This window comes from Ceratotherium simum, chromosome 2 (assembly GCF_057802395.1).
Source record: "Ceratotherium simum simum isolate JZ-2026a chromosome 2, ASM5780239v1, whole genome shotgun sequence".
In the NCBI taxonomy this organism is placed as follows: domain Eukaryota; kingdom Metazoa; phylum Chordata; class Mammalia; order Perissodactyla; family Rhinocerotidae; genus Ceratotherium; species Ceratotherium simum.
The window spans coordinates 80535149-80679327 of record NC_141901.1 but is presented as its reverse complement, the minus strand read 5'-3'; the positions used below and the strand labels follow the sequence as shown (position 1 = coordinate 80679327).

The 144179-nt window shown below is 35.6% G+C and overlaps 1 long non-coding RNA gene across 1 annotated transcript; it reads right to left on the bottom strand.

Annotated features, from left to right (window-relative positions):
* Window positions 1-42931: 42931 nt before the first annotated feature.
* LOC147918070 (uncharacterized) lies at window positions 42932-128970 on the bottom strand. Its single transcript, XR_015556174.1, has 4 exons — window positions 127137-128970; window positions 53828-53873; window positions 48721-48895; window positions 42932-46627 (listed from the first exon to the last, which is right to left on the bottom strand). It is a non-coding gene; the product is annotated as an uncharacterized LOC147918070 (long non-coding RNA).
* Between the last annotated feature and the right edge of the window lie 15209 nt (window positions 128971-144179).

Here is a 144179-nt window from a genome sequence, read left to right as displayed (position 1 = left end):
TCTGAATATTTAGTGTGAATGGAATCACTGTATCCTAAACCCCAAAATAAATGGGGAGCATAGATGAGGTGTTCTGTCGGTCTAAGATTTCAAATAAAATTGTCACAGGGAATTGCCTAGAATAGCCAAACCTAATTGCTGAAAAGGACTACAGCAAGACGAGGGAAGTATGAAGTAAGCCATTAATATTCCATGAAGCACTGGCCAGCAAAGTCTATCTACGAAATACTGAAGGTACAAAGTTAAATTGTCCGTAATTGGTTTAGCATGGAAATAGAGTCCTATTTTGTTTATTTGATTCCTATATATATATTAGGCTTAGTTGGTTTACTGAATTTTGCAAAAATTGATACACAGAAAAAGTATAAAATCTCTATGTATGTTATATGTAGGTTTCATGAAAGCAGTAACTTATTCCCCATAACTGAAAAACAACCTAAGACATAATTGATGTCGTTGAAGATTTCCATTTAAGGTTTCCATTTTAAGTGTGTGTGTTTGGGTGGAGGAAACATCATAGGGGCCTGTGCTGTGTGGTCATGCTCCAAGCTATACTTTCTTAATGTTCTCACGCATGAATTGGTCTGCATTTCGCTGACCTCTATCCTATCTTTGCTGTATCTATAATAAAAAGAGAATGGAAATGTGGAAAGGCAGAAGTTTGGAAATTGTTGCTGCATAACAAAAATCATTTTTAATCACACACAAATAAAGGAAATGCACATTTTTAGGACTAACAGAAAAGTATTAAAGGGCAGGAGAACAGATGGAGAAAGGCAAACAGCTTTCATTTCCATTTGTGAGGGATTTGCTCCTTCTCTCATCGCTGAGAATAGAAACATTATTGGTTGAGAAGCCCCTGTCATATTGTTGCATTTTCAGACTCTTGTCTCTTGTTCTTTTTTTCATCTTCTTCTCACTTTAGACAATCCTAAGTCCATTGTTTCAACACCAATTATTTGAAAACACCCAAAGTATATATCTCCAGTCTTGGACTCTCTGCTGAACTCCGGACCCGATATATACTGCTTACCTCACAACTTTAATTAGAAGTCACCAAAGCAACCTACAGCTCATGATGTTTAAAACTAAACTCGTCTCTCTTCCCCCAAACATCTCCTTCCTTATTCCATATTTTATCCATCCAATTAGAAACCTGGACTCCTGAACTCCTCTGTATTCCTTTTCTTCCACACCATATTATTTCCCACGTGTGCGTATTCTACGTTCTGAATATTTTTTGAATGTATACACTTTTCTCCAACTCAGTTTCTATTTCTGTGGTTCAGACACTCTTCATTTCTTATCCAAAATGCTGTAGAACTTTCTAATTGTTCATCCTATAGCAAGTCTAGTTTCTGATATCTATCTGCCATTGTGATGGTTAATTTTGTGTGTCAACTTGACTGGGCTAAGGGATGCCCAGATAACCGGTAAAGCATTATTTCTGTGTGCGTCTGTCAGGGTGTTTCTGGAAGAGACTAACATTTGAATCAGTAGACTGAGTAAAGAAAATCTGCCCTCACCACTGTGGGCAAGTATCATCTAGTCCATTGATGGCCCAAATAGAACAAAAAGGCAGAGGAAGAGTCAATTCTCTCCTCTTGAGCTGGGACATCCATCTTCTTCTGCCTTTGGACATTGGAGCTTCTGGTTCTCGGAACTCCAGGACTTATACCAGCAGCCTCACCCACTTCAGACTCAGACTGAATCACACCACCAGCTTTCCTGGTTCTCCAGCTTGCGGACAGTAGATTGTGGGACTTCTCAGCCTCCATAACCACATGAACCATTTCCTATAATAAGTATATATGTCTATATATATATCTATACGTATATATCCTATTCGTTCTATTTCTCTGGAGAACCCTAACTAATACAGCCATCCTGCAGACTGTGATATTTTAAAAATACAAATCCATGGTCACCATAATTTTAAGGATAAATCCTTTCAGTAAAAGTAGGCTCTACCTACACTTCTAATATAATTTCCACCATCTTCCTTCACATATTCATGTTACTTCAAATATATAGATAAGCTATTTTATGCTTCTGAACTTTCACACATGGTGTTACTATCCCCTAAAATATCGTGTGCCTATTAAACAATTGATAACTCTTTCAAAACTGTCCAAATCAACTTCAGCAAATATGACTTACTCAAAATCCCCAGTCTGACTAAAATGAACCACTCTATACTTACCACACATTGTTCAAAGATCTATCATAGCTCTTTCCATGCCATACCATAATCATATTATCATTAATTTGCCTGTCTATCTCTCTAGTAGACTGAAATTCCTTTTCATTTTAAAATACAGATTTTTCTGTTTGGTCAACTTATTCAAATAATTAATCAACTTAACCAAAATTAATTAATTATTCCCTAGATAATGTATTTATAAAGTATACTATAAGGAGCTGAAATGATTGAGGTCTTTTCTCCCTCTCTTTCCTCCTTATCTTCGTGAATCCACAAAGAAAAAAGCAAGGCTTAGTCCTTGGACAACTTCTCTTTTCTGCCACACTATCTCATTTAGTGATTTCATCAGTTCTCATGGCTTTAAATATAATCTCTATACTAATGACTCCCCTCAACCCACAAAACCTCACTTTTGTAATTTAGATTCACATATTGTACTACCTAATTGACACTCTACTTGGGTGCATTATAGGCATTTTAAACTTTACACATCACAAATTTATCAAATGATATTTCCCCCAAACCAGCTTTTCCCGTCTTAGTAAACGTTGACACCATTATTTCAGTTGCCGGAGTCCATAACCTTGTTTGAAGTCTCCTGACTTCTCTCTTTGTATCAAATGCCACATCCGGGCCATCAGGAAATCTTATTGGTTCCGTCTTCAAAATGTGTTAAAAAATTCAAGTCCTTCACAACACTCCACTAAGATTATCCTGGTCCAAGTTTCTGTTGCTCTCACATAGATTAGTTCACTTGTCTCCTAAGTCAACTTTCTGTTTCAACACTTGGCCTCTTGCAGTCTGCTCTCATACCAGCAATTCAAGCAACTTTTTAAAAACAAAGTTATATTATCTTACTCCTCTGCTAATTCTCTTTAACAGCTTCTCGTCTCAAAGTGAAAACACAAGCCTTATAAGAGCCTGTAAAGCACTGTACAATGTGGCACCCTTGATTTTGTCTCTTACTACTGTTCCTCTCTCTTGCTCAACTTTGACCACAATGGCCTCTTTGCTTTCCTCCAGTTCAGCCAGGTCTCTGACTCAGTGTCTTTGCACTTGCTGTTTCGTCTGACCAGATAGCCTCATGGTTGGCTTCCTACTTCCTTCAGATGTTTATTCAAACATGGCTTTCTCAACGAGGTCAGCCAGAGAGACCTAATTTACAGTTTTGACCACCTCACTCCAACATTTCCCATTCTCCTTTTTTTTTTTTGGTGAGGAGATCAGCCCCATGCTAACATCTGCCAATTCTCCTCTTTTTTTTTTTTTTTCTGCTGAGGAAGACTGGCCCTGGGCTAACATCAGTGCCCATCTTCCTCCACTTTATATGGGACGCCACAGCATGGCTTGCCAAGCAGTGTGTTGGTGTGCAACCAGGATCCGAATCAGAACCCTGGGCCGCAGCAGCAGAGTGCGCACACTTAACCACTTGAGCCGCCAGGCCGGCACCTCCCATTCTCTTTTTCCCACTAAGATATAAGCTCCTCGAGGTAGGAGTTTTAGTCCTTTTTTGCTCATTGTGGACTTCCAAGTGTCAAGAGAGTGCCTGAAACATAGTAGACTTTAAATTAAAATGTGGGAAATGAAGAGGGATTTAGTAGAGAGAGGAAGTTTACTGACTAATCTACAAACTGGACAACAAAGAATTCTCTCAAATAATAGGTAAAAGTTGACAGATCTACTTGTATTTATTATAAAAGAATCGAATATTTTTTTCTCTTTAGTGTAGACAGAGCCTCCACGATAGCACTACAAGATGGAATCCTTTTCTTCTCAAATGGATTTTTATGAAAAGCAAGGAGAGATGGCCAATAACGACCCTTAAACTAGATTACATAATGTGCATTACAGTGAAGTTTTCCACTCAGCAAGACACTTTTAAATTCTATATTCTAAGGAGATCATCCTTCTTGCTATTTTTAGGTATCTTCAACAGAGCCAATGGTTTTTAACTCTCTTAGCTCAAAACATTGCATCTTTTCTGAAAATTTTGCTTTTCTTTGTTCTGGTTCTAGACCATAAAAAATAATTTTGAATAGTTTTTTTTTAATCTCTTGGAAGGTTCTGTTTGTGTTTCTATTCATATTGAAGTCAATATTCACACTAAGCCATTTTATTAGAATAAACGTGTGAATGATTCAGGATTTAAATACATAATTATGCTATCTTTGAAACAATGTATTATTTTTTAGATATGAGGGGTTTTAAATGATGGAACTTGAAAATTTGTACTCAGAAGGTAAAAAATATATTTCTACTCTAATTCATTTATGTGTCCGCCTCAGGAAAACTCTGCAGTATTAAGGCATTAAAAATCTTCTCTGCAGATATTTTATTAATTGCTATCTTAGAATTCAGTTATAAGTTATAACGAAAATGGTTTCTACTAAAGCGAAATAACATGCACTCACCACATGTTATGGATAGACAGATAAGAGAAGCCTACTGTGCATTTTGAAATTTAGGGTAAAGCTTCTCACAGTTTTAGCAATAATGAGCATTGATAGATGGTTTTCATACTATTTAGTAAAACTGCTTTTCTTTCCATAAGAAGGGGGGTAGGGAAAATGTGACATTTGAATAAAGTTTTACATTTTGAACAAGTAATAAAAATAAAATTAAAGGTTACATTTCTAGAGTCATGATTGATAACAATTGCTCAGTTTAACTGCATTTTATAGGTTAGGTAAGCAGTTTAAATTAAGAAGTGACCTACACAAATATGCAGTCTTGAAAAGAAGTGAAAGTTAATAGCTTTTCTTTGCAACTCTAAGAAACCTGATGGGATTTTGAATTTCTAGAGATTTGAGAAATTAGAAGGATATATTTTGTAGTGCCTTCATATGAAACATGTTTGAGGATTCGTTTTTCTTGGAGTAATGTTTCTATTATGACTACTAAAGCATTCCCTTGGATTTTGCAACATGTTTGAAATATAGTTTATTATAATCAGTTATATTGTAAGACACCATAGATGGTCTCTAAGGATGAGTTTGTAAAATACACCCTTCTGTCTGTAGATTCTCCGCAATTAACAATTCCTCCAGGGAATCACCTGGTTACCTCAATTAGGAGAGCTAGTGATGGTTCTGTAACAGTGAGACAACTAAATACAGTGCTCTATTCCGTGGCATAAATCTTCAGTTGTCTTCTGTGGAGTTGTAGATAATACGAAATTCAGTGTATTATTTCCATCATGTTTGCTTAGTTAAACTGAACTTGCATTCCTATTCAAACATCCTGTAGTTTTAAGGGGAGGCATCTAGAAATGAGCTAAGTGATAATGCATGTCTCTATATAAATTATATATTTAAAATATGTGATAGAGTTATTTGTTGTTTTTCAAAGAGTCTCTCAAAATATCATTTGTCTCTAAAAGTTTTACTTGTTCCTCAATACTCAGACATATTTTATTCCTGATACCCATTTTCCAAATCATCATTTATTTCCTTTTTAGCTTTCTTTGTAAGCTCAGTGCACACATTTGGACATTTTGGTAGAACTGGCGTTCCTGAAGGGTACGTGTCTTTCTACAAAGCTCTTTTACTACCAAATGAATAAAACAATTGAGAATGCTACAAAGGTATTAAAATAAAACTATTTTTCCTTGTAAAGGTAAAACACTTTCCAAATAAATTGCCTGAAAAATTTCTTTATTTCCCCCTTCAATATATGTATGAAAATGGAGTCTACTTCGACTTTATCCTTCAATTGTACATTTTAGGAAACACACACACACATTAAACATCAGGAAAAGGCAAACTGTATTAAATTGCTCATTAGGCCACTAAATAATTTTCATTTGATTTGTGTGGTTTCTTTTAGGTTGGCACATTGGTCAATACTGGTCTTTATAACTAATGAAAACACAGAATAGCTCAAATTTCCACTTATATTTAAAACAAAAGTATACATATAGGTATACTATATTAATATAGAGTTGATTAATTTGTGAATAACAAATTTCTCCCTTAAAATAAATGTGAAAGTCATTTATTTATGTGCTTACTACACATAAGTATGTAAACAAGACTGTGCATAATAAATTTTATTCTAAATATACTGTAGCAATTCAATATTAAAATCATCTTATGGCAAACATATTTGTATGACACTAAATCCTCTTTTGTCTTGAATAAGTCATATTGTAAATTATCTCTTTTGTACCTTTGGCATTTTATGCCTAGTACATTCTTAAAGTGAAGCATTTCTATATTTTAAAAAATGGTAAAAGTAATTTTATTAGTAAAAGTGCTGCTTGACTTCGAAAATATTCAGATTCATTCCAAGAATTTTTCCAAAAGAAATTTAATTTTCTGAGCTTCCTGAAAGGCTGACATATGGGCAAAAAGAGATAAAATGAAACTTTAGAAAACATATTTTGCTGTTGTATTTAATGTGGCAAAGAAGTTGGAAGTTTCAGTTTTGTTTAAAATATAAAATCTTTAAATTTTTAAAGAATGGGGAAGTGAACATATGTCTGAAAGTTTGTAGGTTTTACTTAACAATTTTCTGTTAAATGTTAAACTAATTTTGAGAAATGTCCCTCACCCTCCAAAATTAAGAACAATCCCTAAATTCCACAGTCTTCCCTGCCCTGTTCACTAACTTTTCTTGTCATGAAATAATCCCCTATAAGTGACTCCATATATAGCATAGTTTGGTATCTGGAAAATTAGAAATTCATCTAGGTTGCTCTAATTGTCTATTCAATTTAAATAGTTTAAAGATTTGTTCTTACCTAGTGTGGACAATTAATCCACAAAATTCCCAATAGTACCTCTGAACTAGTCATTATTCTTAACATATGCTTTCAAAATGTTCTTAAGCTTGATTTTACCTGATAAGTAAGAATGGTTCCATTATGCCAAGTAAACAATTTTTAGAAGTCTCTAAATAAGTACTTATGTAGAATTATATTTTGTACATTTTCAAATTTACAAGAATATGATAATGCTAATTTTTGTAAGTCATCTGACGTATATTTGCAGAATATTCAGACATTAAACTGGATGATTGTGAAAGATCATAAGCAATATTTATTGTCAATCAATATTCTGATACAGTGTGGACTTGTAATCATTTCCAACTTTTAAAGTCTATTAAAAAACCATTAGAATAATGAATAAATTTTAACATAATGTAAATTTTACATATGAAAAATAGACTTAGGGCAAAATTCTTACCTAAATGATTCCCTTTAGCATGTTACACATGCTTCTAACACATTATTTTCATATACAATTTTACAATGGAAATCATTTCATATCAATACCTAAAGAATTTATTCTTTCTTTTTCATGGCTGTGTAATAGTTCATTGTGTGTATTTTATTAATATCCTACTGACAGACATTTGGGCTGTGCATAATCTTTGCTAATATGAAAAGTGATATACTAAGTATCCCTGTGCATATGCATTTTGCCTGAATACTTTACATAATTTTTTATTTATTCCTCTCAACAGCCCAGTAAACAGGTGCATTTTATTATCTTCCTCTCTATATAAGGAAATTGGGACTCAAGTTAAGTAACTTTTCCACATTTAATAAAAAATAATATAGTATGTGGGCTCAAGGTTATTTTATTCAAAAAGGGAAAGTTCTCTTTTTCTTACTTGAAAACAAAAAAAAAAAAAACCAGAGGGAAATATAAAGATGACAGGGCCACTAAAAAGCTGTACAGTACTATCGATTTGTATTTATATGATACCTGGATCTTTCTGACCAACTCTTAGGTGCTCTAACATGGTTCCATTATATGTATGACTGACAGGCCTAACTCAGTGTGGGTAGTTAATAAATATGCAATAATGAAGGAAGATACTCATGCCTATATAGGATCAGAAATAAAAAAATAACTCACTTTTCGGAGTATTACTATTCATATTAGAAATATTCAGGTGGGATTTATTCCAGGTATGCAGGGATGGTTTAACATTCGCAAATCAATCAACGTAATACACCACATTAATAAAATGAAGAACAAAAATCACATGATCATCTCAATAGATGCAGAGAAAGCATTTGACAAGATCCAGCATCCATTTATGATAAAAACTCTGAATAAAATGGGTATAGAAGGAAAGTACCTCAACATAATAAAGACCATATATGAGAAACCCACAGCTAATATTATCCTCAATGGTGAAAAACTGAAAGCTATCCCTCTAAGAACAGGAACCAGACAAGGATGCCCACTGTCACCACTCCTATTTAACATAGTATTGGAAGTCCTAGCCAGAGCAATCAGGCAAGAGAAAGAAATAAAAGGGATCCAAATTGGAAAGGAAGAAGTGAAACTGTCACTATTTGCAGATGACATGATTGTATATATAGAAAACCCTAAAGAATCCACCAGAAAACTTTTAGAAGTAATAAACGAATATGATAAAGTTGCAGGATACAAAATCAACATACAAAAATCAGTTGCATTTCTGTACACTAACAACGAAGTAGCAGAAAGAGAAATTAAGAATTCCATCCCATTTACAATTGCAACAAAAAGAATTAAATACCTAGGAATAAACTTAACCAAAGAGGTGAAAGATCTGTACACTGAAAACTATAAAACATTGCTGAAAGAAATTGAAGAAGACACAAAGAAATGGAAAGATATTCCGTGCTCTTGGATTGGAAGAATTAACATAGTTAAGATGTCCATACTTCCTAAAGCCATCTATGGATTCAATGCAATCCCTATCAAAGTTCCAACAACATTTTTCACAGAAATAGAACAAAGAATTCTAAAATTTATATGGAACAACAAAAGACCCTGAATAGCTAAAGGAATCCTGAGAAAAAAGAACAAAGCTGGAGGTATCACACTCCCTGACTTCAAAATATACTACAAAGCTATAGTAACCAAAACAGCATGGTACTGGCACAAAAGCAGACACACAGATCAGTGGAATAGAATCGAAAGCCCAGAAATAAACCCACACATCTATGGACAGCTAATCTTTGACAAAGGAGCCAAGAACATACAATGGGGAAAAGAAAGTCTCTTCAACAAATGGTGTTGGGAAAACTGGATAGCCATATGCAAAAAAATGAAAGTAGACCCTTACCTTACACCATATACAAAAATTAACTCCAAATGGATTAAAGACTTGAATGTAAGACCTGAAACTGTGAAACTTCTAGAAGAAAACATAGGCAGTACGCTCTTTGACATCAGTCTTAGCAACATCTTCTCAAACACCACGTCTGACCGGGCAAGAGAAACAATAGAAAAAATAAACAAATGGGACTACATCAAACTAAAAAGCTTCTGCACAGCAAAGGAAACCATCAACAAAACGAAAAGACAACCTAACAATTGGGAGAAGATATTTGCAAACCATACTTCTGATAAGGGCTTAATCTCCAAAATATATAAAGAACTCATGCATCTTATCAACAAAAAAACTACCAACCCAATTAAAAAATGGGCAAAAGACCTGAACAGACATTTCTCCAAAGAAGATATACAGATGGCCAACAGACACCTGAAAAGATGTTCAAAATCATTAACTATCAGGGAAATGCAAATCAAAACTACAATGAGATATCACCTGACGCCCGTCAGAATGGCTATAATTAACAAGACAGGAAACAACATGTGTTGGAGAGGATGTGGAGAGAAGGGAACTCTCATACACTGCTGGTGGGAGTGCAAACTGGTGCAGCCACTATGGAAAACAGTATGGAGATTCCTCAAAAAATCAAGGATAGAACTACCATATGATCCAGCCATCCCACTGCTGGGTATTTACCCAAAGAACTTGAAAACACCAATTTGTAAAGGTACATGCACCCCTGTGTTCATTGCAGCCTTATTCACAATAGCCAAGACTTGGAAGCAACCTAAGTGCCCATCAAGGGACGAATGGATAAAGAAGCTGTGGTATATATACACAATGGAATACTACTCAGCCATAAGAAATGATGAAATCCAGCCATTTGTGACATCGTGGATGGACATTGAGGGTATAATGCAAAGTGAAATAAGTCAGAGGGAGAAGGTCAAATACCGTATGATTTCCTTCATTAAGTAGTAGATAATAACAACAATAAACAAACACATAGGGACAGAGATTGGATTGGTGGTTACCAGAGGGGAAGGGAGGAGGGAGGAGGGTGAAAGGGATAATTTGGTACATGTGTGTGGTGATGGGTTGTAATTAGTATTTGGGTGGTGAACATGATGTAATCTATGCAGAAATAGAAGTACAATGATGTACACCTGAAATTTTTACAATGTTATAAACCAATGTTACTGCAATAAACAAAAAATTAAAAAAATAAATAAATAAATGATTTGAAAAGTTTGGAATTCAAAAAAAAAAAAAAGAAATATTCAGGTTGGAGAAATAATTATCAGAAACTCCATTTTTTCGAAGTACTCTAATCTCGTTTAGTGCTCATGCATTTTCTCCTGGGGAGACGCTTCTCAGTCTTACTTCTAGGATTTAAGTTTTCAAATAATTTCCTTAATATATTTCTGAATAGTATAGCTGTTGCTGTTTAAACCTAATCTCCAGGAATAATTTAATTGTAGTAATTTACTCCTCTGAAATACAGAAAAATAATTTGATTAATTTACTCTTCATTAAATGAAAGCTCTCATTTCACTGGAAGAATATCAGTTATATTTGAAAACATGTATGGCTTTTTGCTTTGACAACTAACTGCCAGAGCTACCATATTCAAAGGCTTGAGGATCTACAGCTGAATTTGAAAGGAAAAACCACAAAAAATTCACAAGCACACTACAGAAAGATGTCAAAATTTCCCAGAAGAGGCAGATGTGACTGAATAGTTTAAATGCACTGTCATGAAATTCTAGACACATCGAACTTAATGCAAACGAGTAAACTCATGGATTGTAATGAAGTAATACTTCTTTAAGGATGCAAATTAAAAAGGAAACATCAAAATAATGAAATCTGCCATTTTTTTCTCCACTGAGAAAATTCTTTACCAGATCTCAAAAACAGGCTGGGCTCTTTGGAAAACAATGATAGAAAAAAGATATTTGATATAGAAATGGATATTGAGAACTCTCCCAAGACACTCCACTTAGTATTTTAATAACCTTATAGGGAAACTACTGTAATTAGTTGTATTCGTTACACACAGTTAAATATTCATTAAATCAGAGCATATTGTAGAAGAAAAATAAATTTATTTTAAAAAACATTGTAGAAATCAATGTCACTGTTTGGTTATCTCCACAGATTGCAATAATTCCTTTGTCTGAATACATGTGTGTCAGTGCAACTTTCTATCAAGCATGCTGCACTGATGTTTTAGGATTGTACATTTCAAATACTCAGAGAGATCGTCAAGTTTAAGTTTAGCAATTTTTTAAAGAACTGTTTTTAATACAAAGGTAATATGTGTGTATTATTGAGAATTTGGAAATCATAGGAAGTTACAAAGAAGGAAATAAAAATCCCCATAAGGCCATCATTTGTGAGTAACCATCCTTAATAAGTTGCTGAATTTTCTTCTAGTATTTTTTTTACTACATATGAAATATAGTGTGAAATTGAATTGGAATACTATGTAGGATGGTTATGACATAAAATGTGTCATATATTATATCACAATCACAATAAAATTTTTAGGTAAACATTTTTTCCATAAATCGGTTTCTATTTCCCTAGGGTAGATATCTAGAAATAATTTTAGGGGAGAGAGGTTGAAAGAACATGCATGAGGAGTAGGGTAAAGGTGAGTAGTGCAGCCTTATGGAAGCTTCATAGTCTTTATCGGTTATATTCTTTGTCATCCTGAAGCAATGACTCTGTCTTCCATTTTCTTCTTTACTTAGCGGTAATGTATACTGCGCCCAGGTTTTCTAAGGCATGGTCCATCTGACCTCCTGCAACGGCATCTCCTTGAGTACTTCCTAAATGCAGGTGTGAAGATCCATCCAACATTCACTGGGAGAGTGTGATAGATCTATTAATATGCATTTTTTAAAAGCTCCGTACATATTGCAATTTAAAATTTGAGAACCACTACTGACATAGCTGTGACTATTCTCTATTAATAGGAAGAATCTGGAGCTTGAGTCTTTTTTTCTCTTTTAACTCAGAAAACATAAAGAACTCATTCAGATTTGCTTTAAATCCCAGATCCACCACTAGCTATGTGACCTTATCTGTCCAATTGAAGATGACAATACTGGCAACATCTACCTGAATGACTTTTTTAAGAATTGAATAAGAAAATGTACTTGAATCTTCACAGTACAAAACCTGATATAGAGTAAGCACTTAATGAATATTAGTCTCCTTACTTCATTAGAAGTGAGAGAGAATTTTAAAGATCAGCCAGACTTATCCTTAATTTTGTTCATAAAGGAACAAAGGCTCGGAGAAAATTTGGTTGCTGAAAACATCAGCAGAAGAGTCTAGCATTCATAAGTTATGGTTGAAGTAAGTTGCGTTGAGTCAAAATAAAGTAAAAATGTGCATTTGGAAGGAGGGCATCACACAAAAAATGTACTATGTGCATAGGGCTATGCATGGTGGCAGGTACCATGCACTGCCCATGCTGGGCAGTGGCAGGTACAGAGGAATGTTTGTAAACCTCTTGCATGGTAACCTGAGTTATATCTATTTTACTGAGTATGTGTTCCTCTATGAACCACCTGTGACATACGTGAGACTACATCTTGCACCCGGACCCCAGAGGCTGCACTCAGAAATCGACTTCCACATTTGCTCTGAGGCCATATGCTTCCTTCAGGCTGCTCACAGTCAGTGACCACACAGAGACAGGGATGCTAAAGTAGGCCTCCTGGGAGACATGAGATGCCTTTGTCCTCTGACTTTGCTCGAGGAGCCCCCTGCTGGCTTTGCTGAACATTCTTTATACTGTATGGCAATGTAGGATACTTCATCCCAACCTTCCTTTTCTTGCTCTTTCACCTGGAGATAAACCTACATCACAGTCTGACATCTCTCACAGCTCTTTGTGGTTCCTTCCCCATTTTCTCTCATAAACATTTTCCCTAATAAAATCCTGGCGCAATTAATCCCATCTTGGCATTTGTTTTTTGAAGGATCTGAATTAACATATTTCCCCAAGCTCCCACTCCACTTCATCCAAACGAGAACATAATTTCTTGCAGCCAACAATCATAAATAACAAAACCTTGTACTTCCTATATTTAGGATAAAACATATTGGAGATTCATCAATTTATTCATTCATTCATTCAATATTTATTGAATACCAGTGTGTAGCTGATAGTGAATAGATGAAGTAAACTATATAAAGTCATTGACATCATAAAATCCATATTCAGTGTTCTTTAATAATTGTTATAACAAGAGAAACATACATATAAATACAGTATGTGGAAACTGGTGGAAAATTATAGTCCAGTTACTAACAAATTGTGGGCTCAATAATGTAAGCATGAATGGGTTTTGGGGGTAGAAGAGCAAGAATTAGATAGCAAGGAGTATAGAGGTGGGGAGATGGAGCCAGATGATGATTTTCCAGAGTTTTTCATGGAGTCAATAAACTCTCGTGTGCTCTAGGCATGCCTGTAGACTAAATACACAATTGTGCATATATGCAAAGAGCTCTTTCCTTTATGTATAATGATGTTATAACTAATGATGATATTAATTAATGGTAGGGGTTTTTTTGGTCAGTATTGCCTTAATTAATGGATTCTTAAAACAACTGTTATCATGTGGGAAAAAAATAACTCTTTTGACATTAAAAAGAGATCCTCTTCAAGAAGTTGAAGCATGTTGTGAAATGCTACAAGTACATTAGAAATATAAAGAAGGGAGAAATCATGTGTACATGAGGATGACTTCCAGGAGAAAATGGAATTTGAATTGGGGCCTTAGAAAATGACTAGCTTTTGTCTGGGAACAGAAAACATAAAGGGGCATCGTATATGGAAGTAATATTTATAAATTTTGTCCCTTTAAGTGCTTTGTGATATTGTAGGCATTTTATATGATAACTTATGTATTCATTATAACATCGTTATGAGTTTGGTAGCAATCTCCCTATTCTTAAGAGAAAGAGAATGAAGCTCAGAAAGAGAATTAACATGTTTAAGATTATACATCTACTAAACAATAGGATGAGATGTGACGGAGGCCAGTAATAGCACACACATCTCACACCTGCCCTGGGCATTCCAAGTATTTGGGGCTATATAATTTATTGCTGGTTTGAAATGTGGGAGGACATTTGTTTTCCCAGGATCCCGCTTACTTTATTATGCTCATTCTTGTCATTCATTCAAAAAAAAGTCACGGCTCTGTATACAGAGATAAAATGTACATAACCTGTGATTGTAGATAGTTCACAATATCCCTTCATTCAAACTCAAGCGCCCAGCCCTGGTGGCCTGTTTACCATGTGGAAATGATACTAGCAAGTATGCAGAAGATAGAGCATTAAGTTCAGTAGAGACATAAATATATAATTTATCCCATGAGATCAGAAAGGGAAAGTGACTTCTGATAGGGAAAAGGAGGAAAGACTTTATAGAGAGAGTAGCAGTAGTTTTAAAACCCAGAAATAATCCAGAAGTAAGATTTACCAACAGTACTTCAGACAGAGTAAATGGGGCAGAGTTTCCTTCTTGCAAAGTTCACAGAAACTTTTTAGGGGAGGGGACCAACTTTTAAGAATAGAATATGAAAATATAAGAATATGTTGATGTAAGTAATAAATAAAAACAAAAATTAAAGATCAGTTTGGGTCTAAAGGATTTCTCACATGGAAATCATACAATTTTCCAGGGTAACTACTCCTGAAATATCTTTTATTCTAAAAGTCTGCCTTTTATTACATTGTTTCAGCAGTTTGTAAGCAAGAGTTTAACAGATTGCCCAGATTGGACCAAGAGTCCCTCCAAACAGGACAATCCTTTAATCCATCACTAAGTCAGTCAACAGCATTTTCTAAGTGACCTGCACGTGGAGAGCAAGATCCAAAAGAGGATTGTAAAAGGATCAAGAAGCCCAGTGCTGCTCTTGAGGAGCTTACAGCCCCATGAAGACGCAAGGTAGACCTATAAAATTATAAACTCGAGTGACAGAAACATCTGCCAGATGGAAGATCCCAGCTGTAAAGAGACTTTAGTAAGTGTTCAGTATTCAAGGAAATGGACAGGAAGACATTTAGGGTGATTGAAACTAAAAGAAGCCAAGTGGAGTTAGTTTGGAGATGCTTCATGAAGGAATGGATTTTTTGGCTGGGTTATGGGAAACATTATCTGGCTGCATAAACTCTTATTTCTCTGTGGATGACTCTCTATTAAACTCTCTATTAAATTGGTGTGATGATGGTTGTCTTTGTTTCCCTTCTTTCCCCATTTCCTTTAGAGAACAGCCTGGTCAGGACTCTATTGACTGACTACCCCATCCCAATTAGAGACCTGGATCACAGAGCTGTCCTCTATTCTAAGACTGGAATTCCTAAAACTGTAACAATCCCCCCTCCGTTTGTTTTACACCTGAGCCTGCTCTCATTACAACCCCAGGGCATGTGGCCAAGTCTCTCATCTTCCTACCTTCAGTTCCTTGCAATAAAAGTCATTCAATGGTCTCTCCTACCCTTAAAGACCTCCAGAAACGATTTTTAAAAACATAATAAGGATCAGTAGTGTAGCGGATTTGTATCGTGTCAGCTTAACTAAGCTGGGACTACATTTCTCAGAATTCCCTTCCCTGCATACCTATGGGTATGCACGGGATTTGGAAGGGGGAATGTGAAGCAATAGCCATCTTCGTTTGACTTTTGGAAGATTGGTTGCAGGGCATGAAACTGTGTTGCAACTCAAAGCACCTCTCAAAAATCTCCTGGCTTAGCTTGTCCATGTGGGGCAGCAGCCGTGCCTGTGGACTCTCCAGATCTCACCTGATTATCCTTCAGTTTCTCTGTATCCTGGGCCAGAGGATTGTGCGTTTAGCTCTGAGAGAAAGCGGGCCAACTTTTTCTGCAGGAGACCAATACCATCAAAGGCGGAGGCTTGGAGGCGGCAAGCAGAACAAAGGTTCCAGTCTGTAGGCATGGGTTCTAGCTCACTTTTGTGGATTGCAGTTTGTCCTTGCTGCCACTTACTTCACAGCTATCTTCCCTTCCCCACTACCTGTTTCACAGCGGATCCAAAGACAACAGCTTCTCATACTGACGGTTCAACCAGCTACCACAATTGCATAAAGATGAATCCTCCTAATAAGTCCATATCCATATGTATACATGAGGATACATGTGCACACACAATATACATTTATATGTGTGCATATATACTTGTGTACATGTGTATGCATATTTGTGAGTATTTGTGTGTGTATACATGTATATATATGTATGTATTTTTACTTTAGTACAAGGTCCTTCAGCTTGTTTTCTATTTGCCAATACGTTATCTTTTTAACCTTGGTCTAGAGAAATAAAAGGAGTTCTGAACGTTTTGTGCCTGGCTAACTCCTTTCCCTTCCTTCAGCCTGAGCCCATTTGTCCTTTTCCTAGAGCAACCTTCCCTAACCTCCTCATAATTCTTTCAAATGACACTCTGTTCTCCTACTTCACAAAAGTTTTCATAATTTATGTTACGCATAAACATAAACTGAATTTATTTGTTTAATATCAGTTTTCTTTGATAGGTGGTAAGTCACAAAAGGATAGAACCCACATCTGTTTTGCTTGTTGCCGTTTCCCAGAGCTAACTTGATGCCTGGAGTATATTAGGTATCCAATATATGTTTACTGAATGAATGAATACCTATTTCATACCCTCTCCTTTCTTCACTACCCTTTTTCCACCCATTACTGTTGGTCCAATAAATACATCCATTACTGTACATAGAGATGTGTGTTATGTATGTTCATTCTATACCAATAATTGGCCCCACTGAACATGTAACCTGGAACCTATTAATTTCCAGAGCAGCTCCTCCTCCACTCTCACATAAAACCTACTTCTTTTGATGTCATGCTATCCAGCTATAGCCCCTCTATCTCTTCTCATCCTTTTCATCTCTTGACCATCTGTCTGTTCCCCTAATATCACTTTCCAGAACTAGACCTTCATCATGTTTCCATATGTTCATTTACACATGTGTTTATTCAATAGATATTTATTGAGTACTTATGAGGTGCCAGATCCTGTGATTGAGTAATGAGGGCCTGGATTTCCCTATTCTCCTGGATCCGGGAGGAAATCTTGAGCTGTATCCATTTAATTCAAGCAAAGACTGGGGCTAGGAGCTTTCCCTTCCATACCTTACTGTCCTCTTAGCCATCTAAAGTCCCTCTTACTGAGCCTTGATAAGTGGGGTGTCAGGAGCTTTAGAAGTGGGTGGGGGTGGGAATGTTTGGATGAGCTGAGAAAATCTTGAAGCACAGACTTATGTGAAACATGAGAGAGGTGATGTGCAGCTAGCTGTTGATGTTTGCCTTCACCAGGGAACCACAGGATCCTACCCTATCTCCTCAGCACAAGACAAAGTTATTCTCACACTGGGCTTTCTTGTGATGGTGTAGCCCAACTCTTCATCTGTTTTCTTTCTAATCTGCTGATTATCTTTAATAATATGACAGGCTCATACTGAATTATGCTTTTTCATTTGCAAAATGGTTTTAGTGGTTGTCTTCTTACTAAAAATGCTTGGTTTTGCAAATCATAAGTCTTTGTTTCCACAACTATGTATTTTTTTCTGAACTGAGCTTCAAGAGCTCAATTGTAAGTTGAAAGGTTAAATATTGGGCTGCTCTGGCTCATTAGAGAGAAAGTCATGACAAAGGAACTCTAAGAAAGAAAGAACATTAATATATTTAAATATACAGTGTCACCATGCTATGACTGGTGAGTTGTGCCATGAGTCCCATTAAGGCTGAAGAACATGAATTTGTCTTGACAAAAGTCTTCATGGTTATGTGAAGTCTTCTTGTAGCACTCAGCTTCCTACATGAGATGGCAGAGCTCAGGATGAATTAGGATTCAAGTTTCTCTAGATAATTAGGCCTAAGGATAAGTATAAGTGTGCTAGTGAGAGAGCGATTTAGATGATAATCCATGCAGTCCAAGAAGAATAGAAAAGTAGGAGAAACCAAGACCAAACAGAGCAGCTGAGGGTGAATGAAGCAATCAATAGATTGACTGTTGCCATGGCTCTAAGAGAGTGTTAGTGGACATGATAGAATGAGAAAGGTGAATGAATGTCAACGAATTGGAAAATAATGGTTAAAATGTCTGAGAAGAACAACTTCGAGATCTAAAGGAATGATCATGAGTTTGAGTGGATAAAGTAGAGTAGAGAAAATCGTCACAGTAGTTGAGGAGATAAAGAGACTATAAAATTAAGATGCATGGTTATAATTGCTTGCTTAATTTTCTCCCTCTTAAGCTCTACCTTCTGTGACAAGAGGGATCGTGCCAGTCTGACTCACCGTAATATCCCTACTTCTTAACATAGTGCTTAATTCATGATTGATACTCAATAAAAAAGTTGGTGGAAACCTAATAAATGAAGGAATCATTAACATAGGCATTGAAGACAGCTAATATCCTATCTTTTAGTAATATCGGAGTCTGACCATATTTTCTCTTGCCAATAAGTCTTTGCAGACTCTGTCTTCTGACTAGGAAAAAAATTTGTCCCGACCTCATCTTGCTAGATTATATTAATGACTTGAGTATCAGCTTAGTCATCACTTCTTACAGTAAGTCTTTCCTGTTCCTCCATGTTTTAGTTAGATGTCTTTGTATTGTCATAGCAACCTGGACTTCCTCTATCCTTTGACTTGCTTTAATGCAATTTCTTGTTTAATTCTCTGCTTCTTTCAATAGACTGAAATCTCAGGCAGATCAAGGACCGTGTCTTATTTATCATCTCTTTCTCCACTCATTATAAAAGAAACAAATTAAAACAACAAGTTTCTTCTCTCCTAGTAGCAAAATAAACTTAGCTTTTACATTGCCCAGTCTTGGTGAGAAGTTGTGGGAATAAATTATCAAATGCTATAGATGTGCATGTAAATTAGTATAATGTTTGTGGAGGATAAATTGGCAATATCAATCAAAATTTAAAATGGAAATATTGGTTTGCTCTAAATTCCACTGGAAAAATTTATCCCTCAAATATATTTACATAAGTAAATCAGGATTGATATAATGGACATGGCAAGCTTCTTTTGAGTATCAACATCAATGTGAACAATTTAAATGACCATCAACAGATAACTGGGAACGTGATTATGATGTATCCATGTAGTGGTTTTCTATGTAAACATTAAATAGATGCAGTGGACATTGATATGTTTCTATGAAAAATCTTGGAGATGCTGAAAGTATGTGTATTATGATCCTGTTTGTGTCATTTTTAGTAGTATAAATATATTAATTATGCAGGCAAAAAATATCTTTTAATAAAATGAGACCTAAGTAATTATTTAGTGGCTAACTTTTGAGGTAAGAGACTAAGGGTGTGCAAGGAGATATCATTATTTTTTATGATTGGTGAGTTGTGCCATGAGTAATTTTTATCATTTTTACTTTATACTACTCTCCAGTGTTTGATTTTTTTTAACCTTGCAATAGTTTGTTCATTTTAATTCCCTCAGATTTCATGAAAGATTTGTCGACATCTGTACCAATTTTCTTCAATTCTTCCTTGGCCTTTAGAGCTCTCACTCAATGCAGCAAATATGTCTAGTCTTCACCACTCTCTTCAAGGCTGATCTCTAACCTCCTCATCAACTGTTGATTTTGTCTCCCAGCTCATCAAGAAAACAGAGGTAATCAGGGTCCAAATGGATTTACCTTAAATATTACTCCCACCTCCTACAGGTATTTAGAAGAGCACCTATCTTTTTCTCTAGTCTTAGAGAACAAAGGGCCCTTCTTCTGTTCAAAGCCAATGCTTTGGATCTGATCTATCTCATAAATTACTTCCTTTCTCTCTCTCTCCCCATTGGATCTTTGCCCTTACACTATAAGCATGCTCCAGTCTCTTCCTTCCTAAGGAAAAATATATACAAGATTAACAAATAATCCTCTTCTGACCTTGAGACAGTACCTCTTTTCTGAGCCAAAAGTCCATGATACATGTCAACTCTATTTTCCTGATTAATAATTATTTCTCAATTCACTGACATATGGTTTTAGTTATCAACACTCCACTGAAACTTTTCTCTAAAAATCACTAAAGCATACTTTTTAAAATCAAATGGAATAAATTCAGTCCTTATTCTCTTCTCTTCCTACCACAATGAACACTGCTTACTACTCACTCCTACCTGAAAAGCTATAATCTCTTAACTTCTATTATTGTTGGACTTCTGACCATTCTTTCTCAACTTTTTAATAGGTTCTTTCTCTTTGACCAACACTTAAAATAAAAAGTGCAACATGGTGGCCATTGTTATGTTTCTTTAGATCCGCATAGTGTTTAAAAAGGATTTGAAATCATTGTCAATATTTAAAAACTGTTAGATTTCACACAAAAATTTGGAATTTACGATTTGTGTTGAGAAATCAGAATATACGGTAGTAACACTGTGTCGACATACCTCCATGCCAAAAATTGGCAGAACTCTATAAACACTGCCTCTTTACACAAGTCATGCACTATCCATTTCTCATTAATTTTGACGTGCAACCAACCTACTCCAGACTTTATATTACTTGCCTTAATCTTGTAAACCAGATGACTCTAAACATTTTGATCATGCAACACTACAGTAAAAATATTTCTGCGTTCCTCCATATGTGTATATTTTTACACATAAATTATATTCCAATACTATATTTTCAATTTCTAAAAGTTCTATTTTATTCTTTGACAAATATTCATTTTTTATTGTGTTCTGTGTATTTCACTAGTTTTTATTTCCTTCTTTTTTATGAATTTTATGACTTTATGATTTTGTTTTTTTTAATGATTTTAAAGATTTCTTGAGGAGTCTTGCTCCAATTGTTCTATTATCTGAAGTTCTTGGATGATCTAAATCTTCTGCTTTTCATATCTGCTGACTCTCTGTTATGATTGAATATTTTTCATGTGTTGTATGACTGATATTTGTGCACATCTCCACTGAGACTTGTTCTGTAGAATCTTGTAAAACTTAAGCATAGGGCATGACTCTCCAAAGCATGGCTTTTGCTCCTGCCAGAATTCCAAGCATATAATTGGTCTGAAACAACTTTTATGCTGATTTCTTGTCTTGTAGCATTCTAGGGTTACTAGATAGTAAAAAGTCAGTGCAAAGTCAGATCATGGACCTGTGTATTGGTAGGCCTGTGGTTAGAAATTCTCAGGGACAGTTTTGTTTTTTCTTCTTATACACAGTTTCTAGGCTGAGACACACAAAATTCTTTACTGTCTTCCCGGGATGCTGGTCATATTTTTCTTAATTTGCCCTTCAAAGGGTCTGACTTTCATAGATGGTGGCCTCTATTCCTGTTTCTACACAGGCACTAAATTACAAGCTCCAAGCTTGCAAAGAACTGACACAGTACCTCCTTACCTGCTCTCCACCCTGCCTTTGAGGTCTTTCCTCATTTTTTACCTTAAGTGTTTTCTTTATTTCTGGGGAATGAAGCTATGCTATACGACATCTATCTCTTCCAAGCATCCTGTAGAAAAAGTCTTTTCAGGTTATTTAGTCCACCACATTTGCAGGACAGGCACTACTGGGCTAATTTATTATATGTCTTATAAACCACATGCAAAATGAGAAATTATAGAAGGATGCAATAACTAGTTTGTTCATTATTTAGGCCAAAAATATTTTCTCTCTACCTAAAATAATTTTTATTTTTAGCAATGTAGTTGAACACGCTTAATTATATTTTAAAACCTTGGCTTAAATCTCTGTGAAACAGTAATTTAAAGGTCTAGTTATAAAGCCAGTTTGTCTCGATACTTGGTTTAAATGCCTATCAGAGCTGGAAAGAATACTTCTAAAGATATGCAGATCCAAATGGAAGAAATACACTTTTATTAAATCACTTTTCATTCCCTCTCAAAAATTATTCTAAAATTTATTTTTATAATTTCATTGTAAGTGTCTGTCTTCCCTGACACAAAGCAATTCTCCCTGCAAAGTGTTCAGTAATATCCAATAAAACCTTTCATTTGGAAGATTTTCTAAAAACAGCTTAAAAATTCTGTTTCCAACTTTTTAAAGCATTCAGATATGGGAATTTTAATGGGAAACAGACATCATTTTCATTTATAAAATCATAAAACGTTGGAAACATTTCCGAACTTTCTCAATGCTCTCTCCATAGCACAAGTTTCTTTTGACAGACGGTTTCTGACTTGTTAAAATATCATCTTTACCTTGAAGGGAATGATGAGGTTTATTTTTTTCCGAAATATTTGCTAGGATACATGCTCTTGAAAACTACTTATCATTATAATAAAAGTCATCAATTTGAAACTCCTGCATTTTTGAAAAATAGAAACATTCATTGACTCTAAAAATTTTATATTGTGGAAAATAATATAATAATTTTAAATTCTGAATAAAATATATTCACAAAAGTAGAGAAAATAGTATGAAGAACACTAGTATGTCAATAACCTAACTTCAACAATTTTTTTTTGTCTCTTACTGCTCTTATTTTGAGTTTTTTAAAGTAGATCTGAAATATCATGACGTTTATCTATAAATACTTAAGGATATGTATGCAATAGAGAAGTATTTTTTAAGATAACCACAATACCCATCATACCTAAAAAAATCAGCAAGTCTTTTTTAAAAATTAGGTTCATTGAGTTATAAGTTACATAAAATTAAATTCACCAATTTTAATAATACAGTTTGGTGAGATTTTAAAAAAACGTTATTTTGAATAATTTTAGATTTCCAGAAGAACTTCAAGATAGTACAGACAATTTTCTTATAGTCTTCATCTAGCTTCCTCTAATGTTAACCAAGGTACACTTATCAAAACTAAGAGTTTAACACTGGTATAATGTTATTAACTAAGCTACATTCTTTATTCAGATTTCACTAGTTCTTTCACTGAAGTCCCTATTCTGTTCCAAGATCTAATCCAAGATCCCACATTGCATTTAGTGGCCATGTCTCCTTGGTCTCCTCTAAACTATGACATTTCTTCAGTCTTTCCTTGTCTACATGACCTTGACACTTTTGAAGAGAATGAGTCAGTTATTTTGTAAACTGTCTCTCAATTTGGATTTTTCTGATGTTTTCTCATGATTAGATTGAGGTTATAGATTTGAGTGAGGAATACCACAGAGGTTCTATGCCATTCTCGGTGCATTGTATTAGGAGGTACATGATGTTGACATGTCTTGTGACTAGTGATATTATTCTTGATCACTTGTTTAAGGTGGCATGTGCCAGGTTTTAGCACTCTAAAGTTACTATGATGAATTTTGTTAAATGTGTTTTTGGCATCTTTGGAGATGATAATTTTTTTCCTTTTCTCTATTAAATGATAAATTATATTAATGGATTTCCTAATATTGAACCACCTTTGCACTCCTTGAATAAACTTCGCTGGGTCATGAGTCAATAGGTTTCCTTAAGTACTTTACTGTGAGGTAACCAGAATCTTTTTTTAGTACAGTAGATTTTCAAGGTCAATTCTCATCTCATTAGAAAGTATTATAACTCTATTATTTAAGATAATATAATTTAGAAATCCACTTAGCAAAGCACTACCTTAAAATATGCAATAAGCAAACCAATAAGACCCAGTTCCACTGTCAATCCCTCCTCATGGAACTCGCACTCTTCCCTGAAGTTACTGACGTGGTATACCTGACATGTGATCCACAGGTGAGGGTGGTAGGGGCAATCCTCATGTTACTAATTAGTGACACTTAACCTAACCATATCACTCCCTGCTCAAAACTCTTCTGTAGCTCACAATCAAATTGAACTTGGCCGCTCAGCATGCTGTATGAGGCCGTCTAAATTTGGCCCTTTACTACCTTCTGAGTCTCTTCTCCCATTGCTACTAGGTTTATCTTCTCATAGTCTTCCAAGAGCATCATGTTGGTCAACAACAACGCATTTTTCTTCGGGTATTTCCTCTCTCTAGAATGCCCTTGCCTTCTTGATTCACCTCACTGACCTTCCTCGTTCTGTAACACTCAGTCCGGTCATTGTTGCCTATGGTAAATCCATAGATTATCAAATTATGAAGACATTTTTTGCCATTATCTGGCTCCCTCCCCAGACTGTAAACTCCTAGAGGGCCAAGCTTGTGTTTTATTCATAGTTTCAAATTCAGATCCTAGTGCAATCCTGATACATAAACGGTAGGTATTTAATAAACGTTTGTTGAATGGAATTGAATTGAACCCAACATTTAGTAAAGGTCTGTGGATTTGATTTTGTTTGATATGACACGGCTTTTATGAAACCAACAATTGACTGGAAAGAAAGTGCCCCTCAAGTAAGGAATATTTCTGGCATTCTCTCTCACTAACATTTGCCTTTAATTGACTTATTTAAAGCCTTCCTTTGGTTGGTTATTTGCTCCAGAAACGGCAAGTCCCTTGACAGCCAAATTCCTTTTAATTTTATTTTCTGAGTCTGAGGGGAAAAAAGAAAGCTCTTTATTTATGAACCTTACAAAACATTCTTATAACATCTGATGCACAAATATTGATCCAGGAAGGTGTTACCTCCTGTGGTTACCCTGTGGGTTTCCACTTTGAATTGCCAGGGAACTCACACTGAAATAGCAAAGTAATGTCATGTTATACGTCCCTTTTCTAGTACTTAGCCCTGAAAGCCGTATATTTTTTAAGCTCACAATAACATCTGCAGACATCTAGTGTCAGAAAAGTAAAAGAAAACTGTAGTTTAAGAAAACTCTTGCCTCTTTTGAAAACATTTTTATAGTTGGTAGAGAAAAAGTTAACTAATTAATCCACGAATAATTAATAACTAAAATTTAAATTGAAAAATAGCTGTATTTGTTAATAAAAAGTTATTTGAATGGTTGGATGACCTATCATTTCCTCCCTACAAAATAATGCTTTGTTCTTAGAATCTGTGCATTTAGCTGAAAAAAGAAGTATAATATTTGTGTTCAGAGGGAAGAAGAGAAATAACAAGAGATTTTATTTTTTTATCTACTGCCAATATCCACTCGACAACTAGTTGGGCTTTGGCCAGTCACAATCAGACCCCCCATCAAGAATGTCAAACCACTTTAAATTTATTTCTAGATAACAATTGAGTTTGAATTTTTTTAGTGACACTGAGATACGATTTAAGAAATGTTCCAATCAGGGTTACTGTACATTTATAGTAGCTTCATGTTAGAATGAAAAAGTCTACCCAATGAAGTAATTTTAGAAAATAAAATGCAGATGTCTACACAATTTCAAAACTCTAATTGCATAAATGGTTGAATAGAGTGAAAGATAGTGGCCCAACTGTTAACAGTAATCAACAGTGTAATACACCTGTCCCCCCAAAAATTTTCATCTAATTAATTGTTATGAATTAATTAATTCAGTAAACTCTCCCCTCCCCCAAGTGATAGGGCCTGGATCAGTGGTTGAAATTTATAGGGAAAAGAATTTGATTCAATGTAAGAAAATACTGATTACTATGCCTGGAAAAGGATAGACCTGCTTTGATGAGGGATGAGGTCCATTCATTAGAAGAAGAAAAACAGCTTAGAGTACGACACCCAGAATTCATCAGAGGCAAGGAATTTTACTAGAACTGTGGTTCTCCAATTTTTTCATCTCAGGACCACTTAAATCACTCTTCAATATTACCAAAGACCCCAAAGAACTTTTGTTTATGTGAGTTATAGCTACTAATATTTACTATATTATGAAATAAAATGGAAAAATTTTTAACTATATTGTTTATTCATTTATTTAAGCATAACAGTAATAACTATAAATAACATTTTTGAAATAATGTCTATACTTTTTTGAAAATTAGAAGCATGGCATTGCTTCACATTTCCAAAACTCTTTAATATCTTGCTTAACACAAGACAGCTGGATTCTCATACAGGTTTCTGCATTCAATTTATTGCACTATCACATATATGTAGCCTCTGGACAACTCCACTGCACCTTCGTAAGGGAATGCGAGTAAAAAAAGCAAATAATGTCCTGGTATTATTATAAAAATACTTTTGATTTTACAGATCCCCTGAAATGATCTATGCAACCCCAAGTGTCCTAAGGAACACTGCACTTGAAGATCTCAAAGGTCTCTCCAGACATTTGATTCCATTCCTAGCAATTTATCCTCCTACTTTGAGTTTCTAAACCAAAATAATATATGATTATCTTGTTATTTTTAAAAAAGGGGAATTAAATATAAGAATGGGTAACTTTGTTTTTTCACCCTCTTGGTTTTTATAATCTGTGGGTTTAGCAGTGAAAAGAAAAAAACGTATGTAGACATATGCCTGCATGTAATCATTTAGTCAGTAGAGTGAATTATGTTTTAAAGAAAAATTCTGAGTTACATGTCTGTCTCCAAATGGTTAGAGATATGACCTTAGAAAAATTTTTAATCTCAATGATTATACAGCTCACATAGTTGTTGGCAGGATAAAAAAAAATAATAATGATAAAGGATAATTTCATTGATTCATATTATTTCTGTGTCTCTTCTAAAAAGCAATAAATAATCATTTTGTAATTTCTTTAGGTAGGTTTTCTCTTTGCATTTGTATCTTGTTACTTTTGTTGTGTTTTCCAACTGGCCAGTGACTATTTAGGCAAACAGTGTCGTAGTCCTTCTTTGTCCGGTACAGGGATATGTACATATCCAAAGCTTTACCTCTTATAAGAACTATCAATAAAATGCCAAGTATATTTTCTGTCTTAACTGTGAACCCCTTGAAGACAGGGCCTTTGTCCATTTCGTATACCATTGTATTCCCAGAAATATACTAATTTCTGGCACAGAATAAGTACTAACTACATAGTTATTGAATGAATGAGTAAATAAATGGTAAATTAATTAAAAATTCACTTCTCAAATCTCTATACCTGGTAATTTCTCAAATTTTGCCCTAGAATTTTCAAAATATAAATACTATGGTCAATTTCAAAATATTTCAAATCCTAGTAGTATATTAATGTGGGAAGGGATTTTAAAGGATACTCATTTTCTCAATTCAAAAATTCTCTCTATAATAACCCTGGCCAGTGGTCATCCATTTTCCTGTTGAAAACTAAATAATGGGGAGCTCACTCCTCATAAAGCAGCTCATTCTACTTGATAAAATGGTCTTTCTTATGCTAAAAATTTGTTTCCCTCTGTTTTCTAGTGCCTAAACTTTAAGTCCCTATATTTTCAACTCTCTGCAACTCTTGAGCAGATAAATCATTATGAACATAACCCCCAAACACAAATTGACTATCCTGAATCCATAAAAATAATTGTGGCCTGCTTGTTTCTGATGTGTCTATATTGCTTTTCAGCAACCACAACAGAGGCATAGTTAGCTATTTGCGTACTTGAGGTGAGACGGTTTCCTGCACTGCCCTCTGCACACCTGACAGGTTTTCTCTACTTTCCATTCCTGGCTACTAGCATCCAGTTGGAAAAACTGGATGCGTGTGAATTTGAAGAAGAATATGAAGAAATTAAAATCAATCTAGATGAAGTTTTTTAGTGCTCCCTGTGTCTGAAATAGGCAAAGTCACAATTTTTGCTCTGAGTTTTTATTTAGTGGAGGAGACATGAACAAAACATAACTTAGCATAAGTCAAGGCAGACTTTGAGAAATATGGCAACAGATAAAAACAAAACGAGTGCAAAATACAAGTGCCTAATTCTGAATGGAAGGATGGGGAAGAAAAAATTTATGGATTATAAGAACTGTTAGAACTAAATATTAATGTCAAGAGAGTAGCAGCATTGATTACAATAGGTATTTTTTGACCATCTAGTTAATAAATCCAATGAATTGCTATTGATTTTCATCCGGCTGAAACTTCTTGCATGATTTGACATGTTGGCTTGTCCTTTCTTCCTATAACTTGAAATATTTCTTCCCTTTTGACCCCCATGTTCATTCTTCTAATCCTCCTCTTCGCATAATAGCAATGGTTCCTAACTCCCTCAATCCCTTAGGCATTTATCCCCACAATTCTCTCACTCATCCATACTCTCCCTTGAGTGGGACACAGTTGGCATACTGGGGATTATTACATGGAACTCTTCAGCCTGCTTCATCTTGTACTGCACAGTTTGCTTTATTTTCCTGAATATTTTTAGGAAAGAGTCATCAACACTATTAGGGATATTGTACACATGTGTTTGGCATTTTCATGTGTACACAGCATGGTGGCATCAATATTTACTATCCTCTCAAAATGGGTCTAAGTTGGAGGTTCCAATATTTTCCATGGCTTGCTCATAACAGTCTTAGTCAATCATACATGATGAGGATGAAATAAATGATTTAAGACTACGTTAATTTTATTTTAGGGAGCAGATGAGACTATCACACAGCCTAGGCCCTTGATTTATATGCAGCAGCCTCTTCTTTCTAGCGTTCCATGTTACTAAATATATTTCCTAATCCTTCCTAATTCAATTAAATGAGTTATCTGCCACCCAATTAGTTAGTCAGAGTAAAAAAGTCACAAACCGTCTGTTTGGGATCTTTTGCTCATTAATAGGGCTCACATCTACCCAACTTATTAACAGAGATATGTCTGTAATGGACACTTTGTGATAAAACATCATACAACAAATGAAACAATCTGAAAAAAATATATTGTTCAAAGGTAGAATGAACTGATTGGGATTCAGTTCATTGCTAGCAAGACATAAAATTGCTTGCCACTGTCCATGATTAGCTGTTTTCATGTGATTCTATCCAGCCAGTTTGTCAAATTGGTGATATAACTTCAGCAAAATTACTTTCGTATTTTTTTCTACATCCCTCCCTTGCCTTATAGGCAAAATAACTGACTCTCTTAGACACTGTGTAATTTAATGCTAATAGAAATATATAATTATGTGATCCTTGGAATGTTTTTAAAACAATAATAATTTAGTGTAGGTTATACCAGCCCCGGTGGTCTAGACATTAAGATTCAGCACTCTTGCCACTGCGGCCCTGGGTTCGTTTCCCCATCGGGGAACCACACCACCCATCTGTCAGTTGTCATACATTGGTGGCAGCTGTGTGTTGCTGTGATGCTGAAAGCTACGCCACTGCTATTTCAAATACCAGCATCATCACCCACGGAGGGCAGGATTCAGCGGAGCTTCCAGACTAGACAGACTAGGAAGAAGGACCTGGCCACCCACTTCCGAAAAAAATTGCCCATGAAAACCCTGTGAATAGCAGCTGAGCATTGTCTGCTATAGCGCTGGAGGGTGAGAAGATGGCACAAAAGGACCAGGCAGGGTTCCGCTCTGCTGTACACGGATTCACTAGGAGTCAGAATCAACTCCATGACACTAACAACAGCAATGTTTTTAAAAGTCAAGTTCCTGAAATATTTAGATCATTAGTTTAGCAGCAACAATAATTTGCTTTTTAAACAAACAAAATTATTTTAAATGAAAATTTTGAAATTGTGTGTTTAATGTTCTCAGATTTGAAATACTGACTTTTTCTCTTCTGGGCAAATAGATGATAAAGGTATCATTGTCTTTTTTTTTTTACCATTGACAATTTCACAGGGCAAAACATCTCTCTATATAGATATCCTAGAGCTGTTTTAGTATAATCGTTTCATAAGGAATCAAGGAATTGGGTGTAATAAAGAATATAATTATCAGTATCAAAGAACTGTTTTAATATCCTTCATAGATTTTCTTAAACCATGAAAATAGCCTAACTCCGAAATAATAAGATAGAATTTATTGCCAGAGAGTTACTAAAGCCGAATGTGCTGTTTCTGGAAATTGGTTATTACTCTGGAACCAAATATAGTTGGGATTTGTATATGTCTACCCAGTATAACATGAACTGGAAATTTAGCCAATATATGGTTTATTTGCTCAAGCTAGACAACTAATCTAGAAAATGCAGGCTCTTTAGTGTCCCATTTAGCTTGACTGTCTCCACTGATCCCACAATGGGAGAACCGCCAAATCTCTGCTTCATTTGGGGCTGTGGAACGGCTCTAAGAAAAATGTAAGGGAGTTATTTTGTTGTGAGTTTTTAATCTTTTAAGTTTTCCACTGAAACCTGTTTCATTAAAATGGAAGAAACCTGTCAGAGAGCTGCCTCTGTAGTTTGTATTATTTCTTTAGTTTTGGTGATCTGCTTTGTGTATAGAATTCCCCTCATGACGGTTTATTGTGCTTTCTAAGTCATAGCTTTTCTGGCCATGTTTTGAATTGGCGATGACATTGTTTTGGTTTACTTTGACATCTAATGTATGTTTTAGATTAGTTTGAGTCTCACTTAAGGTAATATTTAATAATAGCCTGAGAATTTGAAAGAGTTTCCACCAGTCATGCATAGAATAGTTACTCGAGATGCCATTTTATGCCCCCAAAATGTTATTTATTCCTTCAGTATCTGCTAATTTGTTCTTTAAAAAAATGAATATTTTGACTGGAGGCAGAATCTGTCCTTTTCCTTAGGGAAAAGCTATTTTAAAATTTTACCTTTGATCAAATTCACAAATACTTTTAAAAATGGATCTGTTTTTGTATGGTGTTAATATTCTCAGGAATATAAATGTGATGCTTCATTTCGTGACATTTTCTTTGGGAGTAGAACATCAAGGTGTGGCATATGGAACTTTCTGGGCTTTTTGACTCCTTTATACTCATTTGATTTGTATTGTTCAAGATTTGAGTTAAAACTTGTCTTTTTGGCTCTTTCTTTCTCTAGGCACAAATTCTGGACTTTTATATGCTAGAATCACACAAATAATACCCAGATTACAGTCAAAAGCATTATTTAGTTATAAAAAGTCTAAAAATTAATAATAATTTAGATAATTCTCAGCTTTGCACTCCTTAACTCTTCAAGGGAAAGTCAACTAGAATGCAGAGGCTGATACCAGATGATTAATTCAAGGTTATGCAGGGAAGCAAGAATGGCAATTGTGTGTTCATCATAGTCTACGAATCTTAATGAGCCTTCTCACTAGCAATGATTGATGGATTATACTTATTAAACACTTCGTATCTATAGTAAATTATTCTAGAACTTGGAATTTAGAATGAAATAATGGACTTTAGGCGTGGTCTCTATTTTCAATAAAATCATAAGCTGATGGGTAAAGGGAGATACACACAGATGTTATTCCATTTAAGTTCTTCATTCATTCGTAGGATGCTAGACACTCTGCTGAAGATTAAGGATGCAAAGATGAGTGACTTTGTATCTTCTACTCTTCTATACTTTTACCCTCAAAGAGAGAAAAGTCTAGTAGTCAAAGAGATAGCTATGTAACAAATAATTACATTAAAGGAACAAGATAAGTGGCGTGAGAATGTAAGTTGAAAGTAAGTTAAAAAGTGAAAGATCTATCTGTGTAAATAGCATTTTGTCTATATTTCATCAAAATTCTCTTTTTTCTAGATGGTAAATTTGCTGAGGGCAGGGCCTACAGCTCACAATTTCATCCTCCATAGGACCTCTATTAGTGCTCTACTACGTACAGCCATCCTTGATATCTGCAATGCATGACCCCAAATAACAACTCCAAATCTGAAAATATTCCCCCAAAAATATATTTGCCATTAGAAGGGAGTGACTACAATGCGATGTATTTTCTAGTCAGTGACTCACTCCCATATGTTGATCACCCAGATCAAAATAATCCACAACTCAGAAAAATTCCACATTTTATATAATAAAGATCTTTTTGCTCATTTACAAATAACCAAAACTTGAACGTTGTATTATTGAAATTCCAAATAGCAGACAGTCAGTGAACATTTGATAATTAAACTGATGTATTCTCCTAAAAGCCATATGTTCAGAAATTATTTCTATAATAAATTATGAGAAAAGTATAATTGAAAGTATGAAGCACAGAGTGACGTATTGTAGTGAATTAGTATTTCTGACTAGTTTAAAACATTTTTATTCCTCTCCAATTTATTTCACCTTTAAATTTCCTGAAATTCTACGCATTTATTGTCTAAAAGTATTATTAACACTTCCTGCCTTCCCTCTCACATTACTGGAAACCCTGTTGTTCTTGGGCCTGGGGGAAAAACGTCTGGCTTTAGTGCCTTAACCTGAGTTCAAACTCAGCTTTGCCATTAATTGTATGATCTTAAACATGCAAAACTTAACCTCACTGAACTTTACCTCTTTATCTGTAAAATGTGGACAGTAACACTGACTTTATAAGATTATTGTAAAGATTCAATGGGATAACATAGGAAAAGCAAACAGCAGAGTGCCTACCCATAATGGGTGGTAATTTCCTGCTGGTGCTCAAGCTAGTATTAAAATGAACATACTCGAATTTAGAGGTTGGAGTACGCTATCCAACACAAAACATACGTGTTCTATATTTACCAGCAAATTAATTTCACTCAAGCTACAAAAATAACAAATAATATTGTACAGAACTTCAGAAAATTTGCAGATAAATTGGATATGTGTTATTTTACCCTCCCGAGAGGCAATGACTAAATTCTGAAATTTGAGTGATTTTGTATCCAATCAAGCTGTGGACTGGTGAAGGGCGGTATTCTCCTCCAGAAAAGCTAATGCTGTTTAATTTGGCACTAAAAAATTCTCATTGCTTTGACTTTTCCTTAAAGCACCCAATTTTCCACTTAATCTTCATAACCTTATAAGGCGAGTGAGGAAAAAGAAATTAAGATTTTTCTTTCTAAATCCTCACCAGAAGTCAGCATGGTGTTAGCCATGTTATAAGATTATCTTGTTGGACTACACAGTCTACATTCAACTTTAACCCAACAAACCTTCGGGATGGGAATCACAATCCCAAATTGACAGATAAGGAGAAAAGATGCAGAGAGGTCAATCTATGCTACTGTAAGAGGTAGAACTGAGAATCAAATCCAAGTTTGTCTAATTCCACAGCCCATGCAGATTGCACCTTACTCCATTGTATTTTATAACCAAGACAAACAAGCTGGTGAATTTTCAGTCTCCAGGAAATTTTTTTTTTCAAGACAATTCTCTTTCTGACAGTGCTGCAAATGTGGCAGCTCATTATAATTGCATAAGTTGCTATCAACTTTACAACTTAGTGCTCGTTTAGTGATAATGACTATATTATCCACAATGTGGTGTTTGTTTAACTAGTTTTGTTGAACTGAGAGGCCAAGAGTGACAACTTAATGTCATCTATTTCTGAGACAACTGCGAGAAGAAAAAGAAAATCTGTTTCTAATACAAGTCCAAATGAATTGAGAGGCTAAATTACCTTCAAATATATTTACCACTCCATCTCGGATTAAGTCATTCCCAGAAAAATTTTTGAAAGAGAAACAATTTAACACTTAACTTCAGATGATAAGCTAATTCTTTTTCCTGTTTTTAGAGCATACTTAGGCAAGGGGGAAAAAAATCCATAAATCTTCAAGCAACAAAGTAGGGCTTAGTGTTTTTGATCATTAATAGCTTCTGGAAAAATACAAAATCGTCATATGGCACAATTGATGTCGTGCAAACTTCAGCATCATATTTAAAATACACTAAACTAGAATATAAAAGCTTCCATACTTCCAGATTAAATACTCATGTGTCTTATCTCAAAACCCAGTTATATGTAGCTTTCCGCTCAGCTGATTGGGGAGAACAACAAAGCTGAAGGAATTTCCTGAATAAGAAAGAACAAATGGCAACTGTGTTATGACACTAAGAGTGAAAAATAATTAACTTAATAGGAGCTTTGATATTGGGGAAGATGAAAAAGTATCAGGCTTCCTTTGAGCATATTGTTGAAACTTTATTTGAATTAGTAATTTCCTGGAATTCTGCATTTGCATATAGAACATTTTAAATGTCAATTCAGTGCTTCAGACAATGCCTTAAACATGGAGAGCCTTCAATAAATAATTATTAAATAAACGAAAGAATAAAAAATAATTAATTCAGTGAATCTTTCTTATTTTATGTTAAAAAATACATTTCAGACTATATCGTGTGTGTCTGATGAATTCTTTTTTCCATGGGACATGTTTGGAATGTTTCTCTTTTGTAGCAGAAGACACCCTTTTTAATTTGTTTTGTTTTGTTTTGTTTCTGAAGTTTGCACATGTTGAACATCTGGATGTTGTAGCATCAAAGTCAGTTGACACAGCAGACCAATAGACACTATTTTTCTCATAACGAAATCAGATGCATGATTGCCTTTTATCAAGCTTCGTCTCAACTCTGCAAGTAGAATCAGTCTCTGATCAATAAATAACAAATCATCTGTTTCATAAATCAGACCTGTCAAAGCAAAGCAGCACCTCGTGCTGGGTACACTCTTCTGTATTTGCTCGGGCCTGGCAGCATCTGGTTAATAAAAAGGGCTTCTTACATGTTTGGCAGTTGTTTGGATATTCTATTTCAGCACTGCTCAAGTTCACTGACTAGACATACTATCTTTTCTCCGCCTTTTCTTCTTTCATCTGTACCTCTGGGCTGAGATTCTCATCCCATGTGAAGGGAAAGGCACTAGAGTGGAGAGAAAGGAAGAAGCACAAATGGGCATTCAGTGGCTCATTTGATTTTTGTTAGGTTAAAATTTGTTAAAATCATTATATTTCCTCTAGCTATGTACATTTTCCATTTTATGATCATGAATTTACTGAAATTCATGAAATGACTGATCATCAATCAAGTGGTAATAACTTGTAAATCCATCTCATAATTTTTTCTTTTGTATTTATTCCTCTGTAAATACTAATAATATTTATTCCTCTGTAAATACTAATAATATTAACAGCTAACTTTTATTAATACCCTTCTTGCCAGTCACTGCTCTTGGCTTTCAATATAAAATTGACCTCTATTAAATCCTATAAAAATCTTTTGAAACAGGTGCTATTATTATCTCTATTTGAAAGATAAGAAACAGAAGTTAAATTGTTTGCTCGAGTTTACGTATATGGTGTTAGAACCCAGAAAGTCAAATTCTAGAGCCCACACTCCAAGTCATAGTCTCTTCATATTCACTCTTTCTGTCTTACTTCTCATCCTTCTAACTCAAATTCAATACTTCCCCCAATGCCTGGATTATTTTCTTTAAGAAACAATTACGTTCATTCTAGATGTGTCCAATTCCTTTGGGCTTTATGGATACGATAGACACCAAACTACATCTTACTCCCTCTTGAATTTTTCCCTGGTTTATTCATGCATGAATTCTGACATAGCATGTGGTCAGCTTTTTCAAGCAAGAACTACATTTATTAACCCCCTCAGTAACCAAGAAGCATCTACTAGAGAGTAATTCATTGAGTGTGTGGTTAATACAGGTTTATGCGACATTTGTGTTTTCTATTACTGCTATGAAAGATCCTGAATATTATGAATAGTTCGGTTTGTTTAAAGTATGTGATTTCTGGAATATTTAGTGTTTTCTACTCCATATGTCAGACTTTCTAAGCATTTTTGGATTAGAGTTGTATTAATGAGTTATTAAATAATGTTATTTAATTCAGTAGTTAAGAATGGAATCTGTGAAGCCCTCTACCCACGTCACTAAATTTCCATTATGATGATTGTTTGATGTTCTTTACTATGACAGAAGATGACCTATGCTTTTCTTCTTTTTCTCCTTCTTTGAATTCACTGCATTCATTGTTCAGTCTTATATTCAAACATTTTAGGGATGACAGTTGGGTATCTCGCTTCCCTGACTTACTATTCCAGACTATAAGTAAAACTCCTCCAAAAATTCCAGAAAGGAGGGGGAATCTTATTTCTGTTTTCTCCAGCATATCCATCTTTTGTTTTACTCCTTTCTAGTGCATCTCTACCCATTTCCCATTTCATTTTTTCCAAAACCCTTCCTTATAGCACTTCTTCCCAGAATTCAACTATAAGCAGTGGGTTTCCCATTTAGAATAAATAGTAGCAGCTAAGATCATGGACTTGGATCAGATTGCCTGTTCAGTTGTGTGACTTTCAGCAAGTTACTTAACCTTATTTTGCCCCAGTTTCCCCTCTTTAAGGTGAGCATTATAATATTCACCTAATACGGTTGTAATAAGAATTAAGCAAGCTAATATTTTTAAAACATTTACACCAGAACCTGGCACATTGTAAATACTATAAACATGTTTGCTAAATGAATAAATAACGTCACCTTTGTCTTGAGAATTTATTCAAAGCCTTCTATGCACTTATAAACTAAGCTCCATAATGCCACTACAAAGTGATTATATTGCTTCATATTTATTTCACTGTAGGTGACAAAGCATAAATCTAAGAGGGGACTTAGAAAAGATGTCTGGCTTTCTCACTGTCATTCTTTCACTCCAGTACTTTTACCACACAATTAAAGGGTGATTTTCTGGAGATATGGGGCAAATCATCTTTCACTGATAGTTTCATCCAGTCTTTTGCATTAAAACAAGCAGTTAAGGTCAATACGCCTGTGTCTCTGTACTTTAGGGGGTTTGTTGCCTATGCATCTTGATCCTCCCAATGTGCTTTTTGAGAACAGAGCTCAGAAGGGCTTTGGGATTAAATACTATGTGTTCTATGAACTCTGACAGGCAGCTAGTTGTACCTGGCACATGCTTCTTTTCTTGTTAGCTTTCTGATTTGGGCATCATTAGTACTGTCTGTCCTTTTTCTCTTGAATTTAATCCATCTTTGGAGACAACATAGCACAACTATTTCCTACTACTCAATGTATTCTTTGAACTTAATTTACTTATTAAATTTGGCTTTTGCCTTATTCACTCCATTCATTGACTCTCCAAGTAATAAGTCACTTTAAGCAACATCGTATGCACTACGCTTAGGTAATCAAAATTGATGGTTTCCTCTACTGAGTCATAGAAGGTTTCATATATATACGTATATATATATATATATTTTAATTTGGAAACTTTCAGAGTTAAAGCTGATCCCAAATGACATTCACAGAACAGTCTCACATAAATGACTCATGGCAGGTACATAAATATGCGCTCTCTTCATCTAGTTCAACGTGCCAGAGTCCATTTTTCTTATCACCTATAGTGATGCTTTTCTACCTAGCTAGTTTGTTCAGTGTATCTTCATTCTCTCAGAGACTGAAATATCCCCGTAGTTGTCTGGGTCAATGTTTTTAAAAAGAGAATCCTTTTTTATTCATCTCAAGTATATTATACATTTTTATCTACATTGGAAAATTTTAAAACATCTCATTAATCTCTGTAAGCCATAAAGGGACATGTTATTACCACAGTCCAGTTGTTTGAGGCACGGCACATTTGATGTTTATAAAACCAGATTTTTCACAGTTAAAAAAAAATGTGTGGAAGTCTAGAATCCAGTAAGGATGCTAGAGTTTGCATCATGTTATAAAAAAAAGAATATAATAAAACTGAGGAATTGGATTAGAACTGGAGATCAAAGAAGGACACTGTAAAGATTCTTAAATTTATCATTTCTTTAAGCTTTCTATTTTGGAGGGGGACAGTGTTCGGTCTTAAACCTTGCAACTTCCTTTCTTAGTATTTTAAAATTCCATATATATCCTTATTGCTGCTTTTCTTCTCACCTCAAAGTCTCAAAGTTTATGATTTCTCTTCTACTTTTATCATAGAAAACTTCAAAATACTGAAAAGTTTAAAGAATAATTTAATAAGTGCTTATATCTCAATACTAAGCTTTGTAAAATTTTAATACTTGTCATATTTTCTCCAGATCTTCTTTTTAAGAGATAAAATGTTCCAGATATATTTAGAAACTCTCTATGTATCTCTTTGTAATCCCATTTGCCCTTCTTCCTTCTCTGACATACCCAGCATCCTGAGTTTGGTGTAGATCATTCCCGCTGTGCGTTTCTACCTTTATCATTTATTTTTACAGCCATAATAATACATAATATTGAATTTCATGTTCTCAAATTTAGATAAATTGTATCACACTAAAGGTATTATTTTATAAATTAAATTGCTTTTTATTAGACTTTGTGTTTGTGAGATTTATCCACGTGGATATGCACAGCTCTAATTGGTCCAGTTGAGTAGCTTTATGATATTTAATCACACACATTTACCACAGTTTACTTATTCATTTCCCTATTCAGGGTTAGTTGTTCCCAGTTTTGACCTTTGTCTACAATGTTGTAATGAATGGTCTTGTTTGTGTTTCCTTGTAGAATGCTGCACTGAAGTTTTTCTAGGAGTGGGGTTGAAGTGTATTGGATTGAAGTGTATACTCTGGTTTTCCTGCAAATTGCCAAATTCTTTAGTAACATGGTTCTGTCCATTTACATGTCCATACTCTGGATATATAAGTCTGTGTTTTTTCACATTCTGCCAATCTGATATTTGTTCTTTTCAAAGCTGATGAATATAATGTTGTACTTTTCAATTTGCATTTCTCTAATTACAAGAGAAGTCGACCTTATCTGTGGAATGCCCTTTGAATCCTTTGCTCATTTTTCGATTGTGTTGTTGGTCTTTTGCTTTGACTTATAGAGGTTCTTTATATATTCTGGATATTATTCTCTTGTTGATTACATGATTTTCAAATATTTTCTTCCAGGCTTTATCTGTGCCTCATTAACACCACTTTTCTTTTTGCTACTACTGTTTTTTAAATGTAGTCACATTTATCAGTCTTTTCCATTACGGCTGTGGTTCCTGAGTCCTGTTTCAACATCCTTCTATATTACCAGTTTAAAAAGATATTCCCCTAGATTATTCTACAAGCTTAAAATTTTGCTTTTTACTTTGACAAATAAAATTCAATTTTCCTGAATGGTATGTGGTATAAATAATCATTTGATCTAGAACCATCTATTGAATTGTTGTAGTTGATGCCACTCCATCATATATCTTAGATTTTTTTCTTTTTTGAGGAAAATTGGCCCTGCACTAACATCTGTTGCCAATCTTCTTCTTTTTTCTTTTTTTTTCCCCAAAGCCCCAGTACATAGTTGTGTATTATAGTTATAGAATTGTAGCTCTTCTATATGGGACACCACCTGCCCATGGCTTGATAAGCAGTGAGTAGGTCTCCGCTCAGGCTCCGAACAGGGAACCCCAGGCCACCAAAGCTGAATGTATGAACTTAACCCCTAGGCCACCAGGCTGGACTCTATATCTAGATTTTATATATGCAAAATTCTAGGCTCTTTTTAAAGTTCTAGTCTATTCACCTATCTCAGAATCAACAGCATACTGTCTTAATTTTTAAGGCCTTAAGTTTTTTTAGCTACTTGTAAGGAAATCCCTTCACCTTACTATTATTATTGAAAATCTTCCTTGTTATTCTTTATTTTTGGTTTTTGGTATATGAATTTTAGGATTGGCTTATAAAATTTCATGAAATAGCTATAGGGATTTTGATTGGAATTGCATTCCTTCTCTGAATATCAAAATTTATCAGCCTTATAAGAATCTTATGAGACTCAGTGAAATACGACTCCCTCCATGAAAATGTCTGATTCTCACAGAACTTGCTCCTTAAAGCACCCTCCCCCCATTAACATTTTATATTTCGCTTAAGGATCCTCTTCAATTTTGTCCAATGTTGATCATTAGGTGTGCTTATCCCCTTTCATTACCAGGTACAAGAACCCAGCTTTCGTAGGACAAAGCAGCTAACCCAAAGTTTTTTTTCAACAGATTTATTGAGATACCATACCATTAAATTCACCCATTTAAAGTGTACAACCTAATGATCTTTTTAAATCATATTCCTAGAGTTGTGCAATCATTATGACAATCTAATTTTAGAACATTTTATCACCCTGAAAAGAAACTTCATACCTATTAGCAATCATTTCCCATCTCCCCCATTGCCAAGCTCCAGGCAACTACTAACCTACTTTCTGTTTCTACAAATTTGCTCGTGTTGGACATTTCTTACAAATAAAATCATATAATATGTGACTTGCTTCTTTCACTTAGCGTAATATCCTCAAGATTCATCCATGTTACATCATGTGTCAGTATTTCATTTCTTTTTCTTGCCAAATAATATTCTACAATTTGTTTATCCATTCACTGTTGATAGAAATTTGGGTTGTTCCCACCTTTTGGCTATTATGAATTGCCACTATAAACATTTGTGTACAAGTTTTTATGTAGATATATGCTTGCATTTTACTTGAGCATATACTTAAAAGTGGAATTGCCAGGTCATATTGTAACTCTGTTTAACATTCTGAGCATCTGCTGGACTGTTTTCCAAAGTGGCTGCACAATTTGACAATCCCACTAGCGAAGTATTAGGATTTCAAATTCTCTACATCCTCACCAACATTTATTATTGTCTGTTTTTTTATTGTGATCTTCCTAGTGAGTGTAAAATGATATGTCATTGTTTTGATTTGCAATAATGGATAATAACGTTGAACGTTTTTTCATGTGGTTACTGGCAATTTGTATATCTTCTTTGAAGAAATGTTTATTCATATATTTGCTCTTTTATTAATTGTTATTTATTGTTTAACATTGAGGTTATTATTATCAAGTGTTCTTTATGTATTCTGAACACACATCCCTTATTAAACATATAATTTGCAAATGTTTTATCTCATTTTATGAATTGTCCTTTAACTTTTTTTATTGTGAGCTTTAAAGCACAGAATTATTTAATTCTGATGAAATCTAATTATTCTATTTTTGTTTTGTCACTTGTGCTTTTGGAGTCATATCTAAGAACCCATTAGTTAACCAAGGTCATAAAGATTTACTCCTAAATTTTCTTCTAAGATTTTTTTTATAGTTTTAGCTCTTACATATAAGTCTATGATCCATTTTTAAATTCGTTGTTATGTGTGATGTGAAATAGGAGTCCAATTTCATTTTGTGAGCGTGGATATTCAGTTGTCTCAGCACCGTCTGTTGAAAAGACTATTCTTTTCACATTGAACTATCTTGGCATCATTGTCAAAACTCAATTCATTATAAATGGAAGACTTTGTTTCTCTAAATTCTTTTCCATTGATCTCTATATTTGTCCTTAGGGCCAGTACCACAATGTTTTAATTACTGCAGCTTTGTAGCAAGTTTTGAAATTAGAAAGTGTGAGTCGAGAAACCTTGTGCTTTTTCAAGAATGTTTTGGCTATAATGGCTTCCTTGTATTTCCATGTGAATTTTAAGATCAGCTTGTCAATTTCTTTGAAAAAAAAGTCAGCTGGAATTTTGATAGAAATTATGTTGAATCTGGAGATATAGTTGGGGATTATTGCCTTCTTAACAATGTTAAGTCTTCTGATCCATGAACATGGGATGACTTTCCATTTGTTTAGATCTTCTTCAGTTTCTTTCAACAACATTTTTGTAGTTTTTAGTACAAGTCTTAAGCTTCTTTCACTGAACTGATTACTAAGTATTTTATCTTTTTGATGTTATTATAAATGGAATTATCTTCTTAATTTTATTTTTGGATTGTAGATTGTTAGCATAAAGAAATACAATTAATTTTTATATAGTGATCTTGTGCCCTGCAACTTTGTTGAACTTGTTTATTAGTTCTAATCATTTTTTAGTGGATTTCTTAGGATTTTTCTATATACAAATCATGTCATCTGAAAATAAAGATAGCTTTACCTCTTTCTTTACAATATGGATGCCTTTTATTTCTTTTTCCTACCTAATTCCCCTGACTAAAACCTCCAGTGCAATGTTGAACAGAAGTGATGAGAGTGGACGTCTTTGTCTTGTTCTTGAACATAGAGAGAAAGCCTTCAGTCTTTCACCATTAAGTATGACATTAGCTGTAGGTTTTTCATGATGCCTTTTATCACGTTGAAGAAGTTCCCTTATTTTCCTTGATTGTTGAATGTTTTTATCATAAAAAAGTGTTGCATATTGTCAAATACTTTCTGTTTCTATTGAGATGATCATGTGGGTTTTACCTTCTATTCTATTAATATGGTGTATTACTTTCCTAGGATCGCTGTAACAAGTTACCATAAACTCTTCAGCTTGATGCGACAGAAATGAATTCTTTCACAGTTCTAGAGGCCAAAAGTCAAACATCAGAGTGTCAGCAGTGCCACACTCCCTCCAAAGGCTCTAGGAAGGAATCCTTCCTTGCCTCTTCCAGCTCCTGGTGGCTCCAGGCATTCGTTGCCCTGTGGCAGCATAACTCCAGACTCTGACTCCATCTACACGTGACTTTCTCCTCTTCTATCTTCTCCCCTCTGTCCCGAGTCTTCCTCTCTCCTTATCTTGTAAGGATACTTGTCATTGGATTTAGGGCCCACCAGGATAATCCAGGTCTCATCTCAAGATTCTTAACTTATTTTCATCTGCAAAGATCCTTTTTTCCAAAATAAGGTCACGTTCACATGTTCTGGGACATCAACATATTTTTTGGAGGGGTCAGTATTGAACCCACTACATACAGTATAATGTATTGATTGATTTTTGGAACTCAAAACAACCTTGATTATTGCATTCCTGGGATAATTACCTCTTGATCCTGGTGGATAATCCTTTTTATATGTTACTGGATTTTATTTGCTAGTATTTTGTTCAGGAATTTTGTGTCTATTCCTAAGAAATATTTTATCTGCCCAATGCTCATTTCTTGGGATATATTTGCCTGGTTTTGTTATCAAAATTATAATGAGTTGGGAAGTACTCCTCCCTCCTTCCTCTTTTTCTTCCTCCTCCTCCACCTCTCCTCCTCCTCTTCTTATTTGAAAGAGTTTATGAAGGTATGGTATTCATTCTTTTTTCAATATTTGATAGAATTCATCAATGATGTGTTCTGGGCCTGGGCCTCTTTTATGGGAAGTTTTTAAATTATCTCTTCAATCTCCTTACTTGGCATAAGTCTGTTCAGGTTTTTAATTTCTTCTTGAGTCAATTTTGGCTTTTAGTAAGTTTTTGGAATTTTTTCATTTCATCTAAGTTATTTAATTTTTTGGCACATGGCTGTTCATAGTATTTCTTTCAAAAAAAATTTTTAAAAAGTAGTGAGGTCCCCTTTTTTAACCCTGATTTTAGTAATTTGAATCTTCTTTCTTCTGCTTAGTCTCGTTAAAGGTTTATCAATTTATTGATGCTACAAAGAATCAACTTTTTAGACTCATTAATTTTCTCTATTTTTTTTCCATTCTCTATGTTGTTAATTCTTGCTCTAATATTTCCTTCATTCTGAATTCTTTATAATTAGTTTGCTTTTCCCCCCAGTTTCTTAAGAAGGAATTTTAGCTTGCTGATTAAGATCTATTTTTTTTTAATGTAGGCATTTAACGACTCTAACTTTTTGTCTAAGCACTGGTTTAGTAGCACCCCATACATTTTGGTATATTGTGTTTTGTTTTCATTCATGTCAAAATATTTTCAAATTTCTCTTGTGATTTATTCTTTGACTGATTGGTTATTTTAAAGAGTATTATTTAATTTTCACATAAATTTGAATTTCCAAAATGTCTTTCTAGTATTGATTTCTAGTTGAATTCCATGTGTCCAGAGAATATACTTTGTATGATTTCAATCCTTTTAAATTTATTGAGACTCGTTTTATGGCCTGGCATATGATCAGTCCTAGAGAATGTTCTATGTGTATTTAAGAAGAATGTATGTTCTGCTTTTGTTGGGTATATTCTTCTATAGATGTCTGTTGGTCTAGATGGTGTATAATATTCTTGTTGATCTTAGGTCTTGCTGTAACATCCACTATTGAAAGTGGATTATTTCAGTCTGCAATAATTATTGTTGAATTTTCTATTTCAGTTTCAATTCAGTCAATTTTTACTTTGAGTATTTTGGCAGTGTATTATTATGTGCATATATGGATTGATCCTTCTATTATTAAAAAATGTCCCACTTTATTGCTTGTAAATATGTTTGTCTATTTTACCTTTTATTAGTTTAGTCATTACAACTCTTTTTGGTTAGTGTTTATGTGGTCCATCTTTTTTCCAATCTTTTATTTTCAACTTTTTTTTTCTGTGTATCTAAAGTATGTTTGTTGTAGCTAGTACACAGTTGGATCATGTGTTTTTGTTCACTCTGCCTGTCTCTATGCGTTAATTGGAGCATCTAATGCGTTTACATTGAATATAATTACTAAGTTAGGATTCACAACCGTCATTTTGCTATTTGTTTTCCACATTTTATATGTTTCTGTCTATTCCTGTTACTGCCTTATTTTGTGTTCAATAGATATTTTCCAGTGTACCATGTAATTACCATGTTGTTCCTTTCACAATGTAGTTTTAGTTGTTTTCTTAGTGGTTGCCTGAAGATTAAATTAGCATCTTAATTTGAAACATCTACGTTAAATTAATACTATCAATTTCAATAGTATACAGAAACTCTACTGCAGTATATGTCTGTTCCTACTCCTTCCTTTGTGCTATTATTATCATATAAATTATGTCTTTAAACATTATGAGCCCATCAACACAGTTTTGTAAACATTGCTTATGCTGTACTTATGTTTTAAGTCAGGAGAAGAAAGAGCTACAAACAAAAATATATTTATACTGTCTCTCATCTCATATTTACCAATATAGTTAACTTTACTGGGATCTTTATTTCTATGTCTTGATTTGAATTATCATCTAGTGCTCTTACAATTCTTCCTCAGTGGTTCCCCTTGGTATTTATCCCCTTAGTATTATAGGACAAGTCTGCTAGAGACAAATTTTCTGTTTGTGTTTATCATTTTGAAGGATAGTTTTTCTGAATATAGAATTCTTCTTTGACAGTCTTTTTCTTTCAGCATTTTGAATGTCATTCCACTGCCTCTGACCTCCATGTTTTCTAAAGAGAAGCCAGCTGTTAATCTCATTGAAGATCGCCTGTACATGATGTGTCATTTTTTTTTTTTGCAGCTTTCAAGATTCTCTGTCTGTGGTTATTGACAGTTTGATTATAATGTGGCAAAGTGTGGATGTCCTAGAGTTTAATTTCTCTGTGGTTTTTTGAGCTTCTGTATGTGAAAAATAATGTTGATTTTTTAAAAATCAAATTTGGAAGGTTTTCTGCCATTATTTCCTCAAAAATATTTTCTTCTTCTTTCTCTCTTTTATCTTCTCCTGAGATCCCATTATGCATAGGTTGGTACATTTGTTGGTGTGCCAAAAAACTTTGAGACTCTGTTCATTTATCTTCATTCTTTTTTCTTCCTGTTTTTCAAACTGGATAATCTCAATTGATCTATCTTCAAGTTCACTGATTCTTTCTTCTGTCAGTTCAAATCTTCTGTTGAACTACTTTAATAAATTTTTCATTTTATTCATTGTACTTTTCAACTCCAGGATTTCTATTTAGTTCTTCTTTTATAATTTCTATCTTTTTATTGATATATAATATTGGTGAGACATTGCTGTAATAATTTTTTTTAATTCTTTAGACATGGTTTCTTTACTTCTTTCATCATATTTGTAATGGCTAATTTAAAGTCTTTTTCTAATAAGTTCAACATCTGGGCCCCTTTTGGGACAGTTTCTATATACTGATTTTTTTCCCAATGTATGGGCCATACTTTCCTATTTCTTTATGAATTTCATAATTTTTTTGGTTGAAAGTTGGACCTTTCAGACATTTGCAATATTATAATGTGGTAACTCTGGAAATTATAACTTCCCCCCAGGGTTTGATGTTGTGGCTGTTTTGTTGTTGGTTTTGTGGCTTCTGCTGCTGTTTTAGTTAATGACTTACTTGGACTAATTCCGTAAATTTTGTATTCCCTGTAGTGTGCAACCAGTGAAGTTTCTCCTTGGTTAGCTTAGTGATCAACTAACAATTGGTCAAATATTTCCTTAATTACCTTGAGCCGATAAGTCTTTCACCCTTTATTGAGAGACTCTGTTTGCTGGGGCCTACCTTCAACACTCGGGAATTTTACAGCCTCACTTATTCTTTACTTCTTACTTGAGCAAGGCCTCAATGTCAGCTAGCAGTGACAGAGGAAAAGACCGAGAGGTCTTTTCCTGGGCGTGCACCCAGCCCTGCATACGTGCATGACCTTTTAGAACTCCAGAAATATGTCAGAACTTTTCAAAACCCCTATGGACATCTCGTCCACCAGACATTCCTCTTAAATTTTTAGCCAAGCTCCTGTTTAATCTAAACTGGTATTACAACCTTAGAGAGTTGCCATGTTAAAAACAATTTTTGCTGAATGTTTTCCACAAACACTGGGGATAGGTCTTTTCCTGAAGAGGAAGTTCCCAACCTGGTAAAATAATGACAACATACTATGAATGGGGCTTTTCCAGGGAGCTTTCAGATAGGTCAAATAGTGACAATGCTCTAGGCGTGGACCTTTATGAGGTCCAAACATGTTCTTCCCCTTCCAATAGTTGCATAGCTTCTGTTTTTCACAGCTTCCAAGTTTGCCAGGCTGCTGGTTTTCAAGAGTTCTGCAGAGCTGGGGAGAAAGAGATGGGAAGAGGTAAAGTTATGGTGCCACAAACCCTGTTGTTCTTACCAAAGGTCAACAGTTTTTCTTGAATAAACACTCCTCATGTTTTTACAAGTCTCTGGCTAATTTCCAGAGTTGGAAAAAGTTGATTTTGACAATTTTTGCCAATGTTTCTGTTGCTTTTAAGGAGGGGTGGACTTATGAAAGAGTCCTATCTCCAACTTTAGTGTTTTACTAGTACTAAAGATATTGTTTAACTAAACTGTCTGTATTGGGAACCAACTACATTAAGAAGCATTAGTTCAGAGACTAGTAACATACATAGGTATAAGAGCAGAGTCACAGCCTTCAGAAAACTTAGCATTTAACTGGCATAAACGTAACCTAAATATAGTTAAATACTAAAGTAAGGCAATATATGCCAAGTCAAAAAGAAAAAAAATCCAAAACAAACACTACCAGTCTTGTAGAGTTAAGGTGGACTAACATGGATACTGAAGTACAGGTTACACCAGTGTTCTTTAGGGCAAAAGCCAATCAAGATCTAGAATAGATTTAGAAAAAAATGTGTCATGAAACACCTGAGGGACATTATCACCTTGTTGCTAGCACTAGCACATCATAGCCCTACAAAGTGTTAAGGATAGATCCGGCTCTGAGTGAAACTTGTAACTACAGGCATTCTGAATAAATATTCCTGAGTTCATACACTAAGTCGTATAATTTCACTTCACATAGTTCACTGTTTCTGGTTTGTAACATAACTGCCACTGGGCAGCCCAGAGAACGTCAGGAAGTAAAGAAATAATTTTCAATGGAAATCACAAAGGGATTTGTTTCAGGACACAGAATGAGATTTTACCAAGTATGCTAGAATTCTGGTCTAATGTTATTATTTTCAGATATAACTTTGGAATATTTTGCCAGGAGAAATAGTCAAGACACAGGTATTAGTTATATCAAAATGATTTTACACATTTCAGCTAATATTAATCTGCTATAGCCTAATGTGCCACATTTCTGGAATGGCCCAGCTCTTATGTTTATGACAACCTTCCTTTCTACCTACAACCAATTTTTTTAAGAAATCATTTCTTAAATAAAATAGTTTCTTTTCGCTTTTTTGGCCAATCAACAGGCAAAAATTTGTCTAAATATATATATTTTAAAGAGTTGAACACTAGATATGAATCCAAAATTTTGCTTAAAATGGTTATCTAATTGCAATTAATCAAAATTAATAGTAACCAAATAGCTGGTCTTTATCCTACGTGGATGACTTATACACCCATTTTGCTAAAACTGATCATGTATTGATTCTTTGGTTCTGGATTTCTTTTCTTTAACTATTTCAGAATTCATCTCTAGTGATCTTCAAAACATTTGGTGATAGCTTTTAATTCTCATAGATTTTAAGAACTAATCATGTTCATGAAGTGATGAAATTACGAAATTTTGTAATTCAAGAGTTTTTAGAGATCACGTAATCCAATTTACTCTTTCACCTATGACACACTGCTGTCTGAAGAGTTTAAGAGACATGCCCAAGATCATTCAGTGCATGGCATTTCCAGGCTAAAACCTAGTTCTTCTCTTCTTGCAGTGCTCAAAAAATCCTGATGATATGCTTGTTTGCCAAAATAATAATATTTATTCATTTGTTTGTTATTATTGAAATTGAAATATTTCAAAGCTGAAGTACTTAAATAATAGTGGTTCTCTTTCCTTTAACAGGCCTGGAATTAACTTAGAAATATTGGAAAGCTCTTCAAATGGTTAGGACCCAAAGTAGGCTGCATGATCGTTAGACTGCATGACACTGTCAATGATTTAAAACATTAAAATGATGTCCAGACAACATTTGACTATTACTATGTGGTTGACAAGATAATGATCCCCAATGCATTAATTCCCAGAACCTGTGAATATTTTACTTTACACAGCAAAAGGGACTCTGCAGATGAAATTAAGGTTAAAAAGATGGGGAGATTACCATGGATTATTTAGCTCTGCCTAAACTATTCATATGAGTACTTAAAAGCAAGAATCTTTCTTGAGTAAAGAGAACCAGAAATATGGCAGCATGAGAAGAACTTGACCTGATGTTGCTGGCTTTGAAGATGGAGGAGGGAATCACAAGCCAAGGAATGTAGGTGGCCTCTAGAAGCTGGAAAGAGTAAGGAAAGAAATTTTTCTTCTAGGGTCTCCAGAGAGGAATGCAGCTCTGCTGATACTTGTATCTTTGTTCAGTAAGACTTGTGTCAGACTTCTGACCTACAGAATTGTAAAATAATAAATTTGTGTTGTGTTAAGCCATATGTTCACGGTGATTTGTCACAGCAGCAATAGAAAACCAATACATCACAAATCCCCATTTTATCAACATGACAGGCACACTGATTCATTACATTTTCTCCAGATTTAATTCTCTTTATCAAATGAAGAACATTCATTTGAAACCTAATTTCAAAATAATGCAGAAATGAAAAAATAGTGTGATTACTGTTGCCACAAGAGTAATTTATAAATCTGTTAGCTTGAGTAAGACCAAAAAAAAAAGAACATTCCTGCAGTTTGAATCAGAATGGAACTAATAATCAAGAAAGCTTACATAACGTGAAGAAATATGAGTCTTTACCTTCCCGCTCTATTCCAGCTTTTTACAGAAAGTTCTGAAAAGCTAGGACCAAAAGCAGTGTAAGTTTAGCAAAGCAGCACTTGGTCAGCAGGGGAAACCTCGGAATGCCCTTGACCCCATTGTCTGTAGGCTATTTAAGCCAGGACACACGTCTTGCTCTGAACTCTTGACTCAATACATTCTACACGTGAGCAGGGTCAGAGCAACACTCTTAGCTTTTAAATGGTGACATTTCCAAATGTTGGAGTATGAGCATCATTTTGTTTAAAAGGCTAATTTGTGCCTTTGAAATTAAAATGCTTATATTTTAATGGCATATTTCTTTCCTTAAAGACGTACAAAGAGAAGTTGTGAAAGATATAAATATTCTGAAATCTCCTAACTTGAAGTTTTTCTCTCTCTTCTTGTTTAACAAGAGCATGAACAGTGCACACTGTATTGACTTATGCCCTAAGTGGATACCTGTATGGCACTTTATGCCAAGCTATTAACCTCCTTCAGTCTCTTTTGATCTATTTTTCTACCTTTCTTGTAAGCTTTATGAAGAGTTGAATGATGTCTGGAAATTGAGTTCATCCCAAAATCAATGCCATTGAGTATGCTATGTGATCCCTCAGATAGCATATAAAAAGGGGAAATCTAAGAGCATCATTACCACTGCAGCTATATATATTCTATTTAAGGGTATTTAGGTTAGATCTCACTTTTATTGCAAATTTGAATGCAGCTAAAAGTTATGATTTAGCCTATCAATCTGTCAATTATTACAGAAATGGGACATTTTCATTGCTTTTTCCTGATATCTATAGTAATACTTCACACATCCATGTCATTTTTCACCTAGGGGTCTCAGAGCTCTTTATTAATATTTACTTCCGTGTCTCACTTCCTGTACAGTGTCTTTATCATACATAAACAGATAGTGAAATTAAGGATTTTTTTTTTCTGAGGAAGATTAGCCCTGAGCTAACATCTGTGTCAACCTCCCTCTACTTTATATGTGGGTCACCGCCACAGCGTGGCTGACAAGTGGTGTAGGTCCGTGCCTGGGATCCGAACCATGAACCCAGGCCGACAAAGTGGAATGCACAGAACTTAACCACTACACCACAGGGCTAGCCCCAAGGCATTTTTTTTAATATTAAGATTTCATAGTGAGTTGGTGACTGGGCTAAAATATGAACTGACTTAATACTGAAATCTAAAGCAATTCATGCATTCACTGTTAAGATATAAGGATACTTTGTCACAAAGAAATGAATTTTAAAGGTGTGGTTGCTTATTTTTAAGTTGTTTTTCTCTTTTATCCTTCTGCAGAGTAGGGAGATCCATTGGACACTAGAATATTTACCTACCCAAAACAGATGGGCAAGAAGAAAATGCTGACATTCTAACTAGATGTGGGGTGGGGGGAAATGCAGGGTGGGTGGTGCTAAGCAATTTGAAAGAATTATACTTTGCATTTTTAAAATTAAAACTATTGCTTTCCTTCTTCCTCTCCAGCATTCTCCTCACATTCTATGCTCCAAGATCCAAATGTGGATACACAGTAACCCAATCACAGCATGTATACTCAGTGACGATTGTTATGTTCTCTATGGTTATGTTCTCTGTATATGACTTTTTCCTTTCAGAGAGGTTGATAATTTGGGTCCATTCAATCACCAAAAAATGCCCAATTAGAACTATATATGTTTTCAAACTGCTATTGAATTGTATTCATCAAATAAAACTGCGGTTGATCTCTTCCATAAAAAGAAAGTTTGAAATGGCCATGAGATAAAGACTAGGTGTTCCTGGAAACTTGCTTACCACCAAACTTCAGTTTCACATATTTTGGTGTATTTTTCCTTTGTTTTTTGTTGTTGTTGTTGTTGTTGTTGTTTGCTTTGGCTTACTCAGGAGAGGGGATCCATCCATCTCTGGGGCAAAAGATGTTGAGTAGAGGTAGAAAACCTCTATAGTTTTGCCTGCTAATTCTATGTTTATTTTTATTTCTTTTGGTTTGGTTTGGTTATAGATTATTCTCCACTTCACTGGTTCTGGTTTAGTTTGGTAATATTGCCATGATTAGCAGACTAATTCGAGTTTTAAGTCGAAATCCTTCAGTTCTCCTATTTTGTAGTTTTTCATCTTGTTCAAGGATAATTCTATTTTCCCTTAGCCAAATTTGATATCTAAGAGAAGCTGTGCCTTAGAAAGTTGGTTTAACATGCATTGATTTTCTGTTTACACAATTTTATGGAAGTCTTTTATTTTCTAGGCACTGAAGATGAATGGAACACTGTTCTTGTTCTCTGGCTGCTTATAATAATCACCTGTTGATTACTAAAAAGATAAAATAAGGTAAGGAAGTGAAATAGCAGAATTTTCTCCAAATTTATATCTTCAAATAAATTGGTAAACCAGGATCCAGTGTTGGTTTTTTTTTTTTTCCCCTTGCATGTGTGGGAAATTTCTCTCTCAATGAGTATGAAGAAGGTATAATAAGAACAAAGAATATTTCATAGTTATTATTAAAAAGTCAAATCTGAAATTCCTATATGTCACAGAATAATCTGGAAGAGGTGCTAGGACATTTTTTAATCGTTTAGTCACCAAACATATGGTGTTTTATTGGTCTCCTTACTACACACAACACAAGTTAATATTTTATGAGGTTCAAGTGAACTAATGGGCAAGATTTCAAGAAATGGTGTGAGCGTGAGTAACCAAATACTTTCATTACCGAAATTGGAAAAGTTACTGAGAGTGAAGGGTTATACAGCAATGGAATCAAAGTAATCCAAATCCTGTTAGAAATTGATCTAATGAGAATTCCAACTAATAAAAAGAGTCATCAAATTATTGCGGTTATGCTTATTTTCTTGTGTTAAATTGAGAAACCAAATCTCAGGAAATAGTACTACCATATTTACCAGATTTTCTATTAACCTTTATGATGATGATTTTACCATAAATATGTTTTCATTTATATCAGGTTAAATGTCACTGGGCAAAGGTGTGTAACAAAACTGTTAGCTTTTAGCTTCATGTCACAATATGCTTTTGGAAATGTAGCATGAAATCCAGAATTCTTTCTTTCTTAAATCCCTTTTAAAATATGGAAGAAAATAAACCAACCCACAGAAGAGATTTTTCAAGATGCTTTTGGTAGTCACTAAATGTGCAAATAATCCATACATTTTGAGAAGGTAGATATCATTCACATGATTCTAATCAAAATAAGTCTCGATGATACGGAAGTCTCAGATAAAAAAAGATATTTTTAGTCTAAATTATCTATGCAATTACTCCAATTTTCAATTTCACTTGAGGGCATCGACTTGACTTTTGTGACTGAAAATATTACTATTAAAATAGAAAATGGGGACATAGAGCAGTGTTATGATGGCTGTGGTTTTCATTGCAGGCTTCTAGGAGTGGATAACTAAGTTCAATATTTTACTTGCAAAACACTTCAGGCTAAAATTTCAAAAATGATCTTTTATGTTTTGACTGAATATTCAAGCCTGCTCCAGTGATATTTTATATATTTATATATATGCTCCGAATTTCCTCCTACTCTTACACATGTGTTAATGAGGTTTCTTTAATAGTTCTGTATTTGAATATCTGTCAGTGAATTTAAATGTGTCCTTATATGTTTAGGGTGGCTACTGCTAATACCAAAAATAAATCTTGTCTTTGTTCACAATGAACATTGCAATATTTTTGTTTTTATCACTTCTCAGGCTAGTCTTCTTCCGAGGTAGGAAGACTGCCACATCTTCTGCCCTGATTTGCTGTGGAAAACTTGTGTTGGAGATGAAAGTCTAGTCTGATAGATTTTTTCCCAATGTCTAATCATGCTCTTACTATTTTCCTAAATCTTTGAAAGTGGGTGGTACTCCAATATTTGTGTTCTTAGCATCTTGCAAGAAGTTGAAGCATTCTTAATGCCACCATCCAATCCTATAAATGTGATCTCTAAAATTGTAGCATTCTTAATAAAGCTTACAAAGACCCATCTTCTGGAGAACATTAAATATATACTATACACCATATCACTGGTGATCTGTTTGTTTTCAGTTTTATTTTAAATTTTCAATTTGGCCAAAAAGTTTCAACATTTGGTCTGCTTGCATTTTCCTCTTGTGATTGAGAAACTATCTTTAACTTTTCTTCTGTATTTGCTAACAAATTAACTACATGCTTATATTATGATTTCCATTTCTTTGAAACTTTAAATGTATTTAAAATAAATTTATATCTTGTGGAAAAAATACTTTAGCAGGGGTGTAGACGTGGATGCATTTCTTCAGATGATAATTTCTCGTAACCTAAAGGTACAGAGATGAATACAGGGCACCCTGAGACAGATGTCAGTCCCAATATGCTAATCACTTTTTACTCGTTCAAACCGATATTCCTTAAATATTTGCTCATCACTATTTTAGAAAAGTGGCTAAATTCTGTGTGTAGGATAAGTGGTGAAGGAGGACTAATGGTAGAATCTATTCCCTTGTCCTGCACAATTTAACCCATATTTGCATACCTTATTCTTGAAAGTACTGCAAATGACTTACCGAGTATTTCTTCCAGAAATATGCAGTGCTGTCCTTGCTAGGAGCTCTGTGAAACAGAATTTTCTCATCTCAGTATGTTCCCAATGTTATCTTAGCACCAAATTAATATTTTAAACCCCTTATAAATTGGTCCGTAGAGGCAGTTGGTCAAATTTTTTGTCACTTATTCTGTGGCAGTATAACAAAGCGGAGAGAGCATGGGGTTTGGAATCAGAAACTTTGAAAAGCATGTTCTGCCACAGAACAGATGATTAATCTTAGAAAACTTCCAAACTTTTGTACCCTTATTTTGACACTTGTAGAGAAATCCTTAGTAAGGTTTTTATGGAGAGATGACTCAATTTGGCCATTGATGACAAGAATAAGAAGAGGTATGGAACACCTCGCCTTTGAAAAGGAAACTAGTATTTCTAGATTAAGGGAGGTAAGAGCAAGGTAGAGAAACAGGAGTTACTAGAAAAAAAAAAATCCCAGGCATTAAAATGATAGTCTGATTACAAACCAAATCATGGAATATTTAGTCTTGGTGTAAATGTAATTTTGAAAGTCCTACTTTCTCAAGCTGAGAAATGGATAATAATATACTAAACGTTGGAGAAAGGAGGAGAGCATAGCATAATAGAATAAGTAAAATGAGTTTTTGATTAGCCAAGTGTATGGGGAAAGAAGGTCACTGATGAAACAAAATTTGGATTTACACTGGTCAAACACTGAGTGACTGGATTTAGTGTCCAAAGCAACAGAATTTGATCTAACCTAAACAGTTAGGCCTCATACATAATCATCTCCTTAAAGAGTTGCACAAATGGTTCCCGAACCCAGGTTTAAATGAGTCACAGTCAAGAAAACCAATTATTTTCCACAATTTGGTCAAAATGAGTCATGTTATCTTTTTCCCCAAATTTCCAAATGTTTTAGTGTCTATACCTTAGGGAAAAAAAAAAAATCGATTTTTGGTGCATGGAACCCATGATGCAGTTGAATATGGGCTGGAGCTCAGGACAAGCTCCCAGAACTCATGGGCTTATAGTTTAGTGCCCAAGCGTGTAGCGAAGTGGCCCAAGGTGTAAGACAATGTACAAATGCTGGGTCTCTGGAAATGTTTCCTCTTGCATCCAAGTTTTGATTGATGCTAAATGAAGTCATGGATCATCTGGTAAAGAGGAAGGGACGGGAAAGGGTTGTCAAAGGTCAATATTTTTAGAGTATGGGCTGAGGAAGACGTCATATATGAAATGGAAGGAGAGAGATATTCCAATATTTTAGGAGAACATTTAACTTGATAAATAGCATCAAATATAATTAAACAAGTAATATTGTAAAAGTTTTGTACATTAAAATATGAAATATTCTGAATGCCACCACATAGAGTTAAGCCACTATTAATATTTCGGGAATCCATATCATTTTCATTCAAAAAACAGGTACTGGGGATACCACAGTGAACTACGATTTCATGGTTAAGTATACTTCTAGGACAATAACTAACCAAGGAAATCTCTGCAAATATTTTGCAGGAAATTAAAAAAGATAACGGAGAGAGCCTGCATGGACTGTTGATTAGAAGTATGAGGAGGTCTCCCTTAAGCCAATACATGAACATGAGGAAGCCAGCCGTACAAAGGGGTAAGAGACCCAGGCAAGGGAGTGGGGACAGTTAATGCAGATGCCATAAGGCTTTTTGAAATCTAGCATTGGAAAAAGGCTTATGTGGCAGGAGTGTGTATGTATACATACTTATCTAATCCATAATAGATCACATAAATAATTCTGAGTATCTTGATGTTACTAAATACAATGAGAGAAGCTGCAGGAACTTGGGCATGTAAATTAACCTAAAAAAACACATTAGAGATATAAAATGCACCCTCGTGTGAGGATTCAACGAGATAATATATGTAAAGTGCAGTGACTGGTGCTTAACATTCAATAAATCTTAGCTGTTCTAACCCCCATAATTCCTCCACATGCTACAAATTCAGCAAACCACTTTTCAAGTTGGGATAACATTGTAGCACATTAGTAACATTGTTCTTAGTGTTGACACTTCCGTACTATTGTTCAAAAGACAAATGTGCCTGTATATGCACACGTATTTAGGAATGAATAAAGTGGGTGAAATTGCAACCTGCATGTGTGATGCCTGAACCCCCTTACCCTGCTCTAATTTTTTCTTCTAGTACTTGTAACATGTTCTAGATATGTCACTGTCATTTTCCCCCTGCTAGAAAGTACGTTTCATAAGAGAAACTTGTGAGATCAATATTTTGCTCACTGATGTACCTAGAACAGGGCCTGGCTCTTAGTCTTGTACAGTAAATATTTGTTGAATGTTAAATGAACAATAATGATAAAATATTTTTTAAAACTCACATTAAAAAACAAACAATCCAATCATAAAATGGGCAAAAGACATGGACAGACATTCCACTGCAGAGAATATACAGATGGTAAATAAGTATATGAGAAGATCTCCAACAAAATTAAATCCACAACAAAATATCAACACACACCTACCACAGTGGTTAAAACAAAAAAATAGTGAGAACACTATTCAATTCTTGCTAGAAAGACTGTGGAGAAACTGGATCACTCACCCATTGCTGATGGGAATTTCAAATGTTAAAGCCACTCTGGAAAACATTTTGGTAGTATCTAAAAAACTAAATACAAAACTACAATATGACCCAACAATTGGGCTCCTGGGCATTTACCCCAAAGAAATAAAAAATTATGTTCACACAACAATATGTACACAAATGTTTAAAGATGCTTAATTCATAATAGTCAAATACTGGAAATAACCCAGATATTCTTTAGTGAATATGAATGGTTAAACAAACTATGGATTGTCCACATCATGGAATACTACTCAGCAACAAGGATCAATGAACTATTGATACACACAACAATCTGGATGAATCTCCAGAGAATTATGCTGAGTAAAAAAAGTCAATCCCAAAATGTTACATACAGTATTATTTCATTTATATAACATTCTTAAAATGACTAAATTATAGTAATGGAGAACAGATTTGTTGTAGTAAGGGGGTAAAAAGGGGTAGAAGTGGTGTGGCTAGAAAAGGGCAAAATGAAGGATACTTGTGGTGATGGAAATATTCTGTATCTTTACTATGTCAATATTAATATCTGGTTGTGATGTTGTACTATAGTTGTGCAAGCTGTTACCATTGGGAGAAACTGGGTAAATGTTACAGAAGGTTTCTCCGTATTTTTTCTTACAACTGCATGTGAATCTATAGTTATCTCAAAATAAAAAGTTTAATTTAAAAAACTGGACATAGAATAGAGGATATTTTTTAAAAATGTAGCATTTACACAGCACCTTCCACGAGACAGACAACATTCTAAGTGCATTGCATCAATTAACTTATTTAGTCCTCAAAACAGTCCTATGGCAGGTATCTCTTATTCTCTCTCGTATAAATGGTGAATTGAGTATTAAATAACTTGTGTAAGGTCACAGAGCACTTATATGATGGAATAAGTTTTGTTTTGCTTTGTTCCTCTTTAATTTCAAGGAAATTGAAAAGTAGAGAGAATAATAGTATGAACTCATCATCTGTTTTCAATAATTATCAATTCATGACCAGTCTTGTTTTATCCAAATCCCTACACTCTCACCACTCTCTGGCTTATTTTGAAGCAAATTCCCATATTATATACTTTAACTGTAAATGTTTTAGAATCCTTAGGAGATAAGGACCCTTTTAAAAAACATAACCCTGATACCTTTACCATACCTAGGAAAATAAACAATAATTCCTTAATATTATCTAATATCCTGAACAGATGTTTTAATCTAGGCCATATAACTCCAGCATGTTTTAACCAACAGGTCTTCTCCAGTGGAAGCACAGACCTAATACCTCATAGCTACCTCGGGCTATAAAGAAAAGTGAATTTGGGTCTTATAACAGAATAGTATGGCAAAGCATTGCCTTACACAAAACAAGGTTAATTTTTGTCATTTTATTGATAAGCTAGGGTCTAACGAATTTAAATTCAATTCTACTCTGATCTTTGATTTCCCATGTTATTCCATCTACAAATATTTTTTCCAGTTAATAATTATTTCTCTTTCTAAACGATCTCTTTCAGGTCTCTTTGTTGTCTGTCTTTTGAGGTTTCGTGCTGCTCCCTGGTTATTGATCTTGAAGTATGTCAATCTAGCACTTTGTTGTTCTCTCAGATTTTGATCACTGCTAGGCCTTCTTATCTTTTCAGGCTTAATAAAATAGCTAAGTGTCTGGTGTACTGTGCATGATAACAGACTTGCATTTTGAAAATTCATTTCCTCAAATTTTGGTTTATATTCAGATTTACACATTCAGAAATAGCACCATATTCTGAAAGACGAACAATAAAAAAAGAAACCCTCATACCTACATAGTGCTTAAGACATGATATATTATTAGGAAATCCAAAAAGACAAGGGTTTTTAGCCACATTTCACAGTTAAAGAAACAAGCTAAAACTGTCAAGGAGACTGACTAACTTCCTAGGAAACAAAATCCAAAAGTTCTGACCCTGAGTGTGGTGTTTTAAAGAGTATTCTTAAGAAAACAAATAAAATTAAAAAATGGTGACAATGATAGAAAACATTAAAATACAATTCAAAGAAGGAGAGAAATTGGTACTTAAGCTTTAGATATGATTTAATTGAGTCATAGCCAGAAGTCCAGAATACTTCCTAGAGTCCAGTAATGTTAAATATCTAAGTTTTATGAAAGCCAACCAATGAGCTGCATTTGGAATACTCTGTCTAGTTAGCCTGTCTATAAAATGATAGGTTCGGGTATCTACAAATCCTTATCCAAAAGTGTGACTTATATAACATATATATACTTGAACATCAATTCATATTTTTTTGTAATCTATAAGTTTACATAAAGGAGAGTTTGAGTATTATGTGTATTTATGTACCAAACAAGACAGTTGGTTACAGGATTATGACCCAGCTAGGCAAATGATTACCATTGTGGGTTCAATAATTTCAACTGAGATTTTCTTTTCTGGAACCTCATGAGACATAGTCTATTACTAATTCCTTTGATTATGACTTATCTAACCTCTAATTCCCCATGACATTTTTCAAGTCCATTTTCAATTTAATGAGCCAAACTAGTAAAATTTACACTGTTCCTTTGATAAGGGTTTCTAGAATGTCCTTATGAATTAAGATATTTTTGTTTGACCTTTGCTCCTTCACACTAAGTGAAGTTGAAGAGTTGACACCTTTATCTTAAACTTTGCCATCTATTTGCATAATTATGCCTTAAAACATGTTTATGTCTCTGGGCATTTTAAACTTTCAGTACTAAGGGTTTTTTTTTTAATTCTTTCTTTATTAATTTCCTATTGCATATCACTGTTAATATTATTAAGATTCAGTACTCAACAAATACTAGTTCAAATAATGACTAGGGGTAGCAGAAATTAAATCTATCCCCATGCCTGAAAGAACTAAAAAATAGAGCAAAATACATGAAACCACAAGACTCAAGTCATCAACATCAGGAATGCCAGAATGGAGGACAATGATTCCTGAGAAATTTTGCAACAAACAAGGTGAGTCCTGTGATTGCCCCAGCTTGCTGCCTGGAGTGGGACAGAGTATAGACATGAGAGCCACATAGAGAGAGAACTCTGCAGATCTGCAGAAGGTCCTTCTGGAGGACTTAACTGAGAACTGATCAGCACAATTGTGTGAGGAAACTATGCTAGGATGGGAAAGAAGCACTAAAAGTCTAAAAGGACAGTGCCCCGAGATCACACAGGGCCAAGAATAGTGACTATATCCAACAACCAGTGTGGAAAACCTCATAATTCAGGAGGTTTTGATAAGAATACTAAAAAAGGTCTTGTCTTCTTAGTATGGAAGCTGGGTATTAACCCTAGATTTAACTCAGCTCTGGTCCCATCTGAAAAAAAGAACTAAAAGGATCATACTGATTCCAAGTAACTTAACCACATCCTGAACAAAGCTCGAGAATATTTATACAAACACAAACAAAGTAAAATTCACAATGGTAAGTAACCAATCAAAGATTATAAGGAATGCAGAGAAGCACTAACCAGAATAAACAGAATAATTAATCAATCAAAACCAACCCAAAAGAGACACTGATGTTAGAATTAGCAAACAATAACATTAAAACAGACATTATAACAATATTCCATAAGCTCAAAAAGTTAAGTGAAGAAATGAAAACTATTAACAACAATAAACAAGTCAAACTTCTAGAGATGGAAATTTTAATGTCTGAGATAAAAATACACTGCATCGGACTAATGGCAGATTGCAGAAGAAAAGATTAGTGACTAGAAGACATAGCAATAGAAGTGATCCAAAATGAAACACAGGGAAAGATCAAAAAAATTAACAGAGCATCAGTGAAATGCGGGACAACTACAAATGGTCAACTATATGTATTGGAGTTCCCAAAGGACGTGGGAGGCAAAACCTATTTGAAGAAATAATGGCCAAAAAATGTCTGAATTGAAGAAAAATTGTAAACTCAAGAAGCTCAACAAAGCCCAAGCACAAAAACATGGAGGAAAAAACCTACATCAAGACACATGATAAACAAATTGCTTAAAATCTGTAGTAAAAGAAAATCTTGAAAGAAAACAGGGAAAAGAAGATATTGCTTGCAGAGAAACAAAAATAAAGATGACGGCAGATTTCTTGTCAGAAACAATGCAAGCTAAAAGACAATGGAGCAACATCTTTAAAGTGCTGAATTTTAAAACACTGTCAACTAAGAATTCTTTACTTAGTGAAAATATCTTTCAAAAAATGAAGATAAAGGCATTTTTTATACATACACAAACTGAAAAAATTCATCACTAGCAGATCTGCACTAGAATACTATAGGTGTGTGACTATATAATTGAATAACTTCAATTAACCTTGATAATAAAAAAGTACAAATGCAAGAATTTTAGAGTTGGCTAAGAGGTGTCAGAAGGATTCATAGAGTGTTAATATTGTATTTTTCTATGTGCAGAGTCAAAAGATATTATACATAGCTTACGAAAGAGAAAATAAAAGCAGGCTATATTATTTATAAATGCAAAGATTAATTAATTTTAGCTGAACTAAAAATGGTGGCATAACTACATTGCGACAAGGAGAGGAAAAGTGAGCATAAGCAAAATTCTCATCTATTATAGCAGGAAGTCAAAAGATCTGAAATTGATAATCTAGCAGAAGAGCTATAGAAATATTATTTTAATGCTTGTTTCCCCAGTGGAGTAGTAATTGGAAAAAGACATTTGTTGGGGAGTAGGGATTGTTGGTTTTTTCTTTTGTACAGGTGATTTTTGCTTTGCACAATAGTGTAGGATTCTAAAAATGAGCATTCAAGCTGAAATCATGCAAGCTATTTTAATAATAGATGGAAAAATTACAATTGTTCCATGACCTTTAAAAATTTTTGTCAAACATTAAGCATGCTCTTACTGTTGGTTATAAATGGATAGGGAAATAAAAAATATAGTAAAACTAATATTTACTTAGTATACTATAATGTAATACATCAGAAACATTGACAATAAACATGTGTTTTATTTCTTTGTAAAAAAAAGTTATCAAAAGCTGTTGCACAGTCTTGCCTTCTTCTCACGATGTAACTTACAAAGCAAACATGTTTTTTACGTCCTGGCAAATTCTCATGCTCCTTTATAAGTGTGGATTAGTTCCCAACACTTTATTCTATGTGCTTTCAATGTCATGAAACATCTTTGAGATTTCTTTAATGTGAAGTTTTTTGCTCATTTCACTTACTCTGGGACATCTTTGTCCTTTATGTCAAACTCATTTTTCTCATTTATGTCAATAAATTCACCTTCACTAAGCTCCTCTGGCTGCATACCTAGAGTCTCTGAAATGGCAGCACTGTTAACATGATCAGCTATTTCTCCTATAACTCTACTTACATTCAATTTTAATTTCACTGTCAGCATTATCACTTTTTGGTTCTTTGCTGCATGTTCATCTTGGTTGCCTGATTCCTTCTTTTCGATTATCCATACTTGTACAATGTCATGTGGGTTTATTACTGGGAGACAAAGAAGTAACACAGCTAAAGGCTTTACCGTATATATGTGAACTGAATAACAGATGAGCAGTGAGCCACCACAGACTTTGAAAGAAGTGATGTGAATGGTCACTATCATAATGTGCATCAGTTATTTGTGTAGCAATATGTGGACTGAAGAGCCAGCAGCCCATTTTGTACTTCAGGCAATTACTCATAGTTAATATACTATTGGAACTGAAATTTGAACTATGTTGTTGAGGGGCTGGCTTTAAGTAAATGCAGAAACTAAAATTTGTGTATTCTGGAACAGTGCAAAGTAAGGGCTGTCTGAATATATGTGTATTAATTGTCTTGTTCTTTAGTTCTATGTTTATTTATTTTCACCTGTTTATTGTCTTTTTTTCTTTCAGTTTATTGTGACATAATTAATGTACAGCACTATAGAAATTTAAGGTGTCCAGCATAATGACTTGACTTACGTTGTGAAATGATTTCCATGATAAGCTTAGTTAACATACATCATGTTTGTCTCTAAGTTCCATGAGGGCAAGGACTATACCCGTTTACTCACTCATGTTTACCCAGCACCTAGTACAACATACTGTAGAATCTCAGTAGGTAGCTGTGAATTAATAGAAAAAATAAATTCTGTGGCGTCAGAAGGAGAGTTGCCTGTTGGCCTGTGTGTATCTTCTTGGAGGCATTACAATACAGTGGTTAAGAGTGTGACTCCTAAGTATAAATTAACAGAATGAAAATGAAACTCTGGATGAAAATCCCAGCTCTGCCATTTACTAGCTGTATAATCTTGGGCAAGTCTCTTAACAACCCTGTGCCTCAGTTTTCCCATCTATAAAAAGGGAATAATGATAATACCAGTTTCATAGGATGTTATAAATATTAAATGAGTTAATGTACAGAAAACAATTTGGCAATGTCAAAATAGTAACCACTGTACAAATGGTAGTAATTATTTTGGAGGAGATTAGATTTCTGGAGCAACAGTACTATTTATTAATATCAATAGAGGAGGTCACTATCTATTTCCAAGTGTAGAATGGCCACTGGAGAATGATGAAGATACTAAGGAAACTCAAGTTGGTATTTTGGGGATTTGTGTGTGTGTGTACAATGAAAATTAGAAATATTTGGGGCCGGCCCCCTGGCTTAGTGGTTAAGTGCACGTGCTCCACTACTGGTGGCCTGGGGTTCGGATCCCAGGCGCGCACCAACACACCACTTGTCAGGCCATGCTGAGGTGGCGTCCCACATACAGCAACTAGAAGGATGTGTAACTATGACATACAACTATCTACTGGGGCTTTGGGGAGAGAAAGGGGGGAGAAAGGAGGATGATTGGCAATAGATGTTAGCTCAGGGCCCGTCTTCCTCAGCAAAAAGAGGAGGATTGGCATGGATGTTAGCTCAGGGCTGATCTTCCTCACCAAAAAAAAAAAAAAAGTATTTGTTGAATATGGTTGCATTTTAAATGCCTTCCTAGAAACTGGAATCTAACATTGAACTTAATAATTAACATGCTCATATCTTTTTAAACAAATAATTTCATGGAATAGGTATAATCTCTTTCTTTCTTTGGTAGTGGAAGATTATTTCCAGAGCTTCCTCTTGAATAACTGAATTAGAAAGCAGTAGTTAGTGTGTTTTCTTTTTCCTTTTCTTTTTTCTTTTTTCCTAAAGAGAAAGAAACAAATATCAGGCTTCAGTTTTAATTAAGCAATTAACTAAAATGTTATATAGAAAAGACAAGAAAAAAGTTCAATTGTGTAATCTAATTTTAATTGAATGAAATAAATTAGTGAAGACTAGCTGCTGTTTCATGAGCCTTTTCACAGGGCAGAGAATGGATTTTGACAGCAGAGACGGGGGTAACATTGAGTCTAATTCTATTTAATTAACGTTGTTCAACCTTTCTCAACAGAAAAGCAATACTCTTATTAAATAATACCGCAAGTGCAATGGATTTTGGCCCAAAGTAATGAAGATGTGACCTCTACAAATAAACATTCCCTGAGAGTGGATTCTGCAGGCATCCAAAAGAGTATGTTCGAAATAAAGAAAGTAACTACCCTGCTTCCACTTCCTCCAGGACTACAGCATCAGGGTGGATCCCCCACCACCCCCACCACAGATAAGATATACAGCCTCTAACAAGATGAAAAACAGTTCAACATTTAGCCAAACTATGGCTATTACCAGCTATCTCTTTATTATTTGTATTTTTAAGTAAACTCTTTATTGAAAATAACTTACAGATTATAAGTGTGCAGACCACTGGATTTTCACAGAGTTAACACACATAAATAATCAATGCCAAGATCAAGAAACAGAGCAACATTGCCCTGCCCAATCACTACTGCTCCCTTAGCAAGGGCATCTGCTATTCTGACTTCTAACACCACAGATTACTTTCGTTGTTTTTGAATTTATGCAAATTAGATTATACAGTAGGTACTCTTGGGTCTGCCTTCTTTTACTCAAAATTTTGTTTACTTGATTCGTCCACATTATTGCATGCATTCAAAATGATTCACTGCTATATTCTATTGTATTTAAGTACTACAATATATTTGTCCATTTTACTATTGATAGACATTTTGGTGATTTCCAGTTTTGCAAGCTATTAGGAATAGTGTCGCTATGAACATTCTTGTGCAAATCTTTTTGTGAACAAATGAATGGATTTCTGTTGGATATATACTTAGGAGTAGAACCACTGGCTGTGCATATGTCCAGCTTTCTTTGATACTTCCAGAGAGTTTTCCAACGCAGTTACAATAACTTGCAATTCTGCTAGCAGTATAGGCGAGTTCAGTTGTTCCACATGCTAGTCAACGCTTGGAGTGGATGTCTTCCATTTTAGCCGTTCTGCTGGGTGTGTAAATCGTGGTTCTAATTTATATTTTCCTGATGAATAATGAAGTTGACAACTTCTTCATGTTTACCGACCATATGGGTATTCTCTTTTGAAAAGGCCTGTTTTAAGTCTTTCAACCATTTTTTATGAGGTTATCTTCCTTTTTTTATTGATTTGCAGAAGTTTTTCATTTTCGAGTCAGTAATTCTGTGTACCCTTGGAAAAAAAATGTTTGTACACCCGTGTTCACAAAGATGGTCTCCTTTGTTTCTTCCTGACAGCTTTATTATTGACTTTTTAAATGGAGATCTAGATACATGAAATTTATTTTAATATATGGTGTGAGAGAAGGGAGATAAACATTCATTTCCTTTTTCCCTATAGAAAGCCCATAGTAACCTCAGAAATGTCTAATAAATTCTCTGATCCCAAAGGACAGAGCCTCACCCTGGAGGGAAAATTGCTAAGAGCAGAATCCAAATAGCGTAGGAAAGGAAACTTAGGAGTAAGGAAGAAAGGTTTCAGATAATTAAGGAGAGGGGAGAGCAATTAGTGGTCCTGAGGAGACTGATCTCAGGAAATATCTTAAGAGAAAAATATAAGGTAGAAAGTAGAAAGCACCACCTTGTAGTGCAAGACCCGTAAATCTAGGAACCACAGCACCAGCACCAGAACCAGAGAATCTTCTTGACTCAGGCTTAGCTCTCAGAGGTGAGACTACATTCATTAATAAAACCAGATAAGCTTATTCATTTATTTTTATTGTTGTAAGAACATTTAACATGTTCTACCCTCTTAACAAACTTTTAGGTGTACAATATGGTATTGTTAACTATAGATCTGTTGTACAGCAGATCTCTAGAACTTATTTATCTTGTATAGCTGAAATTTCATACCTAATGAATAGCAAATCTCCATTTCCCCTTACCCCCAGCCCCTGGCAACCATCCTTCTACTCTGTTTCTATGAGTTCAACTATTTTAGACACCAGAGGTTATTTTTCGAGAACTTCATAGTAACAGAAGAGGGCGCCATAATGGTTGGAAAGTTATCTTGTCCCATTTGCTCCAAATACCCAGAAATCTGTTTCCATTAGTCCAGGAAACCCCTTACTATGTAAACATAGAAAACAAAAAAAAAGGAAAAAAGTTTTACAATAAAGCTCAAAAAAGACATAAGAATAAATTTTAAAATAGACTGAATAATGTCCTTTCTGTTAATGATAACACACAAGGCAACAAAGCAGACAGAAACAAACAAATAGTTCAAAATAAGGCAAAAGAAATCATGCGAATGATTGAAGCTTTGAAAGAACAACATAAATCAGAAAAAGAAAAGTGAGCATGTCACTTAAACTTTCTGTTCTCAGGTTCTTCATCTAAATAATGAAAATAACAGAACTATATTATGGGCTTATTGTGAAAATAGATGATAAAATAATACATCATCAATTTCTTCTTTTTTCCTCTTAACTGGACCATTTACATTACCATATAAACATACTGTAATTTCTCCTCTCTTAAAAACATTACTCCATTTCTCCTCCTATCTAAGGCTCTATTTCTTTGCTTCTCTTACTTGTAAAACTCCCATGTTAGTCTACACACACTGTCTCCAATTCCTTTCCTCCTCTCTTAAACTTGCCCAAATTAGGCTTTAAACTTCACCACTCTCCCAAAGATGCCCTTATCAATGTCATCAATGGAATCCCCATTACTAAGTCCATGGACAAGTCTCAGACTTCATCTTGATCTATCACAGCATTTGACAAATTTTATCATTTCTTCCCCCTTTTTGGCTTCAGGATACCACACCTTCCTGAATTTCCTCCTACATCACTGTCACTCTTCGATCTCTTTTTCTGGTTCCTCCTCTTCTTTCCAGCCTCTTAATATTGGAACACCTCAGGACTGACTTGTGTTCTTTCTACCCTCTGCCTACACACTTTCCCTTGGTAATCTCACAGAGTTCATGACTTATAATACCATCACTTTGCCATGACACCCATGTTTATGTCTACAGTTTATATCTACAGAACTATCTCCCGAACTACAGACTCATATATCCAACTGCCTGCTTACGTCTTTGTCTAGATGTCCAATAGACATTTCAAATCCATCATATCCCAAATTGCACATCTTCTCTGCTGAAACCTGCTCTACCTTCAGTGTTCCCTCTTCCAAATAACTGGAAACTCCATCTTCCACTTGTTTATGCCAAAAACTCATAAGTATTCCTTGACTTTCATTTTTCACTCATACCCTACAACCAATTTGTTGAGACATCTAATGACTCTACCCTCAAAATAAATCTAGAATATGACTACATCTCACCATATACGCTTCTACCATCCCAACGGAGCCACCAACATCTCTAGACTAGAATACCACAAAGCCTCCTAGGTAGTCTCCCTGCCTTTTTCTTTGCTACCTTCAGTCTAATCTCAACTCAGCAGCCAGAGTAATCCTTTTAAAACATGAGTCAGATCATGTCACTCCTCTTCATAAGACCCCACAATGGCTCCTTGTTTCACTCAGAGCAAAGCCAAAGCTCTTGTCTATTTGATTTCATCTCCTACTCTTCTTATTCACTCCACTCCTGGAAGAGTGTGGTTGTAAAATGAGAGCAAGGCATTGATAAGGTGCAATATTATAATCATACAAGTACGTGATATTCATAAATAAAAACTCATACAGCTTTGCTTTTTAAAAATTGTGCGAGATATGAAAAAAAGAAAAAAAATCCTATTAGTTTGCATTTGTAGCAGGATGGTTTATTGAATAGGCAAACATTTGCATAATAGTTTTCCCTTTTTTTCCATTCTGCTTAATTGCATCATAATACTTTTGGTAATTTGGGGGTCAATTTCAGCCTCCAAAGAATTAGAAAGAAACTCAAAGTTGAGGACTGTAAAGTATATAAAATCTAAGTAATTTAGGTTTCTGGTCATAGCATATTTGAAACGTCATAAGGACAAACCATTGATATGATAGGATGAGAAAACTCTCAAAGGGCCTACACTAGTTTTACCCTTTTTCCCTGCTAATATTCTCTCTTCTTCCTCCTAACCCTAGTGAATTGTGGTAAGAGTGAGAAGATTTGGAAATTCTACTAATGATATAGTTACAAAAACCTCTTCCTCCAAGTCGGGTTTAACTCTTAACATGAAATATCTCCTTGGCATTCTGAATGCTGTGTACCCATAAACATCTAAGAAATTTCCGCCTCCCAAACATTTTTCATAGTTTATATTACTCAGAACCCTAAGCACTATGCCCAATGTAAACAATGAATAGCAGAGTCTAAAAAATATCCCAAAATGACCCTTAATAGACAAAAGGATCTAGCCCAATGATAGAATAAAATTAGTGATGGCATGTGAAGACAGGAGACAGAAGAGAAAGAAAGGAACACTTGTTTCCAGTATGTTTTGCAAGTATCACTTCTATCCTGTACTTAGTACTTAAGATTTCAACCTAGAAAGAGCACCATGAACACATTCATTACCAAGATTGAGGTTTCTTTTCTGCTCCTTTCTTGATCCAACTTTGTCCTAGTTTATATCTAACTACATATCTTATCAATTTTCCACTGTTGTTCCACATTGTTTTAAGGCTCAAGATCAGGAGTAGCCAGCTAAAATTAAAGCAGACTTTTCAAAGGTCTTCCTCCTGGCTTAACAGAAATAAAAAGCCCCTCCTTTACTCCTTTTGTTCAGCCAGGGATAAAATAAAATATTTCAAAAAGCCAACTCCAAGATTCTTGGTTTTCAAGAACAGAAATTAATTTCCTTAATCTTTTCTGTACTCTGTATACCTCAGAAAGCCTTCAGGTACCCAAGGTTACACAGGTCCCAGTTTGAAAACCAATTACGAGAAATCACTAATGTCCTTTGAACATATAATTCCTTTTTTCTTTGCAATTTTTAAATTGTTGATTTTGTGTCCTGCTTTTTCTTTCACACATCAAATATAATTTCTATAATTTTAAAAACTATTTACTAACACAAAATTAAAAGCTATCATTTACTATTCATTCATTAACATTAATAATTACTATAACAATAATGCACACCTATAGCACTAAATATGCTCAAAAACTGTTCTAAATTGCAATTTATTCTCTTTTTTTAAATAATAAAAGTCTTTAAAATTATAATCCCCCATTTTGCTCCATCTATAGTTACCTTCTTCCCTTCTCCTTCTTCCTCTTCTTCCTCTTCTTTCCTTCTTCACTTTCTCCTCTTCCTCCTTCTTCTTTGATTAAATTTTTGCCTTCAAGTTATATGTGTTGTAAGTAGAAAGATTGCTACATATTCTACTTTATACAAAGTAAAATTTAGTAAAATTGCATGTTGTTTTTAACTCTCTTGCACTGAACATCATGACCTCAAAACTGTTAGAAATGTAAAGAGTATAATTCTAAATTTTAAAGTTAGAGAGTATTTTATAATTGATTTCATAAATTTTAAAGAATATGTTGAAAGATAGAAAATTGTGTACTTTTTTGTGTGTGTGTGTGTGAGGAAGATCAGCCCTGAGCTAACATCTATTGCCAATCCTCCTCTTTTTGCTGAGGAAGACTGGCCCTGGGCTAACATCCATGCCCATCTTCCTCCACTTTATATGGGATGCAGCCACAACATTGTTGCGCGCCCAGGATCCGAACCAGCAAACCCCGGGCCGCCGCAGCGGAGCGAGCGCACTTAACTGCTTGAACCACCGGGCCGGCCCCAAAAATTGTGTACTTTTTAAGCAGAGTCAGCTCCTCTTTTCAAAGGACAATTTACTTTGTTTAAAGTAGAATGGTTTAAAACTAAGGATAAAATAATATTATTGATGCATCTTTTATCAACAGAATTATTTTCATCCTCAACTTTAAACCATTCCCTTTTAGTTCTACTCAATTTTATATTAAAATTGCACTGTTAATTTATTGATTTTTTCTTAATCTGAAATATCTTCATCCGTACCCGCTACCCTTTAGTTAAATATCGTAATTGAGTTTGGGAGGTATATCTCATATTGCTGCTTTTAAAAATCTTTTTTTTGGTGAGGAAGATTGGCCCTGGGCTAACATCTGTGCCGGTCTTCCTCTATTTTGTATGTGGGACGCTGCCACATCATGGCTTGATGAGCAGTGTGTGTAGGTCCGCACCAAGGATCCAAACCCGTGAATTCTGGGCCGCCAAAGTGGAGTATGCAAACTTAACCACTATGCCACTGGGCCAGCCCCATTTAAAAATCTTTTAAGAAAATATAAGGAAAATTAGTCTTTTGTAATATGCCCTATCTACTAAGCACTTTTAATAGTTTAGTGCCTTTTCGTCATATCTTCAAATTTTGTCTATATTGTACAATAACATGCATTGTATAAATGTCATTTCAATTGGTATAGGCATTTAAAAACCTGTTATACCCATTGTCACAATGTTTTCCAGTTTTGTTATTTATTTGTTTCTTCTATATTTCATTATTGTTTTGTTTCACTTCACTCTTTTCTACGTAAGTTATAGGTAGTTTGTTTTCATATTTTGTAGTTATTTGGAAGGTAAAGTTGAGAACTAAAAATAGTTTTTTTACACTGTTATTTTCTTTTTCCTTTCATGTCAACTTCTCATATTTGTAAATGAAATCTAGGATCATAGAGTAAGGTTTTTAATAATAAAAATAAATCATAAGTGGGGCCAGCCCAGTGGGGAAGTGGTTAAGTTTGTGCACTCCACTTCAGTGGCTAAGTGTTCACAGGTTCGGATCCCGGGCGCAGACCGACGCACCACTTGTAAAGCCATGCTGTGGCAACATCCCATATAAAGTAGAGGAAGATGGGCACAGACGTTAGCCCAGGGTCAATCTTCCTCAGCAAAAAGAGGAGGATTGGCAACAGATGTTAGCTCAGGGCCAATCTTCCTCACACAAAAAAAACAAAAATAAATAAATCATAAGAATTTTTATTTGCTTAAGTCTTATTTTGTTGCCATATTTACCACAATATTTTATATTTAACTCTATTTGTTTAACTGAATATCAGTGCTAACCCACCTTCTTTTTACTTCTATAGAAAACAATTACTTGATTCTGAGTTTTTATTTTTATTCTTCTTCCCGTTAGCTGAAATATATCTTCAAAAAATATTTTTCAGCAAGGGGACAGAACTAATGGGCTTAATGGATTCTCAGTTATCTGAGATTATCTTCCTGTCACATTACTATAGGAACAACACCTTGACTGTATATTTGAGTCTATCCCTTGAAATTCTGTAGAAAATTATCGATTTATTTTGAGTGTTCAGAATGTCCCCAGAGAACTGTAAAATCAACATTTTTGCTTTTGTATATATCATGTTTTTCTTTTCCCTTTGATTGGATACATGTAGAATTATTTATACCCTAAAGTCTAAACTATGATTAGACTGTCTAAATAAGAGTTTGATTCATTTATTTTGCCAATCGGTAGTCACTAATTTGTAATTTCAAAATGAAACACTGGTGTTTCTCTTAATTTTATTCTGATTTCTTCTTTAGGAACATTTTCAAGATTGGAGTCATTTAGTCTATTCTTCCTCTTTTCAATCTATTACCTTTTCTCCTATTATTTTCATATATTTTATTCTCTCTCCTATGTGTTGAGAGGTTGAGAAATCACTTAATTATGGGTAGGAGCATTTCCACATACGCCAAATGTGCAAATGAATTTTTATTGGATTTCTGGATCCCTTTACTGGATTTCTTTTTGCTGTTGTTGTCAGCCTAATTCAGTATAATTTAAAATAGTTTGTTCTTGCTTTAAGCCTATAAAAACCATTCCTTTCATTGAATTTGAAAAGCCAGGACACAGATGGTATTTTCTAAAATTTTTTGTCCACTCTCTTCTTCCTTTCTTTGTCTCTCCTCCTCTAGAGAAGTTCAGTCAGACACAGAATCAGACTCCAACTTAGTCACTCATTAGTTTCAGTTTCCTCATCTATACAATGAAGAGATTACTACTTCCTATCTTTAGTGATAATGCAATAATGACAATAGAATATAAGTGTCTAGAACATTGCCTGAGACATCGTACACCCTCAATATTTTTTAAAAAATTAAAACACACAAGAATAGTAATTAATAATATTAAAAATTATTATTAAAATTAAATTATATAATTATATTAGTTATTTTTGTTACTAAAATGTATCTGCTCTATACTATGCTTGCTAATGTTCAAACGAATGAAGAAAATGGATAGTGTGGTAAAGGGCAAAGACAGCCAACCTGGGTTGGTTCAGAAGTAATTTTTATCAGTGGGAATTTGGAGTGGAGAGCCTGTGTCTGATCAGTGACACTTGTGTCTCAGCCAATAAGATTCAATCAGATCTTATTCCTGCCCCTTAGTGGTAGATCTTATTACTCTGCATAATCCAGATTGTTATTTATTGTTCCCTTCACATCAATGTTGTAACTAGATGAATATTTGCACCACACTTTGACCTTTGATCTTCTCTTTTCACTAATTCCTAGTACTTTAGCACATTTTTGTGTTTCTATTTGACTCCATGGATTTTTAGTGTTCAGACTTTTGGGTATCACTAATCTACTGTCACGGTAAGAAGAAAGTTCCATTCTGAATTTTAATCACATTTCCTTTCTTCAAGGATAATACTGTTGTCTCTCCAACATTAGCAAAATTTAGGAGCGTGGAAAACTATGATTTTAACCTAATTGGTCAATAGGTTAATGTGTCAACATATTGGTTGCTGAACTCCCACAAATACATATATTTAATATAGGGTATTCATTTCATACACAATATTTGACACATTTTATACATTTGAAAATATTTCTCTATGGTTTTATGCAACATAAATTATATTTAAAGGGAAAAATGCCTTTGGAATTTGTAACATCCATGATAAACAATACCTTCTTTGCCAGCACACTCACTGAGATTATAGTTTATAGATTGAGCTTTTCTAATAATGAAGTAATGCCACAATTTTTCATAGTATTGTCATTCAAAATGGCTTTTTACATACTTTAATAAAAGTTTTTTGTTGAGTTTTATTACTCGCAGTTAAAATCCTATGCATTTGTCATCATTGCAATTTTCATTTCATTAAATTAAATATCCACATTAAAATAATTTATCTTATGACTAAATATCTCAAGAGGAAAACGACAATGAGATGTGATAAAAGATGTCTTCTCTTTTTGCTCTTCCTCTTAGTGAATCACAATGGTAATTATTCAGAAGGGAATTTAAGATAAATTGTTGTAAGACTATTCATTAATTTTTTTTAAGATAATTAGCAGAAATTCTGTCATCTTTATGAGCAGTTTGCTTGGCCATTGTGAATCCAAGATGACAATGACATCAAAATGGAATACTTATTTTTGTAGAATTTAAAAGATTAAAGGTGGTATAACTATATTTAATTGACTGGCTCTTGTCATAAAATATTAAGTAAAAGATGGTGTTATTTCTGAAATAGCATTTTACATAAGAAGAGTTGAGAAGACTAATGGGTGCAGTAGGAGAAAACCGTAAGCTCACTCAAGAAGTAGATTCTATTTCTGCTTCTAATACAAAGAGTAATCATTGATTAAGTAAAATGTAATACTTTGGTTAGAGGCTTCTGGATTGTCTGTCTCCACCAAAGAGAATAAAAGATCCATAGGAGTAATCACATTTTTAAAGTTAAAAATCCTTTAATCTTAAATTTGAATTAGAAACAACAATATGAATTTGTAGTTAATTTCTTAGAAAAGATAACCAACAAAATTGTTTCTAGCTTTGTCCACTGAAAGGCTAATCATGTAGCAATGAATACCCCCTGCACATGTGACGTGGTCCCCGAACACCACTTTCAACAAAAGGAACTAGGGATGCCTGAAGATACAGGTTACCCCAGACTGAGCAAGAATTGTGCAAGATGAGTCTGAAAAATCCTGTTCTGCCAGAAAGAAAGGGAGCTAAGACCTCTAGGTCTTCCTGAAAGGTCCTAGAAGCCCACTTTAAAAACAGAACAACTTGACCATCCAAAACAGCTCAAATATGTTAAAATTTCTGAGTTACTAATGATATTGACAGGAAAAAAACAATTACATTCAGCTCCCTGTCTCAGAGAATCCACTCACTATTCTGCAATCATAAATACAGAGTATGAACCAAGCATCTCACCTCTTTCCTGAACAAACTTCTTTCCATGTAAACAAACTAATTAATAAGGAAAGTTGTTCTTTACAAAAGAATTCCGTAAAGTGCAGAAGTAATGAAAGATTCAAGACATTACCATTTTATAACAGCTAATGTATTAATGGGTTCTAGGCAATAATCCTCAATGACCGCTAAAACCATGACAGGCCAATGGGAAACTTTGTAATGAATGGATCAGGCTGAAAACACCTGAATCCATTAATCAATGTTAACATCGCTAAAAGACATTATGTCTCCTAACACAACACAACTGGAAGCATACAATGCCATTCATAAATTAGATGTGCAAAAAAAAAAAAAAAAAGGAAGGAGGAGAACAGGCACTTTTGATTCTTTTGTTTGTTACTGTATCCCACACTTAGAATAATACCTAATACATAGTAGGTACTGAAAAAGTATTTATTAAATGAATGATTAAATGTACACAGAGGGCATTGTTAGAACTATAAACACAAAATCATTTACTTTTTGTCACTGAGATATTATACAAGCCAGAACATCTTATATCAAACAAATGAAAAACTTTAGAATAAATGCATAAAATGGAAGTCCTAAACAGGGCTTTTGTAATTGTTAAGCTCTCATGTATTTTTATTTGGTCTTTAGATTTAGTCCTAATTCTCTCAATAAAATGGATAAGGATTAAACCTTTTACTTATAATTTTTTATCATTAATACCATTTAACATATTGCTGTATTACCGCTATGTATTATTTACATCTTCCTTTTCCCCATCAGGGATCTCATATTGATGTCCTCGGAGAAAACTAATTGCCCCCAAAGCATTCTCTTTTTCAGTGTTTTGTTGAATTTGAATTAAGATTCCCCATAGTAAATTGCAAAGTTGTTCAAAATTGACTCCAGGCACCGTAAGAACCCTAAAGCTTCCAAGGGACTTGGTAAAATCTAAAAACTCAATATCTCCTGAAGGAAAACCATGTCAGACATATTTTTCTGTGTTATTGTGGTTTTTGTTCTAATCCAATCTGAAATCAAAAAGAATGTATCATGCCCCAAACAGTTGCTGTTACTTTTCTCTAATATTAATTCTAGAAACAATGAAAGCAAAATTAGATTGAGTAACATAATTTTAAAAGTATAAAATCTGACACATTTTATTTACAATACATATTGTATTGTTATATGGTTCTAGGTCATGTTTGCATATAGTGATACTCTGACTCTGTTGCTAGAACACTGACACAACTAAAATAATTTTAGAATTAAAGTGATTAAATTTCATCATATTATACTGTAGACTTAGTCTTCATTTTGATGACTCATATTTACTATCACATTGTTTTGATAATGATATGTTTATATTTGCAAAGATTAAAATCAACATTTCAATTGCTTACGAACAACAAGTTGGTTTCAGTCTTTTTTTTTTTTTGCTCTAAGATTAAAAAAAAAAACAATTATACCAAATTGAAATGTGTAAGTGAAAGAATAAAAAAATATATTTTAGTTCAGTTCTTAACCAATATAGATCTTACAGGTCATAACATTATATATTGCCTTATATGCAAGAAGGATGTAAAGCTAAAAGAGGGTAAATGTTTCTTTTGGTTATAAATTACTAAACGCAGGAACGAGGAATTGAACTGAGGCATGTCTGACTCTATAGTCCTTAAACTATATCTTACGTTGCCCATTTCATGGACAATTGATAACTCAAAGTGATCTTCTTTTTGTCCCTCAATCATGCTTGCCACCGTCGTGCTTTGCTCATGCTGGTCTCTGTGTCAGGAACATTTGTTCCTGCTCTCGTGGTCTGTAGCACATCTTTTCATGCTCAAGAGGCCTTCCCTGATCCCACAACCAAACCTTGGTCCTCCTGTCCCAGTACTACCTATCATAACACTCTCTTTGTTTAGTTCATAGTACTTTTCACAGTTTGGAGTTTTATAATTTCTGTCCGATCATTTAGAAAGAGAAATAAGTATTAAATGAAATTGTCTGGACTGAAAACTCCACCAGGGAAGGGCTCATAGAGGTTTCTTCCCCATTGTCACTTAGTACTTTGCACATAGTCATCTAAAGAGTTTCTGAAAGAATTAATGAAAGATTGACATCTCTCCTGTATTTGTCATATTCTTTTAAACCTAAGGACCACGGAAATTATGTAAGTGATTCTATTTCCTTCTAAATAACAAACATTAAAAAGCTTACAGCCTGGTTTCTTTTAGGGCCAGGTCTACACCTGGCATGCAGGTTCTCATAAATGCTTATTGAATGATTTAATAAATTACTATTAATAAATGGCTAAATAGCTGAAAAGAGGCTTGACTAGTAATAAGACATAAAATTCAGGAACTCAGGATAAATCTAAAATTAGAGCTGTGACATATTTACTAAAAACTACCTCTGTGATGGTGTGTGCCAGCCTTGATGGTTTTCAAATTCATTCTGCTTAAACAATCCAATAAGGCAGATAAATTGTGCATTGGCTCTACCTTATGTACTAACAGCACTTCTTTTTTCTACTGATTTGCACTTAGTCAGACAAATACACCGCCAGTGTGTTTCTGAGTGGGTCTACTTACAGCACACAGTACAAACTTTCATGGAGAGACAAACCAAAGTGAAGTATATGGCATTTCTCATTAGGCCTGTTGCCTAATTTTCATTAGGCCTGTTGCCTCTGTCTCATTAGGCCCGCTGCCTGGTTTTCCTGAGTCTCACTGCCTAAGATTCATTAGGCCTGTTGCCTGACTTTTATTAGGTACATTACCTGATTCTTATTAGGCCTAATGCCTGATTACTTTTGGACCCTCAGCACATGGGGCCAACACTTATTGTCATGGCTGGTCCATTGGTTGGTGACCGTCTTTCCCCAAATCAGTGATAACCAGAACTCACAAGTTCCTTTTGCCTGATGAGAGGCACAGGTGAAGGGAGATTTTCACAATGAAAGCATTTCTGAAACCTAGGCCTTTCCCCTCTCTTATCCTTTAGAATTCATTAGCTTTTCTGGTTTGAAGTTGATGTAACATTACCTTTTTCAAATCAGTGCATGCCACATAAAACACCCTTGCAGCAGAATGAATAAATAAAAAAGGATGCCATTAATTTTAATTCTTTTTAATTGGAACAAAAATAATTTAAATGATGTTATTAGGTTATTCTATTTTCTATTAAATTTATTTAAAATACATTGTGAAATCAGTGACCTTTGTCACAATGTCTCTTTTGTAATTACAAAAGAGAATAATTTAATGTCATTAATTTATTCACATGCAAACTAGATTGATACAGTTAAGCCATTTCAATACAAACTCAATGTATATATAAATAGAAAATAGTATATTAAACACATAAACTTTTATGCTTTTCGTGATGTCATTCTACATAATTTACATATATAGCAGCCAGTAATAAAATCGTTTTTTATTTCACATAAGGCAACTCTTCATATATTTTTAGATTAAGTATAATTTAGCATGGGCCAGCTCCGTGGCTTAGCGGTTAAGTGCGCGCGCTCTGATGCTGGCGGCCCGGGTTCGGATCCCGGGAGCGCCCCGAGGCACCACTTCTCCGTCCAACGTGAGGCCGGGTCCCACGTACAGCAACTAGAAGGATGTGAACCTATGACATACAACTATCTACTGGGGCTTTGGGGGGAAAAAACTGAATAAATAAAATCTTTAAAAAAAATAAAAAAAAAAAAGTATAATTTAGCAAATTTAAACATTAAAAAAACTCTATTCTCTTTGAAATATGAAAGAAAACATATAGTTTGTGCAATTAGCATGCTCCATATACTAAACAATAAAGTTGATATAGTTTTTACCTTAGTAGTACACATATCTTTCATAAATAAATGGATTTAGGTTATTAAATTCTAAGTGTTACTAAAATGTCATAACTTACGTAAAAGGTATTGACACACTTGGAAAAGGCTTTGAATTCAAAATCACATTTTCAAATTGTTTAAAGTTATTGACTACTTAATAAAGTTACATAACAAAATTTAAAATTTGAACGTTGTCCACTTGAACATTTGGAAAAAATATTATCTTTCCTTCTTATCAAAGGAAAATGAACATTTCCTTGACAATCTCTGAGATTCCATTTCTCATGAAAATTCACAGACTCAAAAAATAAAATGTTTTTATTTCCTTAAAAAGTATTGGGTGAAATGAATAGAATAAATTGTATATATTTTGTGTTTATAAGTTAAAAATAATACATTGCCATAATTTCTGATTCAAGATCAGCAACTATCCCTGAATTCCTGGTTACTGTATGTTTGAATCCTCTTCTATTTTTGTCCAGGCAACATGGTGAGATACTGTCTTCTAATTTCCAAATGTTATCCTCAAATATTTTAGGCAGTGAGCTGACAGAACAGAGGGAGCATACGAAATATTGGATAAGATGTTTACCTGATCAGATCTGGACGCACCATCTCTGTTCAAAAACCATATCTTATACACTCACTGCTACATCTGTCCTAGACTTTAAGAGCTTTGATCTTGAATTTGTCACTTTATTAATCACTTACATGTGGGAAGCTGACAGCCAATAGCATTCTCTCTTGACAGTCGTGTTTAGATGAACTGTTCGCTAAACATTTGGCCCAGGAATCATGACACACACATTGGTTTGAAAGACATATTTTGACGAAATGTTTTATTGGGGCGATTCATGCATCACCCGTATGCACATGCATTGATTTATTTCTTGTCAAAACATTAGCTTGCCAACACGTAGTCACAGGCTTCTCTGGATTAAGTCGTATTTAAGAACTCTAGAAAAATAAGCACTCTCTTTAAAATTCATCTAAGAAGGAAATGCTAAACATGGGGTAAATCACCTACTGATGTTGACTTTGACACCCACATTGAACTGCATATTGTACACTTCATGGTCGTGTTGATTTAAAGAGGACAGTCTGGAATAGTTAGACCCCTTTATTTATCTATAGAGAGCTAAAAGAGACCAAACCACATTCCTTAAAAACGCCTTCACTCCAAACAGGCAAGTGCGATTAGTCTCATTTGCTTTTAGGAAATCTGACTGCTTAAGAATGTGTTGGTGTTTCTGTTTTACTTTTTTCTATTTCTATAATACTGCAGAAGATCTAATTTTATTTTTGTGAAATTTAGCTCTTAACTCTGAAATTATTTGAGATATGGAAAAAAATTCTGAAAATCAATATTAAGAGAAAAAATGCCTCTCTACAGTTTAATTCTAATAGTAAAGTACTTGTTAACATCAAGCCCCCACAGTTTCTAGTAAGATTTTCCTTTTATTTAATTTATTCATTAGTTTTAAAATATTGGTCATAGCGCCATATTCAGGAAAGTTGGCAGCTGGGCCGGGAAATCCTTTGTGCCCATCAGCCATCAAGATCAAAGGTCAACTCGATTGAAATGCCAACAGCAGAGATTAGATAATGTGGTTACAAAGTGGCCCATCCTCTCCACATGCACCTTGTTAGGTCTAATTGTATTGAAAGGCACGTTATTCATAGTTAATCTAAAGCAGCTGAGTGCATGGATCATCCCACAAAAGGCTCTTCACCTGTTTCTGACTCTTAGGGAATTATTTCAGGATGTAGACATAAAGATATACAACATTTTAAAAAATAAGAGAAGAAAAAGAAAAGAAAACTCAAGACTGATATATTTCCTTAGACCTCCAGAGGTTGGAGATGGACTACAGCTCTAACAAAAGCATTCCTCTTTCACTCTCACACGTAGGAGTGGAGCTTCAACCTTAAACTAAGATCATGCCCAGATGGCTTTCAAAATAGCATGGTTTCGTAGTTTTTGCTGCTGGGGAACTTTGAAGCATGGATTGAAGCAAGTAATTCTATTATGATTTTTATAAGTGTCAAAATATATTGAATACAATGCATAAATAAATTAGTCCATCCCTTCACCCCCTTCCCCAAAGTCTGAATTTCCATTTCTTGAAACATATCCCAGGTTCTGTTTTTTTTTAAATATATCCACGTCTGCCTATCTCTCCCTTCCTCCTACGTACTGGTGACTCTACCTCTCATCAAAGGCTCACGGATGGAGCCTTTTTTTCCCTTTCTGCTTCTTGGTTATTGTTATCTCAAACTTTGCCACCAGCCAGGATTTCCTATTTACATCATGCATCACTACTTGTATCCTTCAACACATTACTGACATCTCTGTCCACTGCCAATATGTAATGGAAAATATATCCAAATCCTATCTGTCAAAGGTTTGAAAGACCAAAGAAATGTTCTGGGGAAAAAAAGAAGGCACATAAAATCACAATTCATCTCTTTTGTTAGTTACCTTAATGCAATCCTTTTTTCCCCTCCTATAAGATTTAAATAAGCTTACCATCAGTATATTGCAGTTATCGAAAATCTTTATTTCTTCCGTAAATATTTCTTTTCCATTTTACAACATTTCTTGCCATCTTCTGGGAGAGGAAGTTCTTTCTTGGTTTAATCCAGTAGTGAGTTAAAAATACCCTCTCAGGGCCGGCCCGGTGGCATAGCAGTTAAGTTCGCAGCTTGGCTTCGGCGGCCTGGTTTTGGCAGGTTCGGATCCCGGGCACAGGCTAACACACTGCTTGTCAAGCCATGCTGTGGCGGCGTCCCATATAAAGTAGAGGAAGATTGGCATGGATGTTAGCCCAGGGCCAATATTCCTCAGCAAAAAGAGAAGAATTGGCAACAGATGTTAGCTCGGGGCTAATCTTCCTCACAAAAAAAAAATCCCCTCTCAACAGTTCAGGCTGTCATGATTGTCTCTTTACTCTTCACTTAATTTCCACTGCTTATAATTTCTCAACCATCTATTGGTAATTTTACAGCAGTTTGTGGATAGCAGTCAATGGCTGATTCACACTAGCTCTTTCTAACTTTCTAAATAATTCTCCAGTTCTTTTCAATTTTGACCAGAGCTGCTTGGAAATGTTCACAGAAGTTTTGGCACAGGCACAATAGTCATTCAACAATAACTACAAATTCAGCAAATATTTATTGTCCACTGTGCCAGGCTTTATGATAGATGCTGAGTGGATGATAAGTAATGTAGAAGACGGTATCTTTGCAGTGAAGGAGCTCACAATTTTCAAGTAAAAGCAAGACAACCCCATAGGAACACTCAAAAATCATAAACATATATATCACATGTATTTTCATGTTCAGAGTAGTATTTATGGATAACTATCAGTTCTTTAATATTCCATAAGGTGAAATTACACCTAGTTGGAGAATTTCCTCTGAAGAAATGTGTTTTCTAAAATTTTTATTTTATATGGATGAGTCAGTGTTACATTCATGGGCTATTCCTGTATTTTACCCTCCCACTGGAATCTCCTTCAGACTGTCAAATCCTAAGGGATGCTAATAATCTGAAAAATTCTCTTGATTTCCTCAATTCCAGAATACTAGATTAACTTCAGGGATCCTGAGTTAGATAGCTTGACCAGTTAAAACTCAGCTTGTGTCAAAAACAGAAGTGTGATTTGGAGAAATCTGAACTTAGAACCTACCAAATGTTTTATAGTTTGCGGAAATATTAATATTAATATAGAGTCTTCATGTACTTTGACCCACAATTCATACTTTGATTATCCCACATTTCCTAATTCTATGTACAAGTTGTGTCTTTTTGGTGCCATTTTAACTGACTCAAATTGACCCCCTTTAAAATGAGATACTATAATGTCCATACTATAATCAATGTGTAGCTTAAACATGGTTCTGCAAAGACTTAATTCATGGTGTTCAAGGCGTTCAGTGGAAGCTCTTCACTGTAGTTGGTTTAAGTTACAACTTTAATATTGTGTCTTTTGAATGTGCTTTTTTTGTTTTTTATTAAAAGAAAAAATGCAAGAAAAATATGTCATTGAGATTGATTGTAATGGCCAGCTGTTACGATCTCAGTGGAAGTATTAGAGCCCCAGCCTAAGGTGCACTGAAGAGTGCCAAGCCTCAGAGCAACTCGGCTCATCCTAAAAAGCACCATGGCCTGGAGTGAAAGCTGCAATTTAAAAATCTCCCAGAGACCCATTATTTGCAAATCATTGACACAACAAACTGTAACAACCCTGGTCCTCCTTGTCAATGCACGCTTAGGGAGCTTTTCATCCGCGGAAACTTGCATGCTCAATAACTTTCCGTACTAAAAATCCTTATGAAATTTCTGAAGAAAATGAATAACTGCACATGGGCCAGAATTCCCTCTAAATGTTAAAAGAGAAAATTATAATCGACTAGACTGGTTGGTGGTATCATATATGGGAGAGAATCCTCACAAGTCACAAGGAAGTTTTTGTGTTACCATATTGCTTAAAATAAAGCCAACTGGTTATTCAATTTTCTAGCAATAAAAAGCATCAGAAACATCTCTGTTGGCACTCCCTCCCCTTGTCTTCCTGCTAAGATCTTAAAAATAAACTAATGGCTTTCCCTCTAAACTTGAGGAAAGGAAAATATCACTCTGGAGTGTCAACCTTTCTGCCAAGTTTAACCACAAAGAGAATTTTCACAGCTGAGGCATTGACTTTTAAAACAAAGAATTTATAGTATAAACACAGAAATAGGTTTAACTGTTAGTAGCCACTGAAGCAATATTATTCTTCAAAGAGGAACATGTTTGGGTTTGAGTCTTAATATTTTAGTAAATGGTGCTGGCTAGCTATTTACAGAAAGGGAATCTGGTGAATCTTATTTTATTACTAGAGCTGATATTACTTCTAAGTGTGGTGTCATTGGGAAGCACCTGCAAAATTTGCAAATAGGAGAAATGTATCCTTTCGAATGACAAGTGAGTAGAAGGTGTCACCGATAGAGAATAGAAACCTAGGGCCACATGGGTGGAAATGAGTAGTGTGTTAGATTGCTAGGGACTGAGGTAAATGGACTAGAGAAACTCCAAGATATATAACGAAAATGACTGGAGAAAAAGTCTGTCTTCAAAAGGATATGTCTCAGAATATTACAGGAAAGAAGTGTTGTTTTGGATCCCACAAGTATTTCTTCTCATACCCACTATGGATCCGTATTCTTACATAGGGCAATGGATTTATCTCTCCCAACAATTCTGCTAGGTTTGAGTTACTATTCCTGTGTTAGCAATTAAGAACTGAAACTTCGAAACTGAAATAAGTCATTTGCCCACTGTTATATCTATCACCAAGTAGCCAAGTTATGATTCCATATCAAGTCTCCTGGCTTCAGTTCCTGTTTTTAATAAATCATTTCAATATGCATATAACATTAATTTATGTGTTAGTACAATAATTATAGCATCAAATTATGATTTTAGTGGCATTTCTACTGTTATTTTATCTTTGTCTTGTTAGCACATATGGATTTTTTCAAAGATTTTCATACCAACTATCTCCTTTCAGCACCTAAACAAACTACACAGAAGATAAGGTAGGAATTACTGTCTCCATTTTACAGAGAAATCCTAGTCACAGATGGGTAAGTCATTCATCCAATACTCTATATAGACTCTGGTTTCTTAGCTCTGAGGTCTTTTTACTGGGACAGTAAAAGATAAGAATACAGTTTACACATCTATAACTATAGATAATATAGATGATATGACAGTTCTCATTGGGGGTTATTTTTCCTCCGAGGGGACACTGGGTAATGTCTGGAGAAATTTTTGCCTCTTCTGAGTGGAACAGGCGTTGCCACTGGCATCTAGAGGGTAGAGACCATGGATACTGCTAAACATCCTACAATGCACAGTATGGCCCCTCATTAACAACTATCTGGCCCAAAATTTCAATAGTGCTACGGTTGAGAAATCTTGTCATAGAAGATACAGATGCTATGGATATAGTTAATATAGCTATCAATGGTACTGATATAGATATAGATATAGATAAAGACAAGCCTGCATTTAGACATAGATGATATATAGATCTATATCTGGGTATTTGTTCTGGTTTCTCTGAACAGATGGAACCAACCTTACTATAAGTTTATCTATTTTACTGCTCTTTTAGGAGGACCAGCTTTTCTCTTTATTCTTTCTTTTTTTTCCAGCTTTATTGAGATATGATTGACATATATATTGCGGAAATTTAAGGTATACAATGTGATGATTTGATATATGGATATGCTGCAAATGAATACCATTATAAGGTTAGTTTACCATGTTTTTAATCTTTTTTTTTATGGTGACAACTTTTAAGATCTACTCTCTTAACTTTCAAGTATATAATACAACATTGTTAACTATAGTCACCAGGCTGTACATTACATGCCCAGAACTTATTCACCTTATAACTGCAAGTCTGTACCCTTTGACCTCCTTCACCCATTTCCCCTACCCATCGTTCCCCCTCCCCTCCCAGCCCCAGCCCTGGCAACCGCCAATCCACTCTCTGTTTCTATGAGTTCGACTTCTTTAGATTTTACATATAAATGAGGTCATACAGTATTTGTCTTTCTCTGTCTGACTTATTTCACTGAGCAAAATGCCTTTAAGGTTCATTCACATTGTTACAAATGGCAGGATTACCTTCTTTTTTATGGCTGAATAATATTCCACTGTATTTATACACAACAATTTCTTTATCCGTTTATCTGTCAACAGACAGATTGTTTCCATGTCTTGGCTATTGTAAGTAATGCTGCAATAAACACGGATGTGTGGATATCTCTTCCAGACAGCGATTTCATTCCCTTTGGGTATATACCCAGAAGTGGGATTGCTGGATCACATGGTAATTCTATTTTCAATTTTTGAGGAACCCCTATACTGTTTTTCACACTGGCTGCACCAATTTACATTCCCACCGACAGTGAGGACTTTTCTTCATATCTTCGTCCGGCACTTGTCTCTTGTCTTTTTGATGACAGCTACTCTAACAGATGTGAGGTGATGTCTCGTGGTTTTGATTTGCATCTCCCTGATGATTAGTGACATTGAGCACTTTTTCATGTACCTGTTGATCATTTGTATATCTTCTTTGGCAAAATATCTGTTCAGGTCCTTTGCCCATTTGTAAATCAGATTTTTTTTTGCTATTGAGTTGTATGAGCTTATTCTTTCTATTTCATTAATTTCTGCCTCTATCTTCATGCTCTTCCTCCTATTTTTCTTAGATACATTCTGTCCTTTTACTGTTCCAACTGAACACAAAAATGTTTCTGTTGATCTTTAATAAATGCCTTTAAGACTATAAAATTCCCTCTCATTTAAAAGCATCCTACATATTTTGATACGTGGCTCTTTTGCTTTCTGTGTCAAATAACATATAATTTCCATTTTCTCTTTAAACTCATGGGTTATCTAAGAGTGTATTTTTAAGTTTCCAAATATGCCATTTAAAAAACAACTTTTGAGGGGCCGGCCCCATGGCTTACCGGTTAAGTGTGGGCGCTCCGCTGCTGGCGCCCGGGGTTCAGATCCCGGGCGCGCATGGATGCACCGCTTCTCTGGCCATGCTGAGGCCGTGTCCCACATACAGCAACTAGAAGGATGTGCACCTATGACATACAACTATCTGCTGGGGCTTTGGGGGTAAAACAATAAATAAATAAAATTATAAAAAAAAAAAAAAAAAAAAACTTTTGGGCCGGCCCCGTGGCTTAGTGGTTAAGTTCCCGTGCTCCACTGCTGGCAACCCGGGTTCGGATCCTGGCGCGCACGACGCACCGCTTCTCCGGCCACGCTGAGGCCGCGTCTCACGTGCAGCAACTAGAAGGACGTGCAGCTATGACATACAACTGTCTACTGGGGCTTTGGGGAAAAAAAAATAAATTAAAAAAATAAAAAAATTAAAAAAATAAAAATAAAAAACAACTTTTAATATACATTTCTTGTTTAATTGCATTGTACTCAGAGTATAGTATCTGGATAATGATCATTCTTTTGAAAGTTATTTTGTTAGTGGCTATGTGCTAAATTATTTTCCCCAAATATTCTTTATGTAAATGATCTATTTCTTGAATGTAGGGTTCTCTCTCTATATATATATGTGTGTGTGTGTATTAGGGAAAGCTTGTTAATTTGTTGTTCTAATTTCTCATATCTTTATTTACTTGATCTACTGTTTCTGAATATTATATGTTAAAAATCACAAACAAGATTATGAATTTGTTGATTTCTCCTTATAATTTTCTCCTTTCTTGCTTAATAGAATTCAGATTCTATGATTAGGATATATTATAATCTTTATATATTCCTGGTATGTGGTTTCTTTAATTATTATGCAATGCAGGGACCAGCCCCATGGCTTGGCGGTTAAGTGCGCACGCTCCGCTACTGGTGGCCCGGGTTCGGATCCTGGGCGCACACCAACGCACTGCTTGTCCAGCCATGCTGAAGCAGCGTCCCACATACAGCAACTAGAAGGATGTGCAGCTATGACATACAACTATCTACTACGGCTTTGAGGAGAAAAAGGGAAAAAAAAGGAGGAGGATTGGCAATAGATGTTAGCTCAGGGCCGGTCTTCCTCAGCAAAAAGAGGAGGATTGGCAAGGATGTTAGCTCAGGGCTGATCTTCCTCAAAAAAAAATAAATAAATAAATTATTATGCAATGCTTCTCTTTTTGCTTTAAATAATACTTTGCTAAGAATAACATTGTTAGGACAGCTTTCTCTTCCTTAGTATTTGCCAGGTATTTTTATTTTCATTCCTTGAGTTTTGCTCTTTGGGGGGGGGAGGTCTTTTAGGTATGAATCACGTACATAGCATACAGCAAGATCCTTTTTTTTACCCAATCAGATAGTTTTGGTCTTTCATAAGTGGATTTAACAATTTATATTATTTTTAGTTGAATATTTGCATTTTCTATAATTACCATTTTGTGCTTTCAGTCTACTAGCCTCTTTATTTCTTCCTCCTTTTCCCCCTCTTCCTAGCCTTTCCTGTCTTCTTTTGGGGTTGATAAAGTTATCTTTACTACCCCCCCCTTGTTTCCTTCTACGGTTTGGAAACTAAACACTGTATTTCTGGTCTTTTAGTGAGTAACCTAAATTTTTAGCATACTAAACACTTCTTACAGAATCTAAAATTGGAAATACCACACAGTCACTGCGCAAGCAGGTGGCTTGACTCAATTCCTGCTTGTCCTCAAGCTTCTCAAGTCCCTTAGAGTCCTATATAGCTGTAGTGCTGGGCCACATTCTGATCCATGTCTTCAAGCTTCAACTTCTGGTACCCAATTAGGCGTGGCACTCCGTTGGTTCAGTGTTCAACACGGGCCAAATTCCCAGTACCACTGTATAATTCTGTGCTTAAAAATAAGGAGACATGGCTTCAGCCTTGTTTTCTGTTTTTCATTTCTAGCCCATTTAGGACTGAGGAGGATGCATCACAGCCTGAATTCCTTTTGCCATCTTGCCTAATGTCTCCATTTTTTAAAATTTGATTTTCCTAAATAACGTTGATGTTGAACTCTTAACATAACTAGTTTAAGTTTAGGTTAATACAAAGCATGATGAGAGACCAAGGTTGAAGTTGAGGCACATAACGAAATAAATCACCTGGACTCTTAATAGTAGCCAGGGAAGGTATAGGAACAATCACACAGTTGTAGAGTGATAAGCAAAAAAAGAAGAAGAAATAATGGGGCATGCAGTAACCCTCTACTGAATGGAGAAATAAATCAATGGAATATTTAGAACCAGGGAGAGATTGTAGTAGTGAACAGCAACAAATAATTTTCTTTCCTTAAATTTCCAATAATTTTACATGTCACACTATTACTATGGTATATCCACTTTGAGAAAATAGCTGTTGTTTTTGAACTAAAAGAGTCTGTGAATCATTTTGATATATTTCATTTTATTTATTATATGCTACTTTTAAATTTAGTCTAACTCTGTAAAATAAATGTGTGAGCTGCTTTTGGTTTACCAAAAAAAAAAAAAAATTCAGCACATATGCAAATATGAGGCCTCGTATCTAAAGGAATACTCTTTGTTTTCAAATTTGCAGAAAGTGAGGTGAGAATTGGGAGGGAGGAGGCTTGATAAAATTTTCCAGATGACGAGTCTGGATCTTATCAATTTCACAGCCCAAGAAAGTCTTTCACATTTGGGAGTTATATTTTATTATTGAGTTGAAACAAACAGTGAGAAGGTAGATCACATTACAGAGTATAAGATATTTTAAAACTTTTTCCCATGCCTGAGACCACATTTTCCTCCCTAAAATTATAAAATGAATTTCATGCTCACGAAAGATGGCAAACTGATTGCCCAAGAGAAATCTGCTTTCTATTTGTTGAACAGGTCTAATATAACGAGCTAGATCTCTACTCCCTTACACAGAAACATTTTCCAGTGTTGGATTTGAGCACTTTCAGAGGGTCCGGTGAGTTCACACAGAACGTATGATTAATTATCAGAAACTGTTACCCATCCATGGCAGGATATGTTCAACATGACAATGGTACAGCTGGTATAGCAGGGGTCAGTGAATTTTTTCTGTAAAGGGCCAGATAGCAAATAATTTTGACTTTGTGGGCTATACGGTCTCCAGTGCAACTACTCAACTCTGCCATCGTAGCATGAATGCAGTCATAGATAATATATAAATAAATAGTCAGGACTGTTCTGACAAAACTTTATTTACAAAATCAGGTGGCAGCCTGGATTTGGCACACAAACCATACTTTGCTGACCCTTGTCTTATAGTTCCAATGGACCACAAAATAAGGCACTATGTCTCTTCATAAACTGTAGATAAGTTTATCATTACACCATTCCACTGGGTACGTAACTGGTAAAACACGGATATGAGAACCCAGTTCTCCTGCCTTCTAGTACAAATACTAGTATGTTACCAAGTCATGATATCCAATTGCTACCAATTTGAGAAATATCCAGAAGGTAATAATTTTTAAACCATTCACACTATGCCCCCTGTGACCTTTAAAATATTATCTCTACCACTTTCTGCTTAAAATTTCCCTTTATCTAGATTTATAGAACCTGAAGTAATGTGGAAAACTGGCAATTTTATGGTGCATTTAACTGATGGGAGAAACCAATACAGATCGTTTAGGTCCAAAAGTGACTATATTGTCCTTAAATTTCATGGTTTGCCTATCTACATACCCTAAATGCACAGAATAATTGCTAACTTCATTTTATGCTTACTACATCATGTATTTTATACTTATCAAAGCAAAGCAGAGAATCAATATAATTGTTCAAAGAATGTAAGTCTACTGAACCACAGTAGGGTGTTAGATTAGAGAATTACACAGATTTATCTCTCAGCAATAAAGACATCACCACGAATTATTGTGTCCAAATATTTGACCTGAGGGCATAAGAAAATATTAAAATTCCCACTTAATTATACAAGTATCAAAGTCCCAGAAAAGTTAAGGATATGGAGCAAAAAACAGTAGCTTACTACCAGGTGATATACCCCATAATGCTCAGGTTATTTTATAATCCTCCCCTAAGTCCCAAACTCCAAAGAAATAATGCATTTTCAAGAGTCTGAAATATGATAGAATATGAAATGTGATTAAAAATTACATGCGATTGTCAAATTCACTTTTTCTGCCTTAAGAATGAATGTCCTATGTAAAATATTGGATGCAGTGTATAAATTGTCCAAGGCAGTGACTTCAGCTTTATATATATTGTTAGTTTTAAAGTCGTTTACTTTTATTTAAACTTCTAGATTAGACTGTTTGCTATTGCTCTTTGTAAAGATACATATCTTTCAGTAAACTACATTTTTAACTTTTGCAAAAAAAAAAAAAATTACATGCATTAAGTTGTAAAACAATCTCATTTTTTCTGTGATATTTGCTATTATGCAATTTTTAAAAAGATAAAAGATCTATGGTCTGACATCCATGTCTTCTTAGGCCACTCCAATCAACATGCTTCCAATGGTGGGGGTTGTAGAGAGAAGGGCACAGGGAGTGAAAGATCCTCTTTATGTACCACCCACCCCTTCCCACCAAAGGCTTCTGCTATAAAAAAGAGAACTGTATTCTTTCAAGGAAAAATGAAATGACCAAGATTGGTAAAAATTTGGGAGAAAAAGTTCAGAAACTTTCCTTTAACAGAAACAACAGTAAAAATTTGCCTTTCGATCAAATCTAATTAGAAAATGTTAAGATGACTCCTTTTTTATTTGGCTCAACTGACAATACCACCCCAATAGTCATTGGGTTTCTACTTCATTTAATCTCACATAGATTTTGTTTTGTTGCAATAATCCACCTTAAAAATAAATATAACGTAAGTGCAATTATCCAGATAGTTTAGGTCCAAAACATGTTTTTATTAAAGTTGTACAAGCAAAACTATTTAAAAATTATGTGGGTTCCCCAGATAATTGTCACCATGCCTTTGAGAGATGCCATTTTATATAAATAGAACGTGAGCTATTCATTTCCACAGTAAGGATATGAAGTAAAGCATACACTGGAAAAATATCTTGGGAAATAAGGTGATTATATGGATGGTTGATAACCACCCAAACTTCTTAAGATTAGTTACCAATGTCCCAGGTAAATTAAATCTTCAGCTTGCAGTAGCCAGGTACGTATCTCTCTTCCACTTTTGAAACAGCTGATAGAGAATATGACTTGCTGTGTTATACAATTTTTATCAGCCTAATTTTATCGGTTCAACAATCAGGTCAATGAATAAGATGCAATATAGCTGTTCATAATAAAGGAATTTGTGTACCATGTGGAAAAATCACCAACTTTGAGATAACTTTTCACATGTTGTGGTGAAAGATAGACCTGCACACCTGTAAGCATTATTTTATAGATCCAGATATAGCTCTAGCTATATGAATATGGTATCAGAAACTGTGAGTAATCCTTTAGAATCTGTTCTTCCCTTTTTAAACATTAACAATTTTTGTCAGAGTTCATTGCCACCTTGAGTAAAGACTTAATTTTTCAGCCTCAAACCACAGCTAGGTGTTGCCCCGAAACTGCATTCTAACCAATTAATAAGAGGAGCTCTACTATGGTAACTTCTTAAAAGAAAGTATGTGCCTTTGTTTCTCTTTCAGGAGGTGGACCAGCCAGCCATCCTACCATGACTTAACATCGAGAATGGAGACTGCGCGACAGAAAGCACTGGTCCCTGACAATGGGAAAACCACAACAGCGCTGGACTAATTATGTTCAGAGCTTTGTGTGAAACAAAAATAAGATTCTGTCCTCTTTAAGTCATTATTTTCAGGTCATACTTGTTGATATATACATACAGGCAGCATACACATAATTGGGAACATAACGCTAAATAATGTTTTGTAATCACTGTAGATTAAATATGAGTGCATTCTTATTTTCTGAATAATGCAATCACCATTAATAAAGTAATTAATGTTAACAGTAGAAGTGTAGTCATGACTCCTGAAGATTAGATTAACCCCATGCCTCCGAGGGTGGTGCTGGCTAACACGTTGCTTAACATGTTTTAGGTCCCTGGAGTCTCTGTGTCTGCTTGTAATTCAGTCTTCACCCAATTCTGTGTCTTTTCCCTGGAGGTCTCTTTCCCTTGTTGTCTTCCTTCTGGTCTTTACTTTGAAAGTGTTTCCTCTTCAAGCCCACCCTAAATTTAAATCAAAATTGTCTGCTAATTTGGTCCTATGGTGGCCTGTAATTCCTCTAAAATAGCAAATTCTACAACATAGTGAAATTGCCTACTCATACTCGTGACAGAAAACTCCTGAAGGGCAGGATCTGCGTCATGCACTTAGTAGAGTGTTGATAAATATTGTTGGATAAATTAATGGTTGCATATAACTAAGTTTTATTATTTTAAATCCTGACACCATATCAGAAAATAGTAGGTTTTTTAATAGAATATTCTAATATTGCTTTTATAGCCTTCTTTATCTACCTCTTAGAATATCATTCCAAAGATTTTAACTTCTCCATCTTATTTAGCCTTAAGTGCATCTCTTTTCTCAACTTCCCAATAACAAAACATTAAAGTTAATTGTACTAATTTATGTATTATTTTCCTTTTGCTAAACATAGAGACAAAGGTGAAAAATTAAAGGATAAATCCAAATATCCAAACACAGTTCAGTATGTTGAACTGTATGAGTGAGCATCTCTCAGCATCCTGGCAGGTCAAATGATGAGTGATAGCAGGGTGACAAAGCATGCAGAAGGAAATATAGGAAATATATCATCCTCATTATTAGAAAGAAAGAAGCAAGTTTCTCGAGAAACTTTCCTGGTCCTGAATCCTAAGAGAGATTTTGCAGGTGGGACAATTTATACAGAGCATTGTGCAATGTAATGGGCAATATCATCCAAATTGTTGCACAGAAAGAGCAGAAATTAAATTTATACAGACAATTGTTGTAGCTGCATTTGATAAAAGTGAAAAGTATAACAATGGAGTGAAATTCAATGAAGGTGACTGTGTGACGGTGTCTAATTTGATCAAAGAAGCACATTTGATTCTCCAAAGAAATGGACAGTGGCAGGCACCTTGACCATCTCCCTTGAGCTTGTCTTTGAGGGACTGTTGCTAAGAGCCAAATAGCAATTAGTTCAAGGTTTTCTATAGGACAAAAAGACTGAAGTCTTTCTGTACTTAGCAGATTTTTAAAGATAAATTCCCAAGCTTTGAAAAACCGTGTGAGTGCTATCACTCTTATTAAGAGAATTAAGGATTCTCCACGTTATTCTTAGCAGAATGGAGAAACGGCCACCTCTTCAAGAATGTACCTACAGGAGAGACAAACATACAAACAAAAAACTACTTTTTTGACTTTTGTTTTGTTTCACAAAGAAAAGTCCTTTGAACATAGCTCTTGAATAAATCCTGTATAAAGTATTTATAATTATATACATATGTATATTCAAATTTTCACAATGTAGCAACTCAGAGAGGGATATGGTTTGCAAAAGCATTCTGACCAAGTGATGCCCATCTTCCATCAAGGCTGGAAAAAGATCTAGCCATAATCCTAAGGAACATATGTAAGTAAGTGGTCTCACAACAGTCAGGAGGAATCAGTGGCAAAACGCACCTCTAATTAAATTGATGCATTACGCAACTCCATGGCATATTTGATACTGACCACGTAACTGTTGAGAACGCCTGGCAAAAATAACAACCTTTGTTTCACCATGATGCTTTTTACTAGCTACAAGGCAGATCCTAGACCACATAGTTCACAATGAAGAATTGATGTTGTCAGCACGTGGGAACACATTTATCTCCTTATTCACTCCAGCAGGTAAAGAGTTACTGATGGTCTTCTCAGGATGAGGCACCCTTAGAGGACAGGGTACCAGCAAATTTCTCTGAAGGTAGTCAGCTTTCCTGAGTGGAAGAGCTTTGATCATCCCACTACGAGGATAAATGACTCCAAACTCGAATGTTACCAATTATGGTCCTGATGCTCAAATAAAATCATTTGCCCTCTAAAACATACAAAGATTTTCTGCCATTTTGTGACCATATGAGCTGCATTTTAGAAGTAAATCAACGTATTGTAGTTTGCAAAGTATGCTTTAGTATTTAATGGATTTTATACAATATAGTTAACATTTCAACAGTGATAGAGAAGTAGAATAAATATTAATCTCCCTAGTCAATTAATCTAAACAGAATTATCACCCTAAAGTAAATGAGCTTTTATACAGCTGTGTTACCCTGTGTCAAATGAGTGGCATAAACAAAATCTGCAATTACGGATCTGGCAGTGTGTCAAGCATCTCAGATGCAGTGCTTTTCTGATCTTTGAAGTTTTGGGGTTTTTTTTTTGCCAGATCCAGGTTATTTTGCATTTGATACAAGTAGAAATACAAATCTAGGCACAGAACAATGTAAGTAAAATTATGTCTCCTTCCGAAGAGAAAAACAGTGGGTGATATACCTAAAAACTCAGTAACTGCCTCTCTTTTTTATTAGCTTGTTGCTAGGCTGTAACGGGCATCGGTATTTATGCTTCTGTCCCGAATGTAGCTGGAAGCACAAGACTGTGATTACAAATCTAAGTAATCTGGGATGAGTAGGAGGAAGCAGGCATAAGTCGGGAGCACCGAGAAGCGTTTGCCAAGACGTATGAAAATTAGGAGAGGGTAGATAGATACTAGAATATATTTACTGATTATTAAATCACATTTCAAATTGACTTTCAAGGATTTAATTATATTATTATGAAGTTAACATGTTGTACTATTTTCCTATGGCTGCTGAAACATCACAGCACAAATTTATTATCTTACACAAACCTAAACAATTGCTTATCTTAAAACAACTACAGACTTATTATCTTACAGTTCTGGGAGTCAGAAGCCCAACACTGGTCTCAGTGGCCTAAATAAAATCAAGTTGTCAGTTGGGCTACATTCTTTCTGGAGGTTCTAGAGAAGAATCCATTTCTTTGCCTTTTTCCCACTTCTAGAGGCTGCCTGCATTGCTTGTTTCATGGCCACATTCCTCCATCTTCAAAGCCAGCAACAACTGGCGGAATCTTTTGCATGCATCCCTTTCTCTGGTTCTTTCTCTTCTGCCTACCTCTTCCACTTATAAGGACCCGTGTGATTATATTGGGCCCACTTGGGTAATCCAGGATCATCGTGTCATCTCGAGGTCAGCTGATTAGTAACTTCAATTCCATCTGTAACCCTAATTCCCCTTTGCCTAACCTAATATAGTCACAGATTCCAGGTGTTAAGACATGTACATCTTTGTGGGGGAGAGCAAGAAGTCATAATTCTGCCTATCACCCATATTACCTGTGTTAAACACATATTTCTATTAAGTCTCCTTAAAACCTTTTACTGATTCATCTCTTTTAACAGACTATCATCCTACCTCCTGCATAACACATCTGTCCCCACCTGTACTCTCAACCCCATGAAGCTCAGGCCCAGTCACAACAGATCATTCACTTCTACAAACAGATGCTGCAATTTCATGGCTTTGTCTTTTGAGTTTGCTGCAAAACTGCCATTCCACATCCTCAGAGGAAGCCTAAATATTATCTGTTGTGCTCCCATTTATCTGTGTCCCATTTAAATCATGTGCATGTCAGTGTGTGATCACTAAGTGTATGACTATCTCTTCTCTTATATGGGGAGCTGCCAGAGGACAGAAACTGTCCAGACTTCACCCTCACCTCTCCAGCACATAATAGGGGTCTTATCTTAAATAACGTTCGTAGTAGGAAGATACACTCTTTGAAAAGTAACCCAATCTATATTTCTTGTGTTTGGACCAGGCTCATGTTGCAGAATATTATTCATCCTCGAGCCATCCTTAAAATGCATTTTATACATTTTATCACAAATGGGAAGCCAAACTACATAGTCAGGTGTCCCATCATCTCAGTATTCTTCTTTCTCTACTGCAGCAGACTCATTGCCAAATGAAAGAATGCACATGGGTCCCACAGACAACCCAGAGAATGCAGAGTGCTAGGATAACCAGAGATAGCCAAGGGAAGGGGACAGAAGAATGAAAAAGAACATGAGTAAAAAGCTGTCCCAGAAAGTACACAGAGTTAGAAAAAGGGAAACACACTTTTTCATATATCTTGCTTCATGGGAAACAGGGGGCAATTCTTAACTAAACCAGGATGAGGAAAGCAAGACAAATATTTCATCTGTCTACCAGATGGACATATTAATATTAACATCTTATTCAGGAAATTCTATTGCTTTCTTATAAAAGAGATCTTTAGCTATTTTAAGATCTTGATTCCATATCTTTTGAGGCGTTTTTGAAGGAAAGAGAAGTGAGACTAGCAGGGATAAGACTTTCACGTCTAGTCTAACTTATTGAGGAAAATATTTATGTTTGTCCCCAAAACATTAAATCAGGACCAACTACATAATTTGTGGATCCCAGTAAAAAGTGAAAATCTGGAACCCTTGTTCAAAAATTATTAAGAATTTTAAGACGCTTTAAACCAAGTGTGGGGCCCTTCTAAGTGCAGGGCCTGTGTAACTGCACAAATTATATGCCTGAGAAACTGATCTTGCATCAATCTTTGATTTTTAATTATAACTACATAGAATAAGAAAAGATTTTACTAAAAGGCAAGAATATTGCCTTACATTTTTCATCATACTTAAGGACTGAAGTAAAACATCATATTTATCAAATATTCACAGTTTTTTTAGATTGAAATAAACATAATGTTAATTTCATCCATGACTATGTAGAATGATATACTATATATACTGCATGACAATATAGAATGCATACAGACTTTGGAGCCAAAATGAGTGGGTTCAAATCCCATCTCTTATCACCTAGTAGCTATGTGAACCTGGGAAACACCTAGCCTCTGTTTTGTAAAAGGATAAAAAGATACAGTAGTATCTGCCTTATAAGTATTGGTGAGGGTTAACTGAAGTAATATGCATAAAGTGTTGAACAGTTCCTGGCATACCATAAAGACTATTTAAATGTTAGCTGTTATTGATCCTAATTATGAAAAGAAGTTCTCAAGCTTTAAGTGACTTGCCCACCATCTCACAACTAGGAAGTAACAAGAGAATGAATATCTCACTAAGTAGAATTCTTTCTATGACATGAATGTCATAAAGTGGTCCACTTCAGGAAATTACTTCCTTTTTTTTCTCAAACAGGAGAAATACTAGAAAAAGGAAGCCCTTAGTAGTAGTCCATAATTTTTTATTTCTTAGTAAGGAAGTTTGGCCATGAGCTAACAGCTGTTGCCACCTTCCTTTTTTTGCTTGAGGAAGATTTTCGCTGAGCTAACGTCTGGGCCAAGCTTCCTCTATTTTGTATGTGGGACTCCGCCACAGCATGGCTCGATGAGCGATGTGTAGGTCTGCTCCTGGGATCTGGGCCCACGAACCCTGGGCCACCAAGGCAGAGTGTGAGAACTTAACCACTACTCCACGGGGCTGGCCCAGTAGTCCATAATTTAAACTGAAATTTACAGGCATAAAATTTAACTCTTTTCATTTCTTCATTCATTCTACCTGTCAACATGTGTTTATTGAGTGTTTCCTTTGTGCAAGAGATACTGTGTTAGATTTTCTGTAAGACCAAAAGCTGGAAAGCTTATGTGTAATCAGCATATAATTTAGTAGGTAAAATTCAGAGTTATCTGAGATACCAGGCTATGTGAACCATCAAATGAGGGATCTACAGAATTCAAGGGCGAGAAGGAGGAAAAGACTCTGATTTGATGGATTAGGAAATTCATCCTGCAAGAAATGACATACGGGCTGGACCTCCATGAAGCATGGATAAAATTTCAATAGCAAATACCAAGATGAGAAAGCATTCCAGAGGGAACAGCATGAACAAAACCAGAGAGCTGGAAATATGATATTTTAAAGGTAAAGTATTTTTACTTTTTTATTCTACCTTGTTCTATACAAGACTTAAAGTATCCCACAAGGGTATATAAATTACAACAAGGTGGTACGCTTAACAAATATATTAAAGAACTGAATCCGGTATCTCTTGGTTGAGTTTAGGTTGCTAATAGTAAGAAGCAAAGTTGGAAAAGTGAATTGGGATCAGAGTTTAGTGGGTTTGAAATGCCAAAATAAAAAAAATTTATTTTATTCATAGGCAGTCAGGAGCCATAGAAATTGTGCGAGCAAGAGTTGAGAGGATATTAATGGGCTCTTGAAAGAGCACCCAAGCAGCAGGCTTGAAGCTGGGTTGAAATGAGGGGTGAAAAATAAGAAGGAGAGGACTAATTGCAGGAAGCAAATCTAGACAGGGGGTGAAAACATTTTGTGAGAAGAGTATGGCAGGAGGAATAGAAAGGAAGAGAAAGATGTGAGAGATATGAATAGAAGCATTCAGGAAAAAAAATGTTTTTTAATTAAAGCAAGAACAAAAGGGAAATGTCTATGCAAAGTAAGTAGAGTTAATTTTGTGTGTGTTTGTTTTCATCTAAGATAGATTTAAATTCTCAGGGTTCTTGCTTCTAGGTGTAACCTCCTCCTCTCCAGCACAACTGCCCCCAGCCATTGGTCTAGGGGATGAGGGGGAGGCAGGCAGGCAATGAGACTCCCTCCTCGTTTAGGCAGGAATGAAGGACTTTGGGGGGAATACAGATGTGTGCATGTAATAAATCTCAGCAGAGCTGTCCCGGAGAGATTCACAGCCCAGGATTTGGACTACAGAGATGAAAATAATTCAATTTGGCACTCTGTAGCTATAAAGAACCTTTCAACTGAGAATGCCTGAATATATTCAACTTTCAATTAGCTAGGCTAATCAACCATCCACATTGTATAAAGAGCAAATAACACAAAATAGCAGGAAAATCACCTTACTTTATGTGTGATTTTGAAAGGTTTATAATTACCACCACAAATATTTAAAGATAGGTAAATTTGAATACACAGCAACACCTCATCTTCCTAATTGAAGGACTTTTGGGGAATGAAGGGAATAATTTGAATATATAAACTTTGAGGCATGTTGATTAAATAGTCAGATGACTACTTATGATATTTATTGATTTTACATGTTTAAATTTAAATATTTTACAAAATAATATGAATTTATAAAATGTACCCACACTTTAATTTTATGGAATAATTTTTATCAAACTCTTCACGTGATCTCCAATATTGGTGACTTCCTCATCACCAGAATCCTCTTTTGAGCCATCTTCCTCAATCTTCCAGAGCACAGATGCTGTCCAAGTTGTTTGAATTCATTTTGAATCCATATATGATGCTGTCACCAGAAATTTTATCTCTAGTTGCAAAGCACCCATTCACATACCATTCTACCATTTTTTTTCAATTATCCTGAAGGTAGATTTTTATTGTCTCCATGGGGTAAAAATTTACCATTTATTTTTAAAAATAATTTTTAGAAGGCTTTTTTATAGTAAGATTCAGCACTTAGAATTGTGAGATAGTTTGTCTAAGAATAACTAAGTGTATTTGCCTCCATTGTTTTTTAACGGATCCTGTCATGTGCTATCTATAAATATCTTAAACTAGCATCTTGAAGTTATCCCTGGCTAATGTTTAAAATAAAATAATTTAGAGATCACCTCCAATATGACAGACTTTGCAAGAATTCAAATATATGACAATTCACCCTTTTCAGGATATAGATTTTTCAATGAGAAAAAAATGGCTTATATTTGATGGTAGATAGTAATTGAGTATGAACGTGTCTAATGTTTTGTAAATTTACATTTCAAGCTGAAGAATGAAAACAAAACATAACAACTGTTTATTCTAATTAACTTCTCTAACTGCCCTTTTCATGGTTCCTCTGCTAGCTATCCCTCTACTGTGAGCAGAGAAAGAAACCATCCTACCGTTACATGGGGATAACTCACAGTACCAGTTACATGGTTTGTGGGGCCTTGTGCAAAGTGAAAATGTGGCGCTTTTTGTTCAAATATTATCAAGGATTTTAAGATGATGACAGCAGAGCATTAAACGAAGTGATGGGCCCTTCCAAGCACGGGGCCCTGTTCAACTGCACACAACGCACGCCCATGAAGCCAGCGCTGGTAACTAATATTGCTTGTCCCAACTGTGTCTTGAGGTAATTGTGGAGACTGAGGGAAGCAAGGAAGTTTCAAATGTGCTAACTTTCAACGGTTGCACATGTGTAAAGGTACACTCCCAAAGGATTCAAAAAATCTGCCTGAAATGTCTGGTTTAAATTTACTATATTTCTAGAATATTTCTCTTTCATTTGGGTTCCTAAGCTGCAGCTGATGAGAGAGGGAAAGAGAGAGAGAGAAAAAAAATTGGAAAAAAATTAAGCATAAAAGGTGATGTCACCATACATTTCAAATTCCAAAGTTTATGGATAATTGGAAGTCTTCTGAGAAGAAAAACGAAGAATTGTTATTCATTATTTGTATAAAGTACAAGTCTAGAAAGCAGTTTCTCCTATGGATGCTAATCAAATCATATCTCCTGAGTAAATCATCAGTTATTCGTCAATGGTCTGTTTCCACAAAATCACATATGTCTCTTCACAAGAAACTTTTAATTTGATATGAAAAAAATTCCATTAGAGAATCTAGTCATTTAAATTATAGGAGGTTTTCACAAATGGAACAAAAGCCATCACTGTGACTTAGAAAAAAGTCCTGTCCAGCTGAGGAAGAATCAGATGAACATGCCCTGTTACATGTAAAAGTAACAAGGAGACATGAATTCAGAGATGAAAGATCAAAATGGGAATTGTGAGGGGCGTAGCAGACAATTCCTCTGATGGATTCTCTTTGAGAAGCTATAAATTTACACTGCTTTAAAATTTAAATTTAAAAAAAGGCATTGGAACATTTGAACCTATTCATTTTATACGATTATTGACTATATGTTTTTATGAAAATATTAACAACACTCCACTGTAAAAGTAAGACATATTGAAGGGAACAGGTCACCAAAATATAAGACTTTCCTTATTGGCATAATGGGTTAGCAGTTAGTTCATCATGAAAAACAGGGTGACCTTCTGGAAAAAGAGTTAACCATTTGTAACTAAAGGAAGGGTATGTCTGAGCTAACCAGAAAAGCAAAACATGTGAGATCTTGTGAAACTATAATCAAATTAATTGTAGGTTGTGTGGTACAATATTAATTTAAAAAATAGTTCAAAAGTTTAAACAGACAATAATTTGCATTAGCAATGTGGTAAACTTCCGTTAGAGAGTATGCTTTCTAAAAACCTCGTTTCTCCCCATTTTGCAGTTGCTGTGCCCAAACATGCAAAACAATCTTGCAACACAGAAAACAGTGACAGATGAGACAGGCCTCACGGAGCCACAGGCTCCAGAGCTGCCCAAATCCAGGCTCCGGGCCCATAGGTGTTTCACTTTGCCTCTTTGAACCTTATTTTCCCCCTCTGAAAAACAGAGACAATCATCTCACAGCGTCATTATAGGAATTAGAGATCACACACTGTATCTCCTTGATTCCAGATCATGCATTGCATTCACATTTTAATAAATCAGAAATTGGGAAGCATATTACCATTGATGGTGACTTAGATTAGATAAAATGCAGTATATAAACTCTTGGCACTTGGAAGTACTCACTAGCTGTAAGTGTTACCCCTTTCCATCGTCTGTCTCAGTAATCTCATGCACTTCCAATGTGTCACCTACACAATAAAGATTTTCAAATTTATCAACATCAGACTTAACTCCTAACCAGAGTTTGAGCATAGAGTATAAGCTTCCCCAGCTAGGTGACCAAGGGGAATGTGCTCAATCCCCCTGCACACCGGTTATCTAACACGTAAAGTGGTGAGAACATCTTCTCCATAGGGTCATGGTGACGATTACATAAGACGAGTTATGTGGTACCTAGCAGAGTGCTGAAAAATGGGTGGGAAAATAGGCAAAAGCGTGTGCTCTTTGGAAACTGACAGCCTTGCCTTCGAAACCAAGCAATCTATTCACTAGCTTTGTAAATTTGTATCTTATTAACTTCGTCTTTCTGAACCTCTCAGTTTTGTTTTCTCATTTGTGGAATAGGGATGCTAATAAAATCAACACAAATAGGTTCATTTGTCAAATGAATTCATTATTATCTTAATGATATATATTATAGATTCATTCATTTATTTAAAAAGTCTATATGCTTAAGTATGTAAAATATGTTATGTGTAATACATAGTACATAGCTAATGTCATATAGTATATTATATATATGTATATAATGTGTGTCTGTGTATGTGTGTTATTGAGCACCTATCATACACCAGACACTCTTCTAAGCCCTGGAGCATCAGACGTAATGTATGTCAAGTTCTTGGCCTTATAATCATCCTGTGCCTCCCTTTGCCTTCATTTCCTCATCTATGAAGAGAACAATATTTCCTAATTAAAGGCTTGTTCTAATGGGTTAATATGTGTAAGTGCTTGGAAGAGTGGCTGGTAGATAATAAGGTTTAGCTGTTATTACTATGATCAGTTCTCATGCTGCATTATGTAGTGATTAGGGCTCAGGCTCTGGAACCAAACTGGTTGAGCTAAAATTCCAGGTCGACCATCTACCAGCTGTGTGACCTTGGACTATTACTTAACCTCTCTGAGCTTCTGCTTTACTATCTATAAAATGGGGATAATAATACCCACCTCATCGTGGTTAAGAGGGTTAAATATTGTGATATTTTTTACAGCACTTAGTGTCTGGCACATAATAAGCTCTATATAAGAATTTGCCAAATCAGATTAATAAATAAAATTGTGCTTCCATTTATAGGAAGTTCCAGAACGGGCAAAACTTACCTAAAGTGATAGAAATCAGATCAGTGATTTCCTGTGGTGTTTGATGGGGGTGGATTTATAGCAAAAGGGCAGGGAGGAAATTTTTGAAGTGAAAGCAATGTTCTAGATCTTGTTTGAGGTGGTGGTTACATAGGTATTCGTCCAAATTCATCAAACTATACACTTAGAAATGTGTGCATTTTATTACATGTATCTTATACTTTGATAAAATTGAAAAAAACTTACTGATAAAAAATGCTTGCTCCAGCAGCACAAAGGCTAAAATTAAAATGATCTGGAAAAGAAGAATGTGGTTTTGCATAAGATCTGTAACGTGGCCATATTTAGTATGAGGCCATCCAACGTACGTGGTGAGGAGCAACGACTTTGAAATCTATGGACTGGAGTATGAACTATGATACTTACTAGATATGTGATAAAAGAATAAACGTTGTTCCTATATAATAGATGAGACTAATGAAAAATGTGCCCTTGGGCTTATCACATCGCTCTTCCGAACGTTAGTTTCCTCCTTTGTGAGTTATGGGAACATTGTCATTCCTGAGGTCTTTCACTTCAAAAATTCTTTGAGTCTGTGACTTCGAAACACCATGATAATTAGTCAGAGTTAGAACTGGAAATACTTCCTTTTCTTTCCTTCCTTTCTTAAACTTTTAATCTTCAGGATCAGTACTAATAAGGGCAATTAAATGAAGACAAAAAAGAGTAATTTTTTTTTGAATCATCACTTGGCAAACCTATAGAGTTAAAAGCTTTATTTGTAAATTGGTGTTTTTTAGTTATTTCTTAAAATTGCTATTGTCTGTGAATATGATGTCTGATTCACCGAGGTTTAATTTGCTTTGGGGGTCTTAAAAAAATAAACTGCACAGCAGTACCATTAGATTCCTCAAATTCCATTTGATGTAGCACTCATTATCAAAAGGTTAATGCCAGAAATAAAGCTGGCCTCACATGCCATTACTACTTGTTTGAGTGATGGGAGGTGAGCTAGCTCTTGTACTGAAGACAGCTTATTTCTGTTTGAAAAATGTTGGGAGAAGCACATTGCCCAAATATTTAGAAACTATTTAATAATAGCTTTTTTGGCTATCATAAATTTAATTTATATTTACACCAAAAAAAGTAATATTTTTAAAAATCCATGTATAGTGTTTATAATGAAGTTTATTTTTTTTAATATACACAGTTGCTTTCCTCCACTTTTACACAAAAGCTTTTGTTCACCTTTTTCTGCAGATGAGTTTTTAGAATTGTGTAATACAGGTTTTTGCACAGATATCTAAGACAATTATGAAAAATATGTTCCTGGGTATGTCATTACAACTATGTCTTACTATTGTAAAATATAAATGAGAAATTCTAGAAGGCGATTGCCTTGTACATAAGACCATAAATACACAGAAAGCACTCTCTTTTTCTTTAATAGTTCTGATTACCTCATTAATATTTGTTTAGATGCAGCAAGCAGAGAAATATACTTTGTAACATCTGTTTGTCCAACAGGGTTTTCACGGAATCACAATTGGCCACTAATAGCTGCAACAAAGAAAATTATGAGAAGATTGTTTCTGAAGCACAAATGCTTTTTGGCTGTTGTTTTCCAGCAGCAAATATGCTTTAGCAAAAAAAGAAGAAATAAACATTAAAGAGAGAAGCTCTGCAGTCTCCCCGGCTGTGTGTGTCACATATTCTGTGAATGGGGGCATCATTTTGTTACTAGATAGCTGAACAACTGCTTACGTGATCAATAAAGAACATTATCTTAAATCATAGCATGAATTCCCAATATCATACATAAAATCAATAAAACACACAAAGAACAGGACTGAAATTTTCCACTGAAACATTGCCTGCTGCTTTGGAAAATAATATTTAGTAGCTTGGATTTTTTTGTTGTTGTTTTACTAATTATGAGCTCAGTGGCAGTTTATTCTGCAGTAAATCTGCTGGTGTGAGATTAAACCTGTTATTGAACAGAGTTTTGAATCTACTGCAAGGCACTCATCACTGCTGGAGAGTGAACATTGCTGTTATCTCATTTAAAAGTTGGCCAGCAAAGCAGCCCATTTGTTTAAAATGCAATTAAGCTGGTGTCTTGAAGAGAAATTAGCAAGGAGTACTTCATTTTGGAGGCATAAGAGGTCTGTTCGTAGACACATTAATCCTGCGATTTGGGACATCATTGCAATTTGGGACTATGTTCCGGAAGGCTGTTGGAAACACACGAGCACAAAAGGCGAAGGCTGGGTGGGCAGAAGGGTCGGCTCTGCTCTTGGTCAAAGGGAACCACCTACACGTGTTCACATCCTACATCTCCAGCCCAGCCTTGCATTTTACGTGCATCAATCGAAGAAATTAAAAAGCAAGTCTAATGAATGTCGCTGCTGAACTGAATAAAAAAGGTCAGCCATTTTTCACATAAATATACGTGTGATACAACCTGTTTTTAGAAGAAATATATAGTAATTTCACTGCTGGATAATTGTTTTAAAAATGCTTATTATTGAGTCTGTTTTAATTTCACGATGCGATGATTACTACGAAAACAATGGACGAATATTTATCATGAAATTTCCCAGAGAATCAGTTACATGAAGCAGAAAACTTTTTTTTTGAACCAGTACACTTTCAGATTTCTTTTGTGAATGCTGTTTCTAATTCTAGAAAAAGGTAGTGTTTGGTGATATTACAAAGTATAGTACTTTGCAGAAACAAAGATTTCAGTTTGCAAAAAACAAAGGAACTTGACAATGTTTTACTTATTTCCTTAGGTAGTAACAATAATAAACTATAGCATGAGATTGAAAAATAAAGCAGAGGTTTGAGATAACTATTTAGATGAATCAAGCAAAAACCAGTGTAAATTATGGTAACTGTTCACAGAAACAGCAGATTTTGGTGGTGTCTGTAATATCAGGTGTTTATCTTCCTCACTTCTACATGACTTCTCCTAAAGTGACTGGCATATAGGATATTTGTGTGCTGTAAAAATTAAGGAGTACCTATTCTCCCGGCCACCCCTCTTTATTTTGGTCTATACCCCCAAAGGGAGTGGAATAAGCACCTCCTTTTAATGTTTGAATCAATCCAGTGTGTTGAAGAAGCGTATGCAGTAAAATTTCAGCTCTGCAGAGCTCACGTTGATGCCAATGAGATAGTTGCAGAATAACTCTGTAAGAGCTAGAATTGTTTCTAAAACCAGGTTTGCTTCAAATCATTCAAAAATACACCCTGTACTTCCCCATCATGTTTAACAGAATTTACTAACTCAATTTCACTTCTTACGAATCAGGATCATCGTTATCAACATCAGTTAGGGTGAACTGAAACACACACACACAGCAGAAACAGCTTGCGTTTGCAAGGGCGCTAGGTTGAGGCACCCCAGGCAAATTTAATAAAATCCTGTTCAAGATGCCGACATTGTAACAGCTTCAGCAATATTTTATTCAAATTATGAGCTAACCTGTCTAAGCTCCTTGAAGGCAGGGGTAGGCTGCATTCATCTTTGTCAACCTAGGACTAACCACAGTGCCTGGATCAATCTGAAGACAATAAATGATTTTTTTTCCTCACTGTAAAAATGTAGGCTGTTCTTTATTCTTCACTTCCAATTCTAATTAATGACACACATCATCTCTGATCTTCTCCAAACTCTTTGCTGTTTTATTTCCTCTTATTTGTTACTATTATGGTTGTTGTTTTCTTTTGACAGCCTAAAAGGCCAGCCTCTCAGGGCTGGCACCAGCCTGTGGAATATTTCTTTCTTTCTTCACTACTTGCTAGGAAATGGGAAATCATCTCTCTTTTATCTCCTCGGCTTATATCTTTCTACAACAGAAACTGAACTTTTTCTCCTTCATGAGAGTCTTTCTTTCTTAATTCAAACTACATTTGGGTCTAAGTCTAGTCTAAACTCTGCAATATGGGCAATGCAATTTTTAAAAAGATTAATTTGTATTTCTTTGACTATGTATGAATTTGGACTTTTTTCTTCTTTCTTTTTTTTAAATTTTTATTTTTTTAAACAACTATCAATTTCACAGGCATAAGTTGAACTTCATGTCTTATTTTAAATATACTTTTCTTATTTTTTATACATTTGCTATTGGATCCTTAATGTTTTTCCTAATTGTTCATGATCTTTATATGTTAAGAATTTAAGATTAAGAATATGAACTCTGGGGGCTGGCCCGGTGGCATAGTGATTAAGTTCACGTGCTCTGCTTCAGCAGCCCGGAGTTCGCAGGTTTGGATCCCAGGCATAGACCTACGCACCGCTTATCAAGCCGTTCTGTGGCAGGTGTCCCACATATAAAGTAGAGGAAGATGGGCATGGATGTTAGCCCAGGGCAATCTTCCTCAGCAAAAAAGAGGAGGATTGGCATTGGATGTTAGCTCAGGGCTAATCTTCCTCACCAAAAAAAAAAGAATATGAACTCTGTATGTCATAGTTCTTGAAAATATTTTGTTCAATTTGCTTTATCCTGTTTAATTCAGTTTGGTTTTGGAAGTTCAAAACTTCCAAATTGTGATATAGTTATATCTATATATCTTTCCCTTTGCTATTTCCTTTCACGTAAAGAAATCAGAAAAACATTCACAAATATTACCTTCTACCTCTTCATGGTTGGAATTTTTATATTTAACTTTTGTTCCTCTTGGAACATATTTTCAGAAATGGCTTGAGATCAGAATCTGAATGGATTTTTATCCAAGTAACCAACCAATTGCCCCAGCTCTGTTTATTGAATAATCTTTTCCTCACCTCACAGATTTGCCATGCCTCCTTTATCATTCGTGGTCTGTTACTGGGCCACTTGCCAGTTACCTAGGAACCCTATTTACAAGACGATGGGACAGTGATTATGAAACACAGAAAAAAATGAGAATGCACGTTTCTTAGCCTTAGAGCATTTAGAATTTGCTATGAGATACTGACCCGCCCCAAATATTCCACATAATTTTTTGCGTGGTTTTATCAGCATCGCCTCAGCTGTCTACATAATACAACAAAGCTCTGCTACTCTATGCAATAACGTTTCATTAAGAGAGAAAGTTAGTGGACAACTGGGAAATGGGGAGTATGTCGGAAAAAATCTACAAGTTACAAGACACTCGTAGTCCATACTTACACTTTGGAAATGTTTGTTATCAAAAATAATTGCCTTGCATCCCACAAAGCAGGAAAAGGTATTTGCAATACATTTGTCCAACAAAGACTTGTATCTAAAAATCGATGAGATAAAAATAGACCACTTAATAGAAAAGTGAGAAAAGATTTGAATGTATATTTCAATAAAGAAGATATACACGCGGCTAATGAGTATATGACAAGGTGCTCAATCTCACTAGTCATTAGAGAAATGCATATTAAAACATCAATGAGGGGCCAGCCCGGTGACGTAGTGGTTAGGTTTGCATGCTCTGCTTCGGTGGCCTGGGGTTCGCAGGTCTGGATCCCGGCCACAGACCTACGTACTGCTTATCAAAGTGGCATCCCATATAAAGTAGAGGAAGATGGGCATGGGTGTTAGCCAGGACCAATCTTCCTCAACCAAAAAGGGGAGGACTGGCAACAGATGTTAGCTCAGGGCTAATCTTCGTCAAAAAAAAAAAAAAAAAAAAACAATCAACAAGATACACTATCACCCATCAGAATGGCTAAAAATAAAATGAATACCAAGTATATTTTTGGTGAGGATATTAAGAAACTACAATTCTTATATCCATGGGAAATGTAAATTAGTATAACCACTGAGATAACCATATGGCAATATCCACTCAAGCCGAACAAAGGCATATCCTATGACCTGGAAATTGCCCTCCTAGGTGTACACCTGCAATAAGTGCATTTTCATGGTCATCAAAAGACATGTACTAGAATATTTATAGCTCTTGATAATAGCCTTACACTGGAAACAGCCCAAACATCCATCAGCAGTTGAATGATAAATACATCACAATATATTCAGAGAATGGAATACTATATAGCAATGTTTCTGAAAATTAGCATGGATCAGAATCGTCTGGAGAGTCTGTTAAAACACATATGACTGTGCCCCACCCCTAGAGTTTCTGATTTAGCCGGTCAAGGTGGGGGCTCAAGAATTTGCTCAGAAATTTGCATTTCTAACAAGTTCCTATGATGCTGATACTAATGATTTGGGGACACATCTTGAGAATCACTGTGACACAGTGATGAGAACAGACAAGCTACCAAAACCATATGTATGATACTCAGAAACCTGATGTCGGGCACAAGAAGCCATGCATTGATACAAAGGCAAAAAACAGGCAAAACAAATTCATGGTGTTACAAGTCAGGACAGTGGTTACACTTGGCAGGGTAGTACTAATAGGATGGAGGCCAGGCAAGTCCTTCAGGGACTTTGGCTCTGATATTTTCCTTGATCTAGGTGCTTGATAGATAGATAGATGATAGATAGATCTACACACACATACTACATGTATATAGCTATTGGTCAATAAAAACTATAACTGAATTGTAAAAACTCTAAATACTACATACATATCTCCTAGATTAATTGAACAACCATGATATTGATGAATTTTAGTCCAGAGTATGTGCTTATGTAACTAGATGTCAGACTTTTAAATGTCAAGCAAGGATTTCCAATAATTGATGAGAATGTACTGAGAGTGGCACCTGCCTGCTTCTGTCCCAGGTCTGCTCAGGTGAAATCCTTTCCCAGGGTCCCACAGAGCCCCGTGGACAAGGTGTGGTCTCCACCCTGTGGCCCTCAAGTAGCTCGCCTATTGGCTTTCTGAGCACTGCCGGTGGCAGTCTCCTAGGGCAGCATTAAAAGGAAAAGAGGAATTGAGGGAATGAAATAAGGAAGCAAGAAAAGGAAGAAAAAAGAAGGAAATACTCCAAGAGCGAAGAAAAAGAAAAATGCCTTCCAGCTGAGGCAGGAGAACAGAGGACCATTCATAAAGAATGAACACACAGAGCTCAATCTTGACAAGAAAAGAGAGAAGGGACAAGCTTTATTGCTCTTGATGCCTTTTCCTTAGCGGCTCTGCCTTAATGTTGCCCCAAACTAGAATCCGAAGATGGTAAAAAGGCTCCGAGGGGTTTATTACTTTCTATACTCTGCTGTTGGTATTGTTTCTTCCCATGGTCGTTCCTCTTCAAAGCCAGGTTAACAAGACAAAAGTAGATCTTTTACAAGGTTAAAGTTGCTTTCACAGGGGAAAAAAGAAAACCTTCCATAAAGACCCTAAACTCTCTCCATCCCTTTCCTCCGGTGCTCAGTATGTTTCACTGGCCCGAAGGTTAACCGCCTCCAGCTCCGGAGACCCCACATCATTTTCTCTCATCCTCAGCCTCTGCAGTGCTCCTTTCATTTGTTTTCTCGCAGATGGCCTTATCAGACCTGGTAGTTATAATAGGCTAACTTGTGAAGGATAACTTGCTTTTATGTTAATATTTTATTCCCAAAACATTGGGAAAAAATTAAAAACCTAAGCAGAAAATAGAAAAAAAATATATGTATAACATGGGTTCCTGTCTGTAAACTACGAGAAAGAACAAATGCTTTTAGAATGCATAGCTATAAATTATTTTCCAAATAGACTCTTAGTACTGTATTGGATGATACCGGGGTGGTTGGGTGGTGGGAGACAGGGTTAACTAAAAATAAAAATAAGTAAATGAAAAGCAAGATCTCTTTCCTCAATGAGTTTGCTGCCTAACAGTAAGCAATTAAGAAAATAAAAGAACAAGAGTCCCAAGATTAAGAGAAAAAAAAGAGAAAGATATGAGAGATAAAAGTGTATCTATATTGAAAAAGACACTCGACAGGGTTTGTTTGAGATCCCAAAGCTGCTGACTGGTTCAAATCAACTTTGTTTAAAAATGACATTCTCTTATCTGTGAAATAATCTATGAAGACCTATTCTCTTATCTGTCTTTGTATTTTTCAGAGCCATTTCTTCTATACTCTTTCTCTAATTCTTCAAATATTTTGTAAATATTTTCAGAACTAGGATGTATTCTCTTTCATTTATTTATTATTAGCATCATACCTCATTTCCCCCCTACAAAAAAAAAAAACAACACAACTGTATGGATTATAAAGACACGCAGGAAAATAAAATAAGTACTAAGCAAGAAAAATGGGGCAAAGGGAAATTAAGAGAAGCAAAGGTAGCATAGACTCAGGGATAATATTAGTGACTGAAATCCATGCCATCAAGACTTGGGGAAAAGTGCACTGAAAATTTGGTCTGTGCTTCCTAGGAACATGCCTTTCATATGGCAGCTGCGTTCTTTCAGAACATGGATTTAATCATGTCAAACTTTCTCACCATGCTTAAAATCTTCAATGACTTCCCATCTCCCCTTCCATTTCTTCCCTGACCTCACAAATGGGTCAAGTCCCTTAACCTATGCCTCAATGGCACAATAGAACTCTTCTTCACAGCACATATTACAGCTTCATTTCAACCTTTTTTCATAGGATAATATATTTCATATTTCTTTTATTTATTAAACGCTAAGTTCCATGAGGTTAAGGACCATGTGTCTTTGTGTTTATCAGTGTAGGCCTCATACCTGTCAGTGTTTAGCATGTAGTACAAAGTCAGTTAGAATTTGTTTAAAAAAAAAATGAGCAAAATAGAGGCAAGCTTTTTTTCTTATTGAAACCTGATAAAAATGTCCCTAATAGAGCCTCATAAAAGGAAAGTGTGTGATGTGGGGAACACTGCCCTCAACAACCTCATTACAGTTAAATGTAGGGTGAGAATATTTACTCATAATCATTCTTAATGCCAAACTGCCATGATCCGAAGGCATAGTTTCATAATAGCAGTTCAATAACAATCCAAAATGATCCAGGATAAAATTAGAACTGAGCAAAGAAAGGCTTCATGTGGTTCAGCTAATCCATCACAAATAATTTTACAACCAAGCATAAGTATAAAGCACCAAATAGAAAAAATATTTGGAGGGTAGATATTTTTAAACTAATTGACAACAGAGCCATACCTATAAGAATCAGTCAAGTTGAGATAGGTTTGACATTTGCTTATGAAAACTAAGAGGTCCGACCAAGACATAGAGCTACAGTATAGCTAGTGTTAGTGGTAATCATTGCAGGAATGAAACCCTCCTCACCCCCTCTGTAACGATGTTTTGTTTATCAACTTCTACTTAGGGTAGCCTACAGTTCCTTTTCCTGAGTGAACTTAAGAGACTTTGTTGGTTTCTGAGAAGAGGTCTTTCCACATTCTTTTCTAAAAACACATTGGTTGAAATGCTTAGAAGTTTATCTCCTGGAAATTAAAAGGCATAAACTTTCATGAGTCTTCTACCATGACCTCACGGTTGGCAATCAACAAAATAAATTTATGGGATTAGATATTAATCAGAAGAGTTGATGTTGGAATGAAGATAAAGAGTTACCAAGAAAAGCTTTCTCTCAACTGGAAAGATCTTAGAGGGCATTTCACAAACCTAGGATGCCAAGCAACCTGAAATCTTCAGGAATGTATAGTAGGTAAAACATCTCTATTCTTTCAGATTAGCTGGGAGGAGAGAAGGAAGGGAAGAGATGTCACAGAGCAGGAATCATTCTACCTTTGTAGTAATTATACATGGTGAATTATGAAGATATTAATTTGTGTATGTATGTTTTTTTTCTGATTTAGAATGTTCCTCCTTCTAAGAATGTTAGCAGTTGGCGGAGGAAGGGGTGTTGCTATGTGGGAGTAGGAGGTGAGGCCAGGACTGTGCTGTAAATTTGACTACTCTCTAAGAAACAGAACACAGAAGTATATACACAACAAGAATTTTCTGATTATGGCAGTAGGGAGATGTTTAGTTCTTGACAGGGCTTCTCTGCCAGCCTAGTGGTAAGAAAGGCAGTAAACCCAAGTCCTGAGTCCTTGAAACTGGCTGAATCCTCACCTAGCATGGGCTGCACTGACCACCGGACTTCAGCAAGCCACTGTGAGCAGTTTAGATGTCGATGGAGGGGATGAGTGTCCACTCATATGTCGTCCATAGCCTTTGCACAGCTTATTAGCTGGCTTAGTAGAAAACTGAAATGAAAGGTATTTTACACAAATCTAGAGTCATTGTTATACTTGTCTTTGTAACCAGACCAGATGTTGTGTTCTGGCTAGTTCAGGGGCATCTAAATGTGGAGGTACTCACACGACTTTCCAGATTTTTAGCGTCTGAGATTCTGAATCTGATATCTGGAAGGCTGTTGGTTCTCTGGAAATGAAGACCAGAGTTTGCTAGTTTCTGAGAGTGTCCATGGCTAAAAATTGTCTTGAACAGAGCAGGAACGAGCTAGTGGGATATCAGATGCAAGGGCAGAGCATTGAACACTAAGGGCCCAAGCTTTGGTTGCTGAGCCAAAATGTTCTCATGATGGAGTTTGGTACTGACCAAGTGGGTACCACCAATGGTGTCATCTCCATTCAAACTACCTTTGGGAGCTCAGGAAGGGAGTCATGCAACACATGGCCAAGATGGAATGGAAATTTCTCTGTTCTCTTGTAACACCATGATTCTAGGAATTTCATACAGTCTAGTGGAAAGAGCAGGAAATCCCAGAATGAGTGATATTAGAATTTTTGACAATATTGATGACTCAGAATTTTCTTGAGCTCCAGCGTTGTAGATATCTGTTACACAGGAAGCCTCAGGGATCAAAGGCTTTTCTTGAAAGAAAAGACACAGCCCAAGTGTTTTCTTAGTAGGATAATTAGAGCTAGAATTAGTCCAGTTTGTTCTAACATCAGAGGAGAGTTGGAAGATGCATCCAGGTCAAATGACTGCAAGTTAGAGGAAACAAAGAAAAATCAAAGTGAAGTTTAGCAGTACTTAATTAATATTGTATTTTAAGATAGGAAATTATCTAATTTTACCAAAGTTTGTATTTTTAATTAAGTGTTAAACTGAAGTTTATAATTAGAATATATATTATAATATTTTAATAAAGTATAACTCCCTGACTTAAAACTCTTAAATTATTTCCCATTATTTTCAGGATAAAGATAATAGCTTCCTAAATGGTCTCCTGGCCACGTCCCTCCCCACACCTGTCCCCATCATCTTGCTCAACACAAAATCCAGAGCGAGCTGTTTAAATGGAAATTAAATCATGGCACTCCTCTGCTCAAAACCTGCTGTAAGCTTCTTATTTCACTCAGAGTAAGAGTCTTTCAGTGGCCTAGGATGTTCCACATGATCGGACCCCACATACGTAGTATCTCTCTGATCTCATCTACTACTCTCTTCTTAATGCCTTGGGTCTTACTGGCTGCCTTTCTGTTCTTTGAACATTTCAGTCATGCTCTCACCTGAGGACCTTTGCACTTGCTTTTCCTTCTGCCTGCTCTTCCCATAGATGTCCCCTTAGCCTGTTCAGTCAAATTTACTTTGGGTCTCTGCTCCAACACCACCTTATCTGTAAGGCCATCCCTTAGCACCTTATATAAATAGTAACCAAACTTCAACCCTTGTGCTCCCTTATTTACCTTGTCTGTTTTATTATTCTTCACAATATTAATCACCTCTGACATACTAGAAATGTGCTTATTTATTGTTTGCCTCCCTCCCAAAGAGATTGTTCCCCGTTGGGTGGCCAATACCTGGAACAGTTAGTTCCTGGTTCATAGTAGGCTCTCAATAGGTATTTGCTGAAAGAATAAATAAAATCCACAACGGGAAGTTCTATATTATGCAGGTAGAGATTGCTGTCTAAATCTCCATTCTCACCCCACAGTTCTCAGTTTCATCTATCCTGGCCTCCTTCAAGTTCTTGGAACCTACCACTCTCTTTTTGACCTCAGGATTTCTGCCCCTATTCTTCTCTATGCTTGGATGCTCTTCCTCAGTTTCTTCGCCTGATTGGACCCTACTTAGCCCTTAGGCCTAAGCCTAAATGCTACTTTGTCAGAGAATCTTTTCCTGATCAGCCCCACTATACTCAATAAAATGTCTTGTTTGCATTCTTCAAGGAACTTAACACTCTTGAATTCCCCTAATGGATTATCTTGCTAATTTTTGTCTTCCTGCTTACCTTTTCTACTAAACCACAAGTTCTATGAGAGTTTGGCTTGTTCACCAACGTATCTCAAAAGACTAGGAAGTGGCTGGCACACAGTGGGCATTTGGAAAAAAAATTATTGCATAGATAACTGAAGAGAGTATGTTTTGGTAGAAAAGAAAGTAAATCACTTCCTGCTGTATGTCCTAATTACTCTTACTTGGTTAAAGTAGAGTTGGTTGTTCCTCATACCCTTTAAGTGGGGGCATGACCAGGTGTCATCATTCCATGCATTTCTGGGAACCAGATTCTAAATGAAAATATGCACATTCCATAAGATAAGACTCAACTTTATAAGCAACAATGTCAGCTTTATATATTAGAGAAGCATGAGGATTATCTCAATTTCTAGAGATTCTTCACCATATCTGTAGAAACTAGGAGTTATTAAAGTTAAAATGGAAGAAGACATTCATGTGAGTGGAATATCTAAGAACAATCTCCAAGATGCTGGTGGCTGACCCTCAAGATTCCTCACTGGGTGGCATTACCTTAGTGAATTCACCATGGTCCTTGGTCTTACAGGTATGAAAACAGGATTTTATGAGTAAACACAGAAATAACTAGACTCTTAGAGACAGGCTTATTATAACTAGGTTCACTTGAAACTAATAGGTGAAATAGAAAGCCAAGTAATTAATTTATAAACAAAGAATATTTCTTTCTGGTGACTAAGGTGCTTATATCTCCTATTCAGGGCCATGATTTTTTGCATATGTGTCTGGTAAGATGAATTATTAAATCAAAGTGTTGCTCAGTAATTGCAGAATCAGAACAGAACAAGGTCTTGAGGTTGGTCTCTCTACTTGTCTCCTAGATTGTGCAGGTGGTTGTACCATCTGAAACCAGTTAGCCACATGGCTATTTGCTTTAGATGATGTCTGCTGACTGCAGATGTGACAATTTCACTAATTAAGTGACATTCTACTGTGTTCCCATGGAACTAGAAAACATTTTGCTAAGTTGTTTTTAAGTCATTCAATTCTCACAAGGCAACCTTATTTCCCTTTTCTCTAAGTACCTGGGGAGGCCTCATTGCTTAATCCTAAGGGCTTGGAATCACATGAAAATAAATTATCTTACCCCCTTCTAAGGCAATGGAAATGTGTATAACTCACTAGATACTACAGGGGTATTTCTAAAAATTACTGTTCTATATTAACATTTTCCTACTCTAATGGGAAAAATTGCTCAGAAGCCTCCTTATTCATTCTGAACAATGGCTGGCAGAGAATCCAGGTTATAGCCAGGAAGGTAGAGGTATGGACTAGAGCCAAGAGCACATGTTGAACCTCTGTAGACATATTCAGCTTCTTCCAGAGAAAAGAAATTCATCTCATTGTTTCCTTGAAATGGGAAAAAATGAGGCAATGAAGCATGAGAGTGGTGTGTGTGTGTGTGTGTGTGTGTGTATGTGTGCATGCATGTGTGTGTGCATGTACTGTGTGACCACTTCCCTTCTGACTCTTGGGTCACGAAGCACCATCTCCTCTTCCCCATTTTCATGCTGGCAGCCTGGATGAAAGTAAACCCCTGATTCAATATTATACGTCTTCCTAGCTGAGCCTGACTAGTAGTAAATGTTAAGGCTTCTTTTACCGGGTAGAGAAGGGGGAGTCCCTGTTCTGACAGCAGATTTGGCCAAGGAAACAGCCTTCCGATTCCTCCCAGTTTAGCTCTAGGCTATTCCTCTTTCAGATGAATGCTATCACAAATAGGCTGAGAAACACCACACAGAGGCTCTGTCTCTGCCCTTGCAAAGGGACAGTGGCAGACCAGGGCATTTTAAAGCCTTTATATGGTGCCTCCTGAGTCGGTCTGAATAGCTCTCAGCTGAAATTGCCAATGGATAAAAGCTCTCTTTAGAAATGGCCCTTCGATGAAAAGTTTTGGAATTCTTAGGATTATAACCCTTCAGCCAAATCCCATTATGTTCTATTTCTTCCTTTGAACTACAGGGAACTGCAGAGGTAAAGCCATTCTAGAGAGAAGGGAGGGGAAGCTATGGAGGGGAGAGAAATGGCTTAGTGTTCTATCTTTGCAAAAGAAACAAAAAAGGTCTAGTTTTTTAACAGAGGTGTCTATGAAATGAAAGCTACTCTCAGGGGGAAAGTTCAGATGCTGCTGTGATTGGGAACTTGGCTGGGATGGCAGCCTCTCCATGAAGCAGGTGTGGAAGACCCCGTTGTCACGCACCATAAAAGCTTAGGCCAAGCTCTGAGTTATAAGATCAGGCAGTCAGCAATTAGACGGTGTTAGGAGATGCCTCTCATTGTTCCTCTCAAGGTAACCCTTAATAATTTTTCCAATTGTGGCCACAGGCCCTTTACTGTCCTTTTTTTCCTTATTTACCATTTTATTAAGCATTTCCTTGCATTCTATCTTCAGAGAGTTTAATAGTCATTAATCGGGTAATTGTCACATTACTGCAAGGAAATTCACTACCAGTGTCGTCAGATGCCAGAAGAGGGAAATGGGGGCATGGAGAGGTTAAGTGAACTGCCCAAATTCACTTAAGCCAGTAACCAGAGCAGAAGGGTGAATACTCTTCGCGTATGATTCCCTGTCTGTGGTGAACCCTGGGAACGGGTGACCGCTCTAATTTAAATTTTTACTTTGAGTGATTTTTTTTTTGGTCACATTCGTTACCCAGTTTTTCTCTGTTTTCCAGATGAGTAAAAGTCTTACAAAGGCTTATATAATGATCTCCAGAACAGGTGCATTCCCAGCCATCACATTCAGAACAAGGCAAATTTTAGAAATTACTGCTGGGGAATACTAGTATTGCAGAAAAAAATGCAAAGACACTCCCTCAGTAGTAATACTTTATGCCTCGCTGTGTTGCCAAAAACTGCATACGTATCCCAAACCCACTACCACCAAAAGTGCACAGAAAACAGTTGTGCACACACAAAGTCACACATACACACACACACAAACTTCCTTCACCCTAGGCCATTACTCTCTTGACTCTAATTACACTGAATTAATAGGCTAAAGATGAGAGTCCAATACTAAGTTGAAACACAAAATTAAGAGATTTTAGCTCCCATCCCCAGTGGTTTTTAATATTTTCAATAAATATACTCCAAAGAAAATTCATCTTCCAGATTTTTCTCAGCCCCTTTTTCTTCCTTTGGGAAAAATGACATGACTTCATGGAGTTAGAAGTGGCTAATAAATAATAGCTTCATAAGAATTACAAATAGTAATAGTCAATGAAATCTTTTAAAGGAATAAGAAGTTAAGCTTTCCCATGATGCTTTGCCTTTTCTTCATTTAAGGCCTGTTTTTAATTTAAGCAGAAAGAATGGACAAGGAATTGTAACGGTTGAAAGATAAAGTAAATCAAAGACAGTACCATATTAAGATCACTTTAACTTCCCAACTCTCCTGCCTTATTGGTTCTTAAAATAGCTCCTGCAAAGGATTAAATAAAAACAATTTTAAAATGAAATTTGGAATTAAATCTATTCAAGTAGGATAAAAAATTAAAATAGAAAATAAGTTTATTATCTTTTATCCAAAAATAAGCATGAGCCGAGCATGAGCCTGCGATAAAGTGGTAGATTAGACCCAAATTAATCTCAGCCAGCTTGTGGATATGGTCTTTAAATTTGAGAACTAAAGATAAGTACTCGCTAAGCAGTTGGAAGGGAGGAGTGGACTGGACAGGGAGAAGGATATTCCAAAAGGAAGAAACAGCATATCTGAAGATTAGGAGCAGAAAGAAAGGGTAACACAAAGATGGAGGACATCTCCATCTTTGGATGTTGCTGGTGTCCTGAGTGTGACTGAAGACAGAAATAAAAAACAAGATTGGAAGGGGAGGCAGGAGCTGACCAAGTAGGGTTTCGCGCTCGTTTGTCTTAGACAGGGCTCATTTTGATAGAGGAGGGAGAGGGGGTGACCTCATGTCTTTCCATCAACTTGTGAAATGATATGAGAAACCCAGAAGAATGTACAATCTATTCTTCACTTAATATTGAAGCAATATGAGCCGTCAATTGCAGAGTTTACATTTGATGGTGATTCAAAAGTGGCTTTCCTGGTCTATTTATAATATAACATAAGTTAATCTTGAGATGTGTCAGAAGCCACCATCCACAAATACAGATAGCAGACTCCTTGGACCATCGCTAATTACATTCTCTTCTTCTTCCACACAACCTCTGTCCTAGTATTTTATCTCCCTCCCCCGCTGCCACGGCTCTAAATCCAAAGCATTAAGTCTAAAACACGGGTTGTTAGTCAGTCTCTAGGTAGATTGTGGCTTTGCAGAGTCTTTGCTCTGGGAGACCCAGCCTGTCCTTCAGTTCATTGTTCTTGGTCGGAGAACTGGCTCAAGTCTGAAAGTTGGGTGAGGGATTATAATTTTTTCACTGCAGCGATTAACATAAGCCTTCTTTTTATGTGTTCTTGTTATATTTTTGATTAAGTCAAAAAATCTTTGTTGACTGCCCATCTGTTTTAGCCCTAGGAACACCATGGTCAATAATTATTGCCACAGATCCCTGTATCAGGGCTGTCTTCGTGGTTGTGCAATCGAAGAGGGGCCCATGCTCAGAAGCATCCCATATTGATTTAATGCTCTGCTCTTACCGTATTAAATTTTAATAATTTTGAACAAGGGTACTGCATTTCATTTTGTTCTGGGCCCTGCAAATTACGCAGCTGACCCTGTTCCGTGTTTCAAGGCCTGTAGGATGCAATTACAGCCATTTTTCCCTTTAACTTACACCTACCATGCCTCTAATGGTTAAGTGATTTACCTGGTCTCTGCTGTTCCAGAATTGTGTTATCCCCATTGACTCTAGGGAGCCCATACAGCATCGGTTAGAGTCCACTTTGGCCTATGTAAGACAGCTACTCCTGAGCTTCTCAGCCATGTGGATGCCCCCTCATTTGCATATTTCTTATTGCTTTAGTGAGGGAGTGTACTCTGAGCCTTCCCAGGGAACACACTTAGCTGATGGGTTCTCAGGTCTAATACAGTACATCCATTCTTGCATGCTGCATCTCTCAGTCTATTAAATCCTTCCTCAATACTCTGTCAAGGTAGCCTAGGCATATCCACCTCTGTTACTGTAGGCCATCATTTTTGTCCAAGCTTCATCTTAGGACCGCCCCCATGTGTGCTTGCCAGGACATTAATTCTTGAGTCACAAGACGGTGTCCCCATATCAATAAATCTCTCTCACCCGGCCTTATATTCCACTCCCCATCCCTAGTCCAGAACCCTCAAGATCCATTTTCAGGCATATTCCAGTGTCATTTGCAACATATCAGCCAGATCCTTTAGCTCTTTTATTTAATAATCCCCTTCTTCCCATAACACAGACAGTACTTCACCAATGGGGCCATGCTGAGACTTGTTTTTATTTTATTCTTATTTTTTATTTTTTGGTGAGGAAGAGTAGCCCTGAGCTAACATCTGTTACCAATTCTCCTCTTTTTGATGAGGAAGATTGCCCCTGGGCTAACATCCGTGCCCATCTTCCTCTACTTTGTACATGGAACCCCTGCCACAGCATGACTTGATAAGTGGTGCGTAGGTCTGCACCAGGGATCAGAACTTGTGAACCCCGGGCCGCTGAAGCTGAGTGTGCAAACTTAACCATGCCACCAGGCCGTCCCCGAGACTTGTTTTTAGTTATTGGTCTAAAAGAAATGAGAGCAGCAGGGCACAGATCTTGAGGAAGACGAGCATGATCGTGGGAGGCAATCAGCTCAAGTGCAGCCTACGTGTGGCCTCCAGGTGAGGGGAAGCTGCTCTGCACTAGCAAGTGGGGCATGTATGTCAACCCAAAGAGTTCGTAAAAATCTGAGGGCTAAAGATTTCCAAGTATATCGACCCGGATGTCTCCGTCTGGGGTTTTAGGTTTTATCAGCACCCTAAGCAAGCATAGGAGGCTTGCTGGGGATGTGTTTATTTGGTTGGTTGGTTGGTTGGGGGTTTTTTGGTAATTTTAGTACTCTCCTAATCAAATACTGGTCATGATTTTCAGGACAGTCTCTCCAACAAAGGGATCTGAGTCTCTTTAAATGCAGCCACACATTTTTGGCTTTCCCACCATACCTTCAGCTGGCTTACCTGAACCTGTCATTTTCTTCCTTCAGAGCTTTGACGGCAGCTAACAAAAACCAATCCCTCAGAGTTTTTATAATTATCATTTCCACCATATCTCTGAAATGCATAAAACAGAGCATTCCCTTCTATCTGTATCTTGTCTCACCACAGGTGGAAGTCTTATTTTGTGCTATACCATGCCAGGCGTTATCACCACCCCACTCATCAATGGCAGTGATGTCCTTATTCCATATGGCCAGCAAAAGGTCCAATTCTAGACTCATATTCTAAGAATCTGCTTCCTAGGATTACTTTCAGGATTAACTGTCTTCATTTTATCCTTCAGAAACAGAACTGAGACTAGGATTCAAGTTCAAGTAGTTTATTTGTGAACATGACACCAGGAAACACTAAAAGGGAGTGAAGAAGTGATACAGAGAAGGGAGAGAAGCCAATCAAAGGTGTTATCCCTGGCAAGCTCAATCCCACTGGGCAACTACAAGAGACAGTGTGGGACATGTGTCTCAGAGTTATCGCACCTGAAGGTTGAGCAAGCAGGGGTATTCATCCACTCCCTCAATGCCCATCAGCCATTGGTTGAGTGTGGCTCCCAGGATGGTGTGTTAATTCCCTGGCACTTCTGTCCTGCTGCCTTCCCTAACCCGTACACACACACATACAAAGGAGGAACCAACGGCCCAAGAAAGCCATCAGGCAAAGAGTAACAAGTTCTCACAGTTGGAATTGGGGCCCAGCAGACACAGAGATGGTAGATTTCAGGAGTATATGGGCAGGGCAATGAGACTACCTGCTTTAGTATTTCTTACAGGTAGTATAAAGTCTTAAGACTTTATATTCTTTCAAAGTCTTTCAAAACAGGTCTCTCCACTACTCTAATTATATATCCAGAGTTCTAGCCACACAGTTTTCTCTTCTTGCCTGGTGCTTCCCCACTTCTGGTCCTTTATCCGTATTGTTCCAGCCACTGGTAGCAAACTCACCTTTCTCTCTTGGCATGGTTAAGTCTTTTCTGTCATTCAAATACAGACCATTATCCCTGAATCTCCACTCTCAAAATTTAGAATTCAGTTCCAGAAGCAGTTATGGAGAACTTTCAATGTGACAAATGTCTTGCTATGTGCAAATGGGTGTAACTATAGGGCCACTAATAAGGATGGGAAAACTTATGAATGGAGAAAGGTTAAAGGAATCACATTTGAAATGTATCTTAAAAGCTGGGTAGAAGTTTACAAGGTAGAAGAGTGAGAGATGGTGTGCCAGTGAGATTAAACAGAGGAAGCTTGTGGCTTCCTGAATGGGTCGAGATTCCAGTGAGTCCAGATTGTTGAGTAAGAGGGTGAGAATGGTAGGCAAGTCACCTACACAGGTTATGGGGCCTAGATTTTGCAGGATCTTGGAGTAATATGGAATATTGACTTTATTATATAGGAAAGAAGAAATGTCATATGAAGACTATCTGCTTCAGTTTTCTTTTACCTATAATATAAAGTCTCGAGACTTCATATTCTTTCAAAGTCTTTCAGACCTGTTTTCTGTAATGTGTAATATAGAATTTTTACTTTATTATATAGGAAAGAAGAAGTGTTTTAATTAGATGAATAATGTAATCATATTCATATTTTAGCAATTATTGGAGATGAATCAGAAGAGTGGACAGAAAATCTAAATGAGATGCTATTACAACAGTGCTTGACATAAAGCCAGGGTAAAAAGCAGGGGATTAGTATTAGAGACGATTTGTGAAAACCGCTTTTAGAAGGAACGTGTAAATGCCACGTGGGCAGGCATCCTCATCTAATTTTGAACACTGCTGTATCCTTTGCATGTATGACAGTTTCAGGCACATAGCAATTGAATGATTGAAAGAATATATGACTGAAATGGTTAATCTCTCTTCTAAACTTTCAGAGTAGCCATTATGTCGCCTATTAATATTGAATTTGTATTGCAATAATTTCCTTCAATCCTATATCCCTTACTGTAGTACTTGCCGACATATTGGCACACAGAAAAAAATCACATTTATACTGCACATTGGGTAAAGTAGAGGGGATTAGGATCTTCTTATGGGGCTTGGTGGAAAGATTATTACATATTTTTCTTTATATTACACAATTATGATATAAATACACAAAAAATTCAGGAAAATATAAATATTGAATTTATATAAAATTTTCAAATGAAATATTTTCAAAAAATTTTAAATTTAGGCTAATATCAGCATATGCCTGTCTCTCAGTCCTCAAAACATAGGTGGGAAGCTCTGTCATAATGAATGAAATAATGAAACTCTTTGTGCCAGGTAATCCCCACAGTACTCCACACAAGCAATTGCAATGCAGTGGACAAAGCAAAAGGGTCAGATATGGTAGGACCAAACTTATCTCTCAAAATTATTACTTCTTACTAACTATTCTATTTTAGCTTACATAACTTAACTTTTTTGAGTCTAGAGTTTCTTCTTGAAAAATAGACTATTAGCTTGTTATAGGATTAATAAGAAAACATATGCATAAATTCTTTGTGCATTGCAAAGTTTTATATCATGAGACTCTCAACATCTATTTGTTAAATAAACATATAAATGGTATTTTCTAATTGGAGAGAGAGTTTACCTTGAAGCTGCTGTGAACTTTGAGAGACTGATTGAATTAAAAGGCTCAGAATGCTCTAGTCACTGAAAATTAGTTGACTGTGATTTTATCACGTCATGTTTTAACTCACCAAACTGATTACAAACATTTAATTTTTGATTTATAAAATAATTTCAAATATTTTAATATATATATAAAAATACATATGAATCAATTAATATGTAATTTTCTTTGTTCAAAAAATATTTGTTGGCTGTGTGCTATGTGCTTGACGCTGATTTAGGCCCAAGAGATAAAGCAGTAAATAAGATACAAAAGATCTTTGTCTCATGAAGTGTGCATGCATGTGTATGCATCTGTTCAATGTTTATCCAGACCATAAAGCTCTAAAATGTTGCACTGTACTATATTTACTTAGAACTCAACATTCAAATGAAATCACAAGGATATATTATTAACTCATTTCAATGGTACTATTTTTCAAAGAAAAAAATAAACCTAAAACAGGGAAATACTATAATAATAATTATGCTTTATCAGCAAGTGATTTAGGGAAAAAATGAACAAGATAGACAAAGAAGACTAAGCAAGCTGAGTGATGAATGAGATGATATTAAAATTTCTGGCAGGGAATATAGGTCATACTAAACACAGAAAGGGGAGATTCATTTTGGTACATAAAAATGTGGCATCTCCATTCGTAGGAACTACTCCCCACATTTGCTCTATTACAAAGCTATTATCTTCTATTAAAATAAAGATTAAATTCTCAAGCTGAAAGAAGCTTATGGAATTAATTATGATGATATGTGAAGGGAAAAGAGGAGATGTTTCCATGGGGCTGCAAATGTATGAGAGGAAAATGAATAGAATGGAAGAAACATCTCCATTTGGGGTTTGTAAAAGACTTTCCAGGAGGAATTATTCAGATATTTTAGAGATGGAATAAGGTTTGGTTTCTACACATAAAATAAGTTTCCTCAGGTAATTTCATGTAAATTGTAAAAAATAACTGTGTTTTTTTGTGAGAAGGTATGGCTTCCCACAATTCTTTGGGTGTTTCCAACAGGACACTCTCCCTACGGGGATTCGTGAGCGAGGTGTGGAAATTTTTCTGATGGAATGATCTCAGAGGATCATGCTTCACAATGAAAGGAAAACGAACCCTCTAAGTGGCTTTCAATCAAACAAGAAAAAACGAAGCAAAAACCTGTGACACAAAGTATTATAGATAGCACTCAGAGATTTCTAAAACGAACTCTAAACTCAAATCAAGAGCAGCATCTGAATGCCAATTATGAGAATTTGTTTCCTTTATTCATATCCACACATTCACTGGCTGCTCCTTCACTTTTCTCCTCGTTTGTTTGCCAGAAAGACAGGTCAACTAATCATAAACAATGGGAGAAATGGTAGTTTAAAAGCAATAAAGTAAAAAAAAAAAAATAAATCATGAAAAGAGAAATTGAAATCAAAAGATGAATGTTTATAATATAGTGCAGGGCAGGGGGTAATCCAGGCAGACTCAATCAGACACAGGGCAACGAGAGTGACTTTATTAAAGTCTTCAAAAAGTCTTTGGGGCCTTGGACACAAAGAAGTCACCAGAGGCCTAAATGTGCTGTACTTCATAGCTCTAGAATTGAGTTTCACACCAATAGGCTGTGGCTTATTAAAAACATATACGCTGTCCCAATTGCCATGCTATTTTGCTGAAGGGTGTAGAAAACTCCTGTGTGACACATAATAGATGAAACGGGACTACAGTGACGTTCAAATCATACCACAAGCACAATAATCTCTAGTTCCAGATAATGTTAATTCTGCAAGTCCTTTCTAAGGTGAATTCAATTTTCATAACTTAATAAGGTACACAAAACCTTAATAATGTGTAAGAATGTTCCAGCCTCTCATAGTGCAGACTTCAAGTATGAGCAAAAATTACTCAAGGTTTTAGGACCGTCTCCAAACCTTAGAACAAACACCCCATGAGATCTTTAATGTCATTACAAAGCAAAGGAGTCTAAGTTTATAGGTTCTCATCTGAAACACCCTAACACAGTGAAGTATGTGCTGGTTGATTTATCCCTTCTGGAAGAATGAAAGGTTGCGTTGGACCTGGTGAGATTTTAACCTGTGATCCTAGAGAATCTTCCAGAGCTTCAAACCTGAAGTTTGATGTGTAACCTACTGGTTTAAAGGAACCTACATATTAGTACTGGAGAGTCTGACATAGTGGGTGAGTACATCAGACATCAGAAAGGACAATTTAGTCAGCGAGACACCTATATTCCCCATTCTAATCACAAAAAAGACGATCTTTCCAAGAGCCACCGCAAGGAGAATTTCGATATGCGCTGAGTGAGAGCAACTCTTGTTGCTGGGATTTTCCTTTACGGAGCTTCAGCCTCAATTTAGAAAAGGGTTTCAATTATTTCTGAGAATGTAGTGCCTTATTTTATTAACAAAATATTTGAGATATATGTTATGCTCAAATTTGTATGATGTTATTGTTGAATATACATCATTCTTGAGTTCAAAGTGCAATAATCTTACTTATCTTGATTTAATTAATATTCTTCAATATCAGAGATCGTTATTACATGGATTTAGGCAGATAAATTACATTCCCTGAAAGACACTCAGCAGACTAAAAGACACTTGGTGAACTGCTGTAGCATCGGCTCTTATTAAGGGGAGCTTTTACAAATGACATTCCCACCCATCACCACGCCACTCCACCTGTTCCACCGAGGCCAAAATCTCAGCCTGAAGAATAGGCTTTCCTACTTTGTTCCTTTCCTGGCTGCTGTTTTTCAGCTAAATCTCCCTAAATATAGTATTTTTCACACTTTATGTTTATATGTTATTTTCTTTTGTGGAAGGGAGTGAGAGAGACAGAGAGAGAGAGGCAGGGAAAAAAGACAATTTCAGAGAGTAAAAGACAAGATCAGTCCTTTTGGACTATGATATAAATCTCAGTATAATCAAGTTTATTTTAATTAGAAGCAGTATCAATTTTTGTGAATATTTACTAGTTAAATTCCATTTTTTTCAGCCACTGTTACCAATTTCTAGCCAAAGGATTAAATTTGCATTAGAGTTAATCCAATTTGGATTTGTCAAAGCAAGCAGACAGCTAAAAAAATAATAATAATTAAAATCTAAATATTTTTTCTTCTCTTCAAAATCACCTTGTCTTGTCTTTGTTTTTATTTTTATTTTCATTTTCATCCTTTCTTATCTCTGTTCTTCTCTTTTTAACATCCTATTCCCCTTCTCAAGAAAATAAGTCTACTTTTAAAATAATGGCTTTTCTATTGCTTTTAATACCGAAAATTAAAAAAAAGAAAAGTTTACTAAAATTTAACATATATAATGTTCTCCCATTTCCCCAACTCTCCCTAAAAAAAGAATTCAGTGAACCTCAAAAGGGAACAGTCACACATCTACATTTAGCACATCTATACAATTTATTGAAAAAATATTTTGATAAAAGTTGCCATTTGCATCTTGGTCGATTTAATTGCCTAGTGACAAGTCTAACCACTTAAAATGTATATTGGGAAAATAAAATTCTTCCTCCTTTGCTTGTGATTGCATATTATTTGCAATATTTAGCATTGCCAGACTAAATACAGGATGCCCAGTTAAATTTGAATTTTAGATCGAGAACAAATAGCTTTTTAGTATATGTATGTCTCAAATATTGCGTGGGACATACACTAAATATTAGTATTTACAATCTGAAATTCAAATTTAACTGAGGGTCCTGTATTTTTATTTGCTAACTCTGGCAAAAGATGAAATAAAAGAGTTTCGATGACCTAAAATGTGAGCAGCATTTTTGATAGTGCAAGATTTTTGTGGAGTTTTCATCTATCATTTGAATAAACTTGCTTGAGACTTCGATTAAAGAAACTTTTTAAACTATTGATACTTATATCTTGATGACTACTCACATATGGATGTTTCTTTTGTAAATCTTAAATAATTTCGTATTAAGGACTGTTATTTTGATCCTGTATCCATGTCTGTTGACCTTTATGGTAAAACTCAAATTTGCATTTTGATAGTACAAGGCCAGACATAGCTATAGTCATAGAAAATGTTTTAGGACTGCAAAGAGTCTGACTTTCTCAAAATTTCTCCTTGGCTCTTTCATCAATAGCAAAATGGGAATTTTGTTGGAAAGGAAGAGATGTATCCCAGATCCCAAAGGCAAGAGTAGATACAAACCTGAGAAAGGGGCTGAAACTGGGAGTTAGCAGCCTCTTCCTGCACTCTGAGGTCTTCACCTTTACTCTTCCCGAAGGGTTGGCTTCAGTCTTTTCTTTACAGACTCTTCTCAGCTTTTCACTCCACATGATGAAATAATGGCACCCCCAAATTCTGACTTTAAATGTACAGGTGCATCCACAATCAAAGACTTCATTTCAGTTCCAATTCCCTAGGAATAAAAATACCACTGTCCCAACATGGAACAGATGAACATCTCTGTGTTAATAAGCTGTGGTCTGGGATGTCATATAGTATATGCCTGACTGATGGTGGCTCACTCTTGGATGGAGACAAGCACCTGTAGAAAAGCCATTAGTGTGTGGGCTGGAAAGATACACCAATAAATATCCACTGCAAGTATGAAGGAAGAGAAGCTTCTAAGTAAAGAGAGACTCAAGATAAATTCTAAAGCATAGGATGAGGTCGGGCTTGGGCAGTTTGATGGCGCTTATCGAGCATCTGGAAACAAGGGTACAGCAAGTACAGGTGAAGACAAAACCAAAGAAAACTTGGCCTCACACCAGAAATCTTAGAGATCCTGAACATTTCAATGCTTGGCCAAGGTGATATTTTAAAAACCTCTTTTCCAGTGTTTTATTTTAATGTCAAACTGAAATTTCAATGTAAATGATTTGTTTTATAATTTTGAGCAAAAAACAAAAAAAAGTCCCCAAACATGTAGTAAATAATTAATACGGGGAAGACACCGTGCTAAGTGTTCTGAAGTTGTTTATAAGGGAGGGTAGGGATTTTTGCATTTTTAGATTCAGGTGTTTGTTCACGACAGTATTAGTTGGAAAAGTTTTGTTTGTTCAATACAACATTGATCTAATGATAGTTTCCTTTAATAATGTTCTAGAAGAAAAACTAGCTCTTACCTCATTAGTTTGTTTAGAAGTAGAGTATGATATTTTTATTTCATTAAACCTTGGTGGAGATTTTTGGTGCTTTTAAATCCAGACTCATGTGAAGTTATGATTTAAAATCTTGCAAGAGGGCTGGCCCCGTGGCTTAGCGGTTAAGTGCGTGCGCTCCGCTGCTGGCGGCCTGGGTTCGGATCCCGGGCGCGCACTGACGCACTGCTTCTCTGGCCATGCTGAGGCCGCGTCCCACATACAGCAACTAGAAGGAAGTGAAACTCTGACATACAACTATCTACTGGGGCTTTGGGGAAAAAGAAATAAATAAATAAAATTAAATAAATAAATAAATAAATAAAATCTTACAAGAGTCTGCTGTCTCCAATGACTTACTAATTCTTATCGGAGCTTTCGTTAATAATAGCGAAAGCCAACTATAGCAGTTAAAGGAAAGTGATGGACGTGAAAGTCTTAAGGTGAGACTAACTACTCCTGAAATAAATTTTAGGTTTGTGAAGGCAAAACAAACGTATTTAACAATGATCCTGTGCCAGGCACTGTTCTAGGCACTTCAGAACACTTAAATATTGACTCATTTAAACCTCGAAACAATGCTTTGAGTTCAATGCTATTATCACGATAATCTTTCAGATACAGAAACTGAGGCACAAAGAAGTTAGATTTCCCAAGGATGCACATCCTACGAGTGGAGGAGCCAGGGTTTAATTCCAGGCAGTCTCGCTCTGTGGTCGGCGCCACTTACACTGCTGTACGCTCTCAGCTAAGGCAGTAGCACATTGATTAAATCATAAAAACGGTATTTTTAAAAAGCAGGAGCTAAGTATTAATAGAGTTGTTCATGCTCCAAATTAGGCATTAGGCTTATTTGTTTTAAATGTTTAAATGTTTCCATGTTTATGATACACTTCCGCTTTCACGTTCTTTTACTTCTGAATAAATATTTATTATATTAAACAAAGCGTAGCACCAACAAAAATGCTGTAAACATAGAATAGTTCTGACTGAATATATTAGAATTCATTCCTAAGAAATCATACAAGGAAAAGGTATAAATAATTTTAAAAGTCCTTACAATCATTTGCTTAAAATAAAAATCAGGGAAACATTATATTATAGCAGGCTAACAGCATTCTAATAAAAGCTGTTTTCTCAATTTGATTTCTCTTTAAGGGCTGGTGATATTTATGCTAATAAAAGTATCTAGTGTATGACTGGGAGATTCTGTGTAACATGAAAAATTATACGGCCTGCCACTGTTCCAAGAAATAATCACTTTAATAATGATAGAAAAAATCCTGGTTATTAAAAATAACATAAAATAAAACCTTTCTTTATTTTGGCAACAGCCTCAAAATCATCAATTATACTTCAAGTTCACTCTAAGTTATAAAACTGTCCTGGAATAAGTTTGTGTTATTACATAATTTCTATAAACTTAAAACTCCCTTTCCACCTCCCTCAAGCTTTAATAAAACAGGCAAATATACATCTCAATGGCAGATTAAGGCTTTTTGGTAGCTAAACCTAATTAAAATGGCAACATTCCAAAGGTTTCTTTACCAGGGAGCAAGGACATTTGTAAGGGATAAAAAGATACCAAGCATTTTGATGCATTTGTTTCCAGTGTTGAAATGTGGCAACAGAAAACACGGGTTGATATTGGCTAAGCTACAAGCAACATCTGAGTTAGATGTTTAAAAAGAGCACAAGGAAATCAAAGCAATTAAATGAATTTTTATTTTAGGTTGTTGTTTTGCCTGTTATTTCTGCCTATTTCAGTAGCATAGAACTCCCCAAAATGTGTCCCAGCATATTACAGTCCCCTGTAATATTGGAAATTTCTGATATAGAGAGAAATTCTACAGGAAAGAAACTGGTTCAACTTTAATTAACCCAGCATTTCCCAAATTCACTAACCATGAAATATTTTCCTTTTTTCCTCCTTGCCAACATCAACTACATTCCTTTTGAGTGGAGTGTTGTTTCGGAAGAGTTGCTCTGCATACTGTTCCACAGCGTTTTAGAATATCATTACTAAGTCTCGAATGTTTTAAGTGTTTTTTGTGTCCTGAAATTATTTCACAGTGGCCATATATATTCTGTGTATTAAGATGTCCAAGACAGAGATGCAATGAGACAGGAAATATAACTTTCCGTGCCACTGAGAGGAAATGTCCGGGCACTTATAAAAGCTGCTAGTTTGTAAATTCCCTGCTCCCACATTTCCAATTATTGCCTAAAAACATTTCAAGGGTCCAGATCACACTATTTTCAGATTCATTTCATAGCTATCTTAGTATCTCGAAGCGTACCTAGAATAGAGGAATCTGCCAATGAATGTTTACTGAATCGAATTAAAGAACTCAGATTTCTGCAGCCTGTTTTCCTTCTGTAGCTCCTAAACCCTTGGAATTAAATACTAGCTGAAAACTGGCCCTGACTTTTTTTTTTTTTTTTTTTACTTTGTGTTCATGATGGGATTTAGCAACGGGTGAACTAACAATGAATTTCAAGTACACAAATGAGATAGGCGGTACATACAGGTCAAACATTTTTTAATTCTTAATTTGATTCATATATACAATAGGATTGAGAAAGCTAACAGTACTTTTTCTGATGCTTTTATTTATTTTTATATTTTATTTTACAAAGAATGAGACACACTTTTCAAATGACTATATCAACTGGATGCATAATTTCCTTTTAATTTCATCATTTCAAAATCCTTTGGATTTTAAAACCATGAGAGAAAGATATGAACACACTGCCGGGGGCCATTTTCCTTGGGAGCAAATATTTCAGATGAACAAACTTCGCTGAGCAGAAATATTTCAAAGCAGAAGTTTGTTTTTTCTCAGGTTACATTTTTCACCTGCCATGTGGCACAGGACGAGCAGACAGGAGGTTATAAGTACAGGATTGGGAAAAGGCTTTCTTTCACACACAGTATAGCTTGTGCCTCCAGCTAGTTAAATTCTGTTCGGACATGCAGATAATGAATATGTTCTTTAATATAGTCACATTCCTGTTCTTGCAGAAACTTTTATACTAGACACCATTCCCTGAAAATAAAAATAAAACTCAGCATTCATTCAATGCTAAAGGAAAAAATTATTCAGTAAAATAATAATCTAAAATTTGTCACCTGATGTTTACTAGCACTTTATATTTTTCATATGTTTTAACAGTTAAAATAGCCTGACATTTTCTGCATAACTATGACCTTGAATCAGCTTAGCAAGACAAAATTCTAAGCCTCGATTAAGTACTAAAAGTGAAAACACATAAAGTTTTTTAGCATCTGCTAGATTACTAATAGCAATATATGAGCAGACTTATTCAAATATTTTAAGCTTAAAATTTCAAAATTTCAAAAATTTGCCATTTTCAAATAAAAAATTTAGTCATGATTTTTTCCTTTTATTTAGGCAGATACTTTTCCTTATTTCAACTTTCGTGTATGAACAGTTTTACCTATTTGGTAAATAAAATTACAGTGCATTAGAAACTTTTTGCACTGACATTTATACTCCAAAATATAATGAGTAGTTTTTGGTTAAAGAAATGAAAATTGCTCCAGGTATGTCAAGCAGAAAGGGATTTCATCTAGAGGATTAGGGTTAAAAACATGCACTAGAACCGATCTGCCTCCTTCCTTCCTTCCTTCTCTAAAATTAGGCAAGGGCAGTGATGGTTACCTGTGGGAGGATGGTACCTTGGAACAGAGAGTTAGGGTAGTCTGGTGGCAGCCAGGAATGACGGTTTGCACAAGGTTCACATGAGGACAGCATGTTGGAGCAGGATGGCAGGAATGCCCCAAAGGCAATCAGTAACGACAGCCTATGAGAAGTTGACACATTGGAGCAAGGCAGTAAGTGCAGTCTGGCAGGCCCGTGATTAGCTACACTGAAGGAATTGAGAAAATAAGCAAATGCATGGAGAACAATGGGAGCAGGTTTCTCACTGAAGCAGAAGGAAGGTTTAAATACGGAAATGAGGAAAGCTGAAATAAACCTATGGTGTTAGATTCAAATTGGAGCTATTGATGTAAACTCATGGTTTGATTGATGATGATAGATAGATAGATGATAGATAGATATGTAAAAATAAAGACATAAAGGTGTGTTGAGGGTACGTGTGTTTTGTGTGTATGCATGCATATATACGTATACATATATATATATATATATCTCCTAGCTCTGTCCAATAAGTGTTTCTCGATGTAACAACACCCCAGTAGCAATAAGCACTCACAGCACCCAGATCTTGATTTCTAAATACAACTCTTCACTAAAATGAACCAGGGATCCTGGAGAAATGGCAAGTTCTAGGGCTGGATTTAGAAAACTATCATATGTGCCTGGAAATAATGAAGTATATAAACAAGTAACGAAATATTCAAAGAATGAAAGAGTTTTGAAGGCAAATCAAAGGGACAAAGAAACCAGCTTAAATGGGCTCCCATTGGCCAAATCTAATTATAAGCATCAAAATAAATAATGCTAGTAATGAATTTTAACCCACTGAATAAAATAGAATACCTTAAATCCATATGGATAAATAAGTGAGGAGGAGAAAAAGCTGTTCCTTACAGTAATGTCAACCAGCAAATGTAGAAGGAATGATTAAATTACAAAACTTGGGGGGCTGGCCCCGTGGCTTAGCGGTTAAGTGCGCGAGCTCCACTGCTGGTGGCCCGGGTTCGGATCCCGGGCGCGCACTGACACACCACTTGTCCGGCCATGCTGAGGCCGCGTCCCACATACAGCAACTAGAAGGATGTGCAACTATAACATACAACTATCTACTGGGGCCTTGGGGAGAAAAAGAAAAAAAAAAAAGAGGAGGTTTGGCAATAGATGTTAGCAAAAAGAGGAGGATTGGCATGGATGTTAGCCCAGGGCCGATTTTCCTCACAAAAAAAGAAAAAAAAGAAAAGAAAAATTGCTATTTTGCAATAATCACAGTACTGATTTGGACAAGTAATATCAATGAATACTAAAACTATTGGGTGAGAGTGAAATGAGGAAAGTGTTAGTAATCTAATCTCAAATATTTCCACAGAAAACATTTATTATTTATGAACAAAAACTTTACAGTGGAGAATCCTAGTATTCACGATCTTAATCTATCAAAATTTAAACCACCAGTAATGGGACAAATCAACATTGTGTGCTACCAGATAGGACATAATGAGAAGGACACCGCCTCACTTCTGTGCTATCCCTGCCAAAAATGCATAACCTGGGTCTAATCATGAAGAAATATCAGACAAATCTAATTGAGGAGCATTCTACAAAATTTCTGCCCTCTAATCTTCAAAAACATCAAGGTCATGAAAAGGAAAGACTGAGGCCCTGCTCCAGATCGAAAGAGACTAGAAAGGCAACCAGATGCAATGCATAATCCTTTTGCCATAAAAGACATTCAGGGATATTGGTGAAGCTCGAATGCGATCTCTAGGTGAAGAGTATATGGGGGTTTGATACATCATTTTTACAACTTTCTAGAAGTTTGAAACTGTTTCAAAATATTAATTTAAAACAAAAAGCACTAGAATGACTAAAGAATACAGGTAAGATGAAGATGCTGATGATTCTTAATTTGCAACTAAGCGTTCAGAGCTTTGGGAAGCTGCAGGAGTTTCATGAAATTGCTAGTGACGATCACAGTTGCTTCCAGAAATGAGCAGATTCAAAACTAAACACACAAAAGCTGTTGCAAAATTCCAAATGTGAAAATTCACACATCTGTCAACCACTGCCAGAGAAGCAATAATATGGCTTCTGACTGTGCTCTTCCTTCCAAATCTCTCGTGAGTGATTCTCATTAGAGGAACTAACCTGGAATACTGCTGGCAAGGGCTTTTGGGAAATGTAGTTTGCAGACTTTAAGGCTTTGGTGTGCATAGAAAGTGGATAATACCAACAATCTGGCACAAAATGCATTACAGGTCAGCTCAATTAATACAAGTTTGACTGCTTTTTGTTATTTATTAATAAACTTAGGTTTGTGATTTGAAGGTAAACTGTTTCACTTTTTAACTGCCTTTGCATATCAGTTTATTGTTCAATAAGTTTCTCTTGTTTCCTGTGCACCTAGTAAATGACAGGCTCAATTATAGGTGCTGAGGATTCAATGATCAACAAGCCAGAGAAGGTTTCAGGCCTCTTTCAGTTTGCAGCTCTTATGGGGCCTAGAGAGACAGTAAGCAAATTAGTAAAAAAGAAAACATCCAGTACAGACAGGTAGCATGAATGAAATACAGAGGGTCATGGGACAGAGAGAACCTGGGAATGGGGGAGTACATTGCTTACAAAGGTGAGAATGAGCCACTCATTGGAGTTGGAGGAATGACATTCCGGGCACATGGAGCTGCAAATCCAAGAGCCCAGAGGAGGGAAGGGTACAGAAGCAGGTGGAAAGAAAGATTTAGGGCTAAGGAGTTTGGTTATTTCTCTAAGTGCAAGGATAAGGTAATTAAGCAGAGAAGTGATGTGATGTAATCTTTGTTTTAAAAGTATAATTCTGGCAACTTTGTAGACAAGGGAGCATAGGGAGTTGGGGCAAAGGATGGAAGCAGGGAGGAAGAACTAGTGGGTTATTTTACAGGACAAAATAAATAATCATGATAGACTCCAGAGATACAGACAGGGAAGAGACAGGAGATGTGTTTTGGAGGTAGAACTGGCAAGACATGCTTTGCTATCCTTATATTATGTACATAACGTTTGTTGGTTGGTTGGTTTGGTAGCTCAGAAAACATTCTGTATGCTTCACCGTGGATAAAGCCCCTGAGTAGGACAATTAAATTTTAAGGTTAGTGTAATGAACAAATGGTTTTGTCTACACAGACTCCTGTCACCATCTTTTGTTAATAGAACCCACTTTTACTGTACTTTTGTTTACTTACTTTACTTTTACTTCCCTCTAACACACAGCCCTGGTGCAGCCATCACTCACGTTATTTCTGTCTCCCCCACCCCATCTCACCCTCACCAGCGGATGAGCACATGACCCAGTCAGTCCATTCAGGCTTTCCTCTCCCAGGGTGGTGAATCAAGAGTGAAATGATACAGGGACGGTGGGGAGGTGGAGCTAAGTTTTTCTGGTAGACTCAAGAGTTCCTAACCAACATCCTCTGTGATACTGTAACTCCTGACCTTTCTGAGCGAGGTCAGGTAGATCATGTTTTCCTTTGAATGTATTGTTTTTCAGTGCAGTGTCCTTCCAATAAATTCCCTCTATCTTTACTCATCCCGACTCAATTTCTGTTGCTTATAACCAAAGAATCCTAACTGATATACTAATTTTCTAATGCTTAGCTACTTTTTATTAGGAGTAGAGCAAAAAATTCAAAGCAATTGCCAATTTAAAAAGGCAAAATAGAAAAACAGAGAGGAATTTAACTATAGCTTTTCACTACTGAAATCCATGTAGAATACCAAAACAGAGCTTTCACCTAACTTTACTTTTAAAAAATCAAATTCATCTGCATATGATTAAAAATACATATAATAATACAGAACTTTATGAGAAGCAACAATTCTTTGCAACACCTCTCTCCATCCCCAGTTCTACTCCTAGAGATAAGTTCTTTTAATCATTTTTAGTTTTTTAGATCTTATGGTTGTTTTCTTATTTTTACATAATTTGTTAATTCTACTGTTCCTAATTTTTTAAATCTTAAATATTATCTATCATATTCCTATTATGACACATAAGGATTTAGATTATTTGCATCAGCATTTTGAGTTTTCAGTGTATTTTAAAACTATTTACTTGTATCATTTTTACTTATTTCATCAACTAAAGAGAGAATATCTTGATCTTGCACAATATAAAATGAGGATTTTATTGTCCCTAAAGTTTCCTTCAACTCTTAGTGTCTATCATCTGTTTAGGTACTTTTACATTTTTAAAGCTGGTAAACTTTATATTTAATTCAACAACTTTACAGTTATTGAATTTTGCCTGTAAATTCAATTTAAAAGTTGAAAATCAATGTACAGTATCATTATGACCATTCCCTTCCTCCATACCTCCTCCTCATTCCCCTCTTCCTCCCCTACCCCTCCAACCCCCCTCTCTTCCTTCCTCAAGTTCTTAAACAGCATTTTTCCTTGGTGCTAAATGCTGTTCTAGGTGTTGGGACACAACAGTAAATATGTTCATTACATTGATGGGTGATAAGGATTAGGTTTTCTATTAAGTATTTCCATTTTCCTGGAAATACTTTTTTACCCATACACACTAACACATATATTTTTCTTTTTCTTTCTTTTTTATCCGTTTATCATGTCCTTAGGTATGCATACTATCAGCTCACTAACATCTCCTCTCCCTCCTGCCCCAATTTGTTTCTCCATGGAGACCTTCCTCTGGAAGCCCTCCCCCTTCTCGTACTAACCTAGACTGTTAGGTATCTATCGCCCTGGGATATCCCTTTATAAACCTGCTGATTTAGATGCGCCTCTTCCTGGATCCATGACTTTGTTCTTTATTTAATCCCTTATTATGCTGTAGCACATCCTTAGTTAACTTTCTAAGTATGCAGGGGATACAACAGTGTCTAAAAAGTCTTCCTTTTGTCCTTATATGTGATTTGATGATTTTGTTCAAAATAGAATTTCTAGGCTTAAAATTATTTTTTCTTATCCCTTTAAAGGCATTTCTCCATTATTTTCTAGCATCTGATCTTGCTGATGATGTCTGATACCAGTCTGACTTTTGTCTTTTTTTAAATAAAGAAACCTTTTATTTCCTTCTTTTCTCCCTTCCTTCCTTTTTTCCTCCTCCACCTCCTCCTCTTCCTCCTTCCCCTTTCTGCTTTTGTTTCTGGAAATTTTCAGAGGCTTCTCTTTATTTTTGGTGTCCTGAACTTTTACAATGATATATTTAGTTTATTTTTAAATTTTTTATTTTGCTATTTATTTCTTATTATAATTCTTCCCATGATCAACATTCTCTGAGACCCTATGTTCCTTCTGTTTGGGGATCGTTTCATTCAATATTTGTATGATAATTGAATTCCCTCTATTTATTTATTTTTTTCAAATTCTGGAACTCGTAATACTTGGATTCTGGGCCAGTTGGATAGAATGTTTATATCTCTATACATTTCCTATTGTCTATTTATTTTAAATTTTAATTGATTTTCTTGACTTTTTCACAATTTCATGGATTTATTTTGGGAGTTAACAGTCACAACTTTAATTTCTAAGAGTTCTTTTTGTCTAGTGTGTTCTTTTCCACAGTATCTTGTTTTACTTTTATGGAGGAAATACCTTGACTTTCTCAGAGTGTACTAGAGATTTGTTTTTTATGTTTCTTTTCTGAGGGAGAATTTTAGCAGAAGAAAGTCCTGTTTCCTTTGGGGTACATTTTCCCATTTTTATCTTAGTCTGTCTGTATATTTACAGGTTTTCTTCAAATGACTGGAAGTTCTGGTTAAATAAATGCACATTTAAGAACAAAGCAACTGAGAGACTTTGGAAGTGCTGCGCACACTGGTGGGGCTTGTCGGCTGGCACGGTGCGCTACAAGGCTTGTGCATGGAGACAGGACCACAAGATTCGCAGCACCCGGAGTGCCTTCCTTTCTGGCTGATCTGTCATTTCCCAGGTAAGTTGTGTAATTGTATGTGTGTGTGAGAGAGAGAGAAAGAAATTGTGTAATTGTATGTGCGTGTGCGCGAGAGAAAGAGAAAGAGACACACAGACCCATGGGGGAAAGAAGTAAAGGACTCATTTGTTCAATAAACTGATCTTTAATTAAACCCCATCTCAGCCCCAGCTCCCGCTCCTGCTCTGTCTCCTTGACAGCAGCCACCTCGTGTCTGAAGCCTGGCTGGGGTCCTGGGGCTTTGCTGGGCTGCCGGTCTGCCCTTGACCACAGCTTCTCTGAGTGTCCTCCAGGCTTCCCCTTCCCCTCTGCTTCATCAGCCACTAGCTTCCATCAGCCTCCCACCCTCCTGAAATATATTGAAAATTCCCTTCAGCCTCTGGCTGCCTTTATGTTTTTTTTGTTGTTGTGGGATAGTACCTTTTTAAATCCTTTATAACTTATAAATTTATAATTATAATTTTATATATTTTATTATAATTTTATAATTTAATTCCTTTATAATTTATAATTTAAGTCCCTTATGCTAGGATTATAAAAGAGACATGGGTAAACTAAAAGAAACTACTTATGCTACATTCGCCTTCCTGAACTGGAAGTTAACTGCTAGTACTTTTTAATTATGCTGAAGAAGTATAGTTTTGTTCAGATCTGTAGGTGAAAGGGCAGTTATTAATGTTAATTATAGTTTATATTTCAGACTTTCTATATATAATTTTGAAAATTCTTTAGTAACTTTATATTCAAAAATCATATAAAATCCGTGATTTTTTAAGCATAAACTTAACTATTAAAAGCAGCAGTTTTGGGGCCAGCCCTGTGGCACAGCAGTTAAGTGCGCGCGCTCCACTGCTGGCGACCCAGGTTCGGATCCCGGGAGTGCACCAACCCACCACTTGTCGAGCCATGCTGTGGCGGCGTCCCACATAAAGCGAAGGAAGACAGGCATGGATGTTAGCTCAGGGCTGATCTTCCTCACCAAAAGAAAAAAAAAAAGTAGCATTTAATGTTTATTATTATGCATTGTAGAATGTTGAACTCTGACTCTTGAGCCATTTTGCAAATAAAGATAGCCCTCACAGTTAGGAGCACTAAGAATGGCGGAAAGTCAGTTACCCTTGGGAGAATTTAAGATGCACAAGTAAGACATTGCCCCAACAAACCACCCCTTGTTTCATTGGCCCAACAAACCTCTCGTCACATCCCAGCCCCACTCCTAAACCAAGAGGGGTGGCAGTGCGCTGATTTGCATAGACAGTGAAAGCCCACCTCATGTAACCAGGGATGGACTTCCCCTGCATCACAAAGGTTGCCTGGGTAAGGGAGGGTGTCTGAACAAATGTGAAAGTCTGTAAGGAAAGAAAAATGGAAACATGAAAACTAAAGAGGCAACCAAAACATCCATTATACCTGCGATCTATTTACATCAACAATCAGTGAACGACAACATATTCAAGTTGTTGTACCACAGAAAGCATTTAATAAACTTTAGTGAAGAAACCACAACAATGGAGACATTCATGTTGAGCTGATGAGCACAGAGAGAGAGGTATGAGCCAGATAAAAGAGAATCTTACGTGTAATCATGAGGAACGCGGACGTTAGTTTTATGGATGGGAAATTGTTATAGCGTTTTAGAAAGAAGAGTGGCTTAATAAATCCTACCTTTTAAGAATGTCACTCAGGGACAGCTGTTTGGTGGCTGGACTTGTGGAGAACCAGGCTAGAGGCCATTTAGGATGTTTTTTCTATTGCTTGCCTTCAGAGTCCTATACTTATCACTCCCTTTGCATCTATTGTTCTGATTATTGTTTTTGAATGTTAATTGACAAAATATAGGCCTAGGTGATGTGAATTATATGAAGTCTACTGTTACACAACTGCAAATCATCCTTTTTATAACTTGTTTTCTCGTCACAGATAGTCCAAAAATCATATCACTGCCACCTAATTTACTTCAGGGAATGTTTTAGAAATTATATTCCCTTTCCCCTCGCTTCTATTTCATTGGACATAGGCCGTTATTTAATCGGTATTTAGATCTACAATATGATTAATTCACACACAGCATACAATACACATACATTCCACTTTCTATTAAATTTTTATTAAAATTATCCACAAATTGATTTACACTTCTAAATTCAGATATTCTGTTATTTGTTCAAAGTTTCTAAACAATGTATTTTAAATAGAGTGCTGAAAAACCAGAAAATTCATAAACAAATCTAAACTGCAATAGTAGGTCTGCCTAAAATTATGAAATGAAAGATTTTTTTTAACTTCTACTGTGAACTTTAGTCGTTTTACCTAATTCTAATTATTTTTCAAAGTACATCTGCTTAGACTTCTGTAGTGTTGCTACAAGCTGGTATTTTGATTTCTGAAAGGATTATTTAAAATTTAGATTTGGCATCTGTCAAAAAAAAAACCAAAAACAAAACAAAACACTGTCACCCGACTGGATATTATAATACAGCAGCTAATTGCTGAAATTTAACCAATCACACAGAATGACAGGGGAAAAACAGCTAGACAGGAGCTTTATGTCAAAACCATAGAGGAAAAAAGCAAAAATGCTGCAAATGAATGCCTTCCTGGTAGAGTGACTTTATTCTGATTAGCCCATGCAAAATTTATGGTGCCAGATAACCAGCAAACAGAGATAATATAATATTTTGTGTGAAGTACTGTCAGAAACTTTTACAGTGGTCCCAGTAATCTGATCCTCAGTTCCAGGGCCTGTCTGACAGTCTAGGACAGAGAGAGCTGTCAACCCAGGAGCAGGCCAAAGATGATTGTTAGGGGGATTTCGTGGTCCTTCTATTTGCCTAATAGAGAGCCTTGTGCTCAGCATTTCCCGAAGCAAAAGAAGACAGATGAAATCTCTGGGCACTTCATTGCTGCTGCCTCTCAAAGATTTCCTGTCAAAATGGGCCTATAAGAGGAGAAAGGTTTTCAATAACATTTTTTTTTTTACCTGGCAGGATTTCTAGCCTTGCTATGAAAAGAGTTTGAAGGCGCTGTCTTTGTTAAAGGAAGAAAAAAAGAAGAAGAAGAAAAAAATGCTACCAAACTACCAGATCTAGTTGTTTAAAAATAAAAAAGCAATAGAGCAATATGGCTCATATTAACATAACATATACAGTAAAACCAGTCATGATAGACATTTTATCCATATTTTAGGGATTTGTTTTTTTGTCAGTTGAAGGAAGTGACCTTGATGTTCCTACCTCTCAACTGAAATACAGAAAGCAGGTGCATTGTCAACCATTTTCAGGACTGTTTTAGTAGCTTTTGTGGTGAATGAGTAGTGAACTACTTTTTCTGTGTGGTGAAGGAGGAGATAAGGTCTCATTTTTGCCAAAAGGATGTTTGCCAGTCTGCCTTTCTCCTTACTAACGCTTTACTCCTTTACTTCTGCCCAGTCAGCCAGTCAGCCCACAAATACGTAATAACTTGTGAAAAGATGGAGCTCTGTCCTCAAGGGACTTATGTTCTATGGAGAGAGACCACTGCAATGGGGATAGTTTTCTAAGTTTCTAGGAAAATGCATTCATACTCACATCTTTTCTAGTAGCACCAAACAAGTCAGGAACCACATCCGTGAGCTATCAATTCTTTGCCCCCCAGACAGAGAATCTGTTCTTGTCAGTTGTTCAGCATGGTTCCTGTACAATCACAACTTTCTCTGTTGCATCCCCCATAGAGTTGAACAAAATAAGCAAAAAAATTGATAAAATAGGGATAATAAGGAATGTGCTCAAAGTTTTCTCAAACTGTAATTCCTAGCATGGGGTCTTTGGTGCGAATTTGTCCAGACATCTTTGATTTTTTGTTAATTGACATGATGTTGACAAAGTGAGAACAGATAGCTGACACAGAAGTACAATACAAAACCCAAACAAACAAACAATAAAACCTGGACTGTCTGTAGGCGTTAAAATAAGGGCACACAGAGAGGACAGGAGCCCCAAGGATAATATAGAACAGAACAATTGATTTTTATAACAACAACCCTTAAGTCATTAAGCAAATGTCAAATCATGTTGGCCATACTCTGTTTGCTAGGAAACTAAAACATACCATTACGTTTAATGGCATTTTAATCAAATTTATATACTAAAAATGGGTATATAAATAGTGCTTTTGTTATCTGGAAGATTTATTGATGGGAGACACTTCATTCCACCAAATAAACTGGATAAGTGAGGTGTTACTTTATATGTTGAAATAAACCATCTTCCATTTAAGTAGATTTATTTAATAACATTATGATATATTTCTTTCTCTGTAGTGAAGTTTTAAAAATTTATGGGTCAAAACCCTATAACTTTAACATGTAAGTTAACACAATAGATAACAAAAAAAAGTTTCTCTAAAAAAGCAGCCACCGTTATGGTAGAAGACTAATTGGCAGCCTGTAGGCAATGTAAAGGCTTTTTTAATGGGGAGTTCCCAGGTGGAGGGAGCTGACTCTTAGAACAGCAGCAGCTTTCAACAAAGGATTTCTTTTTGTCCTAAGAAGGAAGTGAAGATGTGAAGCAAGGAAGGTCATAAAGTACATGGTTGTGAGTTAAAGATAAAAGAATATCAGGGAATCTTTCTGGCAGTCCAGGGACATACATGAGCAAAATTATGAGATGATTCAATTATATATAGATGTGTGAGTAAATATGTATGTTTTATTATTTAGAAAGACTAGGGTCATGAGGAAATAATTTGCAGAAACTCAGGACTAACTTCTTTTGTAACGAACCACTGCGGCACCGTCTGTATATCACAAAATTTTGCCAAGTGTTAGCAGTGAAATGTTTTTTATTATTATCTATTAAAACCAGATACCATTAAAACAAAAGTAACCCAAAACAATACTGGACAGTCTTTGGAAGTTGGAATAGGGTCTGAGACCTGAGCGAAAGAGAGAATCACGAAAAAGAATGAACAGTCAACAAGATTTAGTAAGCCGAGTTTCCAGACAATAGCAGACTCAGACACCGTTCTAAGGACTGACACTAAGTTCTCTTCAAAGGTGGAATAGTGTGGAAATCAAAGACAAACTCAGAAGTTTATTCGAGTACTAGAAACTGAGAGACATAAAGGCATTGGGGATAATCACAGGGGAGATTTTGAATGAACTGAGATCATAGTGAATATCATTTTGGTTGTTGATTTTCCTTTTTTATAAGAAAGATGGTCTAATTGGATACACATTTTCCTCAATTCTGATCACTATTTAAGCTACCTCTGACATTCTTCATGAAGCATTGTCAAATGAGTCAGACTGAAGAGGCTAACGTGCTTACATGAAACAACACAAAAGTTAGTGTGGGATCCATGTTAAATCAAAAGATCAAAAGGCAGAACATCAATTCTTCTATCCACCTGGATCCCTCAATTCTGAGTATAAAAATAATTGTTGGAGAGTTTGTGAAATATATGACCTCTGCCCATTTGTCTATTGGAACTATAAGCATAGGAACAAATCTGTGACAGTGAATCAATAAAGACATTTTAAATGAGACTGGATAGAGAGCTAAAAATCTCCTGTTTCAATTCAACGGAGATTTTTCCTTCCACAGCTAATGGCTCAAAGGTTGAGAACAAAAGCAGGAGACAGATTTGGGTTTGCCTCCTGCATTTTGGTGCCCCATTCTGCTACCCACCGCTACACCTAGAATCAATGAAATATCAAAACCAGGCTAGTGGAAGTGCCGCTAATTTGGCGTGTAATGAAACAAAAGAATCTAAAACGCGTATGCTTCCACTTTTATACAAAGAGAAGACATAAAAAAACAAAAGAACAAATTACACTTTGTGTCATGGGATATGAAACAATTACAGGAGGAGGAAGGTAGAGAACGTAAGATTCAATGGACCCTTTAATGAAAAGTAGCAAAATACCCACCCAAACAAATGGCCTTCTTCATACATTAAGGATAGAAAATAGCCTGCTTCCATTCAAACTTTTGCAAAAGGATCTTTATAGATGTTTCCCCCACTGACTTAATGTCAACTTTTGGAATTAATCGGCTTTCATCAGGGGACAAGTGCACGCATCACAACAGGTTTTATATTTTTCCAATTGTCACTTCATCTGGGGCTGAGCTCATGCTAGAGAGTTTCCACATGCATCTGACATCAATTATCCCAGCTCCTGCTGATATTCAATTCATGTCATAATAATTAACTTGTATCTATTACAACCAAGTTTCATAATTAACATTTTATTTGTCAAAATTTTTTCTCATGGACGTATTTTAAGATACCGCAATCTTACTACCTTTCGAAAGCTCTTCTAATTTATAACCAATAGTAAGATTTAATCCCAGTTTAAAATTCAAACGACCATGCACTTTAGTTCTTTTAACTCTTTGTCTAGATTATATAGTTTTAATGATGAAGGAAATAATATCGGAAAGTAGATTTTCTCAGAATAGACTAAGTTGCCTTAAACTTAAAAAGTCAAATAATTCTTGAAAAATTCCATTACTTG